Below are 111,185 nucleotides of genomic sequence, written 5' to 3' on the forward strand. Positions count from 1 at the left end.
GATTGGCTATAATCATATAGCCTTTAGGCAAGTAGTAGTGGCGTACATACAGTCCTACACATATGTGGGAGTTGTCTTCTTTTTTGCTTATGCTGGGAGAGAGGCGAAAACTTCGAGATTGACAGGAGGATCTGCACCCCTTGCAACATTGAGCAGATGTGCTCATTGGTACAATTTCAAGTACCTCAAACTAAGCTATGGTTGTCTGAGACATCGGAAACATCTACTTTATTGTATGGGTTATAAATTTGGGGATCCGGCCTTGGCCCCTTGTAGTCGATATAGCCAAATGTATGATTGTGGAGAGACCGCTAGTCACTATGATCTTTAGGATGATTCAGTATAAGGCCGTAGTGCCATCATTAGAGCAGCATTGGGAGAAACATCAGTTGTGGTGGAGGCACTTACTGGATTAGTATCTTAAAAACATGGCTTGTGGGAGCTTCCAAGTCATCCTCGAATCATCTCAACAACTAGCAATTGGGGGAGACTCTAGATGTTGGTTTCCACAAATGTCACTTTGGTTTTGGCTACATGGATTTACCGTGGAAAATTACCACTTTTTGAGTATTCTTTGGACGCATCATCGCTCGCATTCACTCACATCAACAATTTTTTTCTCACAGATTGATACACATAAGGCATGGGTGACTCCTCCTTAGGAATTGGAGAAGAAAATGATTTTGACAAAAAGCATTCTCTTCACATTATTGAAAATGCATTTATTGTATGACTAAGATACAGGAATTCACACGTCTCTCACGAGCTTCAATGTGTCATAGGATAGCTTCACACTTCCTTAGATCAGTCGTGGATAGAGACATGCATACATACCTTGAACCTTGGAGTAGATATGCTACCTATATGACTTGGAGTGAGAGATAGAGGAGGGCTACATATGTTGGTGCCCAAGATATTACATGATATGGGGACCATTTCACTGTCTCTTCAAAAGAATACTTCATGCATTTGTCTAGAGTGATAGATTACATGGATTAGAGATGCCTTGGGCTATTCTTGTTGGAAGGGTGTAGGCATGGACATGCTTTATCGTGTAGTTTGACATGCTTTGATAGAGGGCCCATTCACAAACAATTAACAAATTTCTTCCAAAAAGCACCAACTCCATCTGGAACCCCAAGACATGTCACCTTTTATCCGAGCTTTTATCTCATGGGACTCTCACTGATAGAACTACACATGATAATAGATCTCACTTCCCTTGTCCCTCTCATAGATAACTCTCATCGATATGTTTGCTATCACTACATCCAAGCCTTTATTGAGAGGCATACATAAGCTCTTACAACAAAGGTGGAGATTGATGCTATTCCACTAGTCCACATATTTGTTTACATTTTCAACATTTTTTACCTTGGTTTTTTGTATTGGAAATTTTGAGGTCTCATAGGTCTCTCAGGCATTTGACGGGCGTGATAAGCAAATGTTCTCTATCACCTCCACCTTAGAGTACCGAGATACACCATCGTTATTCTCTTGCACAAGCATACCACTAGGCCTCTTGGCAAGAATATCGATTCCTGCTATGTTCATGTTTTAGATTGTTTATGGAAGCAGGAGCTTGCATGCACGCGCGCGCGCACACACACACACAGTCCCCTACCTCAATAATTCAAAAAATGCTAATGACGCTCTTAAACCTGTTACCATTCAAGGGAGTGCCCTTTTTAGGCCCGCCACATGGCACAGAAAGGATGCTCAAAGCCCTTGATAGGCCCACCACATGGCACATGAGGGGAGAGCTCTTTTGAGGCCTTCCATGTGGCAAATGAAGGAGGCTCATAGTGAGCTTATGAATAAAGGCCACATTGGGGCTTATGTGAAGGATGGGCTCCTCCTTTCTATTATACTCTAGATGAGCTACATGCTCATCAGTGATACTCCAACCTGCAACAAATGGTCTCTATCACCTCCGACTTAGAGTATCGAGTTATGCCATTATCATTCTTTTGCACAAGCATACCACCAAGCCTCTTGGAAAGAATATCCATTTTCTTCTATGTTCATGTTTTAGATTACTTATGGAAGCACGTGCTTGCATGCGCGCGCGCACGCACACACACGTGCACACACACACACACACACACACACACACACACACACACACACACACATAGAGAGAGAGAGAGAGAGAGAGAGAGAGAGAGAGAGAGAGAGAGAGAGAGAGAGAGAGAGAGAGAGAGAGAGAGAGAGAGAGAGAGAGAGAGAGAGTCCCTTGCCCTAATAATCCAAAAAGTGGTAATGACACTCTTAAACTTGCTACCATTCAAGGGAGATCCCTTTTCAGGCCCACTGTGTGGCACGTGAAGGACGCTTAGAGCCCTTTATAGGCCCGCCACATGCTACAGGAAGGGAGAGCCCAACTGCCATGTGGCAAATGAAGAAGTCTCACAGTGAGCTTATGAAAAAAGAACAAACTAGAGGTTATGTGAAGGATGGACTCCTCCTTTCTATTCTGCCCTAGATACTCTAGAAGGGAGAGCCCTTTTTAGGCCCACTACATGGCATTAGAAGGAGGTTGAGAGTGAGGTGGGGAGATGCCATTTATATTTTTGAGCGGGATTAGGAAGTGAATGCCTACGAGGGGGGATGGGAGATGCATTGAAGGGCAATTGGAGAGAGAGAGAGAGAGAGAGAGAGAGAGAGAGAGAGAGAGAGAGAGAGAGAGAGAGAGAGAGAGAGAGAACGTGCTCTGCAACCCGTTGCTGTGCAAGGAATGGTCGGGGTTGAGGAACTTGGAGAGGAATGACAGGGCATCCAGAGGGGAAGACAAATAGGCAGGGAGTGGAGGCAAGGCGAACAATTATGGTCAGAGCGACAACCGAAAAGAGAGAGAGAGAGAGAGAGAGAGAGAGAGAGAGAGAGAGAGAGAGAGAGAGAGAGAGAGAGAGAAGAGAGAGAGAGAGAGAGAGAGAGAGAGAGAGAGAGAGAGAGAGAGAGAGAGAAAGGGGGGCATCATCGTTGCGAACATAGAGACTCTCTCCATCTATAGACTCTATAATGTCAAAGCCAATTCAGGCTACCAAGTGGCAAAAGCTGTGTAAAGGGCTAAATTGGGAATGCATTGTGGGCAGTGACGGAAGATGCGAAAAGAAATGGTGCACATACCGATTGAAGGCGTCGGAGCCGACCCCATATATATATATATATATATATATATATATATATATATATATATATATATATATATATATATATATATATATATATATATATATATAGAGAGAGAGAGAGAGAGAGAGAGAGAGAGAGAGAGAGAGAGAGAGAGAGAGAGAGAGAGAGAGAGAGAGAGAGAGAGAGAGAGAGAGAGAGAGAGAGAACGTTCTCTGCAACCCCTTGCTGTGCAAGGAATGGTCGGGGTTGAGGAACTTGGAGAGGGATGACAAGGCATCCAAAGGGGAAAACAAATAGGCAGGGAGTGGAGGCAAGGCGAACAATTATGGTCAGAGCGACAACCGAAAAGAGAGAGAGAGAGAGAGAGAAAGAGAGAGAAAGAGGGGGGCATCATCGTTGCAAATAGATAGAGACTCTCTCCATCTAAAGACTCTATAACGGCGAAGCCAATTTAAGCTACCAAGTGGCAAAAGCTGTGTAAAGGGCTAAATTGGGAATGCATTGTGGGCAGTGACGAAAGATGCGAAAAGAAATGGTGCACAGACCGATTGAAGGCGTCGAAGCCGACCCCATATATATATATATATATATATATATATATATAGAGAGAGAGAGAGAGAGAGAGAGAGAGAGAGAGAGAGAGAGAGAGAGAGAGAGAGAGAGAGAGAGAGAGAGAGAGAGAGAGAGAGAGAGAGAGAGAGAGAGAGAGGGAGAGCCTCAACACTCTAGGCCACATTTCTCCAGCCTCCGACCTACTCCACGAGGCGTTTTTACAAGTTGTATGCATTGGAGTAAATTGCAGACTATCACCGGTCTTTGTTTTGAGATCCTCTCTCTCTCTCTCTCTCTCTCTCTCTCTCTCTCTCTCTCTCTCTCTCTCTCTCTCTCTCTCTCTCTCTCTCTCACATTTCCTTCGATGCGAGATAGGGCGTTGGGGCAATGGAGAAGAGTCAAATCGATTGTGCACATTATGCTCACTGCAAGTTCGAGAGTCTGAGTACCACACACTACTAGAGTGCTCAGCTTTTGATCACATCCGAACTTGCTTCTCTCACATTTTCAGCCATAACTTAGACCTACACACTTTCCTCTCCCAGCCAAAGTGTGGGCTCTCCATTGCGACTCTCATCACTACAATTTTGGAGCATCGAGAGTCACTCATCAGCCATACACATACTACATCACATGTAACTTTGGTCCCATAGGTCATATTTGACCTCCGAGGACGGTAATAAAATCTATCTCTCTCTCTCTCTCTCTCTCTAATAGATTTGTGAAGGGAAGTCTACGTCAAGTTGGGGCAAGCACAAGAAGGTGACTGTGTAGCAGCTGTCGATGGTGTTGGAAGCCCAACAAATGGAGTCTTTGTTACGACACTAAAGCACTTTGTCAAAAGCCAACACATGAGCAACACCTTATAGCACAAGTGAACGTGATAGTCAACACGATGGTATAAGTCATAGAAGAGAGGATGAATATGAAGAGATCGTAGCCACAGAGATGGTGTTTGAAGGACTCATCGAGTGCATGATGATCGCACAAATTGATACAATGGAAGTGTTGACAGTAATTAATGATGAATGCAGAGATGGGAGCAAGAGGGATCGAGATGATAGAAACCCTAGCTCTTCAAAAGGGCATCAACCGCAAGAACTCGAGCTATTTGGCGTATCACACTTGAGAGAGAGAGAGAGAGAGAGAGAGAGAGAGAGAGAGAGAGAGAGAGAGAGAGAGAGAGACCTTAGCTTGCCCAAGCAGTTGCAGAGGACGTCAATGCCAACGTGAGCCTCAAAAGGTAGAGACAACTCTAATATTGTATGGCATACTGCACTTGAGAGAGAGAGAGAGAGAGAGAGAGAGAGAGAGAGAGAGAGAGAGAGAGAGAGAGAGAGAGAGAGAGAGAGAAAGACCTTAGCTTGCCCAAGAAGTTGCAGAGGACGTCGATGTCAACGTGAGCCTCAAAAGGTAGAGACTACTCTAATATTGCTAGGTAACTCCTCCACAAGCCTCTCTCTCTCTCTCTCTCTCTCTCTCTCTCTCTCTCTCTCTCTCTCTCTCTCTCTCTCTACTGTGGCTAGGCCATCCCCAACATGACTGCAACATGTACGATGACATACAAACACACCTGAAGTGACTCTCATGAAATTGTAGTGTGCTACAAGAATGACACGACGCTTCAAGCCTTCAACACGACAAAGCCAATGGGTAGTATGTCAAGACTTCTAGATGAACTACACATTGGCCAATGAATAATATGTATCACCTACGCCTTGGAGTGTCGAGGTCCACCATCATCGTTCTTCTACAGCAAACTGACGGGCCTCTTTGCAAGAATATCATTGTTTTCTTTGCTTGTGTTTTAGATTGGTTATGGAAACATGAACTTGCATACACACGCGCACGCACGCACACACAGATAGAGAGAGAGTCCCTTGCCTTAGCAACCTCCCAGAGCCTTTTTTAGGCCCACCATGTGGCACATGAAGGGAGAGTGCTTTTGAGGCTTGCTACATAGTCCACCATTATCATTCTTTTGCACAAGCAAACAGACGGGCCTCTTTGCAAGAATATTGTTGTTTGGTTTGCTCGTGTTTTAGATTGGTTATGGAAACACGAGCTTGCATATGCAAGCGCGCGTGCACACACACACACACACACACATATATGTATATATATATATATATATATATATAGAGAGAGAGAGAGAGAGAGAGAGAGAGAGAGAGAGGAGAGAGAGAGAGAGAGAGAGAGAGAGAGAGAGAGAGAGAGAGAGAGAGAGAGAGAGAGAGTCCCTTGCATCATCAACCTCCCAGAGCCTGTTTTAGGCCCACCATGTGGCATAGGAAGGGAGAGTGCTTTTGAGGCTTGCTACATGGCACATGAAGGAGGCTAAGAGCAAGCTTATGAACAAAGGCCAAATTGGAGGTTATGTGAGGGATGAACTCCTCCTATCTATTCTAGTCTATAAGGGAGATCCCTTTTGAGCCCACCATTGGATGGCGTAGGAAGGAAGCTCAGAGCAAGGTGGGGAGATGCTGTTGAAATTTTTGAATAGGATCACAAGGTGAATGCCTCTAAGGGGAGTTGAAAAGGCATCAAGAAATGAGTGTGTGTGTGTGTGTGTGTGAGAGAGAGAGAGAGAGAGAGAGAGAGAGAGAGAGATAGATTTTATTATCGTCCTCGGAGGTCAAATATGACCTATGGGACCAAAGTTACATGTGATGTAGTATGTGTATGGCTGATGAGTGACTCTCGATGCTCCAAAATTGTAGTGATGAGAGTCGCAATGGAGAGCCCACACTTTGGCTGGGAGAGGAAAGTGTGTAGGTCTAAGTTATGGCTGAAAATGTGAGAGAAGCAAGTTCGGATGTGATCAAAAGCTGAGCACTCTAGTAGTGTGTGGTACTCAGACTCTTGAACTTGCAGTGAGCATAATGTGCACAATCGATTTGACTCTTCTCCATTGCCCCAACGCCCTATCTCACATGGAAGGAAATGGGAGCTAAGCCGAATTGTTGCGATAGTGCGTATCGCGGACAAGGGAATAGGCTCAAGCATGTAAGTGTGAGTACGGTTTCCTCTCTCAGCGAAGAACATGGTTTTGTAGTTGGGGGCAATATAGGTGGTGTAATGTATGAAGCGTGACCCACCGGATTTCTCCCAAGCCGTAATACATTGGCGTTATAGAAAAGCTTCATTCACTTGAGAGTCAATTGAAGCATCATGTAGCAAGTGTAATGCATCCCATCTCCCAAACCACTTCTTTATGTCTTGCATCCATCCCGTGCTCAAGATCTTGCTTTTATGCGTCTTTTGAACTTTTTTGCTTGCTTCCCATGCAATTGTAGGAAGTCGATGTGAGGGGTTTTGACGCATCTTTATCATGTACTCCACAACCCTTTCCATGCCCATAACCTCAATTGGAAGCGATCCCGACTCAAGAAGTAGGAGCATATATGGTGTTTGTGTCTTAACTTGGAGAAAGTTTGTAAGAAAACGCTTTTGGACATTCTCAAACTCTTTCCAAGTAGACTTTGAGATGCTCCCGCCCCACACTTCAACTCCATAAAGAAGAACCGGTGTCACCCATGCATCAAAAAGATACTTCTTGAGAACCCAACACTTGATGTTTCCCGCATTACACATGTTCTCAAATGCATAATATGCTCTCTTTCCCGCTTCCAAACGACGCATAGCACATTCATGCCACTTGTGATTGGATGGAACCTCAAGGCCAAGGTACTTAAAGCTCTCAACAACTTCAAGTGTCTCGTTGTTGTACACAATGCATGGCTTCTCCTTATGGTTGGTTTTCACAAGCATAACCTTTGTTTTGGATTCATTTACAATCAGCCCACTATGCAAGCAAAAGTTCTCAAAGACAACCATAAGCTTTTGTGCATCTTCTAAAGTGTGTGCTAGAATCACTACATCATTCGCATACAACAAAAGCATGATTACCGCATTGCAAATAGTGACCTCTTCAATGCCTTCTTCTTGCATAAAGTCAAGTACCATTCGTTCCAATTGATCAATGCATAGACCAAAGAGAGTTGGTGACAATGGACATCCTTGTTTAACCCCAATAGTGCTTACAAAAATTTCTGAAATTTCTCTTCCCATGCGCAATTGACAAATCACCTTCTCATAGATTCGAGAAACCGCAAGCATAAACTCACTTGGCACTTGGAGTTCTTCCATCCTTCTCCACAAATTGTTACGTGGAATCATATCAAAGGCTTTCTTAAAGTCCACAAAACAACAATACAATCGCTTGCCTTTCAACCGACTTTCCTCCATGAGAACACGAAGAGTGACAAGATGATCAATGGTGCTATGGCATCGACGAAAACCCGCTTGTCCCTTTGCACGCTTGTCATTCTCTTCAGCCCAATCACTCAATTTCATTTCCATTATGCACCCAAACAACTTTGCCATAAGAGACCCAATCATTATAGTCCGGTAGTTGCTTACATTCTTTACATCCCCTCCTTTATGCAAAGGCTTAACCCAATTAGTACTCCAATCATAAGGCATACCATGTTGAAGTACAAGGTTGAACATATCACACATCCACTCATGGGTAAAATCTCCCGTCCATTTGATCATCTCCAGCTTGATACCTTGAAGATCTCCCGCTTTGCGAGTGGCCAACTTTTCAAGCCCACCGCATACATCCTCAATAGTAAAAAAAGACGGCATACATGGGAGTGAACCATAAAATGGCATTTTTTCAGTATTTTCTTGCTCATATAATTGCCTACAATGTGTGTACATATCCACTAGACTCAAGTTACCAAAATTCTCAATCCGCTTGCCTCTCAAGTTTCTCCAAAATCTTCCACATGCATGTGCCTTTTCTTGGACTTGAAATTCTTGTTGCTTTTCAGCCATACATAACGTTTGTACTTGTCATCTTTCACAATTGATACAAAATCTTCCAATCCTTTCTTAACCATACATGCTAACCCTCCTTGTCCTCTTCGTTGCTTGAGATTCTTTGACCACATCAATGAATGTACATTGTAATCCTCCAAGCCGTCAATCCTTTGTGTATCATGCTCCCAAGTTTCAACAAGAAGTACAACATCGGCTTTGCTTGTTAGTTCATCAATGCCAACCCCCGCATTCCATGGGTATCCATTACAATTCCAAAAGCATATTTTCAATCGTAACTCGGTCTCATAGGTCACGCATCCCTATTTGCTTGAGAGACTTGCCTCCTCCTTGGGCACATTTTCTTCATGAGAGATCTCCTTGTTTTTATTATTCTTTTCCTCATATGCCTTGCGACGCATATTTTGTTGCTTAATAGTGCGATCTTCACATACAAAACATTTTGTATCCCTCAAATAGATCCAACTATTATCAAGGATAATCTTTCACTTGGTCTCATCCGGCATGGTGCATACAATTGGCCGTTCTCCCGAGCGAGGAGCTCCTTGCTTCCCCACTCTATGTGCTCCATAGACCATAACTCCGGACATGCCAAAGTGGGTTTTGAAGAAATCTTCAATAACAATGGCAAGAGAAGGAGGTGTCTCTAACTTCTCTTCGGGAATTCCACGAATAACAATGCTCTTGGAACGTCGCTCCCGTTCCTTCAACTCCTCCACATCCACATTCTCAACATTCTTTGTTTGAACCATAGCTTGCATGAGTGAGGAATTAGAAACCACATTGCTACCACATACATCAGCCCAAAACTTGTTTGTGCATACATTTTTCATGTCGCATACATCCCGGCTCATAGTGTCAAATTTCTCCTTTGTCAATACATGGTCATGCTCTACTTTGCTCATCCGCTTCTTCAAAGCATTCAAGTCCACAAGAGAGCGTTTACATTCCTTGACTTCCTCTTCAAGTTGCATCAAACGTGTTGTTTGCATCTCAAGTGTCCTCTTGAGATTTTCATTCTCAACCACAAGTACCCTTAATGTGCCATTCTCCATTGCAAGTGCTCGTAAGTCTTCGCCTTGTTTGTTTACGGTCTCTTGCAATGATACCAAGTACGCGATGATCATGGTTTCCGATGTCGTTGGTTGGGTGGTTGTGTTGCTATCTCCACACTTAGGAGATTTTGGATCACTTTCCACAATGGTTGTGGATCTTGTTGAAGAAGAAGAACCCTTGCGAGTGCCGGAAGACATTGTATGTAAAATAGGAGATGAGAATCAATTTTGTTGAACCTGTTCACTTCGGAAATGCTGCTACAGAAACGCCTTCCATAACTCTGAAAATTTCTGTCTTTACATCAATGCGTAGAGGACTTCGTGCTCTTCGATTGAGGCTATAGATCACCCAAATCGGAGTTCGGATGAAGAAGTTATGATAAAAAGAGTGGACTGCTGTCTACTAGGTCAAAAAACGGCTGCACTGAGAGAGAGAGAGAGAGAGAGAGAGAGAGAGAGAGAGAGAGAGAGAGAGAGAGAGAGAACGTGCTCTGCAACCCCTTGCTGTGCAAGGAATGGTCGGGGTTGAGGAACTTGGAGAGGGATGACAGGGCATCCGGAGGGGAAGACAAATAGGCAGGGAGTGGAGGCAAGGCGAACAATTATGGTTAGAGCGACAACCGAAAAGAGAGAGAGAGAGAGAGAGAGAGAGAGAGAGAGAGAGAAAGAGAGAGACAGAGGGGGGCATCATCGTTGCAAACAGATAGAGACTCTCTCCATCTAAAGACTCTATAACGACAAAGCCAATTCAGGCTACCAAGTGGCAAAAGTTGTGTAAAGGGCTAAATTGGGAATGCATTGTGGGCAGTGACGGAAGATGCGAAAAGAAATGGTGCACAGACCGATTGAAGGCATTGGAGCTGATAACATCGTTGTAAGGATCATGTTGCAAGGGTTGAGAGAGACATTGGGCCTTGAAGGTGATTTTTTCGGGGATCATCAAAGTCTTCAATACACATTCAGCTTTAAGTAGTATCCTTTTTTTGGAGAGAGAGAGAGAGAGAGAGAGAGAGAGAGAGAGAAAGAGAGAGGTGGGGCTGGTGAGAGATGACAAGGGAGAGATAGAGAGAATGAGATGTGTGTTATAGACACACACACACACACACACATACACATACACACTTAGGTATATAGAGAGAATGAGATGTGTGTAATGCATATACACACACACACATATATACATACACACTTAAGTAATTACACAATACTCACATGAGTGAGCTTGAGGGGTTGCCGGGTCGCGCGAGCTCGTTGTGTCTCAAAGGAGGGGCCACGTCAAGTGCTGCCCGCCAAACGTTTAAGAATGTTGGAAGACTCTTGTAATGGCTGCGTTCCGCATACAGCAGCCCGCTCTGTTTAGCTTACGACATTCACCTCCCTCTCTGAGAGCGGCGCGAATGGCAGCCATTCTTCCGCGCACCCGCGCCTCGAGCAGCCGAAGGCTCGAGTTTGAGGAACCCAAGCTTGTTGAAGCCTCTCCCACAGAACCCTTCAATATGACAGACGAACCTCGACCATCAGAGCTCGATGTCTCTCTTCTCAGAACTGAATATGAAACGCAGAAAGGAGGCCCTTCAACGTATGTAAGGCGCCGCCTCAGGCAGGTGCTTGAAAAAGATGTTAACTCAATGAAGAACAACTATGGAGTAACCTCGACAACAGTGTCTGACAGGATCGTCAAAAGGCCCACTGAGATAAGCTCTAATGGCTCCTTATTCCTGTGCTCAATGAAAACCCTCACTTCGGATGTACAGGTCGAGGCTTGCTCAAATTCTGGAAACGTTGAAGCGTTGGATGAGATAGCAAACTCTTCCTTGTCTACAGAACGATGCCTGGATGTCATGCCACTCAACATGAGCCCATCATTGCACAGAGTGGACACGGCCATTGTGTATGAAGGCCCCTACCCTTCTTTTCCAAGACCTTCGCCAGAGGAATGCAGTGAGGTTTGTCACAGACTCTCACAGCTGCATGGACCGCTCGAAGAATATGCCAAGCACAAGGTTGTGAAAGTTTCAGATGGCGAGGTTCTACAGCTGGAGTACTCCAAGGGCAGTCCAGGCCGCCCCCTTTCAACAGGTCCTCAATCTTTAGGTCCAAGACTGCGACGTACAGTGCTGGATTCTCTAGTAGGCACAATGTTATCTCAAAACACCACAGATGCGAATTCACAACGAGCTTTTGCAGCACTTAAGGCGAGGTTCCCAACCTGGGAGGCTGTAAGTTGCCAAGAAGGCATTTCCAAGCTGTCTGACTAGGTCTTACATCTGAGTAGGTTGTTATGCACTGGAGTCGGGCGTTTTTGTTAGCGCTAAGTCGTTAAAATTGTTTCATTCTTATTTATGTCAAATGATTTTGAGCTGCATAATGCATTCCATTGTATTAAGTCTGTTCTCAATCATGGTTGACCCATACAGCTTGCCAGGCTGTCTGTTCATTGTTCGATTTTTTTTTTCCAGGTTTATGAGGCTGATCCAAAAGCAGTGGAGGAGGCTATACGATGTGGAGGTTTGGCTGAGATAAAAAGCTCTCGGATTTTGAGTATTTTGAAAACATTACACCAGGAAAGAGGGAAACTTTGCCTGGAGTATCTTCGTGAGTTGTCAACAGATGAAATCAAACTTGAGTTATCCAGATTCAAGGGTGTCGGACCCAAAACGGTGCAGTTCTTTGTGCTTTAATCTTTTGTAATTTATAAATTGTTGAATGATATTTGCATTGTCATATTCATATCTGTTTTTGGTTTAGAATGCCTTCACTCGTGGATTGGGTTTCTTGTACTTCATATTCAGAGTGAGTAAATGGGCTTCCGGAGGGAACATTCATCATAGTATGGTTAGAGGCACATGTTCTAGTGTATGTCAAATTAAACGAATGATTGAGATACAGGGACATCATATAGCAATTTCGTCTCTCTAATCTGGTGCAAACCTCATAAGCTTATAATCTAGTGTGTTCGAAGGCTATGCTATCACACAACTGGGGCGGCTTTGATTGTTAATAGTTCAATGTCCATGTGATTACAAGTTTAAATTGATTTCCACACATTGGATTGTCCCTTGATTACTCGCCTTTGGTTTGTGGCTTGCCAATCTTCATGTAAATTGTGCTGTATTGACTGGTAGCATTTATATGGTACTCTAGCTTGGAAGCCTTTTTCTTTGAATCTACTCCCTTGCTGCCATGCCTTGCATTGCCTCGATCGAAGCATCTCCTAACATGCTTGAATTCGAGTTCTGTAGGCGGAGGGATTTATCCCAAGGAGTTTTGTGAACTTAACTGTACCACAAATAGTGATTGTTGTGCATTTTTAGACCTTAAGATTTTTCAAACTCCCTTGGGATTAGAAGTAGATATCTATGATAAGCGCCTTGAACCAGAATATGCCAATCTAAAAATCATCCGCATACCTCACATTTCTTCCAACATTTCTCTTTTAGCCAAGTACGGTGTCATTTGCTCTCAACTATTTAGATTTTCTCGTCTTTGTTCTAGTAAATCTACTTTTGTTGTTCAATCTTGCCATCTTATTTCTTTACTAGTTGAAAAAGGATACTCATTCAAAAGAATCATGAAAAAAGTTCATTCATTTTTGCATCGTAGTAAGTTTATTTTTAGTGTTCCTTCCTTTGGAATGTTCAAGATAATCAGTAGTAAATTCAATAGAAGTGGGGAGCTAAAAAGCCCACTTATTGTTTGACTTAATAACACCTTATATTGTTGTTTTGATCTTTAGCGCTTCTAGTATTTTCACTATAGCTTGACAATTGCTAGCCTTTATCATGGCTGAGTATGCCCATCACCTCCGGAGGGTGATAGAAACTCAGCTCGTTGGTTTTGTAGAATACGTTCAAAGCATGAATGATCTCTATATAAACCTGCACCTACTCTTGGGCACTGATGACATGAGTAGGGATGTCATAGCTGTTGTCCAAGCTATGCATGATAAAGGTGATAATCTTATTCTTCCTGTTTGGACAAGCAGTGAAGTTGAGATCAAATATTGTCAAGTTTGGTTCTTTGCTCTTCGTAGGTTTGTAGTAGTATTCATTTTTTGATTTCATATTTAGCTTACCTGAGGACTTAAGAATGCGTTCCGTTATAGGTTGTTGTGTGAAGTTTGATTTCTAGGATTAAGTTTTTAAGATGTCTTATCCTTTTTTTGCTTTAAGTTGAGTACTTGTTTTAAGCCAAGTAAGTTGCGTCAACTTATTTTACGCATGCCTTTTTTGAAAACATTTTTAAGTTAATAATTTATCTAGTTTTGTTTCGAAGCAATCAAAGTGATTTAGTTAGTTAGTTAGTTTGTTTTTGTTTTTCTTTTCTTTACGTGTGTCCCTTGCTTTTATAGTTTTATGAGTGCTTTATTCCCTCTTATAATTCGTGAGTTCAGACTATTCTGAACTTATGAAGGTATATTAATATTCATGTGAATATTCTGCTGAGCAAGGACAAGCCTATATATTAAAATAAGGACATTCTAAGGCCAGAAAGTGGAAGTCTTGTTTTGTGAGCCATCCAGCTAAGACTGATATGTTAGGAAGTATATAGTATTATGCAAATAGGGTGGTAAAAACTGAATTTGCTTCAGGTTGCAGCATTACCACAAATTTTTTGCCTCTCACGAAGATGACCATTTCATTGGCAAGATTGAAAACAAAGTAAATGAATCCAATTTCATGCAATACTGAAGCCTAAGCCTAACCAAGACCCTCGGATACAACATAGATCTTGATAGTTAGATACGGCAGATGTCGATAGATGACAATCCATGTGTAGTGACATTTGGCATTTTTGAGCACATGGATGTGTTCCTCTAGTCATGTGGAAGCTTCTCTTGAGGTCTCCCCATTCTGTATCCGGCATTTTTTCTTGCCGGAGATACACTTTCTGGGACACATTCGTTGGTTCCCCCAAGAAAGGGACTCCTTTCTAGGTCAATATGTGCAAAGGGGAAGCTACCTTCTACAAACTTCCGAATCAACTGTCGGTAGTAAGAACACAAGCCCAAGTAGCTCTTAACTTCATGAACATTCTTCAAGTCTGTCTATTTGTACTCTCACTGCTGAGACGATGGTCCCAGAATGTGTATCTCCGACAAGAAAAAATCGCTCTTTTTGGCATTGATAACTAATCTGTGATCGCGCAATGCTTGAAAGACCTGTAGCAGATGGTGTCAATGTTCTGCTTCATCCTTGGAGAAAACTATAATATTTTCAAAGAAAGTGCCCACAAAAGATCGATGCTCTCGGAAAATCCTATCCATCATTTGGATGAAGTCACTGGAGCATAAGAAAAAATTCGCTCTTTTTGGCATTGATAACTAATGTGTGATCACGCAATGCTTGAAAGACCTGTAGCAGATGGTGTCGATGTTCTGCTTCATCCTTGGAGAAAACTATATTATCATCAAAGAAAGCGTCCACAAAAGATCGATGCTCTCGGAAAATCTTATCCATTATTCGGATGAAGTCACTGGAGCATTGGTAAGTCCAAAAGGCATCACCAAAAATTCGTATAAACCAAAGCTTGTCCGAAAGGTTGTCTTGTAGACATCTCCCGGAGTGTTTCTGATCTGATGATATCCGCTTTTCAAATCAATCCTACTGAAACAAGAGGATCCCTGTAGTCGGTCAAGAATATCATCGATTCTTGGAATCGGAAATCTGTTCTTGATAGTGATTTTATTGAGAGCTCTATAGTCGATGCACATCCTTCAAGATCCGTCTTTCTTTAATACCAGTTAGGCCGGAGAATAGTAGAGTGAAGTACTCGGTTGGATAAGACCCTTTTCAAAAAGGTCTTTCACTTGGTTCATGATTTCTTTATTCTGGGCTCGGCTAACACGATAAGGTGGCCGGTTCGGTGGTGTGTTTTCAGTTATCAGATCAATAGTATGGTCCTTAGGACCAGATGGGGGTAACTCGCCTAGTTGGCCTTTAGAGAAACAATCAGCATGTGTGTGCAAAAAATCTTGGCGTTCTTTGTCTAGTTCAGACATGTTTGTTCGATGTTTATCATTCAATTCTTTCAAATAGATTGAGTAAACAAAAAGACTGGATTTCATTAATCATGAAATGGCCGTAGGCGATACACTAGGGACGAACTCGCTCTTCAATTTTACATTTAGTACAATTTTTCTGCCCTTCTCATCTGTCAAAGTCGCTTTCTTGGCCTGATACTCAACCATTGCGTTGTTCTTATGGTACCACGCGATTCCTAGGAGGACGTCACACCCTTCCAAAGGCATGATGTAAAAGTCCTCGTGTCCTAAATACCCCTGACAATGCGAACGAAGTTTGTCAATGATAGGCGTAATGGCCACATCCTATCCGGGTGCCAGTAGAACTGCCTCCGTAGGCGGCCCCATCTTGTCGGGCATAATCTCGAGCTGCGCCGCCAATTTAGGTGAAATGAAGTTGGCCTTGGCTCCTCCATCAAAAAAGATAAGGGCTTCCTGATCTTTCACTTTGTCTCAAGCTCTGCAAAGTTCTGTACTTTCATCTATTTGGCTTGGGTCAATTCCCATGCAATCCGGTACCAGTCTTGCTTTCATCTTGCCTTTTCAGCCACGTTCCTCTGCTGCCCTAGAACTCTGTGGCCTGTCTTCAATCTGTCCTTGTTGTGGCACTTTGCGGAGATGTACCCTTGTTCCTTACAAACCAAAACACTTCCCCTCTTTGAGATAGTTAGCCTTTTCTCTAAGAGTCAGTCGGAGTCGTGTATCTTTCTTTTCCTGGAGGTTTTTTTTCTTTTTGTTTTCATTGCTGGAGGTTTGTGTGGACCTTTGAGTCAAGATTTCATCAGTGGGGTAGGTCAAATTCCCCGAATGTATCAAGAACCCCCATTTCGCATGACCCATTAGTTCTTGAATAGAGTCCGACTTTTGTTCAAGGCAGTAATGTTGGATCTCTGGAGGGAGTCCGCAGCAAAACCGCTCAATCTATTCCTTAAAGGTGACCTTAAACGAAGAGGTCGGTAGAAAAGAATCCCAAAAACCTCTCGCAATATGCGTCCAAAGAATCTCCCTTGGTCATCCGAAGATGGTTCCAAGCGGTTCTTACATCTCGTTCGTACTCCCGGGTTAACCAAGAAGACATAAATAGCCGTTTGAATTTCAACCACTTGACTGGGGCTTCTTTCCTCAAAAGAAGAGTGGACCACCATGTTCGAGCATTTCCTTTTTAAAATGTTGCAGCCCTCCTGATCTTGGAGTGCTTTGAGTAATCCTCTCCAGAGAAGGCTATGTCAAATTGTTGGATGAAGGCCAAAGCCCTCGGAATCCAAATAAGGATTCAAATTTTATTGACTGTCCACCTCCTATAAACTCCTTTGTCTTCTTGCTCATATTCGAGGAAGTCATATTGGTTGGCTCTGTAAAAGTGCTTCTTCTTCGCAGAAAACGTATGGTCGTCGGAGTCCGAATTGTCAGAGGATGACTCATCCGTAGAGCTAGCAGAAACTGGTGGGAATCTGAGCTTCTTTGCCTTTTTCTTGTTCTTTCCAAAGCTTTGCTTTTTGCTTCGCTTCTTGTCCTATCTGTCCTCCTCACTCGAGGTGAAAGAGCTAGAAGAATTGTCATAAAAAGAGGAAGAAGAACAGGGTAGTCCTTCAAAACGCACACGCTTCTTCTGCTTTCTTGCAGATGCAAAAGAAGATTGACGGCCCAAGTAACGAGGGTAGTCAATCCCCTTCTTGCTCTTCTTCAATTGCTTTTTCGATTGATTCTTCGTGTCCAAAAGTTGACTGATCTGGGTTTGAACCACCTCTTGAAGTTCTTCTTCTATAAACACTCTCAAAGTAGGAGGTTTCTTGATTGCCGGTTTGATCGGTTGTCTGGTGGCTTTCTGCCACTGAGTATGCACTTCAGCCATGGACTGCTGGGTCAAAAATTTTGCAAACTGGGGATCTTTAGCAAACTGAAGCATCTGCTTTGTGCACTCGTCAACGTGTTGTCGACATTGCATCTCCAAAAGTTCATATTGTGTACGTCGAGGTGGCCCGTACTCATCTTCTATTAAGTCGTTTGAATTTTTTGCGTTGCCTCCTCCCGCCTCAACGGTTGCAGAAGAGGTTGATTGGTTCTTTTCGAAATCCATAAGTGTCGCGAGAAAAGGGATTGGATTTTTCAGTAGAAGAGGAATCGGCCGTGCTCTGATACCACTGTAACAAACTTGGACACCCCAAGTCAAGATTCTGTCATGACACAACAGGGATTCACTTCAAAACACTTCACAAATTGAGAGAGAGAGAGAGAGAGAGAGAGAGAGAGAGAGAGAGAGAGAGAGAGAGAGAGAGAGAGAGAGAGAGAGTCGACGAGCTCGTCATAGTTCTGTGGCAAGAGATCTTTGGGGCCCCTTTTGGTATTTCTTTTATATTAATCTTTGAGCAAAGTACAACTGCCTGCGGGTGCTCGCTCTCAGACTCTATTCCAGATGCTCTGAGAAGTGAGCCTCCTTGGGTCACTTATAAAGATTACAAGGGTTGCTAAAAGCAGAGCCCCAAAAGCATTAAACTCAAAAGCAAGCTTCCAAAAGCACCTTGCTAAAATCTGCCTGCAAAGGCAATCAACGCCAATTGCGGAAATCCGTACAGTCAGGCACGTGAACAGCAGTGTGACATGAAATGTTCGCGGTTTTGTGCATTTCGAGGTTTCAACGTTTCGTTTTGAAGCTCAAAGAAAGCAAAACACAGGTTTTGTTTTACATGCATGTACCTATAATTATATATTGAATATATATATAAATTCACTTGTCAAAACATTGAATATACATAATCTAGATGTACGTGAGGGTAAGAAAACCTATCAATTTTTTGAGGCGGCCGTTGTATACGGCCTTTGTACATGGTTTGAGGTCAACTGGTAAAAAGGGGGCCAAAAAAAAATAAAACAGCTCGTTTCGCGTGTTTCACCGTTTTGAGGTTTCAGAGGGCCGAAACGGGTTTTTATTTCATTATGATTTAGTAGCCTACGTAAAACGCGGAAGTTGGTACGCTGCCACATTAGCCACTATCTGTACGTTGCCAAGTCATCTAGTCAATGTAGGCGTCGAAAATTTGTACATTGCCACGTGGCATTTTGCCACGTCAGCCCGTCCGTACAGCAAGGCTGCTGTCCACAAGGTCATGCCATGTCATCAGTTCGTGATAACCCCGCTCTCCATCCCTTGTTTCTATGGTCACTTCGAGATGATTCCTAGAGTGAGTTCGGAGCCTTAAAGAAGGTGACCGATTGCGATTTGGTTGGATCTTCATTAAAGGTGTCGTTATCATTGCATGAGCATCTAGGAATGGTTCTTGTAGTCATCGTTTTTGCAATCCAGAAGCAAATACCACTCTAGTGCTGGAGGTCTTTGAGAGGGTTGGCTGGGACCCCATTGCGGTGTGGTCTTCTCCTCTCTCTCTCTCTCTCTCTCTCGTTGGTTGTCATCTCTAGATGGTGGCATTCTAGGTTTGTTGTGGTCGTATGGCCACAATGGCCTTGCCCATACATTTTTAGTCCATTTTTGTGAAAGTGGGCAGGTACGTGCCTTTTGGGGGGGGGGGGGGGGAGAGAGTGCGGACATAAAATGTGCCAATAGACGCTCCCCTAGGCTTTATCTAGTGTATGGGCTTGCCTTGGGTTGTAGGAGCATGCTCACGTTGCACATCAAGTCCTAGTCTTAATAGCCCTTCTCATCCTCCTCTTGAGCCCAATCCCATGAAGATGATAATGGAGACGATGATGGTGGGAAGTAACGATAGAAAGGCAGGGGATTTGCTTAAATGTTACGTGAAATTGTGAATGGTGTGCAAGTTGTTGCGTTGTTTGATCCAGGAATTTAGTATGATGTGATTAGTGATGACATAGTGAAGAAATGTGGTGTACTCACAGGGTTTGCATATATCAATGTGGGTGCCACCATTGTGTCAAATAGCTAGCGCTTTGTATGGGGCTCTTGGAATTGTGCGCGATGACAGTTTCTTTACATGGCTAGCTGTCAAAGCTTTATGTTTTTGGTCGTGAGAGGCCTGTAAACATGGAAATTTGCCGCTTCTGTTGGTGTAGACATATGAGTCAAAGAACTTCACCTACCTGGATGCCCTCAAACATGAAGTGATAGTTTCCTCATCTGAGCTTAACGCAAAATACCATGACCTTGCCAATGTTCATTATCTCTGCAGAAAACCGCTTTAGTGCCTGCACGTTCTGCTAGACCCTCCTCCTGTGACATCATATCATCAGCACATAGCAGGATTTGTATGCCTGGTATCTCTGCCCTTGTACCTTCTCCACGCTCTGTCCTGAAGTCCAAAGAGGGTTGGAGATGAAGGGAAACATTGCTTTACTTCTTTGGTGCTAGCAATTTTGTCAAGTTGACCTAAGCAGTGAATTCTGCTGGCCACCCGCTCTTATTTTCTCTGTCACACAGAAGGCTTGCCTCTGGCTTTATTCACTGAAAAAGGAATCATATGGCCATTTTCCCTAGGCTTGGAAGGGCTCGATATTCCTTGATGGAGTAGCCGACAAAAGTCTTGTTGTTTGGTCCACAAGGTCATTGGATGCAGATTTTCAGGCCAGGCTCAAAAAGACCTCCGAGCTTTATATGTCAAGATCTCTCTTGGGAAGAGGGTGTTTTTTAATCCAATTTGAGACATCTACCCAGGTTGAGGTGTTTCTTGCTCGAAGCCCTGTCAATTTTGCCAAACAATTTGTTTTTGTGCTACAAGGAGACAAGATATGTCTTTCTACCTGATGAGATTCGTGCTGAATCCATGAAAAGCTTCAAGTCTAAAAGCATCTGGGTCCCAAAAAAGTTGTTGTTAGGGTAGCCAACGCAAATCATGGAAATCCGTACGCATGCCACATGAGCGGTCAACGCGAAATCGCGGAACGTCCATGCAATAGTGCCACGTCATCGTATCCGCGTGATTTGGGGTCCTAGCTTTCTTTTTATTATCTTGTGTCCCCTTAGGCCCTGTCGGATAGGGTCCCATAAGTTGTTATAACAACTTGTAAAGTCTTTGGTCTTTAATTTTAAGCCTCTCGGCTAGGTTCTACAAGTTGGTAACATTTCTTCTGCATCTTTCAGTTGGGCTCTGACCCATCTTTGTCCGGAATCTGTCCTTAGGTCATGCCACGTTATCACTTTGTGACACAGAATGGGTTACACAGACGCAGAGGGTCTCCCTGAGTTTCCTTTGACCTCAGTTAATTCCACCTCCCATTTTGGTTCTTTTTTGTGTGACCTGGCCAGTGGAGGGGAAAGCCCTTCCGCTGCAAGGAACAATTTTCCAGCTCAGTGAAATCATGTAAAAGCACGAGCCTTGATGAAAACTTTCTGGGGCTATGCCTCTACTATGTGTTGGTTGGGGTTTGTGCCCCCTTTTGTGAGAGAGAGAGAGAGAGAGAGAGAGAGAGAGAGAGAGAGAGAGAGAGAGAGAGAGAGAGATTTTATTATTGTCTTCAAAGGTCAAGTATGACCTATGGGACCATAGATACATGTGATGTACTATGTGTGGGGCTGATAAGTGATTCTAATGCTCTAGGATCGTGGTGATGAGAATGGCCCTCCTGTGGCTGGGAGAGGAAAGTATGTAGGTCTAGGTCATGGCTAAAAATGTGGGGGAAGCAATTTCGGATGTGAGCAAAAGCTGAGCACTAGCAGTGTGTGGTACTCAAACTCTCGAACTTGCAATGAGCACAATGTGCATAGTCAATGGGGTTCTCCCTTTTCCCAACGCCCCGTCCCACATTGAAGGGAGTGGGAGCTCAGCCGAATGGCTGCGATAGTGCATATCACTGACAAGGGGATAGGCTCAAGCATATAAGGATGTGTACGGTTTCCTCTTTCAGTGCTTTGTACTTGGGGGCAATATGGGTGGTGTAACCTATGAAGCGCGACCCACGAGACTCTTCCCAAGCTGTAGTACATTGGTGTTGCAGAAAAGCTTCACAGAGAGAGAGAAATGAAATGAAATGTTATATTAACGTCTTCAAAAGGCCAAAGTGACCTATGAGACCAAAAAGTTACAATGTGGTGGATCTGATACAAAGTCAGAGTAACAAAATGACAAAACAAATATACTATGGAATCCTGGACTGCTAGGTGTGAACGGGGGAGAGCAGCTAGCTGGGGTAGGTAAATCACAAGAGATCCAGCATCGGTTGCTGGCGGATCTCATCAATCTCCTCCATGGTCAGTAGTCTGACCGGGCGTCGTGCATGTCGAGCCAAAGTGATCCGAAGCCTCTGATGCAGCCTTCGTCGATACTGTGTAGCCTCCGCAGTCGTGGGCGTCTGGATCTCCCCAGCTCGGTCGCCCGGTCGATCAGTGTGCCTCTGCTGTGAGGCGACGGGCTCTGCTGTGGTAGTGGCTCCTCCGGGTGTCCAGTGTCTGCTCTGAAGTAGTCTGTGATGTGTCTCTGAGACTGGCTAGCCTCTCCTCTCATCAAGCTCTCTCTGTGTCGGCGCAGCTCGAGTAGAAACAAACCCAAGCATCTCTGATCCTCGTACTGCATGACTCTGGAGAGCGGTCCAAAGCCTTCTCTGAACAAGCAGTGGAAGCGGCCTCGTATCTCGTAGTAGACGGGGCAAAGGCCAGGACAGAGAGAGAGAGAGAGAGAGAGAGAGAGAGAGAGAGAGAGAGAGAGAGAGAGAGAGAGAGAGAGATGGCTGATCTAAGTTGCTCAATCACCTCCTTTTCAGATAGCTTGTGTATTGATGTTTCATCTACAGCAGAATGAGTTTCCTGTGGACACACATGTAAGTCAATTTATTCAGCATAAAGGTTAATTTTACATTGAATTGGCTTGATCATCTTGATCTTTTTCTATTTCCTAATCTGGTGAACGCTGCTGTAGGTTTTCCGTATCACTAAGATGCTCGGCTGGGTGCCAACCAAAGCAGACAGGGAGAAGGCCTATCTTCATCTTAACCACCGCATCCCAAATCACCTGAAATTTGACCTGCATTGCCTTTTGGTGACCCATGGCAAGAAATGCCCTAGATGTGCTAAGGGTGGGCGTACACAAAGGCCAGCTGATGGACCGTGTCCTTTGGTTAATTTGAAGCAACTTATAGAATCCACTCAAGGTGATTTGTTATTGGAGTCGTAAAAAAAGTTTCTCAAGTGAACTTTGAAGTTGGAGATCGTATCAGAATATATACTATGAGGATGCATCATTGGAAAGGAGAAGCCAAACACCTGAAAACCACATGCCACTGCGATGTTTTCCGCTTTGAGGACAGTAAGGAAATTATTTGGCACCATTCAAGTCCTAAGATCAAGGCTTACTTTCTTCATTCTTGGAGTGAGCACTCTTTAGCAACTATTCTTTACCAAAAAGAATTTCACCTTCATCGTTCATGGATCAAGATGTCGATTGTTGCTTGATCTACTTTTCTTTTGTAGGCCCCATCAAAGTGGTCGCAATTTTGACCGCAGAGTTCAATCAGAAATCCCAATTGCACATCCTGTTTTGTGTAATGAAGATGCCAATCGTTTCTACTCCTATATTACCTCATATTTGTCTCATTGGCGAGTACTGACCTGATTTGGTGCTACATTCTGATTTTTGATTTTCTTGTAAGGACTCGACTCTGTCGTAAGGTCTTTAGTGAAGAAATAAGATTGATATATGAAATGCATATGAAAGTTTCCAAGGTTGATGTGTGCTACCAGCATCGAGCCATCGACTGCATGATTCAGCTATTTTGGAATGTGATGAGTTACATTGACTCATGAGTTCAGTTTTTTATATTGAGGCAATACACTACTATCTAAGGTTTTCACTCTATGCAGAAAGTAGTCAGACAAACTCTACCTTCCTCTATAGATATGGGCTCCTAGTATTTTCTATATCTCATAGTAGAGCCCTTAAATCTCAGACAAATAAAAATCCTTTCCCAACATCTTAAATGCACAAGGGAAGGGTAACAGTAGTCAATGAAAAGCCCCATTAACATGGAAAGTCAAAAGGACTTTTCATCTCTGTACATAAAGAAGTGGTGGGAGTGCGTTTCTTCTTCATTACCTTTCTTTTAGCATGTCCTCTTTTGAATTTCCTTGCACCATGTAAGTAGAGTTTCCTTGCACTATGTGAGGAAGTGAATTTATTAATTTTGAAGCCATTAGGAAATGTATGATGGTTACATATATATATATATATATATATACATATATACATACACATATTATATATATATATATATGTGTGTAAATTAGTGAGAAGTATATACAATTGTACATTTTTATTATCTATATAAATGTACAATAGAATGAGAAATTTGTGAACCCTTCAGAGATTTTGTGCTATCGTCAAGCTCTCCCTTAATAAAAACCCACACTCAGTATTATTCAAGAGTGGTCTTATAGTCATCTTATTGTTGAAGAAAGGGACAATAGAATTCGAAACCTTTTCTTCATTGAAAATTGGCTTGCAATAAAACTATATTAGGGTGCTCCGACTTTCTCACTATATTGAAGATTCCTTGGAACCTAATTTTACATCGACAAAAAAGTGTGCAAAGTTGTTTCTTGCAAAATTGCACAAGGGTGTGCAAAATGTTACTGGTACGCTTGCAATGCGAGAAAGAAAGAGTGCAAACACTCAAACAAAGAATAGAAGAGAGGGAAGGAAGAGAGAAGCTCTTCATTGCCTCAACATAATGTACAAACCAAGTTTACACACTATAAATGCCTGAGCTTGTTGTTGAGGAGAGGAGAGCTCTTGCTTAGAGATTAGGTCAAAAGCATTGGTTCAGATGGCTGTCGCAAATGCTTGCAATGGAACTCCTTGACATTTATAAACCATGCAATTTCAAAAAATTTAAAACTTACTTTAAGTTTTTGACTGTGCGAGTTGGCATTAAACTATGACAATTTGTAGAACCAACTACAAGTTTTCGAATCTACTTTTTTGTCTTGGCATTAAGACTCATATTTCATGCAAATTCACAAGTTCGACACAGAGCTAGCTACATGACCAAAATGGGGAACATGGAGCTTATTAATAAATTCTTGGGAAAATTACCAAAATACCCCTCAAATTTCAAAAATTCCCAAAATACCCCTGATTGTGAGAGTAAATTTCTCCTAAAATAATTTTTTTTGTAGGTCTTCACAAGAAGAGTGATTGTTTATCGTACAAGATGCTAAAACTACAATTTGAGTTGGTTATGTAGGCTTTGGAGATGAATTGCTTCATTATTTTTAAACATAATTGCCTTTTTTGCGATGGTAACCAGTGACAAATTACATGCTGAGCACTCAAAAACTGATCTCAATTGTCAAAAACGAGAAAATCTTGAACAATCCAACCAAAGTAGATACAAGGGTATTTTGGGAATTTTTGAAATTTGAGGGGTATTTTGGTAATTTTCCCTAAATCCTTACATGCGCGCATATATTGAAATGCACACAACAAATTTTCTAGGCAGTAACATGCCATTACATCACAATACACTGGTCATTTGCTTACAATAGAGACGGCAAAGATGAGATGGACCGTCTCGGTTGAATATTGAACCATCAGTGAATTAGTCTACTCAGTTGTAGGAGCGGTAAATGCACTGCAAGGACATGAGAGAGTTTCCATTAAGCTCATATGTGCATGTTGATGTTTGTAGATGTGCATGTGTTTTTGTGTGTGTGTGTGTGAGAGAGAGAGAGAGAGAGTACCCAGCCCACAGACCGCAGTTAAGGCCACTTTGACTCCCTGCGAGTATCCTGCATCAGTCTGAACCGAGGTTTTTTTGCCCTCTTCTATGCCAAGCTATTTCATAGTGTGTAAGGGCAGCCATGGCAAAACAGAGAGCGACAAACACAACAGGAGTGATAAGTGAGCTCCACTCTCTGTGGAGCTCCTGAGAGGAAGAGCCCCCCTCTGGTACGTCCTCGTCAGCCAACTATGGGCTATGAGTAAACACAGAAATGATATTTGTAGGAGTAATAAAAAGTGTACGAGTTCAAACCCCTTATCGCTACCTTCATTTTTTTAAAAAAATTCAATTAGGTCTCCCCAAAAATAAAAATCCTTCCAAAACATTTTAAGTGCACAAGTGAAAGGAGAGTTTAGGAAATGAAAATACTCATGAAAGTAGAAAGTCAACAGACTTTTTGTGTCCATATAAATAAGAGATGGTTGAAGTTTCCTTCTAAGGTTTTCTTCTCTTTAGAGTGTCCTTGCACTATATAGTTGGTGAATAATTTTTTTTTGAAGCCAGTAGAGGGTACCAGTTGAGATAAATTCAAAAAATAGAACGTTAGTGCGAATATGCTTGCGACGAAGTTATGTCAATGGGTCTGTCTGATTTGGACCCTTCAGATGCGAGCCAAGAGGAGGGGCAATCTAGGTGGAGGCCATGCCCCTTCCTTTCCATTTTCTCTCCCTCTCTTGCTGAGACTCTCTCTCTCTCTCTCTCTCTCTCTCTCTCTCTCTCTCTGACTCGCACGCGTCAGGGGCTACAAAGTTCGTCGAGAGTATTTTCGCAGGGTGGGGAGGTGCACTCGAAGGAGGGAGGAGAGGGTGAGGAGAGGAGGTAGGAGGGGGCAGGCGGCGGGACTGAGGTCAAGAGTATTTGCGCAGGTTGAAGGAGGGAGGAAAGGGTGAGGAGAGGAGGAGGTAGGAGGGGGCAGACGGCGGGGCTGAGGTCGAGAGTATTTTTGTAGGAAGAAGGTGTAGGTCGAAGGAGGGAGGAAAGGGTGAGGAGAGGAGGAGGTAGGAGGGGGCCGGCGGCGGGGCTCAGGTGCAGCAGTGTTGGCCAGGGACGATGGTGAGGGCCTTAGTGAGACTTAGGGGAGGAGAGAATCTCGAAAACAAAGTAACGATTTTTATTTAACGTGAGCCAATAGGAGCCTATTAATATAACTTTTTTTAATAGTTGGTGATTTTTTTTTTTTTGAAGCCATTAGGTATACCTTTTAGTTCAATTTTATGATCAATGTCAGGGAATTAAAAATTGCTGCTGAGAAAGATTGGTGAGACTTTTTATTTTTTTGTTACACTTTTCGTTGCTTTGTCTGTACGCTTTTGAAGCTATCGAAATACCCTTTTATTTTTGTTAATGTGTTGTATGCCTTCATAGCCATGGTTGGCGAGTTTTTGGGGACTTGATTCAAGAGTTTGTGAGGAGGATGTCTCCCAAAGTTTTCTTATCCGGCACATTCAAGCTCTCATTTAAAGAGGTAGCCATTATCATTGTTTTTTATTTTTGAGAATTGATGCTTGCTAGAGTATATAAGTTTGAAATCGCAACTAGACTTTCTCAATGCTGCTGTTGCAATGCAACTAGAGAGAATAATCTTCGTAGAGTCTCCGTAGCCTTCTACAATGTTACTTGTCTCTCTTCATGTGAGGTTGTTGTAGATGGCCTCTTAAAAGGGCTCATTCTCTTATTGGAAAGAACGCTATATGAAAATCAAACAAATCGCCACAACGATTACATAAAAGGGTAAGATCTTATGCAGTTTATGTATTGATAGAGGTATGCAAAGCCTATTGTTGAGGGTCATGTAAGGTTTTATTGAGCTGGGGCATTTTCAAATGTAAAGATCCTTTCAGTGATACATGTATTTGAGCGTGTCACAAACATCCCCACTATTTTGGCATCGACATAGGATGTATGCTTATGTGGTTAGTGCAGTATTGGTGTGCATCTGCTGACTCGCCATTGTTGGCATTGCTATCTTTATGCATATGCATTTGATAGTGTTCAGTTGGTCAGAGACACTCTTTTAAAGTTAGAGAAACTGGCATTGGACAGTTCTTTGAGATTCTATCTTGCCAGTTTAGCCACTTTGATCAACGTTTCAATCATTGTACACATTTGTTTTTGGGTTCAAAAGTTACTTTTGTAGAGGAGACTCTACTGCTTTTTTTCAAGGTTTTCTATCATTTTGTTTAGTTCAACGAATCTACCACTTTTTTTCCTTGTCGAGTGACAGATTCATCATCGGAGAACTCTTTATTCAACATTAAGAAATTAAATGGCACTAACTTCCCATTTTGGAAGGAACAAATTTACAATGTCTTAGTACAGAAAAAACACATCCGATCGATAAAGATGAAGGGGATAAAAACTGAGGATGTGGATGATTATGATTGGCAAGAGTTGGATGAGCTTGCCAAGTCCACCATCATGCTTACTTTGTCAAAGAATGTGTACTTTAATCTAAACATGGAATAGTTGATTTGAAGATGGATGAGGGCGCCCATCTCAATGAGTTCAACACAATTTTTAGTGAGCTTTCTACGCAAGGAGTCAATTTAGACAATTCCGTCAAAGCAATTTTTTTCCTGGTTACGTTGCCATAAAGTTGGGATACTTTTTACACAATCATAAGTAAATCAACACCCCCTTATGGTTTAACATTTGCTGATGTTGAGGGAAGTTTGCTTATTGAAGAGGTCAGTAGGAAGAATCTTGATGCTTCTCGTGGTAGTAGCAATGCTCTCGTTGTTCGTGGTCAATCCCTAGAATAGGGCAAGTAGAATTAGAGAGAAAAATCTCGTAGAAAATCATGTGGCCGAAAAGAAATTAAGTGTTAGCATTGTCACAAAAAGGGCCACATGAAGAAAGACTATCAAAAGTGGAAACAAGAGAAAGGTAAAAACAAGAAGTAGGAGGAAGGTAAGACTAAAGAAAGGACTGTGAAGATTGAAGACAATGTTTCTGTTGAAGATTTTGATGGATATATTTATCCCACATTTGCCATGGATTCAACATTGTTAGTTGCCACTAATGACTATGCTTTACAAGATTGGGTTCTTAACTCATGTGCATCTTTTCATGTGACTCCTCATAGGGAGTGATTCAGAATATATGATACAACCCATAAAGGTTGTGTTCTTCTTGGCAATGATTTTTCTTGCGACATAGTTGATGTCAACGATGTGCAACTGAAATTTCAAAATGGTTCTTCATTCATGCTCAAGAATGTGAGACACGTGTCGAAGCTTACCAAAAGATTGATTAGTACATGACAATTGGATGATGCTGGATATTACTGCACATTTGGTGATAGTTCGTGGAAGATCACCAAAGGTTCTTTAGTGGTAGCACATGGTTCAATGTCTGGAGCTTTGTATTTGGTACATGTATCCAATGTTAAAAACAATGTAATTTGTGTAACCAAACAGCCAACTGTTTCTTTGTGGCATCACCGGTTAGGAGCTTCAATTTCTCAGACTTTTTAGTTTGTGAACATTGTCTTTATGGTGGTAAACAAACACAATCACCACACAAAAGGGACAACACTCGAGAAAGTGAGCCGTTGGAGTTAGTGCATAGTGATGTGTGTGGGCCTATGCCTAACATGTCCATGGGGGGTTCATTGTACTTTGTTACATTCATAGATGACTTCTCAAGGAAAGTGTGGGTATATCCTCTCAAGAGAAAGGAAGAAGTCCTTTCAAAATTTCAAAATTTTGTGTCATTAGTGGAGAATCAGTTTGGAAACAAAGTCAAAGTGCTTAAGGTTAGACAATCTTGGTGAGTATGTCACTAAAGCCTTTCATGATTTTTGCGATTCCAAAGGCATCAAAAGAGAGTTGATTGCTCCATATAACCCTCCACAAAATGGTGTTGCTGAGAGGATAAGTTGTACCATACAAGAGAAGCTATGTCGCATGTTGTCTATTGCAGAGTTGCCCAATGGATTTTGGGTAGACAAAGTATTCGATGCTAGACCCAGGTACGAATCAAGGACCGACAGTGAGAGAAGGACAAGAAAAGTCTACGGTGAGACTTGTTGACAACAGAGGCGTTAGACCTGCTCAAGTCCAAAAATGAGGTAGCAAGAAATATTTTGAGGAAAAAGACCGTAGAGATCACGTGGCGGCATTCATAAGAGTAATCCAGGCAGAAGAAGTTAGAGACTTTGATACACAATTTTTCAGATATGGGCTCACCTTAGAGGAAGACACTGCCACTTGGTTTGATTCTGTGTAAAGAAGGGATTTCGAGACCATTGATGAATTTGTGGAGGAATTCTCTCAAAGAGGGTTAGCTCACAATATGGTCTCACAAATCCATAAGTTCAAGCAAAAGGAGAGAGAAGTGGTTAGAAAAGCGGCTATAAGGTTGGAACGCTATGTAAAATTTTGCTCTTTAGAAGAGTTACCCACTCAATCCTAACTCATGTTGATATTCATCCAAGGACTGAGAAATGCGGACCTTCAGAAGGATTTTCATATGAATAAGAGCTCAACTCTAAACAAATCCATAAGTTCAAGCAAAAGGAGAGAGGAGTGGTTAGAAAAGCCTATAAGGTTGGAACGCTATGTAAAATTTTGCTCTTTAGAAGAGTTACCCACTCAATCCTAACTCATGTTGATATTCATCCAAGGACTGAGAAATGCGGACCTTCAGAAGGATTTTCATATGAATAAGAGCTCAACTCTAAACAAGTTGACCAAGGAAGCTCTATACCTAGTAGAAAACTGTGTTGTTTACAAGGAAGGGGACTACAAGGACTTAGATGATGATTCATTATCACAGCATAGTGAAACGAAGTCCAAAAAGTTGACATAAAAGAGCAAAGCAGATGTAAATCAAGAGAGACTTATTGAAGAAGTGCTCAAAAGGATAAGCTTGTTTGGAAATCCACAAGCTAAGCAACGTAAGTGGTGTGCCATTGAACAAAAATGGACAAATCATGCTACGAAAGAGTGTTACTACAACAAGGGATATATGAGAGAGCGATAGTATGCCCCACCAACCCAAGTAGTACCTCCTCAAGTAGTACCACCAATGTCTAGGTATACAGTAGGGACTTTTCTAGGACTAGTAGGGGTTGAACGGCCACAACCAGTTTTTGGGCAACAACCACCTCTGCCAAGAGCGAGACCAATGGACATTAGGTACGCACCTACTATAGAGGAATCGGAGGAACAAGCATTAGTGCATGTGCATGTGTATTACAAAGAGCCAAGTGGATACATGGCTAGTTCAACATACTATCCACCTGAAGAGCCAAAAGTATCGGAACCTTGGAGCATGGTTGGGAATGTTGGACCACCAATAGCATTTCATGCTACGATTGAAGGCAAATACAACTTAGATGAGAGAACATTATTGCTCATAGCCAATGGAGCCGTTGCAAGACAAAGGCCTGCCTATCAATAGAGAGTGACTCTAGGAGCACCACACCAACCTTTAGGACCGTGGTACAAGTGTGGTGGTGACCACCTTATGAAAGATTGTCCTCATACAGAATTCATTAGAGTGAATGTATATTGTCTAGATTGAGGCATTACTCATTTAATTAGTGACTATTCGAAAAACCCAAATAAAACAGTGAAAATGACGCTAAACATACTGGAGCAATGCCTTCAAGTAGTGGTTCTAAAAATGAAATGGTGATACCTATATAGGTTGTCACAAGAGCGCAAGATCAAAAGGCAGGGAAGAACCAATATTCGAGGAACTCAAAATAGATGCGCCTAGTTATAAACACAAAAATCAACAAAACACCTAGAAGGCTAGGAAAGCGTGCATGAAAGCTAAGAAGGAACGTGACCAGACAACCCTAGCTGAGCATTAAAAACAAACGAGGGATAGGTTAGTGAGATTTGAGAATCAAATTAATCCTAAGTTGGAAATTCTAGAGACCGGAGAACCTAATGAGAAAAAGAGACCAAAAAGTGCAAGGTTGGGGGGATCCGTACTCGTTTAGAAAGTGAATGAACATCTAGACGCACTTATGAGAGCTTATGAGGCACGACTCAAGAACAGAGATGGATGACATACCCATACGCGGAGTATGTCCAAACATCCCAAGCTTTGTTAGAACCATCGACAAAAAAATTGAATGGTAGGATAGAGATTCTAGATCCCACACTAGGGGTCCCACTGAGACATGATTGTGTTTGGTTTCTCTCTCTCTCTCTCTCTCTCTCTCTCTTCAAGTTGAAGTGTCCACTATTGTGATTCATCATTTGTTTTTAGAATACAAAAAGGTTTCATAAGGTCTTTCTCTTTTTACAAATAAAAATTGAAGTGGAGTCAGTAGGGGTCGACCATTAATTATGGACTCTTCCAAACAAATGTTTTTTGGCACCTATCTAGCCAAAAACTTGCCTCTTCTGAGCTAATCTTCCTAGCTCTATACTTGATGATTGTGCATAATTAAAATCCTCAAGGGTGTCTAGTTTCTCAATGAAGGCAAGCTTATCAAAGCCCCCTTTAACATGTGTATCTTAGACCCTAATATGTGCATCTCCAATAGGGGTGTCTATGGAAGGATGAAAGGAGTCAAGACCTTCTCTAAAGCTTCTTTAAAATATTATTCATATTGCATTTGGCTTATTTATAGGCCATATATCAAATATGCTTGTAAGATGCAGCTTTAGAGAGGCTTAATGGCCAATAGTTTTACAAACTTAACTCCTCAAAGGTTGGGCGATCTTATCATCACTGAAGAATTGAGAGGAAGTTATAAGAAACTACTTGTTCTCTTTCTCACCTAAAAGACTCACAAAACCACCCAAAAGGTCTCGGATCCGAAGTGTTTTTTAACCTCAATACACGTCCATGTGGTAGCCATTCCACCAGAGGCTGCTTAGTAGGTGGAAGGGTAATTTAAGTCACATAAGGGACTTCCCTTTCACCAAAACCCATTGTTAAAAACACGTAAATCTCCTAGAGCTAGGGTGGGTGCAATCTAGTGCCTATCATGATGTGTGTGTGTGTGCGTGCGCGCGTGCGAATGTGCATAAACAATGTTACTCAAGCAAATTAGGTCCCAAGATGGAATCTTGGGCTCATATACATGATCTTGAGTACACAAAGTGATCAAAATTTCACAAATAGAGCACTATACGCAAGGAAAAAACTTGGATAAACTTCATTAAGAAATGGGCCTCTTTATACTAGGTTATACACTACTACATTGCATATGGGATTGTGACCCTTCACCTTCCACCAACCCTTCTTTCCTTCCCTCTCTACCAAAACTATCATAACTTGACACAAACTTCAACACCCCCCCTCAAAGATTCAATCTTTGCATATCCATGTCCTATATGCCTACTTTCTTGATAGCATAGCCTGCACATGGTGCCCTAGATTCCTTTAGCCCAACAATGGCTAGCCCGAATCTTGACAAATACACTTACATTTTTGCACTTTCTTAATCCCTTTACCCCACACTAAGTAGCCCAGAAAAGGTGTCGTAGACTCTATAATCTAGCCCATATCTCCTTGTCCCTTTACATTATCCCAAGTCTTGACATGTGCATACATACCTCATGGGGGTTTACAACATTTCTAAAACAGATTTTCAGTACTCCTGGAGGCTTTTTCCCTAGCTAGTGCCTCTTCTTCTTCTTCTTCTCTTCCTTCATGAAATTTGCTTCCTGTTGAGGGAAATCCATAGAAAAATGTCATGGCTGTCCACATATGTGGCAAGTAAACTGCCCTCTGCCTTCACTTTGGCCTCAACCTCTTATCATTCTCCTCCTCTGAGTCCTTCTTGGTTGAAGAACACCCGATCTTGAATTTTTGTTCTGCCATGTGAAGAAGTTTTCTCGTTAAGTGCGCCAAAAACAAACCCTAGCTAAGACAACCTGACTCTGATACCATGTTTAAAACACGTAAATCTCCTTGAGCTAGGGTGGGTGAAATCTAATGCCTAGGAGGATGTGTGTGTGTGTGTGGTTGTGCATAAACAATGTTACTAAAGCAAATTAGGTCCCAAGATGGAAGCTTGGGCTCATATACATGATATGAGTACACAAAGTGATCACAAGTTCACAAATAGAGCACTATACTTAGGGAATAAACTTGGATGAACTTTCATTGAGAAATGGGCCTCTTTATACCAAGCCGTACGCTACTACATTGCATATGGGATTGTGCCCCTTCACCTTCCACCAAACCTTCTTTCCTTCACTCTCTACCAAAACTATCACAACTTGACACAAACTTCAACACGCACTTCAACTCTTTGATATAAGGAGTTAAAACTAAATCAAACCACCCCCAAAAATAAACGTTATAGGTGGATCTCAAATGCTTCTAACAAAGTATACACCAAGATCATTGGGTGCATCAATCCGTGCCTTACTTTGATTCTAAATGAACTTGAAATTATTTGCAGACAAAATCAAAAAATCTATAAAAAAATCATGGGTGTTGAATACAACCTTTTTTTGGATTGTAAAAAATGCCATCGTATTATGCTTAACTCACAAGGATAAATCACGAGCCTCTTTACGGACGACGTTACTCAATGTTACGAAAACATCCCATTGATTGGCAGCTACATACTTGGAATATCTTAGAAGAATTCATTTATAAGGCATTTGATAAGAAAGCCAAATTCGAGTTCCATAAAGTTTCAAGCAACAAACTCCTTGTTGAATACAGAAGTCAGCCAAAAAGGCTCCAACACACTTTGATTGTTGCATTGTTGCTCATTAATCACTCATTTGTACAACTTGGTGTGACTTGTTTACAGACAAATACATGGCATTCCAATGGGATTCTCTTGCTCCCCTTGTAATGTGTAAAGTCTACTTAGCCTACTATGAATACAAATGGTTCATTAAGAATATGCCGTATACAAATCTAGTGACAAAATTCAAGAATGACTCTTATACTTGCAGGTGTATGGATGATATCCTTAGCATGAACAATAATGAGTTTTACAATGACATCGTTGATATTTACCCCATCAGATATATTGAAAATAGAACCGGATGCTACAGACATAGTGCTTGAAAACGGTGAGTTTGTCAAAAAAATGGTCTACCTCCATGTTGAGTTCACATTAAGAAGTCCTTTCACCATGCTCTATTATAATAATTTGTATGTGAAATGAGACAAATATGGGATTCCTCCCGTCAAAATTCGTGAAGAAAAATAGTAGCAAACCCTTCAACTATGCAGTAAGTTCATGCTTAGTACATAAACATTTGAACATGTATGCCTATTCTAATGCATTATTAGCTTTTGAAAACATTACTAAATTGCCTGATAAGTTTAGCAACAATGGATTTTGAAAAATCGATATTCTACATGCTATTGACAACAGCCTAATAGATGGAGGGTGTCCGGAAATAAACTTTCGAGAAAACACTCTACTTGAAGGTAGTAGAGCATGGGCCTACTATTAGGTAGTAGGCCCATGCTCAATGGGCCTGCTCTCTAGCTTGAGTGTGGTGCATGGGAATGGGTGGGCATGTGCACGCATACACACTTTAGTGTACTTCAGCGTACTTGAGTATGGTGCATTGGAATGTGTGGGTGTGTGCACACACACACACTTTAGTGTGCTACTTCACCTACTTCCCCCTCACCAATTTAATGGTGCCTAGTTTCCCTTGGTTAACTTGGGATATTTTCACCATCTTGGAGGGGCCTGGTGTGAAAACTCCACTAATCTATACTCACTAAGCATGGGAGACCCGATAACGGCGTTTTTAGAGGGCCTTTTAAGTTAAAAAGTGCAGTCACATAGGCCTTCACCACCACATTAAATAGGGTGCACATCTTTGAAGCACCTCTATTATAGAGGGTCCTTTGAACCACCCTCTACATTTTGGAAGGCCTTCTAAATTAAAAATGATCTACTAGAGCAAGTAAACCCTTCTTTCCTTCACTCTCTACCAAAACCATTACAACTTGACATAAACTTCAACTCTTTGGTATAAGGCGTTAGAACTGTTGGGGTATAAAGCCCAATGTGGTCGCCCAGGTAAGTGGGCGGGCCGCGAGGTATGTACACATATTCTTTTGTAAAAACCTAATAAGAACTCACTATGCTCTACACATTACAGTAGAGCGAGTTCACCATATCGTTGTGCTCTTCTTATCGCAGTCTCTCTCACGTCGCACTTCCACTCGTACTCCTTCAACTGGTATCAGAGCTCAGATCGAGGCTCGGGGCAGCATTTGTAGGTAGCCAGAGTCACCTGCTCAGATTGGAGACACGACCCCAAATCCAGTGGAAGATCCCGAAGGACTTGGTGTTCTCATAATTTTATTCTGAGGTCATCTCCGCCACTGTTCGGCTTCGGCAAAGTTCTGCGCAGGCCATTTTCGACTACGTGGTCTCGGCGGGTGCAGATCGGACTCTGCAAATTTGGGGTTTCAGCCTACGACTGCAGGTGCTGAGGATATCGGCACTCCCAGAGTGTTGATTTGTGGCTATCTACACATCGAAGGACGGCTCACAGTTCTTGGAGGCGTGTCACATACGACACGGGTGCATCTACACACAGACTGTAGGCTGCTTGATATTTCAGATTTCATCCTGACATTGCAGGTACTTCCACATGGGATGTATTGTCAGAGATGATGTATGTCTGTTGAGGGTTTGCTGGCTGTGAGTCACGCAGCAAACAACCGCCGCAGCGATTACATCATATAGTGGGAAATTTGTGGATGTATGACTTTGTGGGAAGTCTATGTATTGTCAGATTTACTGCAGCCTCTGTTGAGGGTCGAGTGAGGTTTTATTGAGTTGGGGGATTCTCGAATGTTGAGATCCTTTCGGTGATACAGGTCTTGGAGCGATCCCTCGAGCACCCTTAGATAGGCAGCTAGGATGTATTGACTGTGAGTTAGACAGTTGGGATTGCATCTTTGCTTTACTGCCGTTGAGGCATTGTCGCAATCTATGCTTACAGGACAGTGACAGGACAGTGAGAGACAGTACAGGTGCAGGACAGGTTTACCCGCAGCTTACAGTGTTAGAGAGACAGTGTTTTTGAGCTGTTTTTTGGTCTGTTTTTGAGTACACCATAGCCATCTTACAAAGGACACTCTGCCAAAATTTCTGCAGAATCTGAAGCTTTCTTGGTTCATTTGAGAGGTTGATATTGGTTCAGAGGTTAATTTACAGGGGAAACTCTGCCGAATTTTTCCCAGGAAAGTAAACTACCGTGAAGCGTAGCTATGGCTGGATCACAGGACACTGCTTTTTACAATATCAAGAAGCTGGATGGAACCAATTTCCCATTGTGGAAGAAGCAGATTTGGCACGTGTTGGTACAAAAGAAGCAGATAAAACCTATAAAGCTCAAGGGGATAAAACCACAAGATATGGACGAAGATGAATGGAGCGAAATGGATGAATTGGCACTTTCTACCATTATGCTGACTTTGGCAGAAAGCGTTTACTTCAATGTAGCAGACGAGATGTCGGCTTATGAAGCATGGACAAAGCTGAGTGATCTTTATGAGACAGGTATACTGGCTTAAGAAGCTTGTTGACTTGAAGATGAAAAAAGGGACACCTATGTACAATCATTTGAATGAATTCAACACCATCTACAGTCAGTTGTCAGCTCAAGGTGTCAAGTTTGATGAACCTGTTAGCGCTATGTTCCTGTTGATCACATTGCCGGAAAGTTGGGACACTTTTCGCACAGCTTTGAGTAATTCTGCACCTCCAGATGGTTTGACCATAGCAGGTGTAGAAGGCAGTTTGCTTACTGAAGAAACCAATAGAAAGACAATGGACAAAGGCAAAGGAACAGCCTTAGTTGTCAGGGGAAGGACCAGAGAAAAGTACAAAGGTGGAAAGAGGAATCAATCTTGTAGCAAGTCTCGCAGTGCTAAAGGCAAGAGTGACATAGAATGCTACCATTGTGGCAAGAAGGGTCACATGAAAAGAGACTACAGAGAATGGAAAGCAGAAAAAGGCAAAGAGAAAGCTAAAGACCATGGTGAGAAGAACAAGTCCTCATTGAAAATTCAAGAAATAAATGTGACAAACACTGTTGCAGAGGATGACAGTCTAGTGTCAGGAGACATCTACTTCTTGAAGAATACAATGGACTCAACTCTTCTCACAGCATTTGATGGACATGCACTGAGTGACTGGATTATAGACTCAGGGGCATCAATTCATGTGTCTCCAAACAAGGAGTGGTTTACCTCTTATGTGACCACTAAAGATCATGTTCGGCTAGGCAATGGGCAGACATGTGAGATCTTAGGTGTTGGAGATGTTCAATTGAAGTTTCAGAAAGCTCTTATTTCACGCTGAAAAATGTGAGACATGTTCCCGCAATTACAAAGAGCTTGATCAGCACAGGTTTACTTGATGATGTTGGCTACGTCACCACTTTTGGACAGAACATGTGGAAGATATCCAAGGGTTCTATGAAAGTAGCACATGGAGTAAAGTCTGGAGGACTTTACATGATTTATGTATCAAATGTCTCTAAAAATGTAATCAATGTAACCGAGCAGCCGAACGTTTCTTTGTGGCATAGCCGGTTAGGACATATGTCCAAGAAGGGAATGGAAATATTGTCTCGTTCTGTTTATTTGCCTGGCTTTTCATTTAATGATTTTGAATTCTGTGAACATTGTCTGTATGGTAAGCAAACACAGCAGCCACATAAGCATAGAAGCAGTAGAAGAGATACACAGTTGGCACTTGTTCATAGTGATTTGTGTGGACCTATGCCTAACCTATCTCTAGGGGGAGCTTCTTACTTTATGACATTTATAGATGCTTACTCGAGGAAAGTATGGGTTTACTTTCTCAAGCACAAGGATGAAGCGTTTACTGTTTTCAAAATGTTTGTGACACTTGTGGAGAATCAGAGTGGCAAGAAGCTTAAATGCTTAGGCACTGACAATGGTGGAGAGTATGTTTCAAAGGCCTTTCAAGACTTTTGTGAGTCAAAAGGTATAAATCGTGAACTTACTGCTCCTTACAATCCTCCTCAAAATGGTGTTGCTGAGAGGATGAATAGGACCATACAAGAGAAGGTCAGAAGTATGTTGTCTAATGCACAGCTGCCAAATGGGTTTTGGGCTGAAGCTGTATCAACAGTTGTTCATCTTATAAATATATCTCCTAGCAAGGTTTTGCAGAAGGATTCAGTGCCAGAAATGGTATGGTCAGGCAAAATGCCCTCATACAAGCATCTCAGAGTCTTTGGCTGTGAGGCATATACTCACGTTCCAAAGGAATTTAGGAACAAACTTGAGCCAAAGAGTAGAAAGTGCATCTTTCTAGGCTATGGTAATTCTGGTGAGATGGGGTACAGACTATGGGATCCCGAATTCAGAAAGGTTATCCGCAGCAATGATGTTCACTTTAATGAATCCAAATATCATTCTAAACCAGAGAGGGTTGAGGAGATTAGAAGAGTTGTCTTCCAAGAAGATGGACTTGCACGTGCAAGACAAAATGTCAGGGCTCAAGAGGAGCAAGGACTGGATAGATTGGAACCACAGGTTGGGGCTGAACCTGAGCCACCTATTTTGCGTAGATCTGGACGTATCACGCGACCTCCTGATCGGTTTGTTCCATCTATGAACTATGTCATGCTGACTGATTGCAATGAGCCTTCATGTTACAAGGAAGCAGTGCAAATGAAGGACTCCGGGAATTGGCAATTGGCCATGCAGTCAGAGATGACAGCTCTGCATAAAAACCAGACATGGAAGCTAGTTAAATTACCACAGGGCAAAAAGGCTCTACCTTGTAAATGGGTTTACAGGTATAAGATCACCGCTCATGATAGTCAGCCAAAGTACAAAGCAAGGCTTGTTGCCAAGGGCTTTAAGCAAGAACAAGGCATTGACTTTGATGAAGTCTTCTCGCCGGTGGTCAAGATGACTACATTGAGATGCTTTCTTGAATTGGTTGCCATATTAGATTTGGTGTTGCACCAAATGGATGTCAAAACAACGTTCTTGCATGGTGAGCCAGAAGGGTTTGTTGAGAAAGGCAAGGAAGATTTGGTATGCCAGTTGTTAAAGAGTCTTTATGGCTTAAAACAATCACCGAGGGCATGGTACCATAAGTTCCACAAGTTTATGCTTTCTCAAGGCTACAAACGTAGTGAGTTCGATCACTGTCTATATACAAAGAAGGCTAAGGATGGCAGTTGGCTGATCCTTATTTTGTATGTGGATGACATGTTGATTGCTGGCAAGCACTTGGAAGAAATTTTAGCTTTGAAGTCAAAGATGGCAAAATCGTTTGACATGAAAGACATGGGTGAGGCAAGTCATATACTTGGTATGCGCATTGAGAGAGACAGATCAAAGAAGTTGATTTGGTTATCTCAAACAGAGTATATTGACAAGGTTTTGCAACGTTTCAATATGGAGAAGGGAAAGGCATTGAGTGTTCCATTGCCAGCATATGTGAAACTTAGCAAACAAAATTGTCCTGTGTCTAAGGAAGAACAGGCTGAAATGGATAAGATTCCATATGCGTCTGCAGTGGGTAGTTTGATGTATGCAATGATTGCTACTCGCCCAGACATTGCATTTGCAGTGGGAGTAGTAAGTCGATACATGTCAAACCCAGGCAAGAAACATTGGGAGGCAGTGAAAGGAATATTGAGATACCTGAAAGCTACAAAGAGTATGCGTATATGCTATGGGAGTCAGGAGCTAAGTGTAAAGGGTTTTACAGACTCGGATTATGCAAGTGACTTAGACAACCGAAGGTCTACGTCAGGGTATGTCTTTACATTGGCTGGTGGAGCAGTATCATGGCGTTCTAGATTACAAGATTGTGTTACTCAGTCTACTACAGAGGCTGAATATGTTGCAGCATCAGAGGCATGCAAAGAATCAATTTGGCTTAATCGACTTGTAACAGATTTGGGAATCGAAGAAGAGATGCCTGTGTTATATTGTGATAGTCAAAGTGCTATACAATTGGCTCGCAATCCAGTTTATCACTCAAAGACAAAGCATGTGGATGTGAAGTATCATTTCATCAGGGAAATGCTTGAGGATAAGCAACTTCAGCTTGTCAAAGTTCACACCACAGAAAATCCTGCTGATCTACTTACAAAAGGACTTCCCTCAGAGAGCTTTGCGCATTTTCGCAAGCAGTTAGGTGTAGGGTAGTACATCACTTCTCTACATCTCTTGTATATTAGCTTGTATAGTAGCTTCACTCACACTTAAAGTACCACATTGGACTTTAAGTGGGAGGTTGTTAAGGTATAAAGCCCAATGTGGTCGCCCAGGTAAGTGGGCGGGTTGCCAGGTATGTACACATATTCTTTTGTAAAAACCTAATAAGAACTCACTATGCTCTACACATTACAGTAGAGCGAGTTCACCATATCGTCGTGCTCTTCTTCTCGCACTCTCTCTCACGTTGCACTTCTGCTCGTACTCCTTCAAGAACTAAATCAAACCACCCCCAAAAATAATTTTTATAGGTGGATCTCAAATGCTTCTAACAAAGTATACACCAAGATTATTGGGTGCAGCACTATGTGCCTTACTTTGATTCTAAAAAAACTTGAAATTATTTGTGGACAAAAACAAAAAATATGTAAACAATTCATGGGTGTTGAATACAACCCTTTTTGGATTGTAAAAAATGCCATGATGTTATGCTTAACTTACAAGGATATATCAGGAGCCCCTTTACGGATGACGCTACTCAAAATTACAAAAACATCCCATTGATTGGTAGCTACGTACTTTTGAATATCTTAGAAGAACTCATGTATAAGGCATTTGACAAGAAAGCCAAATTCGGGTTCCATAAAGTTTCAATCTACAAACTCCTTGTTGAATACAGAAGTCAATCAAAAAGGCTCCAACACACTTTAATTGTTGCATTGTTGCTCATCAATAATTCATTTGTACAACTTGGTGTGACTTGTTTTCAGACAAATACATGGCATTTCAATGGGATTCTCTTGCTCCCACTGTAATGTGTAAACTCTACTTAGACTACTATGAATACAAATGGTTCGTTAGAATGCCGTAATCTAGTTACAAAACTTCAGAATAACTCTGATACTTGCACTTGTATGGATGATATCCTTAGCATTAACAATAATGAGTTTTACAATGACATCTTTGAGATTTACCCATCAAATATATTGAAAATAGAACCGTCTGCTATACAGACACAGTGCTTATTGAAAACAGTGAGTTTGTAAAAAAAAAACGGTCTACCACAAGTACACATTAAGAAGTCCTTTCACCATGCTCTATTATACAAAATTGTATGTGAAATGAGACAATAATGGGATTCCTCCCATTGGAATTCGTAAAGAAAAACAGTAGCAGACCCTTCAACTCTGCATTAAGTTCATGCTTAGTACTTCTACATCTGACTATTCTAATGCCTTATTAGCTTTTGAAAACATTACTAAATTGGCTGATAAGTTTAGCAACAATGGATTTTGAAAAATCAATATTCTACATGCTATTGACAATAGCCTAATAGATGGAGATTGGCTGGAAATAAACTTCCCAAAAAACACTCTACTTGAACTATTAGGCAGTAGGCCCATGCTCAATGGGCCTGCTCTCTAACTTGAGTGTGGTGCATGGGAATGGGTGGGCACGCGCACGCACACACACTTTAGTGTACTTCAGTGTACTTGAGTATGGTGCATGGGAATGTGTGGGTGAGTGCGCACACACTTCACTGTACTACTTCAGCTACCTCCCCCTCACCAATTTTATGGTGCCTAGTTTACCTTGGTTAACTTGGGTATTTTCACTATCTTGGAGGGGCCTGGTGTGAAAACTCCACTAATCTATACTCACTAAGCATGGGAGACCCGATAGCGGCGGTTTTGAGGGCCTTTTAAGTTCAAAAATGAAGTCACATAAGTCTTCACCACCACATTAAATAGGGTGCACATCTTTGAAGCACCTCTATTATAGAGGGTCCTTAACCACCCTCTACATTTTGGAAGGCCTTCTAAATTGGAAAGCCTTCTAAATTGGAAATGGTCTAGATCCTTTTACCTCGTATCTTTCTACTTGCTAGGAGATCACCTATCGGAATGCAGAAACCTTCAAAAAGGTGAGGGCCCTGCATTTTGGAAGGCTTACAGGACATCGTCATATTGGCAGACCGTGTTTGGTGTAATTGAAGATCCCTCACCTTCAAGGTGAGCAATACTTGTGTTCACTCAGGCTTGCTGTACCCTTTTTTGTTTCTCTACACTGTATTCACCCACTCTCACATGGCTGAACCTGGAGAATTACGCGCTAGCTCCAACGTCTTTGTTCTAAATAATAATGCATGGATTGCACAGTCATTTGCTGTGGAGTCTTAAGTTTATCTGGTGTATGTATGCACATATTCAAGTTTCGCACCACTACAGACTCATGCAAACTGCTACCTTTATTGTCAAAATTGTGCTCTATGCATATATTGGCTAGATTATTGCGAAGAAGGTTGTTATGAGCATAAGTTGTAGGCTCTTGTGAAGAACAATATGTTTCTCATTATAAATTGGTAATGTGGCTTTATCTTGCAAACTCATAATGAGTGAGCCTTTTACACCGAATCATTCTTTTGACATGACTTGTGCATAAATATAGCATAGTTACAAGAAATGGCCATTTTTAGGCTTTCGTACCCTGCTCCCATTCCAACTTCCCATTCCGAATCTCGGACTGCATCACTTGTCCTCAAGAAGTGAGCCTTCGTTTGTTTTCGGCGAAGACACTAAGTACAGGTACTTGGAATTCCACTATGGCTGATAGGACGGACGACACTAGAGAAGAGGGTTCTTCCTTACAGGGTAGGTAGGCTATTCCCATAGTGCGTGAGGTTGGCGAAAGTTCACGACCACCACTGTCTATACCCTTTACTGATGTGAATGCATCGCGGGATCAAAGAACATGGATTGGGCGACAAGAAGAGGAAATGTTTGGGGCCAGATTATCACCGTTGTGACAATGTTCAATCAGCTAATGCAAATTCCAAGGTTTATTGATTTTTTGCAACCTCCCTTCAATGTCACAGCAAGCTAAGGAACATCCTCAACTTACAGAGCGTGTTGAAAGTCAAGCGCAAGTCCCTAATGTGTCCCGGAGCAGGACAGGGAGGATTCGCATGTTGCCAAGTTACTTGAGGCTCCAAGGAAAACCCTTTCTGTCCACGAACATGTGGCTAGGACACCATTCCTGAGGCTATACTAGCTCAGCCAGCCACCTTTGAGCGTCCAAATGTTGGTCTAAATGGACAGGGAGCTACCTTCCAGGCTATACATAAGGTATTTCCACCACCTACTATATTGCAAAAATCTTATCCTTAGTTGAAAGGATCAGTGGAAGCAAAGGCTTACCATAAAGAATCTCAAAGGCTGCCTTCCCCATAGACGAATGTACGATATTGTTATGTACGTACTCGACAAGGGGCAAATGCAAAATATTTCTCCCAGTGAAACTGTCTGTTTGACATATAGGATTTCAACATATCCAGTATTGTGGGCAATCTCACTTTGCCCATCCGTTTGAGGATGATATGCAGAAGAAAAATTCAACTTTATGCCAAGGTTATCAAACATAGCACGCCAAAAATTTCCTGTCATGCGAGGATCTCGATCACTAGCAATAGACTTGGACATCACATGATGCTTTAAAATCTTTGCTAGAAAAATCCTAGCCATATGATCGGCTTTGATCGATTTCTTGACTGGAATAAAATGAGCTTGCTTGCTAAAACCATTTCCAGTCTGAGTCTTTGGGAGATCCATGATAAAATCCGTGGCAATACTCCCCCAGAGTTGATCAGACACATGCAAAGGTTGGAGTAACCCAAGTGTCTTATGCCGATCATACTTGACTTTTTTGGCAAACCAAACATTCCCTAACATACTGATCGATGTCAGGTTTGGCCAAAAGAAATATCTTTCCAATGCTAAAGTCGTAGAGAAAATACCCCGGTGACCCACATAAGGCTACGCCGCGTATGGAGCTTGTTGAGGCTCAAGCCAAGGTACTTCATGCGGCTCAGGAGGAAAGGGAACACTCGCATGTTGCAGAGTCAGGGGCTCCAAAACAGGTCCCTCCCGTGCTTGAACAGGTGGCTAAAACGCCTATTCCACAGGTTATGCCAGTTCAGCCCGCCACCTTTCAGAGCCAGCATGCTGTCTTGAATGGACAGGGAACTGGTTACGAGGCAATGCACCCAGTTTTTCCACCACCCACGGTACGTCCTGGGTATTTCGGGGGTGGATCAGTGTTCCAAAGTATGGCTGGTTATGTGCTTGGAAGTCAACCGTACATGCCAAGAACAGTGTTTGGGGGTATGCAAGGCATGATGGCAAACCCCATGTATGGTAGTATCGGCATGCAACAGGGTTTTCAGAGCAACCACAACCAGTTTGGGGTGTCACAGGGTCATTTTGGCATGGCTGGTTTTTTTGGACAGCAGCCAGATATCGCACCTCTGACGCAAAATGTGAATGGCCAAGATGTGCCGATCATGCCTACTACAGTGCCCATGTTGCAGACCATTCCGTATGACAACTTGGGGGCACTGGAGAAGCCAAAAGCTTACAAAGAAGGTGGTGTAGCTGTAAAGTTCAGTACTTTCAATGGTTTTGAGGATAAAGCAAAGGCTCTCACTTTCCTCCAGCAGTTTGATACAGCTTATGCAGGAGGAAATTTTACAGAGGCCTCGAAAGTCAGGAAAGCTGCCACTTTCTTAAAGGACAATGCGCTCACATGGTGGATGACATTGTTAATGCAAGGATAGGCACCTGCCACTTGGTTTTACTACAAGCAAATGTTTGCATCTGCTTGGCTGTCAAATGAATTTGAAGCCGACGTCATGATAGATTGGCACCAGCTTACTTCAGCTTCATGCAAGAGCTTGCTGGAGTACAATAGGAGGTTTTGTAAAGCATTACTCTCAGTGACCTCCTACAGATTTGTGCCATTGACAGAGCAGATAGAGAAGTATTGTTGTGGGCTGCTTAAAGGGCTTCGTGATTACTGTACCAAGAACAGAGTGGCTACCCTTACTCAGTTAATGGGAGTTGCGAACACTGGTCTTGCCTTGTTGAAAGAGAGGACAGTGGATTTCCGAGCAACGACAAAGGAGGGCAGCAAAAGAAAAATTCAGCGAAGAAGCCTTCCTGATGCATCACAGGGGTCAGAAAAGGCCACCAAAGACAAGGATTCAGGATTCAGTCGGGACTTCTGGAGCGCAGGCAAAGAAACAGAAAAGGAAGCCTTTTGTGCGCAAGTTGCTCAAGGAAAAGAAGGTCCTAATGGCTGAAAACAAATGCTTTATATGCGAGCAACCTGGTCACTTTGCTACCAATTGTCCACAAAGGAAAAGACCAGGTGACTCAGAGGATAAAGAAGGCTAGAAAGGCAAGAAGCCTAAACCCACGACAGGTTTAGTGCCAGACATGGTGGGTGACAGGCCCAGCACAGATGCTAGTGAGTTATCAGGGCATGGGGTAAAGTTAGGGATCAGACGACACTCATCTTCTTTGATCCAGGTGCCAAAGCCAAATTTATCTCACTAGAGTTAGCTATGAAGCTGGGCATCAGAGCTGAAGAGATGGGGTACACAGCATAGGCAGGGTTGGCATGTCCTGGCTACTCAGAGTGCGTTACTCCCATCATTGGAAAGCTGCGTCTGCATATTCAGTCGTATGTGGACAAGGAGAGTTCTACATCATGCCGCTGGAAGGATGTGACGCCTTGTTGGGGATCCCGTGGATGTTCCGAGTGTGTGGAGAGACCTACAACAAAAAGATCACTGTACAGCATAGGGGGAAAACTCATATCTTGGATATAAAGCTTAAAGGAGAGTCAGTCCCTATTGTATCTGCTTCTGCTATCACTTCTGTAATAAAGAATCATCTTTTTGTGTACTTGATTTTTGCACGTGATGTCTCAAATAGTGATCAGTCAAATTTATCTGTGTTAGATAAAGAAAGGTCAGCATTTTTGCAAAAGTTTAATGATTGTTTTTCTGATTCATTACCGTCGCAATTGCTGCCAGAGAGACCTGAGGACCATCGGATAGATTTGGTGCAGGGTGTAGCCCACCAAATAGACCTCCCTACAGGGTTAGCGCAGCGCAACAGAAAGAGATTATGGGCCAGGTTGAGGAGTTATTAGAGAAGGGGCTGATTCAGCCTAACTCTTCACCCTTTTGCTCCCCAGTGCTCCTAGTGCAGAAGAAGGATGGCTCATGGCGCATGTGTATTGATTACTGTGCGTTGAATAAGAATACTATCAAGAATAGGTTTCCTATTCCTCGAATTGATGATACTATCGATCGTTTAGAGGGTGCTGCAATTTTCAGTAGGATAGACCTTAAGAGTGGGTACCATCAAATTCGTATAAGGGCAGAGGATGTGCACAAGACTGCGTTTAGAACGACATTTGGTCTTTATGAGTTTCTAGTGATGCTGTTTGGGCTAACAAATGCTCCTGCCACGTTCAACAGAATGATGGACCGGATTTTCCGCTCGCATCAACAGTTTGTTGGGACGTTCTTCGATGACATGATAATGTATTCGAAGAATGAAGAGGAGCATAGGCGTCACTTGACCATTGTGTTCGAAGAGTTGCGCAGTCACAGGTTGCTTGTCAATCCGAAGAGATCCACTTTCTTGGCCACAAAGTCTCAAAGTATGGTGTTAGAATGGATCCTGCAAAGGTCGAAGCTATTAAGACATGGCCAGACTTGAAGACTATGCATGATGTCAGAAGCTTCTTGGGATTGTGTTCCTACTATAGAAGGTTCATTAGAAATTTTGCAGAGATAGCATCGCCTCTTCACGCTTTGCAAAAGAAAGAGGTCACTTTCAGATGGACCCAAAAAGAGATTTCAGCTTTTAGTCTCCTAAAGGAAAAGTTGACTTCAGATCCAGTTATTGTTTTGCGAGATCTCAAGAAGTCATTTGTGGTCCAGTGTGACGCGTGTGGCAGTAGCATCGGAGCAGTGCTAATGCAAGATGGATGGGTAGTAGCTTATGAAAGCCGAATTTTGCAAGGGCCAGAGAAGACTATGCAAGTCTATGAGAAAGAGCTCTTGGCCGTGATTCATGCGCTTTCTAGCTGGAAGCACTACCTCTTAGGTGCTGATTTTGTTGTCCAAACAGATCATCAGACCTTGCGATACTCTTGACACAATCAAAGTTATCCGAAAAGCATATGTGATGGGCAAACATTCTTTCCATGTTCCACTTCCAGATTATGCATGTGGAAGGCAAGAAGAATGTTGTGGGGCTGATGCGTTATCAAGAAGCCACAAATTTCAGCTGTGTCAATTCCTTATCACCATGAGCTAGATGACATGAAGGAACAATATACTGCTGATGAAGATTTTGCAAGGATCTTTGAACAGTTACAAGAGGGGCAACATCACGAGCACTACCTCCTCAGAGATGGTTTTATGATGATGCATGGCAGACTTTGTGTCACTAGGCCACTGTGACATAAGGTCATGGAAGAGAGTCATGTCCCACCGTATGCAAGGCTTCGTGGCATTGATGCGATAGTTAAAGCGGTAGAGACATTCTTCTTTTGGCCTACCTTGAGGAGAGATGTGAATGCCTTTGTGCGAGCATGCATAGTTTGCCAGAAGGTCAAGTTTGACAAGCAAAAGGCACCAGGGTTGTTACAACCACTGTCGATTCCGGATAAGCCATGGGAAAGCATTGCTATGGACTTTATCTTTGATCTCTCAAGAACGCCAACAGGGAATGATGGTATATGGACCATTATCTGCAGGTTCAGTAAGCAGGTCCATTTTATCCCTGTCAGAAAGAAGATAAAATCTGATAAGATGGCACGCTTGTTCATGTACAATGTGTTTAAGTATCATGGAATGCCACGATCGATTATCAGTGATCGTGATCCTCGCATGACCAGTTTGTTCTGGAGAGGATTGTTTGAGAACATGGGCATTACGCTCAAGTTCTCATCTTCGTTTCATCCACAAACTGATGGACAGTTAGAAGAGGCTAATTCTACTGTCTTAGATCTGCTAAAATGCTATGTGTCAGATAATAAGGGCAAGTGGGAACAATATTTGCCTATGCTTGAATATGCATACAATAATACGGTGCATTCGTCTACTGGCAAAGCACCTTTTGAGATTGTTGAAGGTGGCAAAAAAGTTCCTCCCATTTTGCATACAAAGGACAAGATCTTTGAGGCAGATCAATATGTTGAGAATATGGATGAAATGTACCGATTTCGCTTAAGTTTTGGGGCTGTTATGTTGCCGAAATTTGGCCAAATCAGGTAGTATCTAGTGTGATACAGGTAAAGGATTCCCAAGACCTTACTTTGTAATTTTCCCTCTTAAAGAATAAAGAAATACCGAAAGGGGCGCCAAGTTTGGGGCCTACAGGTTGTCGGCGTCTTCTCGGGGCATTCTAGCTTCCGAGCCGTGTGTGTATTCAAGTGTTAATTCCCGTCGCAGGTTCTCTTTGCAAAGTGCTCTGTGTGTGTGTCTAAAGTAAAGAATTTCGGGTGAAAGCCAACGCCTACCGTCCCACGGGCCGGTTTCAGCAACAACTCTGGATAATCTCTGAAAAATTCTTCATCGACCCACATTGCCTCGTGGGTTCCTTGATCCTTGAACTTCAAAAAGTACTGTCGAACTTGCTTCTTTGAGCCATGGTGAAACCGATGCAACAACACTTGCTCGGGCTCCATGACTTCAGCTTCATCGATGATCTCGGGCTCTTCTTCTTCGGAAATGTCCTTCGGAGGTGTACCCTGAAACACTTTCAACCAAGAAACATGGAAAACGTTGTGCATTGACCATGAGATAGGCAATTGTAATTTCATAGAAACCTCATTTATCTTTTTAATGACAAGAAATGGACCATACATTTTGAAAGACAACTTAAGACACTTTTTTCCGACTTGCTTAAGACGTTGCTTCATGATTCTCAAATAAACCCAATCCCCTTCCTTGATAGAAACATCCTGACGGTGCTTGTTAGCCTGTCGTGAGTAAGATTCCTGAGCCTTGCTTAGTCGAAGCTTCACACTCTCAGAAATCTCATTCAACGACTGACTTTCAGCATTGGCATCAGGCATTTGACTGACCCAGCGAGTCAAAAGTGATTTGAACGGACGGCCAAAAGTTGTCTCATATGGAGTTCTACCAATGGCAGAGGAATAAGAGTCATTTAAAATTGCTTGGACCAAAGGGAAATAGAGCTTCCAATGAGACTGTTGATCATGTACATATGACTTCAAAACATCAAAAGCCAACTGATTGTAAATTTCTATTTGACCATCTAACTGTGGATGAAAAGCCGATGAAAAATTCAACTTAGTGCCAAAATTTTCAAAGAGAGCGCGTGCCAAAAATTGGTTGTGAACTTAACATTCCTATTTGAAACGATTGACACTGGCAAACCACAGAGGGGGTACCAATGCTTTATGAACAATCGCGCTACATCTTGTGTAGTGATTATGGCGTTACAAGGAATCAACATGCAAAATTTGTTGAAAGGGTCAACAATTGTCAAACATTGAGTGTTCCTTGAATGCAAACTAGGAGGAAGGTTAGTCATAAAATCCATAGAAATGTCATGAAAAGGCCCGTTGGGAATAGACAGCGGTAGCAAGAGGCCTTGCTGGTTACCCCGAGGAGCTTTTACCTTTTGACAAATGGTGTACTGTGTGACATAACGAAACACATCTTTTCGCATTTTAGGCCAATAGAAGAATCTTTCTATTTTTTCCAAAGTGATGTTCATTCCACTGTGCCGACCAGTGAGAGTCATGAGCATCGTGCAATATGGCTGGTCTGAGTGAGGGCAACACACAAAGACGGTGACGAAAATACAACAAACCTTCACGAATGAGATAGTTGTTAGGCCCTTGGGAAGCAAGAGCCTACAACCATTGCTTAGCAAACTCGAAATATGCATACTGGTTCTTCATGCTGTCGAAAGATACACCGTGAATAGAAACTGTGGATCTTGACTCAAGAGCCAAGATCTGTTCTTTGCGACTTAACGCATCTGCAACGAGGTTAACTTTACCATGCACATACTCAATCAAACCACCAAATGCTCAAAGAATTGTGACCACCGTGCTTGACGATCACTCCAATTTGCACTAGACATAGACTGGAGCCACTTGAGGGCTTGATGATCTGTGCGAACTATAAACTCTTTACCATAGAGTTAATGCTTCCAATGCTTGAGAGAGTGAACGAAAAAAAGAAGTTCTTTGTCATAAACCGAATAGTTCTTTTCTGCACTATTTAACTTCCGACTAAGAAATGCAACTGGACGGCCATGCTGCTAAAGCACAACACCTACGGCGACATTGCTCGCATCTATCCATACCTCAAAGGGGTTGTCCCAAGAGGCAAGGATAAGACATGGCGCTTCTGTCACCGCAACCTTGAGAGCTGCGAAAGCCTCAACGGCTGCCTCGAGCAAAACCACGCACTGTCAGCGAGTTTTTACCCCTTTCAATACATCTGTCATGGGTGCGGCAATGCGTGCAAAATTTTCTATGTGCGAACTATATGCTTGACATAACCCAAGAAAAGAACGCTTATCTTATGCAGTTTTGGGAAAATCCCAATTATGAACCTGTTCTACCTTCACGGGATCGAGCTTGACACCATCTGTAGAAATGGTATAACCCAGATAAGTAACTTCAGTGAGAAAAACTTCATATTTCTTCGTTGCAATGTACAACTGACACTCATCTAAACGGGCTAAAACCCTTTCGACATCCTTTTCATGTTGTTCCCACGATGCAGAAAAAATGAGAATATTATCAAGAAAGATAAACACACACACACGCCAATCATATCACCAAAACGGCCTACCATGAGACGGTTAAATGTACCCACGGCACCTGTCAATCCAAAAGGCATAACCACATACTTTCATTGCCCTCGCTTTGTGCAAAAGGTGGTCTTGTAGATGTCGCCTTTGAATACCCTTACCTGATGGTATCCACTTTTGAGATCAATCTTACTGAAAACCTTTGCCCCATTGAGCCTATTGAGGATATACTCAATGCGAGGCACGAGAAGCTTGTTCTTGACGGTCATCTTGTTCAATGCCCTGTAATCAACACACAAACAAGATGAACCATCTTTCTTGCGAAAAAATAAGATAGGAGCAGCAAAAGGACTTACACTAACTCCGTGAGTTGCCGCTCTAACTCTTCTTCTTGAGTTTTGTTCAAACGGTAGGGAGCCTTACTGACTGGCTGTGCCCCCTCCGTGAGTTCGATGCGATGGTCCTGCAGCTGCTCGGGAGGGAGCGGGGTGGAAGATCATCCTGTAAAATGAGGTGCTCATACTTGGTAAACAAGGCTGAGTACCTGTTTGGAGGACAGGATTGCCGCTTTGTGCTCCTCTTCGTAATTCACGCTTCGCCTGCACATGAGAAATGAGAGGTAAAGAATGCAGACCCTCCTCACCACGAATGATCATGGGAGAGTCACTTTTGGCATTTAGAGTGAGCGTATTGTCTGCCCAATCAATGAGAGGGTTATGCTCACGAAACCATCTAATGCCCAAAATCATATCACATCCTGAGAGAGGAGACACGACAAATTTTCTACGGAAGGGAGCTTGCTACACTGTGAAAAACACGTCGAGGCACTCTTGCGTAATGAGAGTCCATACCTGGAGCGAAGCCCGACACCTCGAGAGGAGTTGTCTGGCTAACCTCTAGGCGGGCTCTCTCTACAAGAGAGTCACCAATCACATCATGCATACTGTCTGAATCAAACAATATGACAATACGTTGACCTTTTACATGACCATAACATTTGAAGAGAGACTCATCAATGTGTGTGTCAGAAACATGTGGAGACTCAGATTGGTTCACTAAAGTGCTTGTGGTAGCTATTGGTGCTTTGGGTTCTCTAGGTGGTGCTGTTTTAGAACAAGCCTTCTTTATATGACCCTTGACGTGACATTGATAACATCGACCTTCCTTAGCATAAATGACTTGTTCTTTTGGCGTTGTGTATCCTCCTATAATTCCTTGTGCAGCTTTTTCATATGGGGCTAGCTTAAGTTTAGAAGGTGGTTTAGCTCTACCCTTAGATTCATTTTGAGAGTTCTTTTCCGGAGGATTAGAGGGAGATGAGCTAGAAGAGTTACATTCTTACCATTTTTACCGTTCTTATCGTTCTGTCGGTTCTGAGGAGTTTGAGAGGTACTGTGAGAAGACTTGTTGTCCTTCGGCTTTCCTTTGTTGTGCTTCATCTCTTGCGCGAGAGCAATCGCTACCGCCTTGTGAAGATCTAGGGGGTCGAGGATTTCGACATTGAACTTGATATACTCGTCTAACTCGAAAATAAAAGCCTCTTTACGCTTTTGCACCCAATTTGCGTAATTGGGTGCCAAGCTCCAAAACACTGTTAGAAAGGACATGACTGGGGTACCATTTTGCTTGAGATTGCGCCAATCTTCCTTTAACGGCGCTAGGTACCGAGGTGGCATGACCCGTGCCTTGAGCTTGTCTTGGAAGCCGGCCCAATTGAAAGAAAGGGGCACACCTTTGTCACGTGCACATCTAACCCTATATGTACGTGGACAAGCTACTTCACGACATGGGTTCAATCCAGTTTAGTCAGTCTAGAATAGCAAGTGATCTGGCACTTTTGTGAGTCTGTTCGCAGACCGTGCATGTCCAGACACTTAGACTAGATGCATATCCTCTGGTTGCACACAACATGATCATTAGATTTCCATCAGAACCCATCAAGAGCATTTTTACAGTGCATAGACCTAATTTCCCTACTTTTGACATTTTTCACTTATTCTTTTTAAGTGACTTTTGTTGGAAACTAGGTAGGGCAATTTTGCTAAGCTTGTATATAAGCAAACCTAGTGCTAGGCTTATTTGGCAGAAGTGGAAGAAGTGAACAAGGCAGCAAACTTGCAACAGGCATCTCTCCCTCTCTCTCAAGCAAGATTCCTAAGGCCCTGGCGTTTTCAGCAATGAACCACCCGCGTTTTCAGCCCTAAACTCAGCATTTTCAGCCCTAAACTCCAGCGTTTTCCAGCAAGCAAGACCAGCGTTTTGGAGCCAGCACTTCAGCGTTTTTGTAGCTCAGTAGGCCAGCGATTGAAGACCCTCAGATCAGCTTTTGGATGCAGCAAGTCCAACGTTTTTGATACAGCGAAACCAGCGTTTTAAAACCAGCAAAACAACGTTTTTAAAACCAGCAAGGACAATGTTTTTGCAACAACAAAACTTGGCATTTAGCAGCAACAGAACTCAGCAAATTCCAGCAGCAGTTCAACAGGTAGAGGATCAGCCAGAAGATAGTATTTCCAGCCGTCGTCATCACCGTTTCGTCGTCACCGTCCTCTACAGACTTATACTCACATTGCATCATAGTCTCACGACTTGCTTCGGTATCTTGTACTAGATTTGTGCAATCAATAGCATAGACCTCTCTCGCCATCGAGAGAGGGGCCCGTGGAGGAGGGTTTTACAACTTTTTGGTGTCGTATTCTTCTCTCTCTATCTCTCAGTGTCAGCACCTTCATTCACAGTGCTCACCACTTTGTCTGTATCCATTGCACTCTCTCACTAAAGGAACGGAAGGCTCTCCCTTCCGTAAGTAAAAGGAACCCTTGAGCACAGTTCGGAGCACTCATCTTGAGCAAAGTTCAACATTCACTTCCGCTGCACCTTACATTGGTATCAGAGCTTTGGTAGTGTTCTGTATCACTCAAGGAAAGAACCACATAATTTTTTTTGCTTGTTGCAGTCGCACGTAACCCAAGTTCTCTTGGGCGTGTCGATTCCTAATCGTATTTTTGAAGAGTGACAGGAAACCCAAGAAAGAAGGGCTTGTCCAGCCTCCCCTTGTGACTCTTTTCACTCATTGAGAGCGGACCGTGCACTTAGCGGCTGGCCAATCGTCATGAGGTGGGAAAAAGCAACCTTGGTGTGAGCGCAAGGCCGCCAAGGGGTGCGCCCGCGGAAAAGAGTAGAACTCGGGTGAAGAGAAGATCCTTCTCTAACACAGATTGCAAGCTAAAGAAGAACCTCAAGAACTCAAGAACCTCAAGAATCCAAGAACCCAAGACCCACAAGAACCCAAGTTCCTCGTGAACTTAAGAACCAGAGAACTCAGTGTATGGTCATCACCCGAAGCGGAATGGATACTTCGCATGGAGGTGATGGGCATGACGGTAGCGAAGAAGAATCTCACCACCAAGGAGGTTTTTCTGACCCTTCTCCTTTCCCATCTACGCCACGGATTGTACCAAATTCTATGGAGGCTTTGGTCAAGTCGATGATGGACATGATGGCACAACAAGAAGCGAATCATGTTGCGATGGCACAACTAGAAGCCAATCGCATTGCCATGGAGCGTATGTTACCATATACATGTGGTAGTGATGTGTGTGAACACACTAGGACCGCCGGGGCATTTTTTCCCTCTTTAGGAGGTTTTTTCCCCCGTGCATTGTATATACGCCCATCACTCTAGGGCTATCTATCTTTCCATTGCACACTAAGGAATACACTCTCTATTGTGTGCCTTGAGCTTCCTTCGTCTTCTCCAAGCTGTGTGTGTTTCTCTGCAACCCTAATTCCAACAATTGGTATCAGAGCAGGTCACGTCCTCCCGGGCTTAGTCGCCAGCTGCTCCAGCACACGCCTGCTCACTTTCTCCGATTTCAGTGAGCTTTGGCAAGCGTTCGCAGGTCGACAAATATTTTGGGGAAGCTTGAAGAGCTCGGTCTGCTCAGAATTTTGATTTGGGCTCATTTCGGCCTCCGTTTCCACTACGGGCAGTACTGCACAGGTTATTTCGTCATTTTGTGCAGATTTTCTGTCAGTGCCGTTTTCTGCATAACAGGTGCCTTATAGTCTTCTACGGTTTGTGCTATATAGCACAAGTTGTTCTCGCTCCATTTCTCCTATTTTCGGGCAGTTTTCACATCAGGTGCATCATTTACCATGGCTGACAACAACAACACAGATGTGTTCAAGATGTTTGCTGCTGAGGACAGGTTGGATGGGGACAACTACCCTATGTGGGCTTATATGATGCAACACGTTCTTGTGTCAAAAGGTGTCTGGAACATTGTGCAGGGCATTGATGTACGTCCTGGTTCTGAAGATGTAGGCGATATTGAGGATGTTGCAGGTCTTGCTGCAAGGATTGCAGCTGTTAGAGTTGTTTTGCCTACAGCAGAACAAGCTCGTTGGGATGTTAAGGATGCGCAGGCTCATGCATTGATTGCGTTGTCTGTGAAGCGCACCATTATTCCTCACATCCGTTCAGCAAAATCTGCAAAACAGGCTTGGGATATTCTAGCAGGTCTTTATGCAAGCCGCAATGAGGCTAAAATTGCTTTGCTGCGTAAAGAGCTAGAGTCGAAGATTATGCATGAGGAAGATGATATGGACACTTTCCTTGCTAGTGTCAAGGATATCAATGAGCAACTCATTTCTGCAGGTGAAATCATTTCTGACAGTTCCCTTGTGCAGACTGTTCTTGATGCCTTACCAGATTCCTACCAAACTTTTGCTAGTACTTGGAGACTGATGACCCAAGGAAATCCTGAAGTTGTCAAGTTTGATGCATTATGTACATTGCTGTTGCAAGAGTCACTTTCTAGAAAAAACAGGACTAGGCAGCGTGCAGTTGAACAGGCTTTTATTGCTTCTCAAAGAAAGGGTGGTAACAGTAATGCAGCCACTTCTTATGGTTCTGCTGCGAGTGGCAAAAATTCTGTTCCTAATGCTTCTGCTGGCAGCACTTCGTCTGGCAATTCTGGTGATAAGGGCAAAAAGAAGATGCGTTGCCATTATTGTAAAGCCAATGATCACTTGATCAAGTCGTGTCCTAAGTTGAAGGCCAAGGAGGCTAAGAAGAAAGAGGGTGGTTCCACTGCAAATGCTGGTTCCACTACAAATGCAGCCATTGTTGAGTCTTCTGTGAAAGGAGATTGTGATGCTGATGTTGATGCAGAATGGGCTTTTAGCGCAGAGTGCACTTACAATCCTGCTGTCCATGATGCATGCTTGTCAGTTGCTGCAGATTCACATGTGTGGTATTTCGACAGTGGTGCTACAAAGCACATTACCTCACATCGTGAATTGTTTACCTCTCTCGAGTCTGTCCCTCATGGGAATTCAGTCACTTGTGCCAACAACGCCTCTTATCCAGTTCAGGGAGTTGGAAAGATTGTGCTCACTGCTGCTAATGGCAGTTCCTTCACACTTGTTGATGCACTTTATGTACCTGGGATCAAGAAGAATCTCTTGTCTGTATCCGCACTTGCTAGACTTGGACTTGTAGTCAAATTTGTGGATGACAGATGTACAGTTCATGATCTCAGTTTTGGTGATGAAATTGTTGCATCTGGGCTTTTGTGCCGTGGGCTGTATAAGCTCACTTTGTATGACAAGTGTGGACAAAATTTTGCAAATGCTGTTGCAGATTCAAGGGCTATTTCAGATGCAAAACTTTGGCATGCACGTTTTGGTCATCTGAATTTTGCCAGTTTGCTGCGTTTGCAGAAATCTGATATGGTTGCTTCTTTGCCGCCTCTTGAAGCACCTATCAAACATGTTTGTGAAGGCTGTATTCTGGGTAAAATGCAGCGTTCTAAGTTTCCATAGGATGGTTCAGTTAGGGCCACATGCAGGTTGCAGCTTGTGCATAGTGACGTTTGTGGGCCCATGCAAACTCCGTCCTTGGGCAATTACCTGTACTTCGTGACTTTCATTGATGATTACTCCAGGCATGCGTGGGTATTTCCGCTTAAAGCGAAGTCCGAAGTTTTTATGTGCTTCAAACAATTTTTGGCTATGGCTGAAAATGTCTCAAAATGTACTATGGGCACCCTCCGTTCCGATCGAGGGGGGGAGTATATGTCTCATGAATTTAATGCATTTCTGGCTAGTCGTGGGATAAAACACCAATGTACAGTGCCTTATACACCTCAGCAAAATGGTGTTGCTGAGAGGAAAAACAGGTCACTAACGGAAATGGCACGATGTATGGTCAAAAGTCAAGCTTTGCCGCATTCTTTTTGGCTTGAGGCCATCATGTGTGCCACTTATGTACTTAACAGGTGTCCTACGAAAGCTTTGCAGTCTATTACTCCATATGAAGCATGGCATGATAGAAAACCTTCTATTGAGCACATGCGTGTTTTTGGCTGTTTGGCATATGCTTTGGTGCCACAAGTGCAGCGCAGAAAATTGGATGATAAGGCTGTCAAATGTATTTTTGTTGGTTATAGTGCTGAAAGCAAAGGTTACAGGTTGTATCATCCGCAAACAAAACGTATTTTGGTTTCACGGGATGTAGTGTTTGTGGAAGATTCTGTTCAACCCTTGCTGTCATGTACTAGAGACAGTAATGTAAGCTCACAGGACATTTATGACACTTTGTTGCCTCTTTTCAGTGGTGGAAATACGAATGTAAGTTCCAATGAGGCAAATGTACAGCCTATGGGGGTTTCTGAAAATGTTTTAGAACAGCCTATTACTGATGCAGATGTACATGATGTACTTGATGAGGAAAGGGCTGAAAATGAGCAGGCTAGAGGTATGCCAAAATGGCTGGTGCACACTTTGCGTGACAGTAAATTGGATGCACCTTTATCTAGTCGTACTCGTTCAGGCTCTCGCCATGCATCTTATGCATCAGATTGTTATGCTTTGGCTGTGTCTAGTTTACATGATGTTGAGGAGCCTCTGTCTTTTGATGAAGCACAGAATTCAGAAAATTGGATTGCTGCCATGAAATCAGAATATGATGCACTTATAGAGAATGACACATGGACTTTATGTGATTTGCCTCCTGGAAAAAAGGCCATTGGTACGAAGTGGGTTTACAAGTTGAAACGCAAGCCGGATGGTGAGATCGATCGCCATAAGGCTCGACTTGTTGCAAAGGGTTATGCACAACAAAAAGGCATAGATTATGAAGAGACTTTTGCTCCCACTTGTCGTATGACTACTGTGCGTTTTCTATGTGCATTGGCAGCTCATTTTGGTTGGGATGTACATCAATCAGACATTGTTACTGCTTTCTTGAATGGTGACATATTTGAGGAAGTTTATGTAACGCAGCCTCGCGGTTTTGTCATAAAAGGACAAGAGGACAAAGTGTGCAAATGTAAGAAGGCTTTGTATGGGTTGAAGCAATCTCCTCGTGCTTGGTATGAGAAAGCTGACACTCATTTGGTTAAACGAGGCTTTCGTAACAGTCCAACAGAAAGCACATTGTATGTAAAGCGTGAGGATGATGTATTTCTCATTGTGGTTCTTTATGTTGATGATTTGCTGATCACTGGACCAAATGAGAGACATATTGCTGAATTTAAGGCTGATTTGAATGCTACTTTCAAGATGAAAGATTTGGGGCTGTTGCATCATTACTTGGGTATACAGTTTAAGCAGTGTGATGGTGGTATTGCCTTGTGTCAGAAAAGTTACATAGAGACATTGCTATGTAAGTTTGGACTTGAGGATTGCAAACCTATTGCCACTCCCATGGAAACAGGTTTGAAGTTGAGTCTACATGATGCTGGCGATCCTGCTGATGTCACTCTTTACCAAACTGCTGTTGGCTGCCTCATTTATGTATGCAACACGAGGCCAGATATTCAGTTTGCAGTCTCGCAGGTCAGCAGATTTATGCATAGCCCAGGGTCTAAGCATTGGCAGGCTGTCAAGAGGATTTTCCGCTACCTTAGTGGCACTTTACATCTTGGCTTGTTTTATCCCAAGGGGGGATCATTGCCGCCAGACTTACATGCTTTTTCGGACTCAGATTGGGCTGGTTGTTTTGACACGCGAGTGTCCACAAGTGGTTTTTGTTTCATGCTTGGCAGTTCATGTATATCATGGTTGAGCAAGAAGCAACCTACTGTGGCCACTTCGAGTTGTGAGGCTGAGTATAGGGCAGTCTTCACAGCTACGGTTGAGTGTGTATGGCTCAGACGCCTTATGGCTGACTTGGGTGTTGGACAGGACACTGCCAACACTATCTACACTAACAGTCAGAGCGCATTGGCAGTTGCGAGGAACCCAGTTTTTCATGCTCGCACAAAGCACATTGAGGTGCATTACCACTATGTCAGGGAGAGGCTCTCAGCAAGAGAGATCAGCTTGGCTTATGTGCCAACACAGGACAATCTTGCAGATCTTTTCACAAAGGCATTGTCTCGTGAGAAGCTTGAAGCTTTCCGCAAAGCTTTGGGCTTACTCCCCTTTGTGGACTGATCCTGTCCTCAGGGCATGGCACTTCCCTTTACTCATGTGCCAGCTCTCGTTCACCGCATCACTCCAGGGGGGATTTGTTACCATATACATGTGGTAGTGATGTGTGTGAACACACTAGGACCGCCGGGGCATTTTTTCCCTCTTTAGGAGGTTTTTTCCCCCGTGCATTGTATATACGCCCATCACTCTAGGGCTATCTATCTTTCCATTGCACACTAAGGAATACACTCTCTATTGTGTGCCTTGAGCTTCCTTCGTCTTCTCCAAGCTGTGTGTGTTTCTCTGCAACCCTAATTCCAACAGCGTAAACGCCAAACCAAACAGGAAACCTTGGACCGCGAAGTGCGCTTGGCGGCCAAGGAACGAAAAGAAAGAAAAGCACAAAGAAAGGAGGCGGCCGAAGAAAGACGAGCAGCCTCGGAGGCCGATCGTGAGGTACAGAGAGAACTATGCATGCAAGAATTGGTTCGACAGGTTCTCGCCTCAAAGTCCGAGCCAGCCAAGGATGTAGGTAGTTCATCCAGTGGCTCAAGCCGAGATTCGGACTCCAACAACCCTGTCACAGAGAAGATCATGTTTAGTAAGTACGATGGTAAGGTGGATGTTAGAGTTATTCATTCTTGGTTGCATCAATTTAATGCTTATTTTGCGACAACTAAGAAGACAGGAAATAGCAAGGTTTTGATGGCAGCTATGTACCTTGCCGGTGATGCCATTAATTGGTACCACGTATTGCAAGAGGCACAGTTGACTGCGCACCTAGAGGAAGCCGAGGATGGCGTGCCTCTTTCTTTCAATTGGGCCGACTTCCAAGACAAGCTCAAGGCGCGGTTTATGCCACCCCAGTACCTCGCACGACTGAAGGACGACTGGCGCGCTCTCAAGCAAAATGGTATGTCAGTTATGTCTTTCTCTAATTGTGTTTTACAGCTCGGCACTCAATTACGCAAATGGGATGCGGAGTGCAAAGAGGAATTCTTTTATGGATTGGACGAGTATATCAAGTATGATGTCGAGGTGCTCGATCTAATCGATCTCAACAAGGCGATAGCGATTGCTCACAGGAGATGAAGCACAACAAGGGAAAGCCTAAGGAAAACAAGACTTCCACAAGTACCTCTCAGAACCCTCAGAATGGTAAGAACGGTAAAAATGGTAACTCTTCTAACCAATCTTTCAATAGTCTCTCAGAAAAGAACTCTCCAAGTGAACCTAAGGGTAAAGCTAACACAATTGCTAAACCTAAGCTCACTCCATATGAAAAGGTAGAACAAGGATTTTAGGAGGATACATCACATCGAAAGAGCAAAGCACTTATTCTAAGGAAGGTCATTGTTTTCATTGTCACATCAAGGGTCACATAAAAAGAACATATCCTAAGATTGAATCTAATGAATCTAAAGAACCCACAGAACCCACTTCCTTTGTCAATGCAATAAATGAGAACACGAGTGTGACCCAAGCCTCCCATGATCCTCCCATTGATGAGTCTCTCATTAAGTGTTATGGTCATGTAAATGGTCAACGTTTTGTCTTATTGTTTGACCTAGGCAGTATGCATGATTTGATTAGTGTCACGTGACACATCCCAACCCTATGTGTCCGTGGCCAAGCTACACCACAGCAGGGTTCAGTCAGTCCGATCAAGTTAGATTAGCAGTGATCTGGCACTTTTGTGAGTCTATTCGTAGAGCATGCATGCCCAGTCACTTAGCATAGATGCATGTCCTCCGGTTGCACACATCATGATCATCGGAATTCCCATCAGAATCCATTAGCATCAGTTAGGGGAATTTTCCAGTGCATTTAGCCTATTTTCCTATTTATTGGGATTTTCACTTATTATTTTTAAGTGACTTTCCTACAAAAGTAGGTAGGGCAATTTTGCTAAGTTAATATACAAGCAAACCCAAGTTAGCACTTTCTGGCAGAAGAGGCAGCAAGAGCTTCCCGCTCAACAGGCAACTTCTCAGCAGTACCCCCCCCGCAGCACCATCGCAAGTAGATCCCGCTTCCATCCTTGGCGTTTTTACCAGATCCTGCCATCGCCATTGGAGTTCCCTCTTCTGGCGTTGGTCCCCAGCAGATCAGCCCATCCTTGGAGTTTCCCCCTTCAAGCAAGCCTATGAACCCGCGTTTTTCCCCTTAGTAGCATTAGGGTTTTTGGAGTCTACTAACACCAGGCAGATCCTCAGCAAACTCAACGTTTTCATCATAAACCATCAGCGCTTTGGATCAGCATTGGGAGCCTTTCAAAGATCAGCAAATTCAGCATTGTAAGAACCTCTGTGGCAGCGGTTTTCAGCCCTAATCTCACTGCTGTCCAGCGTTTTTTCCAGCCAAAGGACTCCCCCAAAACGCAGCCTAAAAGTGCAGATGACCTAGCGTTTTTCTGGCAGGTATTTGCAGCCACGAACACCGCAAGGAACAGTATATTTTCAGCCACGAAAACAGTCCATTTTCAGCCCGAAACAGTCCAAGAAATTCAGCGTATCAAAGATCCACAGTTTCAGCCCAAGTTGTCGTCGTCATCATCGTCGTCACCATCGGCATAGTCCCATTGCATCAGTCCATTGCATACGCATTGTACACCTTTGTGCAATCAAGTAGACCACTCTCGCCGATGAGAGTGGGGCCTTCGGAGGAGGGTTTTACAACCTCTCGGTGTCGTATCTCTTATCTCTCCTTCTCTCAGACTCATTCACTTGCACGCACAATCCACCCATTTTGTTCGTGACCACAGCACTCTACAAGACGGAAAGCTCTCTCTTTCCCTAAGAACTAAAAGGAACCTTGAGCAGTAAAGATCACTAATCTTTAGAAAATACAACATTCATTCCGATGCACCTTACATTGGTATCAGAGCTTTGGAAGTATTCTGCATTACTCAAGGAAAGAACCACAAGAACCACTATATATTTTTTTGCTTGTTGTGATCGCGCGAACCCAAGTTTACTTGTGCATGGCGATTCCTAATCGTGTTTTGTTGAAGAGTGACAGGAATCCCAAGAAAGAAGGGCTTGTCTAGCCTCCCCTTGTGTCTCTTTTCACTCATTGAGAGCAGACCGTGCACTTAGCGGCCGGCCAATCGACGTGAGGTGGGAAAAAGCAACCTTGGTGTGAGCGCAAGGCCGCCAAGGGATGCGCCCGCAGAAAGGAGTAGAACTCGGGTGAAGAGAAGATCCTTCTCCAACGCGATTTGGAAGCGAAAGAAACCTCAAGAACCCCAAGAACCCAAGACCCTCAAGACTCAAGAACCTCAAGAACCCAGGATTCTCACGAATCAAGGACCTCAAGAACCTCAAGACCCTCAAGAACCCAAGTTTCTCGCGAGCTTAAGACCCCAAGATCATAGTGCATGGTCGTCACCCGAAGCGGCATGGATACTTTGCATTGAGGTGATGAGCATGAGAGAGGCGACGAAGGATTCTCCCCATCAGGAGGTTTTTCCAACTCTCCCCCTTCGCCATCTACGCTAGACCCTATGGAGGCAATGATGAAGCAAATGATGGCCATGATGGATAGACACGAAGACAAGCGCCTTGCTTTAGAACGCAAGCGCGACGCAAGAAAAGAAAGAAAAGAACTAAGGAAGGAAGAAGCGGCAACACGAAACGCAGCATTGGAGGCAGATCGTGCTGCGCATAGATTGGCTATGGAGGCCGAGCGTGAAGCTCAAAGGGAGCTTTGCAATCAAGAATTTATTTCCAAAGTCCTAGCCTCGAAGACCGAACCATCTAAAGATCGTGGAAGTTCGTCAAGTGGCGCAAGCGACGACGCGGATTCCAACCATTCAGTCACAGAAAAGTTGATTTTTAGTAAGTATGATGGTAAGATGGATGCTGCTGTTATTCATTCTTGGTTGCATCAATTTAATGGTTATTTTGTGACAACTAAGAAGACAAGTAATAGCAAAGTTTTGACGGCAGCTATGTACCTTGCCGGTGATGCCATTAATTAGTACCACGCATGGCAAGAGACACAGCTAGCCGCGCACCTAGAGGCAGCTGAGGATTTCATGCCCCTCTCTTTTAGTTGGGCTGATTTCCAAGACAAGCTCAAGGCGCGGTTTATGCCACCTCAGTACCTTGCACGATTGAAGGACGATTGGCGAGCTCTCAAGCAAAATGGTATGCCGGTTATGTCTTTTTCTAATCGTGTTTTGCAGCTAGGTACCCAACTATGCATGTCGGATGATGAGCGCAAAGAGGCTTTTCTCTTTGGATTGGACGAGTATATCAAGTACGATGTCGAGGTATTCGATCCAATTGATCTCAACAAGGCGGTAGCGATTGCTCTCGCACAAGAGATGAAGCACAACAAGGGAAAGCCTAAGGAGAACAAGACTTTCACAAGTACCTCGCAGACTCCTCAGAACGGTAAGAATGGTAAGAATGATAACTCTTCTAACCAATCTGCCAACAGTATCTCATCCAAGAATTCTTCCAATGAATCTAAGGGTAAGGCTAACACAATTGCTAAACCTAAGCTTACTCCAGATGAAAAGGTAGCACAAGGAATTGTAGGAGGATACATCACGTCGGAAGAACAAAGCACTTATTCTAAAGAAGGTCGTTGTTTTCATTGTCACACATAAAAAGAACATGTCCTAAGCTTGAATCGAATGAATCTAAAGAACCCACAGCACCCACTACATCTGTCAATGCAATGCATGATAACACGATTGTGCCCACAGTTTCTCAGGACCCTCCCATTGATGATTCTCTCATTAAATGTTATGGTCGTACGTCAGGGCACCGTTTTGTTATATTGTTTGACCCAGGTAGTATGCATGATGTGATCAGTTCCTCTCTTGTTGAGAGAGCCCGCCTCGAAGTTAGTCCGAGCATAGTTACAGGGGACGGGGGGGACGGGCCCTAGGGCCAGGGGACGGCCGTAACCGGGCCGGGAAGGAAGGGGACGCTGTGGGACATACGGAATTCGGGCCGGACGGGCCGGTCGCAGGGGGGACGGACCGGGGACGTCCGGGGACGGACCGGGAACGGCCGGAACTGCAGGGGTCGGACAGGGTCGGCCGGGAGCCGAAAAAAGTGACCGTTTTTTATCGTTTTTAAAACGGCTCTGTGCAGCCCCAACTGCCACATTTTGGGGGGCCTTGGCCCTTGGGAGGCTATAAAAGGCTCCCTTGGGCCTCTTAATACTCATAGTCTCATTCCAATTTGCAATTTTCCTCAAGCTCAAGCTACTCAATGCTTTCCTCTCTACTCAATGCTCATTGCTCAAGCCTCATAGCCTCATTGAGTCATTGCTCAAGCCTCAAGGCTCAAGCTTGAAGCATGACCATTGACTACTCTACACTCTAGTCTCCACTCTCAAGTCTCTCCCTCTTCTACCCACTTTGAAGTTTGAACTTTGAAGCTCTCCTCTCCCTCTTCTACCCACTTTGAAGCTCTCCTCTACTCTCTCTCCACACAAGCTCTCCTCTAACTCCTCTAACTTCTAAGCTCTACTCTCTCGAGTCTCTCCACCATCATGTCATCTCAAGCCAACTCCACTTCTCAAGCCGGTTCTTCTCGAAGGAGGCCCACCGTGCAAACGTGGTCGTGGTGGGATGAAGTCGACTTTAGCTCGCGTGGCAAAGGCGGCGGTGCAAGACCATGGACGTGCAAGCTATGCCCATACAAGAGAACGGGTGGTTCAAACAAAGTGCGAGCCCATCTTCTTCATGAACCCGGTCACGAGGTGAAGTTTTGCCCTCATGTAGCTCCTGAGAAGAGGTTGGATCTTCTTGAGAAGCTCGCGGTGTATGAGGTTGCGGAAGCGGCCAAGAGGGGCCGTTTTGTTGCCGTTGATCCCTCCGCCACGGCGACACCGCGAGAGCAAAGGGAAGCCAACCTTGACGACATCTCTCGAAGCTTCAAGAGCCATGCATCTACACCGTACTCTTCCGTTCCGCATCGCCAAACCACTCTCAACGAAAATTGGAATCCTAAATTGAAGGAAGAGGTGGATAGGTCGGTTGCTTTGCCCGATTCTTCTTCCACGACCACATTGCCTTCCATGCTTCGCGGTGAGTTTCCCTTGGCATATGCACATTGCAATCTTCCATTTTGTATTCATAATGGGTTATTACTTCTCGATTCTCGACTCTCCATACTAACACAACATGCTCTATTTTGTGTGGATAGGTCTCCATACTTTCGAATCATGGTTACGAAACTAGGGGAATATGGCTCCTCTTATGTGCCACCTTCATCGGAGAGGCTTCGCACCACCCTCCTTGACAAAGAGAAGCTTGCCGTGGAGCAAGCGGCCCAAGCAACAAAGGATTTGTGGGAGACCAATGGTGTCTCTCTCCTTGTAGATGGCTGGAGCGACACCCGCAAGCGGTCCATCCACGGGGTGGTGGCCTACTCTCGGGGGGAGATGTACTTTGTGGAGTCACATGATGCATCCGATAGTGGCAAGGCCGCCGAGATGCTTGTTGCGGAGTGGACAAGCACCATAGAGATCACCGGCCCGGAGAATGTCCTTTGTATGGTTGCAGATGGAGAGGCGTCAAATAGGGCAGCCAGAGCTATCATTGAGGGCATGTATCCCAACATCCATGTCACATTTTGCATGGCGCATTGCCTCAATAACCTCCTCAAGGACATAGGGAACTTGTCATGGATTTCACCCACCATTGGTGACGCCTCTCGAATTGTCTCCTTTGTGCTCAACCATCAAAAAGTGCGCCATGAATTCTCAAAGAGGAGCCACTTGTCCTTGCTCAAATATTCAGAGACAAGATTTGCATTCAATTGGCTTATGCTAGGCCGCTTGTCTACATGTGGCGGAGCCTTAAAGGGCCTCTTTCTCAGTGATGAGTTCCAGGCCATGCCGGAGTCTACATCAGCAGTAGGATTGAAATGCCGAGAATGGGCCGACGACGCCGCTTGGTGGGAGGAGGTGAAGACTATTGATGCCATGGTCAAGCCTATTCTACACCTACTTCGAGTGGTGGATGGCTTGCAGCCATGCATTGGCAAAGTCTACGAAGCCATGGATCGGATGATAGAGGCACTCGAGAAGCTTGTGCCTGACCCTGTTCAGTATGCGGAGATTCATGGCTTGCGTGAGTCGAGGTGGAATGGATACTACTCTCCACTTCATGCGGCAGCTTATGTGCTTGACCCTGAGTTTCAGGGAAGGCGTCAAGAGACCGACAAGGAGGTGAGCAAAGGATAGCGGCTTGCATTGGAGCGCCTTGAGCCTAGCAGTGACATTAGGCGCAAGATTAGAGACGAGCTTCTCAACTACAGGCAAAAGAAGGGCTCCTATGGATGTGTAGATGCACAGCTTGATCGCAACAAGATTGGCTCGGTTTTGTGGTGGGAGGACTATGGAGGAGATGGCCCACATTTGCAGCGCTTGGTTGTTCGTGTCCTTAGCCAAGCATGTACCACTAGTTGCTTGGAGCAACTAAGGAGTATGTACAGCCACATTGCCTCTAAGAAGACGAATCGCCTTGGGGTTCAGAGGGCCAATGATTTGGTGTTTGTGAGCGCTAACTTGCGTATGCTTGCCAAGAGCGTCACACATAAGGCAGATCCTTTCACTGAGTGGGAGATGGCACAAGAGAATCCATCTATGGCCGATACTCTTTTGGAGGAGCTAGAGGAGGATTTCGAGCCTCAATGCGAGTCTCCCGAGCCCTCATACGTCGCTGACGACCTCGACTACGACAACGATGTGGAGAGTCAATAGGCGAGCACTTCTTGAGTTTGATGATCATTGATCACTCGACTCTCGAGTGTAGACTCTTGAGTCTACGACTCTACCTACTACATAGCCCTTTGTACTTTTTGTTATCCTTGAGGCCTCACGCTTGTCCTAAGTCCTTTAGGCTTTTTGACTCTTGAGTCCTTGTGGCATGCACTTCTCATTTTGTATCCATCGATCATCGATGTTTTATTAGCACATTTCAGTCTATATGACTCGTGTTCTTTGGTCTATTTAGTGTAAATTTATGGTCAAAGTGATGCTCTATGTGTGTGGCATGTGTGTAGGTCAAAAAATGCCAAAAAAACTCTTTTTTTTTTGCCGTTCCAACCCCCGTCCCCGTTTCTTGACTTTTGCTGTCCCGTCCCCGTTCCCGACCCCGACCCGCCGTCCCATGTAACTATGAGTCCGAGATCTCCTATCGAGGTCTCTGGCTTTCGTCCTGGTATAGACGCTCTCATCACCGAGGAATGCCTTGATGTGTTATTTGCAATTAAACAGACTGCCTTCACTAGAAGATTTGTTATTTCTCCTCTCTCAGGATGTGATATGATTTTAGGCATTAAGTGGTTTTGTGAGACTAACGCTCTCATTGATTTTGAGGCTAACACTATAACTCTCAATGCCAAAAGTGATTCTCCTACTGTCTTTTATGGAGTGGATACTTCTCCTTCTCCATCTCTCATTGCTAATATGCAGGACAAGGTTGAAAGGATTCGGGATAAGGAGATTCTCTCAATCTCTTTTTCTCCACAACATGACACACAACACTTGCATGATTATGAGAAGCATGATGATTTGAATGATAATGATTTGCATGATGGTTTGGATGAAAAAGACAAGCATGATGAATTGCATGAACAAGATGTGATTGTTCACAAGGATGATGTGTTAGTTGATGCTTTTTCTAGCGAAGCTAACTTCGTTGTAGATTCGATCAATCACCAAGAATTGATCTTGGCTTTCGAGTCAAGGTCCATAGATCCCCCACAAGACGATTCGATAGACCCGGAAGAAGCGATCTTGGCTCTCGAGCCTTGGCCCAAAGAGCCATTACAAGACGTATTATGTGTTCGCATGATTGATATGCACGCATTGTTCGAGTGTTTCATTCGTGAAGGTTTCTTGTATTTTAGTCAGCATCGTTATGTGATCCCTTTTCCTAGGCATGACATATTGTATGTTGAGCACGTTTCTCTCATGGATGAGCAGGAATGTATGCGGATTGTTCATGAAAAGCTGAAAAGTTTGTATGTCAGGAAGTCACATTCCATGTTTCTTCCGTGGCATGACACAATTTCCGGAGCACATGATAGTGTGAGCACTGAGCATGGGCATTTCCATTGTCAATTGCCACAGTTGATTGATTTCGATCACACAGAAAAGATTCGATTGCATGCTTTGCATGGGTTTGATGAACGGGTTGTCACTCCGTCTATTTGTTCATCTACATTGCATGCACAGTCTTTGAGAAAGACAAGATTTTTTTCCTTCACTTTACATGGAATGGGTATGTTCATGGTTTTGTGTTGGAGATTGTTTCAAGAATTTTCAGCCATGGAGATTCTTGAAGACGGAAGCAGCAAGACTCTAGACGAAGTTGAAGCAAGAAAGGAGATTCAGAAGACTTTGTGTCGCTTTTGGCGCGGCCCAAAGAAGCAAGCGTTGCAGACCTATGAAGTTCAAGTACCGTGCGACCCACACAGCAGAGTGGGCCAGCGACGAGTCCCTTCCAGGATTCCGGATGCTGTTGGCAATCTCCCTCGACGCCATACAGCTCGGTACCAATACCTCACTTTGAAAAGGAGGGGATGTCACGTGACACATCCCAACCCTATGTGTCCGTGGACAAGCTACACCACAGCAGGGTTCAGTCAGTCCGATCAAGTTAGATTAGGAGTGATCTGGCACTTTTGTGAGTCTATTCGTAGACCGTGCATGCCAAGTCACTTAGCATAGATGCATATCCTCCGGTTGCACACAGCATGATCATCGGGATTCCCATCAGAATCCATTAGCATTAGTTAGGGGAATTTTCCAGTGCATTTAGTCTATTTTTCTATTTATTGAGATTTTCACTTATTATTTTTAAGCGACTTTCCTACAAAAGTAGGTAGGACAATTTTGCTAAGTTAATATATAAGCAAACCCAAGTTAGCACTTTCTGGCAGAAGAGGCAGCAGTAGCTTCCCGCTCAACAAGCAACTTCTCAGCAGTACCCCCCCGCAGCACCATCGCCAGCAGATCCCGCTTCCATCCTTGGCGTTTTTACCAGATCCTGCCATCGCCATTGGAGTTCCCTCTTTTGGCGTTGGTCCCAGCAGATCAGCCCATCCTTGGAGTTTCCCCCTTCAAGCAAGCCTATGAACCTGCGTTTTTCCCCTTAGTAGCATTAGGGTTTTAGGAGTCTACTAACGCCAGGCAGATCCTCAGCAAACTCAGCGTTTTCATCATAAACCATCAGCGCTTTGGATCAGCATTGGGAGCCTTTCAAAGATCAGCAAATTCAGCATTGTAAGAACCTCTGTGGCAGCGGTTTTCAGCCCTAATCTCACTGCTGTCCAGCGTTTTTTCCAGCCAAAGGACTCCCCCAAAACGCAGCCTAAAAGTGCAGATGACCTAGCGTTTTTCTGGCAGGTATTTGCAGCCACAAACACCGCAAGGAACAGTCTATTTTCAGCCACGAAAACAGTCCATTTTCAGCCCGAAACAGTCCAAGAAATTCAGCGTATCAAAGATCCACAGTTTCAGCCCAAGTCGTCGTTGTCATCATCGTCGTCGCTATCAGCATAGTCCCATTGCATCAGTCCATTGCATACGCATTGTACACCTTTGTGCAATCAAGTAGACCACTCTCGCCGACGAGAGTGGGGCCTTCGGAGGAGTGTTTTACAACCTCTTGGTGTCGTATCTCTTATCTCTCCTTCTCTCAGTCTCATTCACTTGCACGCACAATCCACTCATTTTGTTCGTGACCACAGCACTCTACAAGACGGAAAGCTCTCTCTTTCCCTAAGAACTAAAAGGAACCTTGAGCAGTAAAGATCACTAATCTTGAGAAAATACAACATTCATTCCGCTGCACCTTACAATTAGTGACTCTCTTGTCGAAAGAGCCAGCTTGGAGGTTCGCAAGACATCTCTTTTCGAGGTGCCTAGCTTCTCTCCCGGTATGGACTCTCTCATCACGCAAGAGTGCCTTGATGTTTTGTTCACTGTTCAACAAGTGTCCTTCCGCAGAAAATTTGTAGTCTCTCCTCTTTCAGGATGTGATATGCTTTTGGGCATTCGACGGTTTCGTGAACATAACCCTCTCATTGATTGGGCGGAAAATACGTTCATTTTCAATGCCAAAAGTGATTCTCCCCTTATCATTCGTAGAGAGCAAGTTGTTCATTCTTCATCTCTCATTTCTAATGTGCAGGCGAAGATTGGAAGGATTCAGGAGAAAGGATTCAAGAGAAGGAGACTCTCTCAATCTTGTCTTCTCCAAAGCATGACACATGATTTGCATGATAATGACAAGCATGATGATAAGCATAATGATGAGCATGATGATTTGTATGATCAAGATGTGATTTCTCACAAGCATGATGATTTGCAGGACGATGATGTGATTGTTTACCAGGATGATGGTTTAGTTGATTCTTTTTCTAGCGAAGCTCACCTCGTTGCAGATTCAATCGATCACGAAGAACTGATCTTGGCTCTCGAGGTCCAAAGAACCCCCACAGGAAGTATTATGTGTTCGAATGATTAGTCAGCACGCATTGTTCAAGTGTTTCATTCGTGATGTTTTCCTGTATTTTAGTCACCATCCTTATGTGATCCCTTTTCATAGACACGACATATTGTACGATGAACACGATTTACTCATGAATGAGCACGGATGTATGCGGATTACTCATGAAAAGATGAAATGTTTGCATTCAAGGAATTCACATTCCATGTCTCCTCCTTGGCATGACACAGTATCCGAAAGAGCACAAGAAGGATTGAGCATCAAGCATCGGCATTTCCATTGTGATTTGCCACAATTGATTGATTTAGAATGGAAAGTCAAGATTTCGACCCCATTGTTTGCGTGTGTTTCATGAACGGTTTGGCACTTCGTCTCTATGTTCACCTACATTACATGCATAGTTTTTTCGAAGGAATAGTCTTTTTCGAGTCACTTTACATGGAATGGGTATGCTCACGTTTTTGTGTTGGAAGTGGTTTCAAGAATTTTCATTCTCGGAGATTCTTGAGAAGGTAGACGCATGACTATAGACGAAGTTGAAGCATTGAAGGAGCCACAAATGACTTTTGTCGCTTTCGGCGTGGCCCAAAGAAGCAAGCGTTGCAGACCTTTATGAAGTTCAAGTATCGCATGATCCACGCATCACAGTGGGCCGGCGAAGAGTCCTTCACAGGATTCCAGACACTATTGGCGATCTCCCTCGACGCCATACAGTTCGGTACAAGTACCTCACTTTGAAAAGGAGGGGATGTCATGTGTACATCTAACCCTATGTGTACGTGGACAAGCTACTTCACGACATGGGTTCAATCCAGTTTAGTCAGTCTAGAATAGCAAGTGATCTGGCACTTTTGTGAGTCTGTTCGCAGACAGTGCATGTCCAGACACTTAGACTAGATGTATATCCTCTGGTTGCACACAACATGATCATTAGATTTCCATCAGAACCCATCAGGAGCATTTTTACAGTGCATAGACTCAATTTTCCTATTTTTGACATTTTCACTTATTATTTTTAAGTGGCTTTTGTTGGAAACTAGGTAGGGCAATTTTGCTAAGCTTGTATATAAGCAAACCTAGCGCTAGGCTTATTTGGCAGAAGTGGAAGAAGTGCACAAGGCAACAGACTTGCAACAGGCATCTCTCCCTCTCTCTTAAGCAAGATTCCTAAGGCCATGGCGTTTTCAGCAATGAACCACCAGCATTTTCAGCCCTAAACCATCAGCGTTTTCAGCCCTAAACTCCAGCGTTTTCCAGCAAGCAAGACCAGCGTTTTGGAGCCAGCACTTTAACGTTTTTGTAGCTCAACAGACCAGCGATTGAAGACCCTCAGATCAGCGTTTTGGATGCAGCAAGTCCAGTGTTTTTGATACAGCGAAACCAGCGTTTTAAAACCAGCAAAACAACGTTTTTAAAACCAGCAAGGACAATGTTTTTGCAGCAGCAGAACTCGGCATTTAGCAGCAACAGAACTCAACAAATCACAATAGCAGTTTAGCAGGTAGAGGATCAACTAGAAGATAGTATTTCCAGCCGTCGTCGTCGTCGTTTCGTCGTCTCGCCATCCTCTACAGACTTAGACTCACATTGCATTATAGTCTCACGACTTGCATCAGTGTCTTGTACCAGATTTGTGCAATCAATAGCATAGACCTCTCTCGCCATCGAGAGAGGGGCCCGTGGAGGAGGGTTTGACAACTTTCTGGTGTCGTATTCTTCTCTCTCTATCTCTCAGTCTCAGCACCTTCATTCACAGTGTTCACCACTTTGTCTGTATCCATTGAACTCTCTCACTAAAGGAACGGAATGTCACGTGACACATCCCAACCCTATGTGTCCGTGGATAAGCTACACCACAGCAGGGTTCACTCAGTTCAGTCAAGTCTAGATTAGTAGTGATCTGGCACTTTTGTGAGTCTATTCGTAGACCGTGCATGCCCAGTCACTTAGCATAGATGCATATCCTCCGGTTGCACACAGCATGATCATCGAAATTCCCATCAGAATCCATTAGCATCAGTTAGGGGAATTTTCCAGTGCATTTAGCCTATTTTCCTATTTATTGGTATTTTCACTTATTATTTTTAAGTGACTTTCCAACAAAAGTAGGTAGGGCAATTTTGCTAAGTGTGTATATAAGCAAATTAGAGTTAGCACTATCTGGCAGAAGAGGCTGCAGGAGCACCTTGCAATAGGCAACTTCTCAGCAAGACCAACCCCCGCGACTACTCTGGCGTTTTCTCCAAAGAAGTCCTAGCGTTTTTGCATCAGATCAGCCTTGGCGATTTGTGCACAGCAGATCAGCCCCGGCGTCATCACGACACAGCAGATCAGCCTAGCGTTTTTGCATTTGCAGAACCCCGGCGACAGAAGGACCAATTTCAGCCCCTGGCGTTTTTGGATTTCAGCAGCAAATTAAGACCGGCATTATTCACCTAAAGTGTAGCAGATTCAGCCCGTAAAGACCATCAGTTTTCAGCCCTAAGAAACCTCATTTTTCAGCCAAGAAAACGTAGTCAAAGCAGTCATTTCAGCCACCAAAACAGTCCCGAAATTCAGCGATTAGAAGATCTCAGATTTCAGTCGTCGTCGTCGTCATGGTCATCGTCATCGTCGTCGTCGTCATCGGCATAGACCAAGTTGCATAGTCCATTGCATATGCATTGTACACCTTTGTGAAATCAAAGAATAGACCACTCTCACCGACGAGAGTGGGGCCTTCGGAGGAGGGTTTTACAACCTCTCGGGTGTCGTATCTCTTCTCTCTCCTTCTCTCAGTCTCATTCACTTGCACGCACAATATCCACTCACTTTGTTCATGACCACAACACTCTACAAGACGGAAAGCTCTCTCTTTCCCTAAGAACTAAAAGGAACCTTGAGCAAATAAAGATCACTAATTCTGAGAAAATACAACATTCATTCCGCTGCACCTAACATTGGTATCAGAGCTTTGGAAGTGTTTTGCATTACTCAAGGAAAGAACCACAAGAACCACAAGAATTTTTTTGCTTGTTGTGATCGCACGAACCCAAGTTTACTTGGGCGTGGCGATTCCTAATCGTGTTTTGTTGAAGAGTGACAGGAATCCCAAGAAAGAAGGGCTTGTCCAGTCTCTCCTTGTGTCTCTTTTCACTCATTGAGAGCGGACCGTGCACTTAGCGGCCGGCCAATCGACGTGAGGTGGGAAAATGCAACCTTGGTGTGAGCGCAAGGCCGCCAAGGGGTGCGTCCTCAGAAAGGAGTAGAACTCGGGTGAAGAGAAGATCCTTCTCCAACGCGATTTGCAAGCAAAAGAACCCCTCAAGAACCTCAAGAACCCAAGATTCTCACGAATCAAGGACCTCAAGAACGTCAAGACCCGCAAGAACACATGTTCCTCGTGAACTGAAGAACCCAAGAGCCCAAGAACCCACGATTGCAGGACGATCATCACTCGAAGCGGAATGGATACTTCGCTTGGAGGTGATGAGCATGAGAGAGGCGAAGAAGAATTTTCCCCACCGGGAGGTTTTTCCGACCCTACCCCTTTCCCATCTACGACAAAGATTGCACTAACTCCTATGGAGGCTTTGGAGCAATTTTTTCTGAAACAGAAGTTAGAACGAGAAGCAAGAAATGCAGAAAGAAAAGCAGAAAGAGAGCGTGAACACGAAGAAAGAATGGCAGCCATAAAGCATGAGTACAAAGAAAGGAAATCCGCCTTGTTGCAACTCTTTTCTCAAGTGCCGGCACCGATGCACGAAATTCGGGAAAAGGAGACTCTCTCAGTCTCTTCTTCTCCAAAGTAGGATACATAGGATTTGCATGATTGTTTGAAGCATGATGATGATTTGAATGATATTGCTAAGCATGATGATTTGAATGACAATGATAAGCATGATGATTTGGATGCCAATGATTTGCATAATGATTTGGATGACAATGACAAGCATGATGATTTGCATGATCAAGATGTGATTTCTCACAAGCATGATGATTTGCATGATCAAGGTGTGATTTCTCACAAGCATGATGAGTTGCATGAAGATGATCTGATTGTTCACAAGGATGATGTGTTAGTTGATGCTTTTCCTAGCGAAGCTAACCTCGTTGTAGATTCGATCAATCACGAAGATCCAATCTTGGCTTTCGAGCCGAGGTCCAAAGAACCCCCACAGGACGATTCGATCATTCAGGAAGAACCGATCTTGGCTCTTGAGCCTTGGTCCAAAGAACCATCACAGGAAGTATTATGTGTTCGTATGATTGATACTCACGCATTGTTCTAGTGTTTCATTCGTGAAGGTTTCCTATATTTTAGTCAGCATCGTTATGTGATCCCTTTTCCTAGGCATTGAAATGTTGTATGTTGAGCACGTTTCTCTCATGGATGAGCACGAATGTATGCTGATTTTTCGTGACAAGCTGAAAAGTTTGTATGTCAGGAAGTCGCATTGCATGTCTCTTCCTTGGCATGACACAGTTTCTGAACGAGCACATGATTGTATGAGTACCAAGCATGGGCATTTTCAGTATGATTTGCCACAGTTGATTGATTTCGATCAAACAAAAAAGATTCGACCTCATTGTTTGCATGTGTTTGATGAACGGTTTGTCACTCCGTCTCTATGTTCATCGACATTGCATACACAGTCTTTAGCGAAGACAATATTTTTTTCCTTCACTTTACATGGAATGGGTATGTTCATGGTTTTGTGTTGGAGATGGTTTCAGGAATTTTCAGCCATGGAGATTCTTGAAGACGAAAGAAGTAGGATTCTAGACGAAGTTGAAGCAAGAAAGGAGATTCAGAAGGCTTTGAGTCGCTTTCGGCGCGGCCCAAAGAAGCAAGTGTTGCAGACCTTTATGAAGTTCAAGTACTGCTCGACCCACACAGCAGAGTGGGCCGGCGAAGAGTCCCTTCCAGGATTCCGGATGCTGTTGGCGATCTCCCTCGACGCCATACTGTTCGGTACCAGTACTTCACTTTGAAAAGGAGAGGATGTCATGTGACACATCCCAACCCTATGTGTTCGTGGACAAGCTACACCATAGCAGGATTCAGTCAGTTCAGTCAAATCCAAGTCTAGATTAGCAGTGATCTGACACTTTTGTGAGTCTATTCGTAGACCGTGCATGCCCAGTCACTTAGCATAGATGCATATTGTCACTAAGTGATAACGTGGCGGACAGCAGAAACCCTAATTTCTGCCAGAAACCCTAAAATTCCTGCAAACCCTAATTTCTGCCAAAACCCTAATTTTCGGAAATCGCGGAGGTTGGAAAAATAAATAAATAAATAAATAAATAAATAAATAAATAAATAAATAAATAAATATATATACATAAATATATATTTTTGAATGATAAGCGATGCGAATTTCGCTTTTGAAGAGAATGCTTTTTTTTTTAACAAAAAAAAAGGAGAACTTAAGAGAGAAGAGCTTTTGAACTCTGATGCTTTTGATTTTAAAAGCTTTTGGGGCTCTGCTTTTGGGCATCCCTTGTAACCTTTAAATAAGTGGTGAGGGTCTCACTTTTGAGAGCATCTGGACGCAGAGTCCGAGAGTGAATCTCGACCCACTCTCTTGTACTTTGAATTGATTGATACAAAAAGAAATACTGAAAGGGGCGCCAGTCTTTGGGGCCAATAGCTCTAGGCACGGAACTCCGCCGGGCCAGTGAAAATCTATTGTGATCTGTGAATTGTTTTGAAGTGGTTATTTGGTGCAGTCGCGATTGATTCTTGACTTGGAGCGTCCAAGTCTGTTACAGTGGTATCAGAGCACGGCCGATTTCTCTTCTACGGGAAATCCGATCCCCAATTTTTTTTTTTCCGCGGCACCTATGGCTGTAGGCAATGATTAGTCGACTCCCTCTGCATCTGGAGATGCGGACTAGGATCACAACGAAGATTCAGACAGAGAGTATGGCCCGCCTCGGCCTACTTAGGCGGAGCAAAGAGCGATGGAGCGTCGTCAATTGATTGGCGATGCCACCAAGATGATGCTCAATTTTGCCAAGGACCCGAAGATGGCAAAATATATGAACTAGACCTCTTTGGAAGAGGTACAGATGGAGTGGCAGAGAACCACAACACCACTCTCGAAACCCGCTCTCAAGAAATCTTCTGCCTCCAAGAAATATACGGAGAAGGAACTGGAGAACGTGGTTGATGCATAGATTGCTCAGCTTTTTGACGTGCAAAAGAAAGGCAAAAAGCACGGCAAAAAGCAGAAGAAAGGCACTGACTTCCCGGGATATTTGGGTCATCGGTCGACATATTTGACAAGGCAAAGAAACAGAAGAAGCGTGTTCGATTTGAAGGAGTACCTAGTTCTTCTTCTTCTTCTTCTTCTGACAGTTCTTCTAGCTCTTCAGATTCGAGCGAAGAAGACAGAAAAGATAAAAAGCGAAGCAAGAAACAAAGCTTCGGAAAGGGCAAGAAGAAGGCTACATCTCGCCCAGAGACTGACAGTTCTACTGAGGACTCATCTACAGACAGCTCAGATTCCGATGACGGAAAGTTTTATGCGAACAAGAAGAATTTTTACAAAGCCAACCAGTATGACTTTCTTGAAGATAAAAGCAAGAAAGTCTGAGAGTTTAAGGAAGGTGGCCACTCGATCAAGTTTGATACTTTTTCAGGATACTCAGATGCTTCGAAGGCTTTGTCTTTTATACAGCAGTTTGACATCGCTTTCGCGGGAGGACGCTATTCAGAGCACTCCAAGATTCGGAGAGCTGCCTCTTACTTTAAGGGGAATGCTCGTACTTGGTGGTCCACGCTTCTTTTCAACATGACTGCGCCAATTAAATGGCTGAAATTTAAGAAGCTTTTTATTTCTTCTTGGTTGACGCAAGAATATAAACGAGATATACGAGCTGCTTGGAACCATCTTTTGATGACCAAGAAAGATACAATCAATGCTTATTGTGAAAGATTCTGGAGCTCTTTTCTACCCGCCTCTTCATTCAAGGAGATCTCGTTCAGAGAACAGATTGAGCGGTTTACCTTGGGTTTACCTACAGAGATCCGAGATCACTGCTTGGAACAGAAGTCAGCTTCTATTCAGGAGTTGATGAGTCATGCGAAGCGGGGCTTTGCCATTCACTCTGGCAGTCTGACCTACCCCACAGATGAGGCCATGACACAACGAGCCGAACAGACTTCTGGGAATGAAAGTAGAAAGAAAAAGAGCAACCCAGAGAAAAATGATGCACAACCCAAGCTTACTCCTGAGGAGAGAGCTCGCTTCATCAGAGAGGGGAAGTGCTTTGGATGCGGGGAACATGGGACAGAAGTGCCCTAAAAAGGCACGGAAAGAACAGAATGATAAAGACGACGACAGGTCTGAGAGTTCGAGAGCAGCTGAGGAATGTGGCAGAAAAGGCAGATAGAAAAGCAAAACTGGTACCACATGGCGTGGGACCTGCACCGAATCTAATGAATGAAAGTACAAACTTTGCAGCTTTTGGGGCAAAGTGACGGATCAGAAAGCTCTTTTGAAGGAGCCAAGGCCAACTTCTTTTCACTTGGAATTGGCGGCTCGATTTGGAATTACGCCCGATAGACTGACGCCACAGGCGGAGGTAGTTCGACTGGCACCCGGATGGGATGTTTCCATTACACTGAGCATTGGCAAACTTCGTTTGCAATGACAAGGGTGTTCAGGGCACGCGAGTGACGTTCTACTCGGGATCCCTTGGTACCACAAGAACTACGCCGTGGTTGACTACCGGGCCGAGAAAGCGACTTTGATAAATGAAGGGCTTAGAGATTGTACTTGATGAACTTCAGTTTTCTTACTCATCTTTTGGGAGAACTGAGCGATGGATAAAGGTTGAATATGTTTTGACCTGATCAAACGAACGCCAAGATTTTTCTCCACATTCATGCTGATTGCTTTTCAGAGGGCGTGAAGATCAAACCATTGATCTGATACCTGGAAGCACGCCACTGAATCGGCCACCTTACCGTGTGAGCTGAGTACAGAATGAAAAGATTATGAACCAAGTGAAAGACCTCTTGGAAAAGGGTCTTGTCCAGCCTAGTACTTCAGCGTATTGCTCTCCAGTGTTGTTGGTTTTGAAGAAAGATGGATCTTGGAGAATGTGCATCGATTATAGCACTCTCAACGAAATCACCATCAAGAACAGATTTCCGATTCCTAGGATCGATGATATACTCGACAGGTTACAGGGATCCTCGTGCTTTAGCAGGATTGACTTGAAGAGTGGATATCATCAGATCAGGATAGTGCCGGGAGATGTCTACAAGACAGCTTTTCGGACGACTTTTGGGTTATTTGAGTTTTTGGTAAGCCTTTTGGCTTAACCAATGCTCCTGCGACATTTAACCGGATGATGGACAAGATTTTTCGAGAGTACAGGCTATTTGTTGGCACTTTCTTTGACGACATCATTGTTTTCTCCAAGAATGAGGCAGAACACAGAGATCATTTGCTTCAAATCTTTCATGCATTACGAGATTACACGTTGGTGATTAATGCAAAGAAAAGTAAATTTTTCCTACCAGAGATACATTTTTTGGGACACATTGTGTCAGCACAGCAGGAGTGCAAATGGACCCGGCCAAGATAGAGACTATCCGTGATTGGCCCGATTTGAGGAATGTCCATGAAGTTAAACGCTTCTTGGGACTATGTTCGTACTACACGCGGTTCATACGAAAGTTTGCAGAGGTTGCTTCCCCTTTGCATACCTTGACACAGAAAGGAGTACCTTTTTCGTGGGGACCCACAGAGGTGACTGCCTTTCGAACATTGAAAGAGAAATTGACTACGGGACCTATTTTGACTTTGCCGGACTTGCAGAAGTCATTTGAAGTATATTGTGATGCTTGTGGTCGTAGTCTGGGTGCGGTCTTGATGCAAGAAGGCCATGTCATAGCTTACGAGAGCCGTTTGTTCTCTAGGCCGGAGATGACAGCACAGATCTATGAGAAAGTGCTTTTGGCGGTTATCCATGCTCTTACTCAGTGGCGGCATTACCTACTCGGAGCGGATTTTATTGTCTTTACAGACCGTCAGAGTTTGCGCTACTTCTTGTCACAGAAGCAGCTTTCGGAAAAGCAAATGCGGTGGCCGAACATCTTGTCACAGTTCCACTTCCAGATTGTCCATGTGCAGGGACAGAAGAATGTGGTGGCAGGTGCTTTGTCTCGGAAACCGTTGGTTCTGGCTGTTTCCGCGATACATCATAGGAGCTTCGAGGATATGGTCAATCAGTATGCCACAGATACAGATTTTGCAGATATTTTCACACGGATACGGGATGGGGAGACAGTAGCTGGATACTCCCTTCGGGAAGTCTACTTGATGAAAAAGACTATGTTGTGCGTTACACAGCCGTTGAGGGATAAGGTTATGGCTGAATGCCACTGTCCACCTATTACGGGTCACCGCGGCATTGCTACCACCATGAAAGGGGTAGAGAGATATTTCTTTTGGCCGAGACTCAAGAAAGATATGGAAGAGTTTGTGCGCAATTGCTTGGTATGCCAGAAGGTCAAGTTTGATAGGCATAAAGCACATGGATTGTTACAGCCTTTACCCATACCCACCCGCCCTTGGAAAAGTATTGAAATGGATTTCATTTTTGATCTCCCGAGAACACAGAATGATCGCGATGATTTTCCGATTACATGGCACGTCTAAGACGATTGTCTCCGACAGAGACCCCAGATTTATGAGTTTGTTTTGGAAGGCAATTTGGGAGAACATTGGCACGCGGTTGCAGTTCTCATCATCGTTCCACTTGCAGACTGACGGGCAATTTGAGATTGCCAATTCAGTGATTTTAGATTTATTGAAGTCTTGTATCTCGGATCAGAAGACTCAATGGGAAAAGAACTTACCTTTGGTGGAATTTGCCTACAATAACACGATACACTCTTCGACGGGGAAGACGCCATGTGAGATTGTTGAAAGTGCTGCAAAGGTTCCATCCTTCCTGAGCACGAAAGATTAGATATTTGAAGCGGATGAATATTCGCGAGATTTGGATACGGCTTTTGCCAAGGTTCGCGAGACTTTGCAGGAGTCTCAAGAACGACAGAAAAAGGCAGCGGATCGCCATCGTCGCGACTTGAAACTGAAGGAGGATGATTGGGTGCTCTTACTTTTGAGAAGGCACGCCTAAGAAAGAAAAAGGGAAAGGAGAGGCTTTTTCCAAAGCTTAGTATGTGATACTACGGACCTTTCCAGATTACTGAAAAGATAAATGATGTCTCCTTTCGATTGAAACTGCCAGATACTTGGAGGAGTCACAATGCATTGCATGTGAGTCTCTTGAACCCTGTTAAGGGTGATGTGCCTGATGATGGGGAGCTTGATGAGCAACCCGAAGTGGAAGAAAACGAGGAGATCCTTGTTCCTGAACAGATTTTGGCACATAACGATACGAAGAAAGGTAAAGTCCGAAGGCGGTTCTTGGTTTAGTTCAAGAACTTTCCTACATTTGATGTGAAGTGGATGGAGGAGGAGGACCTAGTAGATACTCCTCGGATTGTGAAACTTTACCTCCATGTTTTGGTTTAGCATAGTCTACTCCAAACGGAACCCAGAAACTCAGCTTGGCCGAAGATCTGGTGCAGTAAGATGGGAGTTACTCCGCTCCTTTGTCAACAGATGCCTCGATTTTGATAGTAAAGTCACTGATGTCTCTTTGAGCTTCAGGGATACTGAGAGCTGACAGTATTCTGCTGGATGACTTTATGAAATGGAATTCCTGATTTAATGATACTGATTAGTTCTTGACTTCTTTTGAGTGCAGGAACTGATAGACGAAATGACTGCAGCATTTTGGTCTGATTGATCTCAAATAGACATGGTTGCAATAGGGGTTAGTCAATCGGACATCGATGAGGTCCCGATTGGACCTAGATGTGATTGCTAGCTACATTGCCGAAAAATCATGGTCTAAGATCCGAATGAATGTTGAATGTCATGTGATGTCTGGTGATGTCCTGTGATGTGATTGTCGATTTTGTATATGTGCTAGATGTGTGTTCCTAGTACGTAGGTACTAACAGTCAGTGTCTGCTAAGACGGTTTATGGCTTTTGTCGGTTTTGCAGGCGTAATCGCGGTCGATTACAATGCTTTCAAGAGGGGGGTATGTCACAAAGTGATGACGTGGCGGACAACAGAAACCCTAATTTCTGCCAGAAACCCTAAAATTCCTGCAAACCCTAATTTTCGAAAATCGTGGAGGTTGAAAAAAATTATTATTATTATTATTATTTTTTTGAATGATGAGCGACGCGAATTTCGCTTTTGAAGAGAATGCTTAAAAAAAAAAAAAGGAGAACTTGAGAGAGAAGAGCTTTTGAACTCTGATGCTTTTGATTTTAAAAGCTTTTGGGGCTCTGCTTTTGGGCATCCCTTGTAACCTTTAAATAAGTGGTGAGGGTCTCACTTCTGAGAGCATCTGGACGCAGAGTCTGAGAGTGAATCCCGACCCACTCTCTTGTACTTTGAATTGATTAATACAAAAAGAAATACTGAAATGGGCGCTAGTCTTTGGGGCCAATATCTCTAGGCACGGAACTCCGCCGGGCCAGTGCAAATCTATTGTGATCTGTGAATTGTTTTGAAGTGGTTATTTGGTGCAGTCGTGATTGATTCTTGACTTGGAGTGTCCAAGTCTGTTACACATATCCTCCGGTTGCACACAGCATGATCATCGGAATTCCCATCAGAATCCATTAGCATCAGTTAGGGGAATTTTCCAGTGCATTTAGCCTATTTTCCTATTTATTGGTATTTTCACTTATTATTTTTAAGTGACTTTCCAACAAAAGTAGGTAGGGCAATTTTGCTAAGTTTGTATATAAACAAACTAGAGCTAGCACTATTTGGCAGAAGAGGCAGCAGGAACACCTTGCTCAACAGGCAACTTCTCAGCAAGACGTTGCAACCCCCGCGACTACTCTGGCATTTTCTCCACAGAAGACCTAGCGTTTTTGCATCAGATCAGCCTTGGCGATTTGTGCACAGCAGATCAGCCCCGGCGTCATCACGACACAGCAGATCAGCCTAGCGTTTTTGCATTTGCAGAACCCCGGCGACAGAAGGACCAATTTCAGCCCCTGGCGTTTTTGGATTTCAGCAGCAAATTAAGACCGGCATTATTCACCTAAAGTGTAGCAGATTCAGCCCGTAAAGACCATCAGTTTTCAGCCCTAAGAAACCTCATTTTTCAGCCAAGAAAACGCAGCCAAAACAGTCATTTTCAGCCACCGAAACAGTCCCGAAATTCAGCGATTAGAAGATCTCAGATTTCAGTCGTCGTCATCGTCATCGTCATCGTCATCGTCGTCGTCGTCATCGGCATAGACCAAGTTGCATAGTCCATTGCATATGCATTGTACACCTTTGTGCAATCAAAGAATAGACCACTCTCGCCGACGAGAGTGGAGCCTTCGGAGGAGGGTTTTACAACCTCTCGGGTGTCGTATCTCTTCTCTCTCCTTCTCTCAGTCTCATTCACTTGCACGCACAATATCCACTCACTTTGTTCGTGACCACAGCACTCTACAAGACGGAAAGCTCTCTCTTTCCCTAAGAACTAAAGGAACCTTGAGCAAATAAAGATCACTAATTTTGAGAAAATACAACATTCATTCCGTTGCACCCAACACGGAAGGCTCTCCCTTCCGTAAGTAAAAGAAACCCTTGAGCACAGTTCGGAGCACTCATCTTGAGCAAAAGTTCAACATTCCCTTCCGCTGCACCTTACAGCCTTTCTCGGCTTCCTCTAGGTGCGCGGCCAACTATGCCTCTTGCCACGCTTGATACCAATTAATGGCATCACCGGCAAGATACATTGCTGCCGTCAAAACTTTGCTATTCCCTGTTCCTTAGTTGTGGCAAAGTAAGCATTAAATTGATGCAACCAAGAATGAATAACATTATCATCCATCTTATTGTCATACTTTCTGAACGTCAACTTCTTAGTGATTGGATTGTTGGAATCCGCTTCTCGACTTGTGCTACCTGTTGAATTGCTCACGTCCTTGACTGGCTCGGATTTCAAGGTGAGTACTTGTAGGACCAACTCTTGCATGCGTTGGTCTCTCTGTGTCAGGCTCACGCTCCAAGGCTGCCATTGCTCAAGATGAGTGCTCCGAACTGTGCTCAAGGGTTCCTTTTACTCACAGAAGGGAGAGCCTTTCGTCCTTTAGAGAGAGAGAGTGCAATTTTCACAAACAAAGTGAATGCTACTGTGAGTGGAAGTGCTAAAACTGAGAGGAGAGAGAAGAATCCGACACCAGACGGTTCTCAAACCCTCCTCCAAGGGCCTTTCTCTCAATGATGAGAGAGGTCTATGCTATTGATTGTACAAATCAGGTACAATGGTGTTGATGCAATGAACTTGATGCTCTGATGCAAGGGAAGGCTAAGTTGATGTCAATGGCAAAGACGACGACAACAGTGACGATTAGAGCTGAAATCTGAGACTTAAAACGCGAGTGCTCTTGGCTGAAATTGTTGATGATCCTGGGCTGAAAATGCTGATGCTATTTGGCTGAAAACGCTGATGTTGTCACGCTGAAAATGGAAACGCTAAGCTGATCAGATGTATTCGGGGGAATACGGCGAGGATCTGATGCTGATGGTAACTGCTGAAAATGAAAACGCTGGCAGAAATGGGCTGATCTGCAAACGCTAGGGCCGATCTGTTGCGGGGATGCACTTGCGGCGAGGATTTGCTACCGCATTGGCTAGGTGCCGCGAGGGAGGGTTCTGGAATCTGCTAACGCTTGCTGATCTGGAAGAGAAGAGAAAACTCTGGCTGATTCTGGTACTTGTTGAAAACGCTGAAGGTCTTCAGGGTTCTTCCGTTCTGTGAGAAAACGCTAGGGAACTACTATTTTGCTCTGTCTTCTGCCTTCTTTTGCTAGCGCTAGGTTTCTTATATAGGAGCCAATAGTTGGGTCGGGCAAAGTTCCCAACAAAGTTCCAAAAGAATTCCAAAAGTCACTTATAAATAAATGACCTAAAATGCCTAATAAAATGCTTATGATGGGTACTAAATGCCATGCTAATGATCATGCTGTGTGCAATCAGAGGATATGCAACTAATCTAAGTGCCTGGACATGCACGGCCTGCGCACAGGCTTAGGTGTCGGAACACTTGCTAGGCTGACCTGAACCCTAGATGTGAGAAAGCTTGTCCAGATGCACATAGGGTTAGATGTGCACGTGATGGTCTATGTTACCATATACATGTGGTAGTGATGTGTGTGAATACACTTAGGACTGCTGGGGCATTTTTTCCCTCACTAGGAGGTTTTTCCCCCTGTGCATTGTCTATACGCCCATCACTCTAGGGATATCTATTTTTCCATTGCACACTAAGGATCACACTCTCTGTCGTGTGCCTTGAGCTTCCTTCGTCTTCTCCAAGCTGTGTGTTTTCCTGCAACCCTAAATCCAACAATTGGTATCAGAGCAGGTTGCGTCCTCCCGGGCTTAGTCGTTGTAACAAACTTGGACACCCCAAGTCAAGATTCTACCGTGATACAGCAGAGATTCACTTCAAAACAATTCACAATTCACAATTCACAATTAGGTCGACACGGCCCGGCGTAGTTCCGTGCCAAGAGGTATTAGCACCAAAGATTGGCTCCCTTTCGATATTTTTCTTTTTGTATTAATCCGTGTTCAAAGTACAAGAGAGTGGGTAGGTGCTTACTCTCAGTATCTGCGTCCAGATGCTCTGGGAAGTGAAGCCCTGTCCACTTATTTATAAGTACAAGGGATACCTAAAAGCAGAGCCCCAAAATCTTTTAAAATCAAAAGCTTCTCAACCCAAAAGCTAATATCCCAAAAGCTGCTAGCAAATTTAGCTTGTGCAATTTACGGAATTCCTTACAGTTTTGCCACGTCATCATGTCAATGCAAAAAGCAGAATCCTATACTGCTGCCACGTCAGCCTGTCAACACGATCTGCGGAATTCCGTACAGTTTGTTTGTACAGCCTGTCGGCGCATAATCCAGGAGACAGCCAGCCAGCATGTATGTGTGTCTAGGGGCCAGCCACGTCACCAATTTGTAATATACCCCTCTTGAAAGAATTGTAGTCGCCCTCGTTTGTGTCTCCAAAATAGACAGAGGCCATAAACTATCTTAGCAGACACTGACTGTTAGTAGCGACGCACTAGGCAGAACACATCTAGCACATGTACCAATTGACAGTCACATCACCGGACATCACAGGACATCACTTGACATCACATGACAAATCACATTCAATTTCATTTCACATCTCAGACTATGATTAATTGGCAACGTATTTAGCAATCCCATCTAGATCCATTCCGGACCTCACAGATGCCCGATTAACTAATCCATATTGCAATCATGTCTATAGAGATTTATGAGACCGAAATGCTGCAGTCATTTCGTCTTTCAGTTCTTGCACTCAAACAAGTCAAGTACAAATCAATCAGTATCATTTTCGGGAATTCCAGTTCATAAAGTCATACAACACAATACTGTCAGCCCAGTAGTATCCCTGAAGTACAAATCAATCAGTATCACTTATAGGAATTCCAGTTCATAAAGTCATACAATAGAATACTGTCAGCCCAGCAGTATCCTTGAAACCCAAAGGGACATCAGTGACTCTATATCAAAAATCGGGGTAATCTATTGACAAACGAGCGGAGTGATTCCCCTCTTGTGCATGCCCACTGCACTAGATTCACCCATCTTGAAATCGGGGTTCTATCGGAGTAGACTATGCTAAACCGAATGCTTCAAGGTAAAGTTCCATAATTTGAGGAGTATTTGCTAGGTCCTTCTCCTCCATCCACTTTGCATCCAATGCAAGGTAGTTCGTGAATTTAACCAAGAACCGCCTAATTACTTTACCTGTAATCTTTCTATCTTTATGTGCCAGAATTTGTTCTGGAACAAGTATCTCCTCACTTTCCTCCACTTCGGGTTGCTCATGTGGCTCTCCATCATCGGGCACATCGCCTTTAAAAGGCTTCAAGAGACTCATATGAAAAGCATTGTGAATTCTCCAAGTATCGGGCAGCTTCAGTCTAAAGGAGACATCATTTATCCTTTCTTTTATCTGGAAAGGTCCATAGTATCTCATGCTAAGCTTTGGAAAAAGCCGCTCCTTTCCCTTTTTCTTTCTCAGGCGTGCCTTCTCAAAGCGTAAGAGAACCCAATCGTCTTTCTTTAATTTCAAATCGCGACGGTGTTGATCTACTACCTTCTTGTGTCTTTCCTGAGATTTTGCTAAAGCCTCCCGGACCTTGGCAAAAGTAGTGTCCAAGTCCCTCGTGTACTGGTCGTCTTCAAAAATCTTATCTTTCGTGCTAAGGAAGGGTGGAACCTTCGTAGCACCTTCAATAATCTCAAATGGTGCCTTCCCCGTCGAAGAGTGTATCGTGTTATTGTAGGCAGATTCCACCAAGGGCAAAAACTTTTCCCATTGCGTCTTCTGATCAGAAATGTAAGACTTCAATAAATCCAGTACGACTGAACTTGCAAATCTCAGATTGCCCATTTATCTGCGGGTGGAAAGATGACAAGGACTGCAACCGTGTGCCAATGTTCTCCCAAATAGCCTTTCAAAATAAACTCGTGAATCGGGGATATCTGTCAGAGACGATTGTCTCAGGCATGTCGTGTAATCTGAATATCTGGGCAATGAATAGTCTCGCTAAATGATCTGGCTTGATTGTTTTCTTCACTGGAATGAAATGAGCTTGCTTGCTAAATCTGTCAATAACTGTCCAGATACCATCGTGCTCACTCTGTGTTTTTGGGAGAGAAAAAATGAAATCCATAGCAATACTTTCCCAGGGGCGGGTGGGAATGGGTAAAGGCTGTAACAATCCCTGTGCTTTATGCCTCTCAAACTTGACCTTCTGGCATACCAAGCAACTGCGTACAAAATCGTCCACATCCCTCGTCTCGGCCAAAAGAAGTAACGCTCCACACCTTTCAAGATGGTATCAATGCCACGGTGACCCGTAAATGGTGGACAATGGCATTCGGTTAGAACCTTTTTCCTCAACGGTTGTGTAACGCACAACATCGTTTTCTTCATCAAGTAGCCAATCCGAATGGAATATCCCGCTACTACCTCCCCATTATATATTCGATTGAATACATTTGAAAAATCCGGATCTGTGGCGTACTAATCGACCATGTCCTCGAAGCTTCTATGATGGATCGCGGAAATAGCCAAGACTAACGGCTTCTGGGATAAAGCATTTGCCACCAAGTTCTTCTGCCCCTGCACATGGACAATCTGGAAGTGAAACTGTGACAAGATGTTAGGCCACAGTATCTTCTTTTTCGATAGCTGCTTCTGTGACAAGAAGTAGCGTAAACTTCGATGATTAGTGAAGACTGTAAAATTGGCTCCGAGTAGGTAATGTCGCCACTGAGTAAGAGCATGGATAACTGCCAAAATCTCTTTCTCAGAAATCTATGCTGTCAATTTTGTCCTTGAAAACAATTAGCTCTCATAGGCAATGACGTGACCTTCTTGCATTAAGACTGCACCCAGACTACGACCACAAGCATCACAATATACTTCAAATGACTTTTGCAAATCCGGCAAAGTCAAAGCTGGTCCCATAGTCAATTTCTCTTTCAAAGTCTGAAAGGCAGTCACCTCTGTGGGTCCCCACGAGAAAGGGACTCCTTTCTGTGTCAAAATATGCAAAGGAAAAGCAACCTCTCAAACTTTCGAATGAACCGCCGTTAGTAAGAACATAAGCCCAAAAAGCTTCTTACTTCATGGACATTCTTCAAATCGGGCCAATCATGTATAGTCTCAATCTTGGCCGGGTCCATCTGTACTCCTACTGCTGAGACGATGTGTCCTAGAAAGTGTATCTCCGATAAGAAAAATTCACTCTTCTTGGCATTGATCGCCAACTTGTGACCTCGCAATGCCTAAAAGGCCTGTAGCAGATGTTGTCTATGTTCTGTCTCATCCTTGGAGAAGACTATAGTGTCATCAAAGAAAGTGCCAACAAAAGATCTGAACTCTCTGAAAATCCTATCCATCATTCGGTTGAAAGTTGCTGGTGCATATGTAAGGCCAAAAGGCATCACCAAAAATTCCTATAGACCGAAGCTCGTCCAAAAAGCTGTCCTGTAGACATCTCCCTGCGCGATTCGGATCTGATGATATCCGCTTTTCAAATTGATCCTGCTAAAACAAGAGGATCCTTGTAATCTGTCAAGAATATCATCGATCCTCGGAATCGGAAATCTGTTCTTAATGGTGATTTTATTGTGAGCTCTATAATCAATGCACATTCTCCAAGATCCGTCTTTCTTTAAAACCAACAACACCGGAGAGCAGTAGGGTGAAGTACTCGGCTGGATAAGACCCTTTTCCAAGAGGTCTTTCACTAGGTTCATAATCTCTTCATGCTGGGCTCGGCTCACTCGGTAAGGTGGCCGGTTCGGTGGTGTGCTTCAAGGTATCGGATCAATAGTATGATCCTCAGGACGAGATGGTGGCAACTCGCCTGGCAGGCCCTCAGACCTCTTCAGGTGTTTCACCAATCTCGGGTCCCCGGAGTACTTAATTAATCTGTAGTTGATGTTTGTACTCCTCTCTGGCAAACTTGTCCGAAAAAATTTGCCGAAATCTTCATTCTTTTCTTCAGTTCCCGCGTTGGATTTTCATTTTTTCTTTGCCTTCCCACTGAGAGGTGTCATCTCTGTCAGATTCTTCACAAGAACCCATGTGTAATCTTGGATTCTTTATGGCTTTATGCCCTATAAGACAGAGCGATGAAGACGGGAGCGCGCCCGATGCACAATGTATGAAGGGTGGGAGAGTGGCTAATAAGTCTAGGGTCAGGACACGAAGATTCTTTCTCAAAAGCTATGTGCGTTGCAAAAAGGATCGGATCCTGCGTAGAAGAAGAATCTTTCTGTGCTCTGATACCACTGTAACAAACTTGGACACCCCAAGTCAAGATTCTACCGCGACACAGCAGAGATTCACTTCAAAATAGTTGACAATTCACAATTAGGTCGAGACAGCCCGGTGTAGTTCTGTGCCAAGAGGTATTGGCCCCAAAGACTGGCACCCCTTTCGGTATTTCTTTTTGTATTAATTTGTGTTCAAAGTGCAAGAGAGTGGGTAGGTGCTCACTCTCAGACAATGCATCTTGATGCTGTGAGAAGTGAAGCCATGCTCACTTATTTACTCATTTATTTGTAAGTACAAGGGATGCCCAAAAGCAGAGCCCCAAAATCTTTTAAAATCAAAAGCTTCTCAACTTTTAAAAGCTTCTCAGCTCAGAAGCTAATATCCCGAAAGCTGCCAGCAAATTCAGCCAACGCAATTTACGGAATTCCGTACAGTTTTGCCACGTCATCATGTCAACGCAAAAAGCAGAATTCCGTATTGCTGCCACCACGTCAGCCTGTTAGCACGATCTGCGGAATTCCGTACACTTTGTCCGTACATCATGTCGGCGCATAATCTAGGAGATAGCGAGCAGGTGTGTGTGTCCAGGGGCCAACCACGCCACCAGTTTGTGACAGTCGCCAGCAGCTCCAACACACGTCTGCTCACTTTCTCCGATTTCTGTGAGCTTTGGCGAGTGTTAGTAGGTAGACAAATACTTTGGGAAAGCTCACAAAGCTTAGTCTGCTCAGATTTCTTATTCGGACTCATTTCGGCCTCCGTTTCCACTACATACAATACTGCACATGCTATTTCGTCATTTTGTGCAGAATTTCAGTCAGTGTCGCTTCTTGCATAACAGGTCCCTCACAATCTTCTACGGTTTGTGCTATATAGCATGTGTTGTTCCTGCTCGTTCCTCCTCTTTTCGAGCAGTCTTCACATTAGGTGCATAGATTTGCCATGGCTGACAACAACACAGATGTGTTTAAGATGTTTGCTACTGAGGACAGATTGGATGGGAACAATTACCCTATGTGGGCTTACATGATGCAACATGTCCTTGTGTCAAAGGGCGTTTGGAACATTGTGCAGGGCATTGATGTACGTCCTGGCTCTGAGGATGTAGGCGATGTTGAGGATGTTGCAGGTTTTGGTGGTTGGATTGTTGTTGCCATGGCCCAAGCTGTTTTGCCTACGGTTGAGCAAGCTCGTTGGGATGTAAAAGATGCGCAGACTCATGCATTGATTGCGTTGTCTGTGAAGCGCACTATTACTCCTCACATCGTTCAGCGAAATCTGCAAAACAGGCTTGGGATATTCTGGTTGGTCTTTATGCAAGTCGCAATGACGCTAAAATTGCATTGCTGCATAAAGAGCTAGAGTCGAAGATTATGCATGAGGAAGATGACATGGACACTTTCCTTGCTGGTGTCAAGGATATCAATGAGCAACTAATTTCTGCAGGCGACGTCATTTCAGACAATTTCCTTGTGCAGATTGTTCTTGATGCCTTGCCAGATTCTTAGTAGACTTTTGCTAGTACTTGGAGACTTATGACCCAAGGAAATCCAGAAGTTTTCAAGTTTGATGCATTATGCACATTGTTGTTGCAAGAGTCACTTTCCAGAAAAAACAGGATTAGACAACGTGCAGTTGAACATGTCTTTATTGCTACTCAAAGAAAAAGTGGTAACAGCAATGTGGCCACTTCTCATGGTTCTTTTGTGAGAGATAAATTACATGTTCTTAATGCTTTTGTTGGCAGCAATTCGTATGGGAATTCTGGTGAAAAGGGCAGAAAGAAGATGCATTGCTATTATTGTAAAGTTAATGATCACTTGATCAAGCAGTGTCCTAAGTTGAAGGCAAAAGAGGCGAAGAAGAAAGAGGTTGGTTCCACTACAAATGCAGCTATTGCTGAGTCTTCTGTGAAAGGAGATTGTGATGCTGATGTTGATGTAGAATAGGCTTTTAGTGCAGAGTGTACTTATGATCCTGTTGTCCATGATGCATGCATGTCAGCTGCTGCAGATTCACATGTGTAGTATTTTGACAGTGGTGCTACAAAGCACATTATCTCACATCGTGATTTGTTTACCTCCCTTGAGTCTGTCCCTCATGGGAATTCAGTCACTTGTGCCAACAATGGCTCTTATCCGGTTTAGCAGTTGGAAAGATTGTGCTTACTGCTGCAAATGAGAGTTCTTTCACACTTGTTGATGCATTGTATGTACCTAGGATTAGAAAGAATCTTTTGTTTGAATGTGCAGTTGCTAGATTTGGACTTGTAGTCAAATTTGTGGATGACAGATGTACAGTTTATGATCTCAGTTTCGGTGTTGAAATTGTTGCATCTGGCATTTTATGTCATGGGCTGTATAAGCTCACTTTGTATGACAAGTGTGGGCATAATTTTGCAAATCTGTTTTGTTTTCTAAGGCTATTTCAGATGCAAAACTTTGACATGCACGTTTTGGGCATCTGAATTTTGTCAGTTTGCTGCGTTTGCAGAAATCTGATATGGTTGCTTCTTTGCCTGCTCTTGAAGCACCTGTCAACATGTTTGTGAAGACTGTATTTTGGGTAAGATGCAGCGTTGAAAGTTTCCAAAGGATCGTTTAGTTAGGGCCACATGTAGGTTGCAGCTTGTGCATAGTGATGTTTCCTTGGGCAATTACCTTTACTTCGTGGCTTTCATTGATGGTTACTCCAGGCATACATGCATGTATCCGCTTAAGGTGACGTTTGAAGTGTTTATGTGCTTCAAATGATTTCTGGCTATGGCTGAAAATGTCTCAAAATGTACTATGGTCATTTCAAATCGAGGGGGGGAGTATATGTCTCATGAATTTAATGCATTTCTGGCTAGTCGTGGGATAAAACACCAATGTACATTGCCGTATACACCTCAACAAAATGGTGTTGTTGAGAGGAAAAACAGGTCACGGAAATGGCACGATGTATGGTCAAAAGTCAAGCTTTGCCGCATTCGTTTTGGCTCGAGGCCATCATGTGTGCCACTTATGTACGTAATAGGTGTCCTACGCAAGCTTTGTAGTCTGTAACTCCATATGAAGCATGGCATGATAGAAAGCCTTCTATTGAGTACATGCGTGTTTTCAGTTGTTTGGCATATGCTTTGGTGCCACAAACACAGCGCAGAAAATTGGATGATAAGACTGTTAAATGTATTTGTGTTGGTTATAGTGCTGAAAGCAAAGGTTATAGGTCGTATCATCCGCAAACAAAGCGTATCTTGGTCTCATGGGACGTGTTTGTGGAAGATTCTATTCAGCCCTTGCTGTCATGTACTAGAGACTGTACTAGAGACAGTAATATAAGCTCACAGGACATTTATGACACTTTGTTGCCTCTTTTCAGTAGTGGAAGTTCGAATGTAAATTCCAATGAGACAAATGTACAGTCTATGGGGGTTTGAGAAAATGTTACAAATCAGCCTATTACTGATGCAGATATACATGATGTACTTGATGAGGAAAGAGCCGAGAATTAGCAGGCTAGAGGTATGCCAAAATGGCTGGTGCATACTTTGCGTGACAGTAAATTGGATGCACCTTTGTCTACTAATACTTGTTCAGGTTGTCGCCATGCATCTTATGCATCAGATTGTTATGCTTTGGTTGTGTGTAGCTTATGTGATGTTGAGGAACCTCTTGTCTTTTGATGAAGCACAAAATTAAAAAAATTGGACGGCTGCCATGCAATCAGAATATGATGCACTTATAGAAAATGACACATGGACTTTATGTGATTTGCCTCTTAGCAAAAAGGCCATTGGTACGAAGTGGGTTTACAAGTTGAAACGCAAGCCGGATGGTGAGATTGATGGCTATAAGGCCCGACTTGTTGCAAAGGGTTATGTACAACAAAAAGGCATAGATTATGAAGAGACTTTTTCTCCCACTTGTCGTACGACTATTGTGCGTTTTCTAGTGCATTGGCAGCTCATTTTGGTTGGGATGTACATCAGTCAGACATTGTTACTGCTTTCTTGAATGGTGACATATTTGAGGAAGTCTATGTAACGCAATCTCGCAGTTTTGTCAAGAAAAGACAAGAGGAAAAAGTGTGCAAATGTAAGAAAGCTTTGTATGGGTTGAAGCAATCTCCTTGTGCTTGGTATGAGAAGGCTGACACTCATTTGGTCAAATGAGTCTTTCGTAACAGTCTAATAGAAAGCACATTGTATGTAAAGCATGAGGGGGATGTACTTCTCATTGTCGTTCTCTATGTGAATGATTTGTTGATCACTGGACCAAATGAGAGATATATTACTGAATTTAAGGCTGATGATTTGGGGTTTTTGCATCATTACTTGGGTATACAGTTTGATCAGTGTGATGGTGGTATTGCCTTGTCTCTATATGTAACTTGTGTCAGACAAGTTACATATAGAGACATTGCTATGTAAGTTTGGACTTGAGGATTGCAAACCTATTGCCACTCCCATGGAAACAGGTATGAAATTGAGTCTTCATGATGCTGGTGATCCTGCCGATGTCACTCTTTACCAAACTGCTGTTGGTTGCCTTATTTATGTATGCAACACGAGGCTAGATATTCAGTATGCAGTCTCACAGGTCAGTAGATTCATGCATAGCCCAGGGTCTAAGCATTGGAAGGCTGTCTAGAGGATTTTTCGCTACTTGAGTGGCACTTTACATCTTGGCTTGTTTTATCCCAAGGGGGGATCATTGCCGCCAGACTTACATGCTTTTTCAGACTCAAATTGGGCTGGTTGTTTTGACATGCGAGTGTTTACAAGTGGTTTTTGTTTCATGCTCAGCAGTTCATGTATCTCTTGGTTGAACAAGAAGCAACCTACTGTAGCCACTTCTAGTTGTGAGGCTGCGTACAGGGCAATCTTCACAGCTACAGTTGAGTGTGTATGGCTCAGACGTCTTATGACTGATTTGGGTGTTGGACAAGACACAACCAACATTATCTACACTTACAGTCCGAGCGCGTTAGCAGTTGTGAGGAACCCAGTTTTTCATGCTCGCACAAAGCACATTGAGGTGCATTACCACTATGTCAGAGAGAGGCTCTCAGTAGGAGAGATCAGCTTAGTTTATGTGCCAACACAGGACAACCTTGCAGATCTTTTCACAAAGACATTGTCAGGTGAGAAGTTCGAAGCTTTCCGCAAAGCTTTGAGCTTACTCTCCTTTGTGGACTGATCATGTCCTCAGGGCATGGCACTTTCCTATACTCTGTGTGCTAGCTCGTTCATCGCATCACTCCTAGGGGGGATTTGTTACCATGTACATGTGATAGTGATGTGTGTGAACACACTTACGACCGTCGGGGCCTTTTTTCCCTAACTAGGAGGTTTTTGCCCCTGTGCATTGTATATATGTCCATCACTCTAGAGCTATCTATTTTTCCATTGCACACTAACACACTCTCTGTTGTATGCCTTGAGCTTCCTTCGTCTTCTCCAAGCTGTGTGTGTTTTCCTACGACCCTAATTCCAACAGTCTAGACAATGCGTCCGCAGCCATGTAGAGGATCTGTTAGAAAAAGGGTTGATTCAACCTAGCTCTTCACCCTTTTGCTCTCAAATGCTCTTAGTGTAGAAGAAAGATGGCTCTTGGCTCATGTGTATTGTTTACTGTGCATTGAATAAGAATACTATCAAAAACAAATTTCCTATTCCAAGGAATGATGGTATTCTTGATCGCTTATAGGGTGCGGCAATTTTCAGCAGGATAGATCTTAAGAGCGGATACCATCAGATTTGTATTAGGCTAGAGAATGCACACAAGATTGCGTTTAGAACGACATTTGGTCTATATGAGTTTTTAGTGATGCCATTTGGTCTTACAAATGCTAGCGGATGGATAGGATTTTCCATGCACACCAAAAATTTGTTCGCACATTCTTTGATGACATGATAGTATATTCGAAGAATGAAGGGGAGCGTAGGCATCATTTGACCATTGTGTTCGAAGACAATAACAGGTTGCTCATAAACGGCATGAAAAGTGAATTCTTTTTAGAAGAGATCCACTTTCTAGGGCACATAGTGTTGAAGGATGGTGTTCGAATGGATCCTGCGAAGGTTGAAGCAATCAAGACATGGCCAGCTTTGAAGATTGTGCATGATGTCGGTAGCTTCTTGGGACTATGTTCCTATTACAAAAGGTTCATTCGTAATTTTGCCGTGATTGCTTCACCCTTACACGCTTTACAAAAGAAAGAGGTCACTTTCACATGGACTCAAAAAGAGATTTCATGTCACAGGAACGAGCACCACGTGCCAACGGAAAAAAACAGAGTAAACAACTTTAAGTACTTCAAATAACAACTGAACTGAAAAAGATACACAACACACGAGACGAGGAGTAGCGGAGTTCCACCCCAAGAGAGCACTTTGGCCTCCAAGGTTATTAGCTTTAGAAGAGACACCTGATGAGAGATGTCGAGAAATTTCAAGTCGTAATCTGCAAGGATTTCCGTGGCAAGCATTTCAAGATGCGCCACTTTGCCAGAAGCTGCACTCTGAAGGAAGATGTCTAGAGGCATGTAACTTCGGGCAAAAATTTACTTGAAAGCTTGCCAAGTCCTTGGAGTGTGGGGCTTGGTAGCTATAGACATCCAACCACTTCATGGCACTACCTTCGAGAAAAACGGCGGCTCAAAAAAAAAATTATCCTTCTCGTGCAAGTGATCTTCAATTCCTTATGGTTTATGCCCTATAAGACAGAGCGATGAAAACAGGAGCGCGCCCGATATGCGATGGACGAAGGGTGGGAGTCGCTAATAAGTCCGAGTCGGGACACAAAAATTCTCCGTAAAATAAGGAAGCGCCATCTTGCTTTGTCTGCTCTTTGATAGGACGGGTACGCTTTTAGAAAAGCACACGCTTGAAGCTCTGATACCACTATCACGGGAACGAGCACCAAGTGCCAACAGAAAAGAACAGACTGAACAACTTTAAGCACTTCAAATAACAACTGAACTGAAAGAGATGCACTACACACGAGACGAGGAGTGACGGAGTTCCACCCCAAGAGAGCATTGGCTCCAAACATGGCGCCCCTTTTAGTATTTCTTTATATTGCTTGAACTAAGTACAATGTCGGTACTCGCGCTCTGTATCTTCACCCGAAAGAGTGCCAAAGTACGAGCCCCATCAGATGTGGTCCCATAAGTTGGTGTCACTTGGGCCACTTGGGCCCCATCATATGTGGTCCCATAAGTTGGTGGGAACTGCTCTTAAAAATAGCCAAGTCGGCAAGACTTTGTCTGTTCCTTCTGCTTCTTCTAGGATTTAGGCCCCTCGGTCAGGATTTGCAAGTTGGCTCTGTTTTTCAGTGGCTTGACACGTCAGCAGTTTGTGACATTTCAACTCTTAATCTCTTGAAGGAAAAGATGACTTGGGATCGAGTAATTGTTTTGCCATATCTTAGAAGTCATTTGTGATCCAATATGACGCTGTGGCAATAGTATTGGTGCAGTACTAATGCAAAATGGTCGGGTAGTAGCCTATGAAAGCAGAATCTTGCAAGTTCATGAGAAAGATCTATTGATTGTGATTCATGTGCTTTCAAGTTGGAAACACTACCTACTAGGTGATGATTTTGTTGTCCAAAGATATCATCAGATCTTGCGATACTTCTTGACACAGTCAAAGTTATTTGAAAAGCATATGCCATGGGTAACATTTTGTCTATATTCCACTTTCAGATTGTGCTTGTGGAAGGAAAAAAGAATGTTGTGGTTGATGCATTGTCAAGAAAGCCACAAATTTTAGCCGTGTCATTTCCTTATCATCATAAGCTTGGTAATATAAAGGAACAGTATGCTAATGATGAAGATTTTGCAAGGATCTTTGAACAGTTGTTAGATGGACAATGATGATGCATGGCAGACTATGTGTCACTAGGCCATTGGTATAAAGTCATGTCCCACTCGATGCAGGGCATTGTGGTATTGATGCAAGAGTGAAAGCAGTTGAGACATTCTTTTATGTCTTACTTTGAGGAGAGATGTGGATGCCTTCGTGCGAGCATGCATAATTTGCCAAAAGGTCAAGTTTGATAGGTAAAAAGCACTAGGGTTGTTACAACCATTGCCTATTCCAGATAAGCCATGGGATAGTATTGCTATGGATTTTACCTTTGATCTTCCAAGAACGCAGAGAGGGAATGATGGTATACGGACCATTATTTGCAGGTTTAGCAAACATGCCCATTTTATTCTTGTCAAGAAGAAGATAAAATCTGATCAAATGGCACGATTATTCATGTACAATGTACCATGGTTTGCCACAGTCAATGTTCAGTGATAGTGATCTTTGCATGACAAGTTATTTTTGGAGAGGCTTGTTTGAAAACTTGGCACAATGTTTAAGTTTTCATCAACAAACGGATGGACAGTCAGAAGAGGCCAATTCTATTGTCCTATATCTTCTCAAATGCTATGTGTCAAACAATAAGGGCAAGTGGAAACAGTATTTACGTTTGCTTGAGTATGTATAAAACAATACAATGCATTCGTCAACAGGCAAGGCACCCTTTGAAATTGTTGAGGGTGGCAAAAAGGTTCCTCCCATTTTGCATACAAAAGATAGATTTTTGAAGCAAACCGATATGTAGAAAATATGGATGAAATGTATAGGAAAATTAAGTTTTCCATGGAGAAGACTCGGGCAAAGTAGAAAAGGGTTGCTAATCGTCATCGACGAGAACTCTTGTTTTCACTTGGTGAGTGGGTTCTATTGCGATTTGAAAAGGCAAGATTAAAAAAGATTAAAAAATCAAAGTCATCTAGGCCCCTCGGCAAGACTTCATAAGTTGGTGGGGACTAGGAATTAAACCAAATGGGGAAAATTGAACACTTAAAAGGTGGAGGAGCTTTTGCAAGACACCTCAGCAAGGAGGGAGCGCCCAAATCGATGAGGGAGAGTGAAGACTGATTTTTGGAGTCATTGTGAGTGTGTGTGAGTAGTGGGTGCATGTTCACAGCTTTAATGGAAAACTTTGTCTTATGTGGCACGATGATTCCGCTCTTGTGCATCTCTCTCCCCTTTTGAATACATAATTGTAATGCCCAACTCAAGGGCTTCTCATCTATAATGTACAATTGCTGAGGCAAGAGCCTGTTGCACAGGTACACGTGCTAACGGGTTTTTTAGAGAGATTTCTCGTGAGAAATCTCGTCTAAATCAAGGGGCAAGTAACCCTATAGGTGCGGGAGCTCGAGGGCTACCCATCGGTACACGAATCGGAGCACAAAACAAAGAATTACAGCTTGCTGCAATTTTTTGCAGGTTTAAGGTTTTGGTCAATTTTGATGCCTGAATGTCCCAAGAGCCTAGGGAAATTTCAGCCCAATAAAAGTGGGACAGCTTCTACAAGATTACAGGTCTTCTCTACCTCAATGAGAATAAAGAAATACCGAAAGGGGCGCCACTTTGGGGCCAACAGGGTGTCATTGTCTACTTGGGAGCACTGTAGCTACCAAGTCGTGGATTGTTTTGAAGTGGCGAATTCCAGTTGTTGTTGGTTCATTTGTGAAGCTACTTTGTGTCAAAGTGCAGGGAAATTTGAACGATGTAGATGGGCGAGAGTTAAAGTTTTACCGCCCTTTAGCAAGTTTATAGGCTAGTAACTATTATATATTGTACTACATCGTAGTTTGTCTCCCATAACCTACATAATCAATATGAAGCCAATTTCTGTTTCATGGTCTATATTTTTCTTGAATAGAGTTTTCGATATTGGAGAAAAACATGTGATTGCCTGAAGAGCGCGTAGCGGTGTGTGCAAGTGAAAGAGCACGCGAGGAAGTGCAGTGTGTGTGCAGAGAGGGGTGGCAAAAGCCAGCAGGAGAGGAAGCGCTAGCAGAACGAAGAGGGAGAGAGAGAGGGCTCACGTTTTTGGGGAAAACTCAATAAGTGAGTTTTGGGTTTTCCCACTTTTATTATAAGTGACCTTTAAAAAATGTGTACAGGTTCAATATGAACCTAGACAAAGTATAAAAATGTACAAAAAGGGGTTATTTAGGCCTTTAACCCAACAATCTCCCACTTAAAGGCATAAATGACGCCTTTAAGTTAACCAACTCCCACCAGCTGTATGCAATGCTCATGTTGAGCCTTAGCAAGACTCTTGGTGAGAACATTTGCAGGGTTATCCTGTGAGTGAATCTTAGTCAAGGTGACTAGACCATCCTCCAATACCTGTCGTATGAAGTGGTATCGCACATCAATGTGCTTTGTCCGTGCATGAAACATGGCATTCTTGGCCAAATAGACAGCACTTTGGCTATCACATCCCAAGACAGGAGTACTAGCAGGCATACCAAGCTCTTTAACAAGTCTGCCCAACCATATGGCCTCTTTAGAAGCCTCAGTGGCTGAAATATATTCAGCCTCAGTAGTACTCAATGCCACAATTTTCTGCAGTCGTGAACACCAAGAGACAGCACCACCAGCAATAGCAAACACATAGCCACTAGTGGACTTCCTGGTATCCAAGTCACCTACCATATCTGCATCACAATAGCCCTGCAACTTCAGGTCACTTTTGCCATAGCATACACCTAGATTGTGTACCTGACAAGTATCTTAGAATGCATTTCACAGCTTCCCAATGTGCTTTGCCGGGATTGGACATGTATCTACTAACAACTCCCACCGCATGGGCAATGTCAGGACGAGTGGCAACCATAGCATACATAAGAGAACCACAAGGTGATGCATAAGGGATTCCCTTCATAGCATTCACTGCCACGTCATCCTTTGGGCAATCGGCTTTGCTAAGTTTTGTGTGTGGAGGTAAAGGTACTCCAAGTGACTTAGCTTCAACCATGTTAAACCTGTCAAGTACTTTAGCAATGTACTTTTCTTGAGATAAGAAGAGCAATTTCAGCTTTCTATCTCTCTTGATTCTCATACCCAAGATGTGCTCAGCATCACCTAAATCCTTCATTGCAAATGCTGAATTCAGCTGACGTTTAAGAGCATCAATGGTAGACTTATGCTTCCCAGCAATCAACATATCATCTACATATAGCACAAGGATTATAGGACTTCCATCATTATCCTTCTTTGTATACAAACAATGGTCTGAATGGGTGTGTTTAAAGCCTTGAGACAGCATAAAAGTATCAAACTTTTTGTACCACTGACGTGATGACTGCCTCAAACCATACAGTGCCCTTCTTAGTTTGCATACAAGTTCCTTTTTATCAGGAACTACAAAACCCTCAGGTTGCTTCATGTAGATATCTTCATCAATGTCACCATGAAGAAAAGCTATTTTTACATCCATTTGATTCAATTCTAAGTCAAGCACTGCAGCGAGAGCAAAAAGGACACGCAATGTCGTAAGCTTTACAACAGGAGAAAAGATCTCTTGAAAGTCAATCCCCTCTTTCTGTGCATACCCTTTGGCAACTAACCTTGCTTTATACTTGGGCTTTCCATCAACACATTTGACCTTGTAAACCCATTTGTTAGGAAGAGCCTTTCTTCCTTTAGGCAATGGCACAAGATCCCAAGTATTGTTTGCATGCAAAGATTTGATTTCCTCTTGCATCGCAAGCTCCCACTTACTGCTTAACTCACATGTATTTGCCTCTTTATATGTAAGAGGCTCACCCTCATCTGTCAACATAACATGATGCAAAGAGGGGTCAAAGCGCTGTATCAACCTTCTGACATGAGTAGACCTGCGTACCCAATGATCTACATTCTCAGGCACAGGTTCTACATCAGGAGGCAACTCATTTTCAGCATGCTCATGCTGCTGAAAATCATTTTCAGCCATGACAGGTGGCTGTCCATCCTCATTTGGAGCATCTAAATCATGTCCTACCTCTTCTGGCTCAAGGTTAACCGGCTGATTATCAATTTCAGCTTGCGGTAATGCATCCTGAGGCTCTTTTTCAACATCAATAGGTGGCAAGAGAGGTTGAAATTTGACCGATTTCTTGTCAATTTCATAAGATGTAGCATTTTTCAGCAATTTAGCCTCATTGAACACTACATCTCGGCTGCGTACAACACTCTTAAACTAAGGCAACCATATCCTGTAGCCCATTTCACCCTCTTCTCCATAACCTAGGAAGAGTCCTTGGATGGACTTGGCATCTAGCTTTGTCCTCAAGTCATTACGAACATGGACAAAAGCCTCGCAGCCAAACACTCTCAAATGATCATAAGAGGTAGGTTTGCCAGACCAAACCTCCTCTGGAATGTCATTTTTCAGCGTACTGTTAGGAGAGCGATTGCATACATGAACTGCAGTTTTCAAAGCCTCTCCCCAAAACCCATGAGGGAGATTAGCCGTGGACAACATGCAACGCACTCTCTCACATAAAGTACGGTTATACCTCTCAGCCACACCATTAGAAGATGGATTATAAGGGGCTGTCAACTCCCTTTTAATCCCATATTCTTCGCAATAACGCTGAAATTCAGCAGACGTGTATTCCCCCCCATTGTCAGATCTTAGACATTTAAGCTTACTACCCTTTTGCGTGCTCACAAAAGCATGAAACCTCTTAAATGCATTAAATGTCTCACTCTTATTCTTTAACAAATATGCCCGGCCTTTCCTAGTGCAATCATCAATGAATGTAACAAAGTATAATGCACCACCAAAAGAATTAACAGGCATTGAACATACATCGGAGTGAATTAAATCAAGAGCATTAGCTTTGCGCGAGACACCAGAATAATAAGAAGACTTCTTTTGTTTACCATATTACAAAAATCTAACTTGGTGCCCTTTACATCAACCCTCTTCAAAGAGGAGAGCACATCAAGTCCCTTCTGGCTCATATGGCCAAGTCTTTTGTGCCACAACTCCAAATGAGAAGCAACTTCGGCCACTGCAAGAAACTTGCCAGGCAAAGCTTTGCCATGTAAATAGTCCAATGTACCACTCTTGCATCCCTTGACAATGAGCATTGATCCCTTAAGCAGCTTCCATGAACCCCCAGCAAAAATGGTTGTATAACCGTGTGCATCCATCTAGCCAACAGACAATAGACTCTTCTTGATGCCTGGTACATACCTTCCATCTTTAAGCATAAACTCTTGGCCATTGTTTAATGCCAAGCGCACAGCGCCCATTCCTTCAATGTCACAAGCATGGTTATCCCCAAGGTAAACCTTGCCATACTTACCTGCATGATAAGAAGCAAAACACTCCACAGATGGAGTCACATGAAATGAGGCACCCGAATCTACTATCCAAGACTGTGTAAGGCCATCATTTGCACTTAGCAATGCATCAATGACATCTCTACGTGAGATAAGCATGTTTTCTGCATTTGCTACAACAAAATCTGAGGGGCATAAAGCTGCACCCAAGATCTCCTCACTGTCGGATAACTCTGTGATAACCACACTAGAGGATACATTGACAGTCTCCGAATCCTTGGAGGAGGTACCTGCTGATTTTTCCCCTTTCTTATCCTCTGTCTTCTTCTTCTCCTGTGATTCCTTCTTTCTTTCCTGCTCTTTCTTGAAATACCTGCAATCTGGCTTCTTATGGTCTTTTCTGCCACACTGATAACAAGTCACATCCTTATCCCTAGACTTGCTTTTGCTCCTGTTTTGAGTCGTGGTACCTGTATTTTGCTTCTGACTTCTACCTCTCGCATTGTAAGCAGAACTGCCACCTTCCCCACCACTAGACTTGCATCTAATTTCCTCATTTAAGATAGAGCCTCGCACTCCATCATATGTGAGGTTGGGGCTATTACTCAAAGAAACCACAAGCGTTTCCCAAGAGTCTGGCAAAGTCATCAACAAAAATATGGCTTTCAACTTGTCATCAAAAGGTTGAAGCCCAGTATCCTGTAGCTGACTCATGATATCGGTGAAAGCACTTAAGTGCTCAGAAGCCGACTTGGCTTCGTCAAGCATCATGTTCACCAGTTTGCGCATCAAATGCACCTGATTCCAGGGGTGGCATTCTCATAAGTGGCCTTCAACTTATGCCAAATTGCATGTGCATTGTTCAAGCCCTTTATGTCGACCAGAATGTCATCGGTCACAGCCATTTTGATATAGGCCTTTGTCCTCTTGTTGAGCTTGGCCCAATCCTCATTCGACATATCCACAGGCTTTACAGCCAAAAGGGCGTCCTCACAATCCTTGAGAAACAAAATCCCGTGCATCCTGTCCTGCCATAGGTCGAAATTTGTACCGTCAAATCGCTTGATTTCCATCAAGCTCTTGGCATCAGACGACGAGGAAGTAGAGGCCATTTGCACGGATAAAAATGCAGCAGAAAGTGTCTACACAAAATCTGAAAATTTCCAGTGATCACAATGTACCGCACGTTGCATACAATGTGCTGAAAATTTCAGCAATTAACAAGTATCCCCAATGCATACTTGCATAAACCCACAAAAGGCGTACATAAACCTCAATTTGTGTACATAAAAACAGTCCAATTCTGAAATTTTTTGCAAATTTACTGTTTTGGCGCATCAATTTGCATCAAATGGACCTGTTTTGAGTGGGAAAAGCAAGGGGCATTCACAGGAATCGATTTAGAACACCCGCGTTTTGCTGTTTTGACCTGTAATTTTCTAGTTTTTACCTGTTTTGACCTAATTTCAGTCTGTTTTGAAAACCCTAATCACCCTAGGTGACACCGGAAGCAAGGGGCTTCGCGATGAAAGCGGAAATTTGACACAAGAGAAGCCTTTCGCTTGCTGTCCAGCCACCTGCGCAAAGCTTCTGAAACCCTAATCTGGCTCTGATACCAGTTGATGAGCGCGCACCGGTGTGTGCAAGTGAAAGAGCGCGCGAGGAAGTGCAGTGTGTGTGCAGAGAGGGGTGGCAAAAGCCAGCAGGAGAGGAAGCGCTAGTAGAACGAAGAGGGAGAGAGAGAGGGCTCACGTTTTTGGGGAAAACTCAATAAGTGAGTTTTGGGTTTTCCCACTTTTATTATAAGTGACCTTGATAAAATGTGTCCAGGTTCTATTGAACCTGGACAAAGTATAAAAATGTACAAAAAGGGGTTATTTAGGCCTTTAACCCAACATTGCCGATATATCAGTTCATGAGAGTTGTGATAAAATTGAAGACTGCTTTTGTCACTGGAATATTGAGAAGGTTACTATTGTAGCACTATTTACATCTTGTCTAAAGAAGGCATTTGAAGAAATGGATCGAGCGAGGCAGGGTGAATGCATTCATTTAGGAGAAGTGTATTTCCAGGTAACTGGTTTGTTACATTGCATGAGTTAATGTATTTTTAAAGTGCTGCAGGATGAGCGTACCAGTTTTCTTTGTTGAATTCTGTATAATTATTCTTCTACTGAATGGATGGTGCATGATCAACTTTGTTTGTTGATGTCTGCTATTCTCCTGCTGAATGCATTGTTTGTTAAGATAGTTGAATCCTGTATAATTATAAAAATGTACAAAAAGGGGTTATTTAGGCCTTTAACCCAACATTGCCGATATATCAGTTCATGAGAGTTGTGATAAAATTGAAGACTGCTTTTGTCACTGGAATATTGAGAAGGTTACTATTGTAGCACTATTTACATCTTGTCTAAAGAAGGCATTTGAAGAAATGGATCGAGCGAGGCAGGGTGAATGCGTTCATTTAGGAGAAGTGTATTTCCAGGTCACTGGTTTGTTACATTGCATGAGTTAATGTATTTTTAAAGTGCTGCAGGATGAGCGTACCAGTTTTCTTTGTTGAATTCTGTATAATTATTCTTCTACTGAATGGATGGTGCATGATCAACTTTGTTTGTTGATGTCTGCTATTCTCCTGCTGAATGCATTGTTTGTTAAGATAGTTGAATCCTGTATAATTTTTCTTTTACTCAATGGTACTTAGATACCCAGAGTCTTGTATTTCAGGTTTTAACACTTTAATACAAGGTTAGTAGGGACTGACCGATGTTAACAATTTCTATGAGGAGATTTCCTGGCCACAAGTATATGTTAGAGATAAATCAATATTGGCGAAAGAGATTGAAGACATGGTGGGAGCTATGCCAAATGCAACAAAAAGGGTTCTGGCCAACCTTAGCATTGGGATCTATTGCAATGCTGACAGCCTTTCCGGCATCTGGTATCCTTTCTCGACTTTATTACCAAGATGGTGGCCAAAGGCGATGGCTGGTCGCATGGACTGCGGTTGCTGGATGGCCACTCGCCGCCCTTGCATTATTGCCATTTTACCTGCAGAAAGACACTCATCCAACCCGGCCCACTTGGGGTTTATTGCTTGCATATGCTTTTCTCGGGCTTCTGAGTGCGGCTGATAATCTCATGTACTCATGGGCTTACTCATACATGCCTTTGTCTACTGCATCGCTCGTTGCTGCTAGCAGTCTTGCATTCACAGCTTTCTTTGCATTTTGCCTGGTTGGAAAGAGGTTAAATGCGTTCACAATCAATTCTGTTGGAGTTATCACCGCGGCGACTGTTATTTTAGCACTTGATTCTAGTTCCGATAGGCCCGCAAGCGTAACAAGACGGCAATATGCTGTGGGATTTATTCTAGATATTGCTGCATCAGCTCTGCATGGGCTGATTTTTGCTCTTTCAGAGCTGGTTTTTATTAGATTCCTTGGAAGAGAGTCGACACATGTAATCTTGGAGCAACAGACGATGGTGGCACTCTTTGGGTTTGTTTTCACAAGTATTGGTGTTTTAAAGAGTGGAGATTTCTCTACTATGAAGGCAGAGTCGAAGAAATTTCTGCTTGGGCCTACCGCATATTACATGGTCCTTATATGGTCTGCAGTATCTTATCAAGTGGGCATTCTAGGGAGTGTGGCCATTCTCTATTGTGCATCCACATTACTTGCAGGGGTATTGAATGCGGTTCGAGTCCCCATCACAAGCATTGCAGCTGTCATATTCTTGAATGACCCTATGAATGGTTTCAAGGTGCTCTCTCTCTTACTCACAGCATGGGGGTTCGGATCATATGTATACGGTGAGGTTAAGGATGCACAATCTCGTAAGGAGGGTGGGGATAATTCTCGGAGCAAGTGCAATGATGAATCTGTTGAAGGTTTGAGAGCTGATCAAGAGCTCTCTTCTAATTTGTACAATAAGGATATGGTCCCTGTTAAAAGAATGAGTGGAGGCCAATCTGGAAATATATAATATTCTTTAATGACCTGACCCTATGAATGGCAAATATGTAATATTTTTTTACAAATTTTGAACTATTTTCTTGTACAAGTGCATGACCAGTCCTCTGGACAGGAGAGAGAGGGGTAGAGAGAGAAAGAGAGATATGTGGCGGACGTTGAGCTCCGAGTGGGTGTTTGGTGGCTCACCGTCATTTAGTATATAGAGAGATTGTCTACCAGTTTTTCTTCCTTGTACCCTGATTTGAGGCTTGCTTATTTGGATTTTCCACCGGCTCTAGAACGACATGCTAAGGCAAACCTTTTCCTAACACCAAATAAGGTTGGAATCACTTGGGCACATTGCCCAAATCTTGTTTTCAATCATGTAAGCTTGCATGTGGCTTTCCAAGCTTCAAAGCTTTTGAAAAGTTGAATGTCTCATGCGTAATTAATGGGTCCATGTTTAGAACTAAAAGAGGTTGATTCATTATCGAGTTGAAGATCACCCAACCAAATACTTGGTATGTGATGTGAGCTGTAAGCAACACATTAACTTCAAGTAGTCGAAAGGGAGACTTTTAACTTTGTGAACAGAGATTTCTTTACTTCATTAGCTAGCTTCTCCCATTAAAAAATCTGGCATCTCCATGCTCCATCTGGCATGGTATTTCAAGAGCAACATCAGGAGGTGCCAGCTTTTTTTATCGGCAACCTATGGCTGTTTATATAGCGAGTCTGCAGCTTTCATCAGCAATCACATAGTGTGGCTCTCTAACTTTTTGACTTAAGCTCTCTCGCACGCTGTTTGTTACAGCGTTTCCATCGATAAGCAGCCTTTTCCAGAGTCTCCACACAGGTTAGCAATCTCTCTCTCTCTCTCTCTCTCTCTCTCTCTCTCTCTCTCTCTCTCTCCAATTCACTTTCATGATTGTTTCTCTCTCTGTCTCTCCCCCCAATCCAATCAAGGCATGCCTATCACGGTGCTTTGAACTCCAGGGACGAAACAATCCATGAAGGGTGTCTGTCTTGTTTGATTTTTTTGAAAATTCACGATTGTTTTTGCCCTCTCTCTCTCTCTCTCCCCCCGAGCCAATCAAGGCATGCCATTAATGGTGCTTTGAACTCTAGGGAAGAAGCAATATATGCAACGAGCCACAACCCAAAGCAATCTCTCTCTCTCTCTCTCTCTCTCTCTCTCTCTCTCTCTCTCTAGTACGACACCCAGAATGTCGATCGGGATAGGCTTCATGCTACTGCTATATTGTATCATGGTGACACTTATCACCACTTTGTACCTTTATGGCATGATACCATTGCTCAGCCTACCAGCCACCCATAGGAGTCGGTAGCACTCCTATCAATTCTTTGTTTGTAGTTTTCTTGTTTGTACCCAGACTTGGTACTAAACTCATCATTGTAATCAGTTGGTCTCATAGGTCATTTTGGCCTCTTGTAGACGTTAATATATCATTTCATTTCATTTTCATTTCTCTCTCTCTCTCTCTCTCTCTCTCTCTCTCTCTCTCTCTCTTTTCCTCCAACCCAATCAATGCATGCGTATCATGGTGATTGAACTCAACAATCTATGCTTTAAACTCCAGGGAAGAAACAATATATGCAGCGAGCCACAACCCAAAGCAATCTCTCTCTCTCTCTCTCTCTCTAGTACGACACCCAAAATGTCGATCGGGATAGGCTTCATGCTACTGCTATTTTGTATCATGGTGACACTTATCACCACTTTGTACCTTTATGGCATGATACCATTGCTCAGCCTACCAGCCACCCATAGGAGTCGGTAGCACTCCTATCAGTTCTTTGTTTGTAGTTTTCTTGTTTGTACCCAGACTTGGTACTAAACTCATCATTGTAATCAGTTGGTCTCATAGGTCATTTTGGCCTCTTGTAAACGTTAATATATCATTTCATTTCATTTTCATTTCTCTCTCTCTCTCTCTAGTCTACTTTCACCGTTCTCTCTCTCTCTCTCTCTCTCTCTCTCTCTCTCTCTCTCTTTTCCTCCAACCCAATCAATGCATGCGTATCATGGTGATTGAACTCAACAATCTATGCTTTAAACTCCAAGGAAGAAACAATATATGCAGCGAGCCACAACCCAAAGCTCTCTCTCTCTCTCTCTCTCTTCCCCCCACCCCAAACAAAGCATGCCTATCATGGTGATTTGAACAACAATCTATGCAGCGAGTTCCTCTTTTCTGAAATTCATGTTTGTTTCTAGCTCTGTCTCTCCCCCCAACCCAATCAAGGCATGCCATTTTGGTGCTTTGAACTCCAAGTAAGAAGTAATATATGGAGCGAGCCACAACCCAATTAACACTAGTTTGGTACAAAATAGGACACTTTGTGTCCTTTTTTAACAAATTTAAATTAAATGCTACTTGTATTAAACGGTTTATTTTTGGTATGCTTAAATATGTTAGCTAGAGTCTTTTAAAAATATAACCTTGCGTTTTAGAATCTATCATGATCAAGAACTATACTCATCAAGTTGACCCTCGCAAAACTACGATTGACACTTTGAAGAAATTGCCTTTATAAGCTCAAAAAAAAATGTAACAACCTTGTAGAAAATTTTAGGTGGCTCTTCCACAATTTTGCTATAGATAATTGGAAGTTTCATGTACAAAAAAGTTGACTTTGGAGTATATAAAATAATGGAAAGTTCCATGTGTTTAATATCGTCATTTCAAGCATACCGTTGTATACAAAGAAACATATTTTTCTAATGTATTTGTGAGTTTTAGAAAGTGACACATTGCTTGTCCTTTCCATTGAGCACTCAAGGTGGCAAGTAGAAGGGCTTTGGTATGCATATTGGATCATTTTAAATATTCAAAACTGCATAAGAGAAATAAGCATTCAAAACCTCAAATAATATCCTTCTTTCCATGTAGATCAACTAAATGTATCAAAGTATGTGATACATACACAATTGGGGTGCATAAAACCTTGGTTTCAATGTTATTATGGAGAACTTAAGATTTTCAAGAGTTTTTGCACGATAAAAAATTCAAGATAGAGTTCAAGCAACGAGATTTGATTGAGTTAAAGAACCCAAAAAATACGTAGTTTTTTTATTTAAACATATAAAATCATTTGTAGTTGTCAAATTACACTAGAATAGTACCAATTTCATGAGGAGACCTTTGGAAAACCAAAATTATGCTCTTATTTAGCACATGTTCAAGTATCAAATTATGTTTATAGCTTGCATGTGACTTGAAAGCTTATCTTTGAAGTACATTCCATTGTTTTGTAACATTAAATGCTAACACTTGGCTTTTATAAACATAAAAAAGACCATCTCTACAAAAAGATATAATAATTTTATGATTTTTTTAGCAAAATAGCTTGAAATTTTACTAAAATTTATGTCTTAGAACTTACCAGAATTCTCTCCATACAGATTGTATTTGGATATGAAAAAAAATCCAATGTTTTCTTTCCCTCATAACCAATCTATGGTAGAAACAAGGTGTAAAAAAATTCTTTCTAGCTTGACAAATAAATTGCCAAAACTTGGTAGAAAAACAGAACACTTTAATGTCTCAGGACACTTAAAGTGTCCAATTACAAAACTAATGTTTAGGCTTACCTATCACGGTGCTTTGAATAGCAAGGAAGAAGCAATATATGTAATGAGTTTCTCTTTTCTGATCGGGCTGAAATCCGTCGTGGATTTGTGATGAGATTGCTAGCCAAGGGCTATTGCAGAAATATGTCGTGCTTAGTAGTGCTATGTATGTGAAATGTGGTGCCCTTACGAAAACATGAATTGTTTTTTATGGAGTGGGTTGATGTCAAATGTGTCTCCTTACAAAAGCACATAAAGTTCTAGTTCTTGATGTGTTGTTTGTCCAAACTGTCATCTCTTGAAATGCATTCGCACAACCTATAGGTCTATGGTGAGGAAGCTTGTTTTAATGTCATCTCAACGCACTGATTGCAGGATATACCCAACTTGGTTGCGGCATGTTGTTGTTCACCGAATGCAAAGGGAAGGCCCAGGGGACCCACCCGAGAATGTCAACCATGCAAGTGTAGTGCTCTTTGTCTGGCTAAAAGCCCATAATGTTCCCTCATGCTACAAAGAAGCATCTGCAACCCTTGCGAAGCATATCCTCCTCTTGCAAGAAACCTCCCTTCACATCTAGTTAAAATAGA

The 111,185-nt window shown here is 43.2% G+C and overlaps 2 protein-coding genes across 2 annotated transcripts; both read left to right on the forward strand.

Annotated features, from left to right (window-relative positions):
- Positions 1–10,817: 10,817 nt before the first annotated feature.
- Positions 10,818–23,213, forward strand: LOC147465780 (DNA glycosylase superfamily protein). Its single transcript, XM_086521771.1, has 6 exons — positions 10,818–11,806; positions 12,047–12,247; positions 22,276–22,332; positions 22,431–22,662; positions 22,761–22,880; positions 22,982–23,213. Exons 1-6 carry the CDS (start codon positions 10,910–10,912, stop codon positions 23,116–23,118), a joined length of 1,644 nt encoding a protein of 547 aa, XP_086377897.1. The 5' UTR covers positions 10,818–10,909; the 3' UTR covers positions 23,119–23,213.
- Positions 23,214–42,237: 19,024 nt separating this feature from the next.
- On the forward strand, positions 42,238–107,381 carry LOC147465781 (putative purine permease 5). Its single transcript, XM_086521781.1, has 2 exons — positions 42,238–42,428; positions 105,772–107,381. Exon 2 carries the CDS (start codon positions 105,811–105,813, stop codon positions 107,029–107,031), a length of 1,221 nt encoding a protein of 406 aa, XP_086377907.1. The 5' UTR covers positions 42,238–42,428; positions 105,772–105,810; the 3' UTR covers positions 107,032–107,381.
- The last annotated feature ends 3,804 nt before the right edge of the window (positions 107,382–111,185 follow it).

This window comes from Adiantum capillus-veneris, chromosome 1, assembly GCF_014529385.1.
Source record: "Adiantum capillus-veneris isolate H3 chromosome 1, ASM1452938v2, whole genome shotgun sequence".
Taxonomy (NCBI): domain Eukaryota; kingdom Viridiplantae; phylum Streptophyta; class Polypodiopsida; order Polypodiales; family Pteridaceae; genus Adiantum; species Adiantum capillus-veneris.

Excerpts from the sequence above, each read along its gene's own strand:
- LOC147465781 (XM_086521781.1), top strand. The coding sequence starts at position 105,811 with ATGTTAACAATTTCTATGAGGAGATTTCCTGGCCACAAGTATATGTTA.
- LOC147465780 (XM_086521771.1), top strand. The coding sequence starts at position 10,910 with ATGGCTGCGTTCCGCATACAGCAGCCCGCTCTGTTTAGCTTACGACAT. Across the intron at positions 22,333-22,430 it reads AGTTTCCTGTGGACACACAT|GTTTTCCGTATCACTAAGAT; the intron begins GTAAGTCAATTT and ends ACGCTGCTGTAG. Across the intron at positions 22,663-22,760 it reads ACTTATAGAATCCACTCAAG|GAGAAGCCAAACACCTGAAA; the intron begins GTGATTTGTTAT and ends ATCATTGGAAAG.